The sequence below is a fragment of the Eublepharis macularius genome, chromosome 5 (assembly GCF_028583425.1).
Source record: "Eublepharis macularius isolate TG4126 chromosome 5, MPM_Emac_v1.0, whole genome shotgun sequence".
Classification (NCBI taxonomy): Eukaryota; Metazoa; Chordata; class Lepidosauria; order Squamata; family Eublepharidae; genus Eublepharis; species Eublepharis macularius.
Genome location: NC_072794.1, coordinates 60,274,440 through 60,418,618, shown reverse-complemented (window position 1 = coordinate 60,418,618; position 144,179 = coordinate 60,274,440). Strand labels below are relative to the sequence as shown.

General features: G+C 41.9%; 4 protein-coding genes across 5 annotated transcripts; 2 read left to right on the top strand and 2 right to left on the bottom strand.

Annotated features, from left to right (window-relative positions):
• Positions 1-41,773: 41,773 nt before the first annotated feature.
• Positions 41,774-48,774, top strand: RPF1 (ribosome production factor 1 homolog). Its single transcript, XM_054982038.1, has 9 exons — positions 41,774-42,005; positions 43,211-43,267; positions 44,399-44,479; positions 45,014-45,109; positions 45,624-45,777; positions 46,759-46,841; positions 46,930-47,111; positions 47,193-47,319; positions 48,279-48,774. Exons 1-9 carry the CDS (start codon positions 41,814-41,816, stop codon positions 48,318-48,320), a joined length of 1,014 nt encoding a protein of 337 aa, XP_054838013.1. The 5' UTR covers positions 41,774-41,813; the 3' UTR covers positions 48,321-48,774.
• Positions 48,775-49,339: 565 nt separating this feature from the next.
• GNG5 (G protein subunit gamma 5) lies at positions 49,340-52,334 on the bottom strand. Of its 2 annotated transcripts, XM_054980718.1 has the most exons (3): positions 51,939-52,154; positions 50,378-50,519; positions 49,340-49,572 (listed from the first exon to the last, which is right to left on the bottom strand). In XM_054980718.1, exons 1-2 carry the CDS (start codon positions 52,017-52,019, stop codon positions 50,394-50,396), a joined length of 207 nt encoding a protein of 68 aa, XP_054836693.1. In that variant the 5' UTR covers positions 52,020-52,154; the 3' UTR covers positions 49,340-49,572; positions 50,378-50,393. The 2 variants fall into 2 exon arrangements, with proteins under 2 accessions (XP_054836693.1, XP_054836692.1); XM_054980717.1 differs by lacking the exon at positions 49,340-49,572 and having other exon boundaries at positions 51,939-52,334.
• A 6,043-nt stretch (positions 52,335-58,377) lies between these two features.
• SPATA1 (spermatogenesis associated 1) lies at positions 58,378-109,818 on the top strand. The gene is made up of 13 exons (XM_054980083.1): positions 58,378-58,627; positions 65,631-65,737; positions 68,383-68,500; positions 86,146-86,199; positions 86,288-86,507; positions 89,865-90,116; positions 93,238-93,370; positions 93,695-93,755; positions 95,984-96,107; positions 98,376-98,501; positions 99,430-99,608; positions 108,632-108,730; positions 109,507-109,818. The coding sequence occupies exons 1-13, from the start codon at positions 58,538-58,540 to the stop codon at positions 109,609-109,611; spliced, it is 1,668 nt and encodes a 555-aa protein (XP_054836058.1). The 5' UTR covers positions 58,378-58,537; the 3' UTR covers positions 109,612-109,818.
• A 4,345-nt stretch (positions 109,819-114,163) lies between these two features.
• CTBS (chitobiase) lies at positions 114,164-128,345 on the bottom strand. The gene is made up of 7 exons (XM_054980084.1): positions 127,887-128,345; positions 125,138-125,276; positions 122,943-123,151; positions 121,590-121,761; positions 120,970-121,067; positions 116,965-117,126; positions 114,164-115,589 (listed from the first exon to the last, which is right to left on the bottom strand). Exons 1-7 carry the CDS (start codon positions 128,022-128,024, stop codon positions 115,401-115,403), a joined length of 1,107 nt encoding a protein of 368 aa, XP_054836059.1. The 5' UTR covers positions 128,025-128,345; the 3' UTR covers positions 114,164-115,400.
• Positions 128,346-144,179: the final 15,834 nt, after the last annotated feature.

Below are 144,179 nucleotides of genomic sequence, written 5' to 3'. Positions count from 1 at the left end.
ATAGGTAAATGGGAAAAATAAGGGAGAATCTTGACATTATTTGTTTGCTTCATTGTTATATTAATTATTTGCAATAAAAGCAGTAACAGAAAGTCCATGAGAAATGTTATAGCATTAACATGTGGTTTGTATCCTGTTTTTCCTACCATGAATCTTTGAGTAAATGATCTTTGCCATATTTTGACTGAAATTTGATAGAGCCAGCAGGACCAAATGCAATTTCTTCAGGAGCCAAATCCAGTCAATTTGCTTTTCCCTTCAAAAGAGATTGACATGCACAACAGATGGGAACACAAGGATAAGCTAATTCCATACAAATGTAGTAATCACAATAACCACAGCTACATTTAGCACTTCCCAGATTAACCCAATGTTAAATTTCCATTACCCAAATATTGAAAATTCTGTGTTTGTAGTTAATTTAACTTGGTTAAATTGTTGAATGATGTGTCTTTGTTTTGTTTTAACGGTTTTGAAGATGCGTTTTATTATGCGTGTTTTTAATTTGTTAGCTGTCTTGGTGGCCCTGATGAGGGCAGATAGGCAAGATATAAATTTAGTAAATAAATAATATGCAAATTTGCATGCATTTAATATTCAGTTTAGTTCACATAATAAATGATCATGCAGCGTTTTGTATTCAAAATTATTATTTTTTAAAAAATCAATTATTTAGGTAAAAGGAGCAAGAAGGGTTGATAGTAGTTAAGGAACACAGGGACTGAAGTATATATTAATACAAGGACTGTAAACCAAATGGAGAGGAAAGGGAGGTGTGCCAATATCTAATGACTGATTGGCAGTCCCAACAGGTTCCTTTTACAGACACAGCAAAATCCTTTTAGGTTTCTCAAGATCTTTTTATTACTTCCTATTAACCTGTTAAGATAAGATTCTCTGCTTCCTGGGGAAATGCCCAAGTGAGCTGAGGATTTGTGATTGTACAATCCTACTGCAACACAGTAAATGATAATTAGCAAACATATCTATTCAATTTTTTTAAAACTTTTGGTTTTTAAAGTTAGTCTGAATGTACACACTTCTATAATTCAAATATGTGCAAATTTTGTGAAATGAAGTGATGCATTACCAAGTACCAGTAAGTGCAGTCGTCGTCGTCATCATCATCATCATCATCATCATCATCATCATCATCATCATCATCATATGGGACTCATAAATTGGGACTTTGTAATGCACCACTTTTCATTTCACAAAATTTGCACATCTTTGAATTATAGGGGAAATGTGTACATTCAGGCTAACTTTAAAAACCAGAGTAACCTGTCCAAGCCTGGCAACCAGTGGGAGGATGGGAGTGGGGAAATGGGGGTGATGTTGGTGATATAACCAATGTCACTATGTCACTTTTAGGTACTATCCGGAAGTGCTGGTTTTACCATAGAGTTTCTAGTGATTCCTAGAGATACCCATTGTCACTTCCAGGTTGCACCCAGAAGTGACATACCAGCGCAGAGGCTAGTGACTTTTTTCTTAATTTTTTTTGCTCCATATCCTTTATTTAGTTAGGTTGACAGGGGCAAGAAGCAAGCCCATTTCAGTACTGATACCCTCAGTTCAGGTCTATGTTGATTTTAATAATAATAACAAGAAGAAGAAGCAAGAGTAAGAGCTGGGTAAGCAAGAGCCCAGTCCTATACACATGTACTTAGAAGTAACAGCATGATCCTAAGAAAACTTCCGTAGGAATAAACCTTAGTAGGATTGAATAGACCCTAGGAAGATTCTTCATAGTTCTGCTTGAGCATGCTCTGTACATTCTGCTGGGACTTATGTCCCAGCAAGTGTGTATATTGGGCAGCAGTCTTAGTGCATGCAAAAGATAATGATATTAACATTTCAGGTTTTGTAATGAGAGCATTTGTACAGGATCTGGGTTTGATTTGCAGAACTACCATCAATTTCCTCAAGCCACTGCAACCATCAACAGCTTTGTTTTGCTGATCTCTTGACATAAAATCAATAACATCATTTCTAAAAACTGAGTAATGGAATGACACAGCCTAGAGGCTGTTAGGTGGAGAAGTCTGCTGGACTGTTAAGGAATGTATGCCAACCCCATGTATGCAAATCCTACTCAACTGAAAGGAAATAATTCAGTTTATGTGATGGTACAATCCAACAGTGCAACTAGACTAATTTATTTTAAACTATCTAAGTTAACAAAATGTCCCTTCTACAGTGCAATCCTAAAAAACAATTACACTCTTCTAAGCCCATTGACTGTGGTGGATTTAGAAGGGTGTGACTCTGCTTAGGATGGCACTGATAATAAATTTGCTGTGCTACAGAATCAGCTGCCAAAGCAATACCAGTGGAATCCCTCCCTTTGCTGATTGCAACCTGGGAAGGAACCCTGCCAAGATCCTCATCCAGCTTTCAAATGGGTTCACATCCCAGAACAAATTTAAGCACACTTGAGCACATTCAAAACAATGGGTTTAAATGTGTTTGATATATGTGGCCTCTGTCCTTTCTAAGTGACGCTAAGAATGTCTTTAGCCACACTGTTAATTCTGATAAAAACACAGGAATTGGAAAGGATCTTTTTAAATATCAAATTTATGTTCCTATCAATGTCTTTTTTTTAAAAACACACACACAATTTAGGAAATTGGCGTGGGCATACTGGTACTTGTGAAAACAGACTGTCCCAGCAAACATCCAGATTTCCCATCCCTGACTAGGGAAAATTAAATCCATTTATTTTATAACTAGTTCTATTGGTGAGGCCAACTAAGGATGATTTGAGAACATTCTTCTCATCTGTTTTTCTGAGCATCAGTTCAAACTTTATAGCTCTAGGACACCAGTTGAATGCACACCTGCCTCTGCCATAGGGAATGCCACAATGTGTAAAGGACGTGACAACAGGCATCTGTGCAATGGAATGATACTCTCAATAATGTAATTACAATTTCAGTAATGCCTTTCCGAGCACAGGCTAGCAACTGCTTCAGCATTTAATCATCTTCTAGGGACTTGCTGTAGGGAAACAAGAAATGAGCAAGCATTCCTATTTTATTAATTATATCATTATATCTAATTCTGAATTGGGCTGTAATGCATGGATTTTAAAAAATCCACACAATAGGGCCAGGGAAAAATAAAGGGTATTTTTCTACAACCGAGGGTTTGCAAAAAAACATGAAATACATAAAATAAATAAATAATGTTGGAAGCTTGAAAAAAACTCAAAATCACAGAAGCATTGTTTGCCTCTTTAAGAAAACTGTGCCACTGAGATCTCATTAGACTATGTTGTCTGATCTTGGCTGCCATTGGAGGTGGCAACCCCCCATTACACAGTGGGGCATTGCTAGGCAATGCCCATCCAACATTGTTGAATATTTGAAGCCTTATTAATGTTAGCTTGGGGGAGGGGAAGACAGATAAATGGGGAAAGGTAAAAAATAAAAGGAAGGGAAGATAAAAAGGGAGAGCTGAAGGTGGAGGAGGGAAACAAAAAAAAAAAGGAGAAAGAGAGAACAGATGCTGCCAGGAGGAAAATGGGGCGGAAAGTACATAAGTAGGTAGGACAGAAGGAAAGGGGAGAGGCTGCAAGTACTGCCAGGCAGAGGCAAAGAGGAAAAGGACGTGGGAGAGAGTAAATGGGGAAATGAGATTCTCCTCACAAGTGTTCTTGGGTACTTCACTTGTTCATTCATATTTCTGTCATATTTTGCATTTACATCTTGGTTTTGTTGATGTGTTTATATAGTGTTATGACGGACCCCCCTCCCTTCACTCTCCCCACTGTGAGGCAGATTTTCCTGCCAAAATTCAGCTTCCCTGCTTTGACTGAGCAGCCCCAAGTAGTGTGTTAATATTTGTGGTTTTAAAAGCCTGTTTGTCCCATGCAGATATAATTTTGGCTTGGAACTTGATAGGAAGAAGCAGGAGTCCTCTTCCTTTTTGTTGGTGATGGCACAAGGGACTGTATAATGTTCAAAAATGAATAACAACTTTATTTAACAGGCAGAGATCGAGTAAGTGCAGTCAGGGGATGGAAATGCAGAGGTAAAATTATGTTGGTATTACAAAATACACTTTGTGTAACAGGCAAAATAGTATCCTTGAAGCTTATTTCCATATATTCTTGGTAAACAGTGAGAGAGGTTTTACTTAAAATTTAGGTACAGCAACACTGTTTCTTCAGGAAGTTTCCTATGACAGTTCAAGTTTTCTGGAGTTAGTCACTTTCTTTGTGCACCTAACTCACTCCTTCCTTGAAACTAGAGGGTATTTCTATCTCCTGACCCGTTTTCCGTTTACAACAAACCAGGGGTTTTCCTCAGAGCCAACCCCCCCCCCTTAGAAACTGGGCAGGAATTAATCTTCTTCTCCGCAGAAGATATTACCTGCCTTCCTTTGGTTTGAAACGGAGTCTCAGAGCGGGACCACAAGTGACGCCTGACACAGGTTGGACACTTGCCAGCTTCCCTCAAGTTTTGATGGGAAATGTAGGCAGCTTGGCGGAATGTTGGACAAGTGACAGTTGAAAAGTCCATTGGACAGCAGTCAGAGAGTCAAGCTGCAAGACCAGGATGCCTACATTTCCCATCAAAACTTGAGAGAAGCTGACTAGTGTCCAACCTGTGTCAGGCGTCACTTGTGGTCCCGCTCTCAGCCCACTACCCAATCACTCTTGCCAAAACACACTCCCAGTTCTCTTATGGCTGTGTAAAGCGTGTGTCATCTTATGCTGACATTTATACTTTGAATTCTCAGATAGAATTCTTCCTCAGGACAGTACAGTTAAGGCAAAGGTGTCTTCTCTCTCCACTCTAAAGGTGAACTTGTCTAACTTTTCTTGTCAGACTCTCTGACACCAAACCCTGTCAGAAACCAACTGATTGCCTTCTGACTGGTTCTAACTGATCAATCAGAAAAGAGAGAGCAGCCTGTCACTCAAGCTCTCTATTCTAGGGAATAGTTAACCCTTCCCCTGCCAGCTCTCTGATTTTGCTCCACTTCGGAAACCTGCTTTCTGACTGAGAGTCAAGCTACAAGTGACACCTTACACAGGTTGGACACGTGTCAGCTTCCCTCAAGTTTTGATGGGGTCTTGCATTACAGCTGCAAGACCAGGATGCCTACATTTCCCATGAAAACTTGACGGAAGCTGACAAGTGTCCAACCTGTGTAAGGCGTCACTTGTAGTTTGGCTCTGAGACTCTAGGCAGATTACACAGTGTGAGTCGGTACAGTCAATTCCAAAGACCTTTCCATAAACATATAATAGTGTTCCTTGGTGGTCACCCATCCAAGTATTGACCCTGCTTAGCTTTTGAGATCTGATGAGATTGGGCTATTCCATGCCACCTTCTCTCCCAATAATAAGATATATACATACAAATCTGCAAAGATTTAAAACAGCAGAAATCCAATACAGAGTTCAAGAAAAGCTGAAACAGAACATAAGGAATTCTACGACTGACATATTAAACAACATAGGAATTACCTTGTGGGATCATACTTACAGCAACAGTAATAAAGACTATAGTCTATCATACTTAAGTTACAGCAGGAGTAGTAAAATCTATAGTCACTACTTATCCCTTTAATGATGCAGTTCTTTAAAACTGCTTTTCTTACAGCCCTCCTGAGTAAAAAAAAAGCCCTCATGAATAATTCAGTTTTGCCTAGTTTGCATAGTTGTGTAGTTTTAATGTGCAGTTTATACATGCATTATTTATACATGTAATACGATGATCTATTGGCATGCAATGTTGAAAAATATATATGTTGTTTTACAGGAAAAATTAACTGCGAGTTCAGAAATGGAGTACAAATTTTTAAAACTTTGCTCAATTCACAAAGAAAAGAAATACTTGAAAAGGGGTCTTGGGGTAGGGTTGCCATCTTCATTAGGGGAATTCTTGGGCATATGGCAGTAGAACCCCTGGAGGTCAGGACTTGGAAACAGGAAGGACCTCATCCGAGTCTACTCTCTAAACAGCCATTTTCTCTAGGGGATCTCTGTCATCTGGAGATTAGTTGTAATTCTGGGAGATCTCCTGGCCCCATCTGGAGGTTGGAGTTTGGAGGCTAAATGATAGGTATGAGAATCACATATAGAGAAAATATAGCTTGATTAAATAGAGAACACAGATAACATTTGCAAATGACATCATGAATTTTTGCTAAAGATTTCAAGGGCAGTAAACCAATCACATTCCTGTTGCTAGTGGAGTACTGTTCCCTTTTAAATTCAACCTCCATAGAGTATCTGAAGGTATAAATAATAATCAACAGCATCTTCCCAGAATTTTGTACTTCTGATTTTCTGCACTCCATTCACACAGTGAATTATGTGTGACTTGCTTACTGAAGTGCTGAGAAATAGGCTGTTTCAAAGTATTCTAAAACAAAGACCATGATATTTTCAAAATGTCATATAACAGTTTAATCATAAAAACACCAAACATAAAATTTTTCAACATTAAACCCATCTGGAAAACAAGAAAAGAGCCCACTGCATCATAAATTAGCACAAAAACAATATTCAGCACGCAGCATAAATAGTATTTGTAAAACAGTCCTCAGGCTAAAAGAAGGGTATAATTAACTAACAATGATAAAACCCTCCAGTTTCCCTTCCCTTTTTTGATCTTTTCCATGAAGTCATATATTCAAATACTATATATTCTAAACTTTGGGAAACCAGGGAAGTTAGTTCCCCAAGTTCACTGCAGAATAATGAATGCACTAGATTTACTTCCAAGTACTCCCGCAGCACTTCCTAAGGTGGAGGCTAGTATGCTAGCTATTCTTTGTAAAGTAGCAAAACGAGTTGTAAATTATATCTTTATTTTTGCTTTAGGGGGTCAAAGACATCATCCTAACAGATGTCTCTTTGAGCAAATGGGTCAATAGTTCCCTATGAGTGGTGTGTTCAGGCCACAGTGATCTGATTACATACAGGTTAGATTACTTGAATGCACTTTATATGTGGCTGCCTTTGAAAACGATTTTGGAAACTTCAGCTCATCCAAAATGCAGTAGCCAGGCTATTTGTCAGGGGCAGGATACAGGGACTGCCCAGTTCTGAAAGATCTTCATGGGTTGCCTATTTGTTTCCAGGCACATTTCAAAGTGTTGGATCTTACTTTTAAAATCTGAAATGGCTTGAGGCTAGGATACTTGAAGGACTGCCTCCTCCTGTATTACCCAGCCCACTAGTTTATATCTGCCTCACAAGACCTGCTTTCTGTGCCCCCACCTTCAGAGGTGACCTGAGTGGTGTCCAGAGACAGGGCTTTTTCAGTAGTAGCACCTCTCCTATGGAATGCCCTTCCCCATGAAGCTCACTAGGCTCCTACATTGCTTTCTTCTAGGTGCCAGACCAAAATGTTTCTGTCCACCCAGGTTTTTAATTAAGGGGTTAGTTTTTTAAAAATACTATTTTAGTCTGGAAACTGTTACTGGTCTGTTTTTGTAGTCTATGTTTTTATCCTGAAGTGTGTTTTTTAATTTTAGATTTTAATTAATACCTTTTAATTTTTTTTCATAATTATAAACAAACAAACAAATAAAGGTTCTTGGTTTGCAGGAAGCACTAGGTTTCTACAGCAAGTCTTCACCCTAAACTGAAAGTGCAGTCCTAAGACAAATTATATCATTTTTAGTTCATTGGAGTTATGGGACCAATCTGTGTACACCCTCATGGTGGCCGAGCCCCCCTCCATGCACCCAATCAGCTCACTGGGCACCCTATATAACTTCTGGGCAGGGTGCCCATGAAAGTGAGGAGGCAACCGGAGACTCTGCCTAGCAGCCCCCTGCTGCAGGGACTTAGAGTACAAGGTGGGAGAGGGTGCTCACAGTGGTGGGGCATGAGTGCACTTGGGGGACTTTGAGGAATCAGGGAGTACTTTGCACTCACTCAAGCGAAGAAGAGCTAAGTCCAGAATGTCTGGCTAAGTTTCCTTGCAGGTTATCTGACACCTGAGTTCCCGGCTCCTGATAAGGCAAGGGAGCACTGACAGGTAAGAAGGAGCTGGGGCAGTGGTGCCCCAGCTTACTCATTTGCACCAGCTGCGCCCCTGCCCTTACCCACTCCCTCCCAAACACCAGCATCTGCAGGTAAGGCTCACCGGAGGGGGGGCAGCGGCAGCCCCTGCTGGTCATTAAGGCAGTTGCCCAGGAAACCACCCTTGACACAGCCATTCAGGGGGAGCTCCAACTTCCCATCCAGGGGCTCTGTTCAAACCCCCTCAGCCGGGCACCCCCACCAGCAGAGGAGAAAGTGTGGTCGCAGGTCAGGGTGACTGAACTTCAGTGACTCCCTGCTAGTGGTGGATATACAGCCCTTGATGGTCTCCCTCAAAGGCCAGACCATCCTGATTCAGATGAGGAGTGATTTCTAGCCAGAGGGGCATGCATCATCTCCCTGCGGATTGCACCAGTGACAATGAGCTGCTGCCACCACTCTCATCCAAGAATGTAGCAGACTGGGCTGGGGCTTACACAGCACTAGGTCCCTTGCCACATGTTTATGTTTCCCATTCAGGCAGGTCACAGCCCATCGGGGAGGCCAAGGAGCATGGCTGTTCCAGCTCCCCCCCTCCCCCGCCGATTCTCCTCAACTGCCATTCAAGTCCAGCCCAGGGAGTGATTCTCCAGGCAGCGTGCATCTGGGCAGCATGAGGAATGGATTCTGCAGCTCTGACAGTTGCGCAGGCTGGCTTTGTTCTTGTCCTGGCTGGTTGTCATTGGGACATTGGGAAGATGTGTGTCTAGACACCCTCTTCCCTTTTCGCAGTTCAATAAAATTTTGAGCACCAACCCCCTTCCAGTCTGTTTGCTTGCCTCTGGATATCAGTAGCCCCCCTCCACTTCCCCAAAGAGCTGCAATGAAACTCTAGGTGGCTCCGTGCCTTTGAATGGCTCAGCAGGCCAAAAGAGCAAGTGTTCAGTTGCACCCTGGAGACTCCAGCCCCAGCCAACTTCCCCTCCTTCACCGCTTAAGTTTCTGGCATGCAGCAGGGTGGGACTTGGAGTGTAGCCTGTGAGTGTCTGGGTGGTGGTGGTGATTGCGCCACGGAGGACTCCCATTCTGCAACAGTTCTTCTGGCATCTAATAAGCAAGGCAAAGGACCTCTGTATGTGGGGAGCGAGGTAGTTGCTGGGGGGCAGAGTGGAGCGACATCCTGGGACCTCAGGGGCTCTGCCCCTGTGAGGCCATATACCTCTCCTGTTTGCTCTTTGGGGAGCCAGGTATGGATTCTGAGGATCTTGTGCTGCAGAGTGGGATGGTGGCCCCTGGAGCAAGTTCTCTGGTCCCGCCAGCCATCATTCCATTCTGTGGTGGCATCATCTCAGGATTGGGGAATGGCTTGCAAGGTCCACCCCACAATCTCCTTACACTTTTTCAATGCGGTGATGTGTAATGGAACTGCTGCAAGTTAAGGGGCGTGAGTTGCTCCCATCACATCCAATGGTACTTCCAGCCTCCCTAACGGTCTTCAATGGGCAGCACTGTCAGTTGTTGCAGCACCCACCCCTGCTTACCTCCACATAACTGCCTCTCCTGGACCTTGGGGAGCTGATCCTGGGTGCTGGGTCCTTCTTCATTCTTTGCAGCCTTTCTGGTCCCACTTTTCAGGTAGGGGGAACCTGTTTCTCGTGACAGCGGGGAGGGTGGGAATTGCAAGCAAGCAGAGCTGCAGCCACCAGCCTGACCCTAATTGGAAATGGGGGTTGGACAGGTGAGATGGTGGGTGCCCTGTCTGCTCCTTCGGTGTTACCTCTGCCCCTCTCTCCAGCATGCCTGCCTGCTCCCTGAAGGTGTGTGTGTGGCAGCAGAGACCGCGGCCTCTGCATTGGCTGCACCACTGCTTGCCCCTCGCATGCTTGTCAGGGGAGCAGTGTGGCCATTGGTTGGTGTGGGTGAGGTTGCCAGGGGAATGGTGGGCGGGTGCTCTTGGCAGCAGCCTTGCCTTACCTTGCCAAGCTCAAGCACTTGCATGACTCTCCTGCAAAAGTCCATAGGGAGTGGTGGAGCAGCGCAGCTTTTATGCTGACATGGGGCCACGGGCACTGGGCCAACACTTAGGATTGGGCTGCCCATTATACAAGATTTTTAAAATGCATAAGCCGCCTTCCAATTTTTAAAAAATAGTAAAGCAGCCACGAAGAGTATGAATTTGATCAAAGCAGCAGTGTAGGAGAAAAAAAGTTCAGTTCCGCTCCCATGAGCTCTTATTCCAGTCAAAATCCCTCCTTCAGCAGTTTTCCCACTGGTAGAGAAAGGGTATGTACTCTCTTGTGGGGAGAAAAGCAGGTGTGTGTGGGGGGATAATTTTAACTGGAAAATAACTAAGTTCATAATAATAAAAACGGTCCTGAATTTGAAACTTGAAATGTAGCACTTCATAAACAGGAAGGCAAAGAACAGAATTTTCTGGGTGCTGCCTAAAGGTCAGTGAGTACACTCGGGGATAGTCCAAGTTCTTGTGGATCAGGTCTAGCCCCTTTGGAGAAGGAGAATTACATTGTACGGGTACTGCTGCAAAATAGAAACAAATCTAGGCAAAGAGCTAGGAGAGCAGCTCCTAAGGGAGTTTTCTGGGTTTCTCAGAGGGCAGGTGTGGTTTTATATGTAGGAGGAAAATGCCAACTCTTCAGCTAGGGGTAATTAGATACAGCTATATTGTAATTAATAAAAGATACATAAATATGGAAGAAAATTGCATATTATGCATTGACAGTAGCACGATTAGTTAGTTCCTTTCTCTACGCTATTCAGTAGACCCTTACTATTTGCAGGAGTTCCATTCATGGGACCACTTTGAATGGCAAATCCATGAAGATTGGAGACAGGCGGTCAGTTGCCTCCAAGGGCAGACTGGGAGCCCAAACAGCTCTGGAAAGGGCCACACAACCCCTCAGAGAAGGAGGGCTGGCCAAGGTGAGTGGTATATGGTATCCAGAATGGCTGCAGTATTACAGACTGAGTTATGTAGCAATGCCTGCCCAGCCTGGGCAAATCACTATGCTGCAAACAGGAACAACTAGGAAAGTTGCCTGGCTGGTGGCTGAGGTGAGCACTATTGGCAGTAGGATTGCTGTTCCCCTGGGGGGGGGGGGGAGACAGAGGATCCCCTGCTCCCAGGCTCTGTCCCCTGCCACCACTCACCAGGCCAGTGCAGGAGAAAAGCACAGGAACATGCCTCCAGGAGTGCTCCCATGCTTTGCGCTGGGCCGATTTGGGCCTCAAACAAAGCATGGGAGAACTCCCAGGGACTGTGCAATGATGTCACGCCCAAAAGTGATGTCACCAAGAAATGCCAAGAGCTTTCATACACTTTATGAGCATACGGGGACCTTCAAAAGGTGAGTGCCAGATTCCCGCCCCCCTTTTGCCAAGAGGGTAAGGGGACCTGGCAACCCTAACTGGCAAAACACCTATGCAGCAGTCAGGACACTGAACTTATTAAGAGTAACAAAACTTTATTAATAGAACCAACAAACTGGATAGGAAAGAGAAGGAAATAAACTTTGAGTTTTGGAGGTGGAGCCTAAGGAAGCTAGGAACCTCAGCAGGGTATAATGCCATAGAGTCCAGCTTCCAAGACAGCCATTTTCTCCAAGGGAACTGATCTCTGTAGTCCGAAGATCAATTGCAAGTCCAGGAGATCTCTAAATACTACCTGGAGGTTGGCAGCCCTAGTTGGCTGCCACTGACTCCTTTATCTGCTCCTCTGCCTTCAATCTTTCCAGGCTCAGTTAGGGTTGCTTGCTCCAGGCCTGTGGAAATTTCAGTGATTTGGGGGTGGAGCCTTGGAAGGGCAGGGTTTGGGGAGGGGAAGGACCTCAGTGAGATATAATGCCATAGAATCCACCCTCCAAAGCTTCCATTTTCTTCAGGGGAACTGATCTCTGTCACGTGGTGACCAGATGTAATTCTGGGAGGTCCCAAAGACCCATTTGGAGGTTGGCAACACTAAATTACACAGAGGCTGCTGGTGCTAAGATGGGATGGTGGCTGAAATGTTCCTTAAGAAGGATTATCAAAGTCACCATAGACAAGGCACTGAGCTTAGGGAACATTTCAGCCACCGTCCATGAATTTTTGTGGAACAAGAATCCCTGCATATCTACCTTTTACCTTCTCCCAAAATTCCATAAACTGGGCTTCCCTCCACAGGGGCACCTGATTGTTTCCGGCTCAAATTCTGTTCTGGAGTCACTGGCGCAGTACTTAGAATCATTCCTACAACCCTTAGCCAGAAAAACGCCAACTTACATATTAGACACTAGAGCATTTATTAAGGAAATAGAGGACTTCAGCATTCCAGAGAGGGCCATTATGGTCACCATGGATGTAACTGCACTCTATACCTCTATTCCCCATGAGGAGGCAAGATTTGCCGTTGAGGAAGCCCTGGCAGCAAGTAACTCTGCCTCTAGACACTTCCTTATGGAATTATTGGACATCGTGCTTGAACACAACTATTTCTGTACCAATTCTGATTTTTTTCTACAGATCAAGGGAGTCGCGATGGGATGTGCTGCTCCTCCCAGAATTGCAAACATTTATATGATTACCCAGGAGAGATCGTACATCCTAAATGAGGAAATTAATCCATTCTTTTCCAAAATTTTGTTCCTGAGGAGGTACATTGACATCCTGTACCTCATATATTCAGATGCCAATTCCATAGATGCCCTGGGGCAGTGGTTAAACTCCATGAAGTCCAACATACAGTATACATGGCTGTCCCATGAAGACAGCATTAATTTTTTGGATGTTATTACATACAGAAACATCAATAATTGTATACAAGTTCGACCATTTTGTAAGCCTACAGACAAGAATTCATATTTACATTATGACTCCTTCCATCCACTGCACCTTAAACGGAACCTTCCAGTAGGTCAGTTCCTATGCCTCACTAGGAACACTACCAACAGGAATGATTATATTGGAGCTAGGGACCGTTTAGGACAGGATCTTTTCAACAGAGGATATCCCAGAGAGGTAATTACATCTGCAGCGACTAGAGTTGCCCAGACCCCTTGAGATACCCTTTTCACTAAAAAGAACAGGAACGAACAACCTACATTACACTAGAGCATTTATTAAGGAAATAATATTGAGTATCCCCCCCCCCCTTGCTAGTGATATTGGGAAGATCATCAGATGCCGTTGGGAACTTATTGGCATTCCTGGCTGCAAAAGGGCACCCACTATAGGCTTTAGACACACCAGAAACCTTCAGGATTCCCTGGGTTGGTCCGATTTTCGTACCCGAACCAGGAGCAATCCGCAACCCATCGGGCACCATAGATGCAGGAGATGTAACATATGTGAATTAGCATGTGAAGGGAATTCTTTCACAATTAGTGCTAGCAGACAGATGATTGACTTGCGGGATTTTTCAATGTATAATACAGCGTATGTTATTTACATCATCAAATGTTCCTGCTCCTTAATATACGTTGGCAGTACCAGTCGCCCAGTGAAGATCCGGATACAGGAGCATATCTCCCACATTAGAAATAAGGTGCTTGAAGCCCCCCTAGTGCAGCACTTTATAGAGCAACATAGAAATGCCAGGGATTTTAGATTCTCTGTGCTAGAGGTAGTCAAACCAACATGTTTAGGGGAGCTGCAGAAAGAGCTATTAAAGAGGAAGTCCTACTGGATTTTTAAATTGGACTCGATGGTGCCTAAGGGCCTCAACCAGAGTCTCAACTGGTCTTGTTACCTGTAAAGGTCCATGACATTAAAACTGTGAGTTGTTGGTGTTGAGGCAATGGTAATAGACTGCATTGTGTTTTCGTTGCTGTTTTCCTTTAAATCGCACGATTGACTGTAGTAGTTAAGGTATTTATATGACGTATCCACTCTTGTTAACACCTAGTATCTGGCTTCCATTTGGAGATAGAGTGTAAAACTTCGGAACTGTAAGTTAATATTCTACACAAGTTTTATTACTTGGTAATTTTGTAATCATGGAATTACTTGTATTAGTGTACACTTGATTTATTGATAGGCACAACCACCAACTTCCTTCGCTCTTGAAAAAGAAACTCCGAAACAGTAGTTCAGCTAGCGCCCTGTTGAGCATTTGGTGGCTGCTTTTCTCCCTGCAAGCTCTGCGTCCCAACTGCGGATTCTCCCGGTCGGCAGTTGGTCACCAGAACGTTGTTCATCAGGGACCACTGCAGATAAGAGAAGAAAATTCAAGTCCTTCAATTAAGAGACTGTGTTGGGATTGCAAACTTTAGGGGAGGTTATGCAATTTGGTTTGTGCATTTTTGTTGCATGTGAACTGCAAAAAATATAAAAGCACTTGGCACTTTTATGCTACAAAAGCGATACTCTATAATTAATTAATTGTAAATTGTCGGTCCACAGAACCTTCTGTTGTGGGTTATTGTTCACATATTCTATTTACCACACAGTGTTGCCCTTTTTGCATTTAACTAGCAGGCACCTGGCAACTGCTGCCAGGCCGAGCCAAGTTGCATGGTGGCCACCACTGCTGGTCTGGTCTGAGTGTGGTTAGTGAGTCTCTGGGAGTCACCAGTGGGCCCCTCTCTGGCGAGTCTTCTTCTGTCATGGGTAGAGCTGCCAGTCCCCCTGTGGGGGCAGGGTATCCCCACTCCCAGCCTCTGCCTCCTGCTGCCAGTCACCTGAACGGTGGGAGGGAAGGACCCCAAGAGAAAGGGCCTGGGAGGCAAGAAACCTCCCAGGCCAGCGCACAGATGAGCTTCCCATGGGTACAATGACATTACTTTCGGAAGTGACATCACCATGTCCAGTGGCAGGCATGCTCCCGCCCTTCACAGGAGCCAAAATTAGCCCCCGTGAAGGGTGGGAGCATGCCCCACACCAGATAGTGACTTCATCTCCTTCTGCTGAGAGATCACCGGGGTAAGTGTCAGGTCCCCCCTCCTTTTGGGAGGTTAAGGGCACCCGGAACCCCTAGTCAGGGGACATGATGGGGAGGGGAATGGGAATGGGACTCTTATCTTGGCTGTTTGGCCCTTCAAGTCCACCCCTGCCCCCCATGGCTTTGCTTTACAGAAACCAAAGCTTGGAAGGCTTAGCAGTATTGCTGTGGCCACTGGGAGCATAGTAGTCAATCTTTTCTTAAAGCTACATGTGTGGTTTCTATTATTTTGGAGATATAATCCTCCTCTATTTTATATTTCAAATTTTTTTGCAAACTTGAGGCTTTCTTCAGATTTGGAAAGAAACCCCCCATTTCCCTTTAGCTCCATCTTGTGGATCTATTAATTCACCTATTAAAGTTGCCAGCTCCAGGTTGGGGAATTCCTGGAGGTTTGGGGGGGTGGAACCCAAAGATGGTGGGGTTTGGGGAGGGGTGACACCTCAGTGGGATATAATGCCATAGAGTCCACCCACCACAGCAGCAATTTTCTCTAGGGGAGCTAATCTCCGTGTCCTGGGGATCATTTATAATTCTGGGAGATCTCCAGCCATCAACTGGACTTTGGCAACCTTATACTCTATAGCCTTATCAGAATTAAGTAGTGGTTGGGGGGGGGGAATGCATAGTAGAGTGAAATCAAACATTTCTCCCCTGCCCTGCTATTAGGTGAACTTTAAAATCCCAGTCATTAGTACCTGATAGATTTCTATTTCTCAGTCCTGGAATGGATTCATAAAATGATATGATTCTCAGATTTAGAGCTGGTTTAAATACTTGCACTTACATTCATCTCATGGCAGCATCTCATTTTGTGTTGGTTTGAGACTTGCCTTGTGAATACTATACCCCCAATTCAAAACTAACCACAGTGCAATCCTATGAAAAGTTACACCAGTCTAAGTTAATTGATTTCAGTGGGCTTATACTGGAGTACCTCTGCATAGGATTGTACTAAGAACGTTGGAATGTTCAGACAGTGGATGTCAGAACAGCGCCTAACTGCATTTCTATATGCTGTACCCAATTTCATTGTCACAGCTTATCTACAGAGAATCCTGGGCATTGCAGTTTGGTAAAGATGCTGAGGATTAACTGAGAAATCCTTACACCAACCTTCACAGAACTGCAGTTCCCATGGATCTCTAGTTTTAGGTGGATAGCCATGTTGGTCTGTAGTAGAAGAGCAAGATTCAGGTCCAGTAAAGTCCAAGCTATGAGCTTTCAAGAGTCAGAACTCCCTTTGTCACACAGAGGGATTATTGAACCAGTATAAGTGTGAGGTAAAGATGTGTCCTAATCTTCCAAGACTAGGTTAGCCATCTAAACACATTTGAACCTTTAACTTTTTTGAGTACATAATTGTAACTAACCAGCTGCCCCCCCCCCAAATTAACATTTATTACTATGGACTGTTGAAGTTTGAATTACTCTAATCTTATATGTCATAGAGTTATCTGTTATTTGTTATTTGTTGCTATAATAAGCTATATTAACTATCATGACTATGTTCCTTTTGTAAAGAGCATATATGGACTTCATAGTTGTGAATTGAAAGCTTATTGTTACTGGTTATTTTTTATTGTAAAACTTTTAAAATCAATAAATGTTTTAAAACTAAAAAAAAAAAATTGAACCTTTAAAAGATAGGGAAGAGTATGGAACACTACCATAAAATTACTGAGGGGAAAGATATTTGCAATTTTTTAAGGTGAATTTGGAAAGTCAGCAACTCGAGGCTTAGAGGTGGTTGTGCTAATTAAGGGGAAGTCACTTCCCAGTTTTAGTGAGAAGTGATGCCGAGTTGCTGACACATACACAATGTATCCCACCATTCTCCCTCCCCACCACTCATTTGAGCAGTGGCAGGTGCTTGGAGGCAGCAGCAGCAGATCACCTGCAATAGTAGGTGAGTATCTGAGGTACTCTTACCTCTTACTCATTGTTTCCTCACATTTTTCTTATCTAGCATTAAAACTGCCTCTAGGGCAAGCCGTTGCTGAAATAGTTAACATGGTTCAAAAGTTCTCCACCTTGTGAAACAATGAAGTAGCAGAAGATGTTTTGCCTTTATTGTTTCTAATCTGATGTTACGCCATGGACACTCAAAAGATCTGAGAATAACCTATCTTCATGTCAATCTGCCCAAAGGATCAGCTATCTGAGTACGGTGCCAAGACTGAATGGATTTCCTGGTGTGCAGACAGGTTATTCTTCATGTCAAGAAAATATTTAGGAAGAGGAGGAGTGTAATGCTTCCTAGCTGTGAGAGCTCTGTCACATCCAAACATTTACAGCTTGAAAAATTCAGCTGTCTGGGGTTTTTTTAATGAAAAGCATGGTTTTCTCATTGCAGTAATTTCAAACCAAGGCCTTCTTGCAAACAAAATGAGGCACCATGGTCTCATTTGAGGTCTGTACCACGTAAGAGGCAACACCTGAATCAGCTCTTAATGCGAGAATGAGATCATCCTTCCATATGTAGAACCATTTTCACTTCTGCAACTTAAATGTGCAGTTAAAATTTAGCTAATTCCTTTAGATTCCAAGCTCCTCTTTGGGCTCATTTGCATGTTATGGCGCAGAGTCCAATAGCTCATGGTTTTGAAATGGCAAATTAAACATAAGGTACAGGATATAAGAAGAGCCCTGCTGGATTAGACCATGGGTAAGGAAGTAGTATAATACAAAAATACTGTACCAGTTTCCTGGAGTACAGGTGTGTCCTCTGTATGAGGTAAAAGCTATCATTTTTCTGCTAATTAGGGATTGCTGGAATTCTGTTAATAAACTATGCCAAGCATTCCTACAGTGTAGGTCAGCGGACACTCTTTTACACTGAAGTCTGGATTCAGGGACCAGATTAGCAAGAACTCATTGGATTTGCCTTGAGCTAGCCATGATTCCTCATCAGTTCTCTACAGCTAAATTTCTGATGTTATGATGTCCACAACTTCCAAATAAAAAGCTTGTTGTGATGCACTTTGCATATTTAAAAGTCATTATGGAAATGTTCATTATTAGTTAATATTTATATTGTGCCAGCAGTGTCAGGCACTGTAAAGAATAAGGTGGCGCAGTCCCTGCCTACAGGGTTAAAAGCTGCATTAATAAGAGACAAATTCTGCAATTATTTCCTACAGTTATTTAGCAAACAAACACTTTATGTACGTATGGGAGTGCCATCAAGTCACAACCGACTTATGGCAACTCCAGCAAGGGGCTTTCAAGGCAAGTGAGAAACCGTGGTTTGCCATTGCCTTCCTCTGCAGAGTCTTCCTTGGTGGTCTTCTGCTTAGCTTCCAAGATCAAGCTATTCCATGCTGCCTTCCTACCAATTATTTATCCAAAGCTTATCTGACAGCACTCTATTGAAAGTTTAAACATCTAATAATATCTCATTTGAAGCTGACTGCTTCTTCCTTTGAAAACAATTGTATTGTATTTTGGTGCTGTTTTATTGCATTATATTTATTTATTTGTTTGTTTGTTCATTTATTTATTTATTTAATTCAATTTATACCCCGCCCTTCCCGCAAGCGGGCTCAGGGCGGCTTCCAACAAATACACTGTTAAAATACAATAAAAACCTTAGTAACACTTTAAAATCCAGGTGCCATCAGACAGATTGGCTACTGTAAAATCATCATTAGCCCTGACACCACCATGATGTAACTCAAGGGCAGCTGCAAAAGGAGGGTGTGGAGGTCAGGAGGGGGACAAAAAAATTGGCCCCTAGTCAGCTTTGTTGTTCCAGTTCTTAGCTATGTAAGGCTACATTCGGTGCTATTTGTAGCAGAAAGGTAGAATGGAAATACTTGGATAAATGAAAGAGGTTGAGGAACTTCTGGAGGTACCATATAACAGAGCATCTTAAGGCCTAGATATATAATACAGTGTTCCCAGGTCCATCCCTTGGCCCACCTCCAGGAATTACCAAGTGAAACTTAGATTATTTAGGTGTGTGAGAAACCATTTTGGGTGACGGTTGTGACATGCAGGGAGAGGAGGGCTTAAGCCCATTTTCCCAACATGAAATGGCCCCAGTGAGTTGCTACTAGCTGCCTATTGAGGAACTTTATTTGTAGCCTACTGGTACACACGTAGGTCATCACTACATGTAAGTTTCCCTAACAGGGAAAGAGGAGATTCAGAATACAGACTCCTCTCATACAAAAATACCCGAGTCAAACTTCCCAGTAAACATGGAAAGACTAAGCCAATTACAAATCAAGATCATGGAATTTTGTCCATTGCTCTCTCCGGAACTCTGGACAGCAAGTTAGCGTTCCGTTCTCAAAGGAAAGCAATTCTGAGCATACTCGTACACATTTTGTCCATAGCTGCTTTCATCTTTGTTTTAAAAAATGATACAATTGCAGGGGCAGTCATCCCTAGGTGCCAGACAGTTTATAAATGAAAGGATGCACTCCTGCCTGTACAAAGGCACATAAACTAGAAGATGTATAATCATCTTGAAGAGGAAAATATTTCAAAGAGAACTGAGCATCTTATCTGATTTTATGTGCAGGTACAGCAATGGCTGCAGGGAATGAATGACAAAGCAGTGTCAAAAGCTGCCACTACTGCATTGCAGCCAAAACACCCAGTTCAACAATGTGGGTGTGGGCCTGTTTCTTGCATGCACACTTCTCAGGGCACCTGGATCTCAAGTTCTGTGTTCTAGCTTGGGAAATTCCTGGAGATTGGGGCGCCTGGGGAGGGCTGAATCTGGGCAGAGGAGACAGCTAAGCAGGGATGGGATGTGACTCTTTAGAATTACTGTTTCTCCTAGACTCTGTGGTATACCATAGCATCTGCTCCCTAAAATAGCAATTTCTTCCAGGGCAGTTGTTATTTATACAAAGTAGGGGAATGGTGAAAAGGGAGAATATACTTCCTCAAAGGCACTGATAAACAACAAGAAGAAAGGAAGTATGCCAAGGAGTGACTCAGTACAATTATATTATCTGTACCGCACTACAATTAAATCAATATATCTACATTGAGTTTTCAATTATCTACAGCAAATCAATACACATGCATGGAGAGAGAATTAAGTCCCAATATAGTAGAATTCTCTCAAACTTTGCTCATGACGCCTGAAGGTAAGCGGTGCCAAAAAGGTCCAGAATATAGCTGGTTGGTGACATCCAGAGTTGCAAAGTTGCAAAAACAGGTGGCAACGAGCTACACCGGTTTCATTCCTTTCGGCTCGTTTCAGAAAGGGTCCTTCGTCAGGCCACAAATATCTACTTCGTCAGGCGAATTCGTATAGAGAATCAATTATCAGTCAGTATCAAATGCTGAAATCAGCTACCATATGAGGTACTGAGTCACTCCTTGACATACTTCCTTTCTTCTTGTTGTTTATCAGTTGTTATTTATAGTCTGAAAATCAGCTGTGAATAGGGATGCCAACTCTGGGTTAGGAAATGTGTGGAGATTTGGGGTTTCAGGTAGGGTTGCCAGCCTCCAGGTGGTAGCTGGAGATCTCCTGGAATTACAACTGATCTCCAGGCCAAACAGATCAGTTCCCCTGAAGAAAATGGCTGCTTTGATGGGTGAACTCTATAGCATTATACCCCACTGAAGACCCTCCCCTCCCCAAACCCCACCCTCTCAAGGCTCCATCCACAAATCTCCAAAACATTCCTAACCCAGAATTGGCAACTCTAGCCCTTACTGTAAGAAATTGGTTTCACAAATGCTCTTGTATAGAATCTTCCTGCTAGGAGGCCGATACTAAATATGCCAGAGGCTTATTTTTGTGAATGTAGTCATTTTAGTTGTATTATTTTCCTCAGGAAATCATGCATGTGCTTTCAAATAGGCGTTTCTTTGAAACATCACTGCAAATGAGTCGAAGGTTATGTGCAACCTGTTCACAGGACAATTTAAGTTTGCTAAGTTACAGTTCTCCATTTTATCCTCACTAGTGCTTTTTTTCTGGGAGAAGAGGTGGTGGAACTCAGTGGTGGAACTCAGGACCACACAATGACGTCACTTTGGGTCAGTTGGAACAAGGGGAGAGTTTTTTAAAGTTTAAATTGCCCTCAGCGAAAATGGCCACATGGCTAGTAGCTCTGCCCCTGATCTCCGGACAGAGAGGAGTTTAGATTGCCCTCTGCGTCACAGTGATCTAAACTCCCCTCTGTCTGGAGATCAGGGGGCGAGGCCACTGGCCATGTGACCACTTTCAAGAGGTGAAAAAAAAGCCCTGATCCTCACAACAATCCAGTGAGATAGGTTAAGCTGAGAGTAAGTGACTGGTCCAAGGTTACCTAGCAAGTTTCCATGGCAGACTGGGGATTCGAGCTGATATCTTCCAAACCCTAGTCTGACACTCTAATAACTTTACTACTCTCTCTCTTTCTCTCATACCACTTACCCTGAAGGAGACAACATATCTCTATTAAGAAATACTCTATAACTTACTTCAAAGTAAACTTGCTTAGAACTGCTCCCTAAATTGCCCTTGGTTTATGTTAGAATTTCATGCATTATTTATTTATTTCATTTATATTCCACCTTCCTCTCCAGTGGGGACCCAAAGCAGCTTACATCATTTTCCTCTCCTCCATTTTATCCTCATGACAACCCTGTGAAATAGCTAAGATTGAGAGTGTGTGATTAGACCAAAGTTACGAGTAACTTTTCCATAGCAGAAGCGGGATTTGAACCTGGTCTCCCAGATCTTAGTTCAATCTAACCACTAGATCATACTGAACACATCAACTCTGAACACATTAAGCTGCCTTATACTGAATCAAAACTTTGTTCCATCAAGATCAATATTCAGACTAGCACCAGATGTCCAGAGGCTCAGGTAGAAGTTTTCCACATCTCCTTTTAACTGGAGATTGAACTTGGGACCTTCTGTATGCCGAACAGATGCTCTACCACTGAGCCGCAGCCCTTCCCCACTGCATAGGTTAGGTCTTTTTATTAAAGCATTATTTAAATCACACTCTTCTTAATGATGTTATCATATTCTTGTCAAGTAAATAAGCCTAATTTTCCAGTGTTTATGATGCTTTTCACTTGCCTCTCCTAGGCTCCAGGCAGTGTTGGTATTAATTTAGATTACCTTTTGTTGGGGTTTTTTGCCTACAGTTTCTTGGGACATTGCTAGCTATTCACATGTGGGTGGGTACACCATGGTCTTTTGCACGTAGGCGGTGATCTTTGCACTATCATCTAACAGCCACATTGCAATCTGAGTTCCAAGTGTAAAAGCATTAAGAACCTAGAAGGAAAAGCACATTCCACAGACAATTCCAACACTGTTGAAGACAATTCTGATAAAACAATCTTAAATGATATATTTTTTTAAAAAAAACTTTCCCAGCCACACTTTCTGTTGATAATAAATAAATGTAGCTGCCTTATACTAAATCAGACAGACCGTTTTCTGTCAAGGACAACGTTGTCTACTGGCAGAAGCCCACCAAGGTCTCTGGCACAGGTTGTTCACATTAATTTCTACCTGATCATTTTAACTGAAAATATCAGGGACTGAATCTGGGACCATCTACATACAAAGTAGATGCTGTAACACTGAGCTACAACTCCTCCCTTCGTAACATATTTTGTAAAATATTAGGTGATTAACATTGCTCTTCCAAGTAGTTACATCCTTCTGAGTCCATGGGTTTCAATGAATTCCAAAGGACGTAACTCTGCTTAGGGTGTTGTTAATACTTCAAAAAACACGATTTCCGGTTTGAGATTCATGGAGGTCTAACGCAGCTCAAAGAGCTGGGCTGTCCGTGCCGTTGTTTGAGGAGGCTGGAGGGGCACAAACTGCCCGCAGCCCCCTGTTCCCAGGCAGGGAACAGGCAAGTATGCTCGAGAACCTGAGGGCGCGTTGATCTCGGGTGTGAGGGGGGTTCTACACAACGAGCCCCCTTCCACCCTTGAGGTCCCACCCGAAGAAAGGTTTGCTAAAATCTCTGCAATGGCTCTGGAGTCAGTTTCTGGCATAAGACCTACATGCCCAAGCTTCAGTAAACCAGGAAGGGAATTGGAATTGATCGGATAATTGAAGCAGCAATTACAACCCAAGAGAAACGTCTAAGAAGGTAAAGATTGCTATCTCTCAGTACAGGACAGATTATAAAAAGGATTAAAGAGATAAAGACGACTTAAAAACTGCAAGGGACTTGTTATATATAGGAGAGAACTCTGGCAAGTTAAATTTTTTAAAAAGTGATATTATAAAGAGAAATAAACGCGGAAAACTGATTATTGTTTACATACCTGCGGCTAAGAGGAGATAACGAACTGTGAGAAAGTTTTAACATCGCGAGAACTGCTGTGAAGAAAGGAGGAACAGGAAATGCATCAAAATCATACAGAGACCGGTGAGAAGCGGTTTGCTAAAAGCGGAAGTAGAAAGCCGCCATTTTGAAGAAGGGCAAAGCTGTGGCTTCAAAGAAAGCGGAAGTAAGCCATCTTGGATGAGGGTAAGGGTGATTACTTCAATATAAAACCATAGAGAAAAGACGCCCGACATTTTGGACCGTGCAAGCATTAACTTTTTAAAAATAAGCCGAATTGGGACATTTAAAATTAACAGAAAGGAGTAAATTAGCGCCATGGAGTTGAGGAAAAGAGCGGACTCGTGGGAGCGAGGTAGATCTAGCCCCATGATGTCAAAGAAGGAGTGGCAAACTGCGCTGGAAAACTTGGACAAAAAAAGTTTCAGAAGGAAATAAAGAGCTTAAAGAAATGATGCAAGAGAACTTTAAAGATTTTAAAGAGGCACTCAAATCGGAGATGGCAGAACTCACAAAGAAAATTGATCAAGTACAGAACGAATTGCAAGCTACACAGCAGAGAGTAAATGTTGTAGAGAATACAGTTGACACTTTAGCAGACGTGCAGAGAACAGAGATGAGAGGAATGAAGGGAAGAATAGCCGTAGCTGAATGTAAACAAATGGAAAAACAACTTAGAATGCGTGGAATTCCAGAGATTACAGAAAAATCAGCTCAAGAACAAATTTCAGAAATTTTGGCAGGCTACCTGGGAAGAGAGGAAGAGGAGATTGCAGCTCTCCTGGACGTGGCATACAGAATTAATTCAAAATTTGCAGCACAGAGGAAGCTACCAAGAGATATGATTGTGCAATTTACGACCAGAAGTATAAGAGAGACAATTGTAAGCAAACAATTCCAAGAACCATTAGAAGTCGATGGGAAGGTGGTGAGAATCATGAAAGAATTGCCCAGATCGGTGTTGGTGGAGCGGAAAAAATACAGAGAGCTGGTCCAAATGTTAAAGGACTTGAAAATTAGATATAGATGGGAAATACCGGAAGGACTGGCATTTGAATTTGGTGGAACAAGGAAGAACATTAGATCTGGCCATGAGATGGAAGTTTTTATTAGGGACAATGAAAAGGACTTACTAAAAAGTACAAGAATGTAACCATGGAGTGTAAAATTATATCTTGGAATGTAAATGGACTAAATTCACCTTGTAAACGTAAGGCTATTTTCCATTGGCTTCTAAAACAAAAATGTAATATAGTATGCTTGCAAGAGACACATATTAGAAAACAGGACTTAAAGTATTTAAAACTGGCAAAACTGGGAAATGAATTTGCAGCTGCCTCCAAAAAGAAGAAGAGAGGAGTTGCACTGTATATAAAGGAGGAGCTGCAGCCAAAACTAGTTTTAAGCGATGTAGAAGCCAGATATCTAGCAGTGGAAATAATTTGGAACTCAAAAAAGATTTTGGTGATTGGAATTTATGCACCGAACGGCGCAAAAGAAAACTTTTTTAAGGACTTGCAAGGACAACTAGAAGAGTTGACTTATGATCAAATAATTATGGCGGGTGACTTTAACGGAGTTACAAGCTTGGAAGAAGATAAGAAATCTAAAATTGCACAGAAAAAAAGAGGACTTTTGCCAAAGTCATTTTTTGCGATCAAAGAGCAAGAAAGTCTGGAGGATGTATGGAGGAGACAAAATCCTAAAAATAGACAATATACTTTTTACTCTGCAAGACATTTTACACTATCAAGAATTGATATGATCTGGGCTTCCAAAGAATTGACGTTGTGGACTAGAGATGTGGAGATTATGTCTAAAGTAAGCTCAGATCATAATCCAATTATGTGGAGATTTGGAAAAAATATCAAAAAAAGAGGATGGAGGATAAATGAAGACTTGCTGCAGATAGAAGACAATATGGCATTGCTGCGAAAGGAGACCAAGTTCTTTATACAATGCAACATAAATAAGGATGTGTCAACTTACAAGGTATGGGACACCTACAAAGCGGTAATTAGAGGAATACTGATGGACTTAAACGGAAGAGATAGAAGGAGAAAAGAAGAAAAAAGAAAGGAAATAATGGAAAATATAAAGCCAAAGAAATGCAACTTAAGAAAAGACCAGGGAAGAAGCGAATATATCAGGATATAAAAATATTGCAGGAGCAATTGACGGCAATGAATAACAAAGAATTGGAGTGGAACTTGAAAAAAATGAACCAAAAAATATTTGAAGGTGCAAATAAACCTGGCAAATACCTAGCTTGGCAATTGAAAAAGAAAAAAGAGAAGAAAACTATAATTAAAATCCGAGAGGAAGATAGAATATTATCGGACCAAACAGCCATCAGTAAAGCCTTCTATAAATTTTATGCAAAACTGTACCAGAAAAAAGACGTGAATAGGGGTTCAATAGAGGAATACCTGGAGAAAATGAAACTACCAAAGATGTCGGAGGAATGGAAAGAAAAATTAAACAGAGAAGTGACAGAGGACGAAGGCCATCCAATCAACAGAGTGACAGAGTGACAGAGGCCATCCAATCAACGAAATTGGGGAAAGCACCGGGACCGGATGGACTAACAGCAAAGTTCTATAAAGTGATGGCTAACGAATTGGCACCTTTTCTGAGAGAGGTAATGAATGAAACTATGCAAGGCCAAAAAATTCCTGATTCGTGGAATGAAGCTAACATATCACTGATTCCGAAAGATGGACTGGACTTGACTAATGTTAAACATTATAGGCCAATTTCGTTATTGAACAATGACTATAAAATATTTGCAAAAGTTTTGGCAAAGAGAATAAAAGGATGGCTGGTGGAATTCATTGCAGAGGAACAGGCAGGATTTCTACCTAACAGACAAATCAAAGACAATTTAAGGACAGTAATAAACGCTATTGAATATTATGACAAGCATTGTGATAGGGAAGTTGGTTTCTTTTTCGTGGATGCAGAAAAAGCATTTGACAATCTGAACTGGGACTTTATGTTTGCCACTATGGAAAAGCTGCAAATGGGAGAAAGGTTCATACAAGCGGTCAGAGAAATTTACAGAGACCAAAGTGCAGCGATTGTAGTGAATGAGGACTTAACTAAAAAATTGAAAATAAGCAAAGGAACAAGACAGGGTTGCCCTCTGTCTCCATTGTTGTTTATTCTGGTTTTGGAAATATTGATGGTTCAAATACGAGAGGATGATACAATCCGAGGTATAAAAATAAAGGAATTTTCCTACAAGGTCAGAGCATTTGCGGATGACATAATGTTAATAGTAGAAGATCCAATTGAAAACATCCCAAAGGTAATAGAGAAAATAAAAGCAGTTTGGGGATCTAGCTGGATTTTATGTGAATAAAAAGAAGTCAAAAATACTATGCAAGAATATGACTAAACAGAAGCAACAAGAACTAACGGTGATAACGGACTGTGAGGTAACTAACAAAGTAAAATATCTGGGTATTGAACTGACTGTGAAAAATATAGATTTATTCAAAAACAACTATGATAAACTGTGGATACAAATAGAGAGAGACTTGATAAAATGGAATAAATTGAATTTATCATGGTTGGGAAGAATAGCAGCAGTAAAGATGAATGTTTTACCACGAGTGATGTTCTTGCTGCAAACAATTCCAATTATTCGAGACTCAAAACAGTTTGATAAATGGCAAAGGAAAATTTCAGACTTTGTGTGGGCAGGCAAGAAACCACGCGTGAAAATGAAAGTATTACAGGATGCGAAGGAAAGAGGTGGCTTGCAACTGCCCAATATAAAACTATATTATGAAGCAATATGCCTGGTATGGTTAAAACATTGGATAACATTAAAAAATCGTAAATTGCTGGCCTTGGAGGGACATAAAAAAATATTTGGATGGCATGCATACATGTGGTATGATAAAGTAAAAGCGGACTCGATGTTTTTGCACCATTATATTCGGAGAAGCCTCTTCACAGTCTGGAAAAAATATAAGGTTTACATGGAAGATGGAATTCCTTCATGGGTGGTTCCGTATGAAGTAATAGATCCGAGAACTGTCGACAATGAGCAGCAACGTCTAACCTACAAGGAGATAACACAAGTACAACATTCAATGCTAAGAATAAAAACAGAAGAAGAGTTGTCTCCTTGTTATGGATGGTTTCAATACAGACAGATCAGAGATCTTTATAACACGGACTGCTTAAAAGGAGGTATAAGAATGGAAAACTCTGAACTAGAAGAAGTGATGCTACAAGAAGGCAAGAAAGAAATATCTAAGATTTATAAACTACTTCTGAAATGGCATACGGAGGATGAAACAGTTAAAGTCCAGATGGTGAAGTGGGCAATAAACTTTCATAAAGAAATAACAATGGAGGCGTGGGAACACCTGTGGAAAAATACACTGAAGATTTCAACTTGTACGAATATTAAAGAGAATGTATACAAAATGATCTACAGATGGTACTTAACACCAAAGAAAATTGCGCTAGGGAATACGAATATGTCAGACAAATGCTGGAAATGCAAAAAGCATGAAGGATCATTGTACCATATGTGGTGGACTTGTGAAGTAGCTAAGCAATATTGGGGAGATATAACTGAAGTAATTAATGAGATTTTACAAATTCAAATAAATAAGAACCCAGAATTGTTGCTACTGAACTTGGGGATGGAAGTTGTTCCAATGCAGTACAGAACATCGCTATTTTACATGACTACAGCGGCAAGACTTTTGTACGCGCAGAAGTGGAAAGTACAAGAAATACCAACCATAGAAGACTGGATTTATAAATTGCTGTACATGGCAGAAATGGACAAAATGACAAGGAAGCTTAAAAATCTTGACCTAGGACAATATATTGCTGATTGGGGGAAATTGAAACAATATTTAGAGAAAAAATGGGATGTGAAAGGAGAACTGTGGCAGTTTGAGAATTTCTAAAGGACGGTGTTATAAATGGAGGAGAGAAGTGACTTTACCATTAAGGGGGAAATTTAATTATAACAATCTAAGCTAATTTTATGATTAAGAAAATTTGATTTAGATTATATAGTTTAACAAAGGAAAAGTAAAATTGATACATTAGAAAATTTATACTATATACTATATATAATATATTATGATGTATGGTGTTAGTATATCACATTGCATACTATATTGGGATGTTATGATATGTTATATTATAATGCATGCTATGTTATATTGTATGCTATGTTATATTGTATGGAATAGTATATAACAAATACTATATTGATAGTATATTTGATAGAGAATATGCATAAAAGAACTAGAACATGTTTAGAGTAAGAGATATTATGATCTATGTGTTGCAGATAAATATATATGTTATATTACAATGCATGCTATGCTATATTGGATGGTATAGTATATAACAAATACTATATTGATAGTATATTTGATAGAGTATATGCATAAAAGAATTAGAATATGCTTAGAGTAAGAGATATTATGATCTATGTGTTGCAGGAAAATATAAGTGAAATAGAATTAAGCAATAAAAGGGAGTAAGGGTTGGAAAGCTGTTGGAAGTCAATAGGGAGGGGGGAGGGAAAGGGTGGGGAACAGAACTAATTAGATATGAAGGGAACGTATGTATCAAATTTGAAAATTCAAACTCACCAATAAATATTTTTTTAAAAAAAATACTTCAAAAAACACAACTAACACAATATCAGGATGCTGGGCAGAGATGGAAAAGGAAGAAAGACCCCTCCTGTGTCCCACAGCCTGTCATCCAAGCTTCCACCACCACTAGCTGATGACAGAAGAGAAGGCAAGGGCATGGGAATGTCTGCATCAGTGGAGAGATGGCTTTCAAAAATGCTGCTTCAACAGTATTCTATACCTACAGGACTTTATGAGAGCTGTAAGTTCTTTAATATATTGTCGAAGGCTTTCACGGCTGGAGAACGATGGTTGTTGTGGATTTTCTGGGCTGTATAGCCGTGGTCTTGGCATTGTAGTTCCTGACATTTCGCCAGCAGCTGTGGCTGGCATCTTCAAAGGTGTAGCACCAAAGACAGAGATCTCTGTCTTTTGGTGCTACACCTCGGCTATACAGCCCGGAAAAGCCACAACAACCATTTAAGTTCTTTAATTCATGTGGGCAAGATCATTCAGATTTTTATATCCAAATACTTAACAAATATTTAACTATCTGCTGAGAGTAAATACATTTTATGGAATGCTATTCCTCTAATCCTCTGCCTGGTATCAAACATGCTAGCTTTTTGGTGACAGCCCAAAGCTTTTTGCCTTCACCCAGGCTTTTGTAAACAATTAACTTGGGTTGGCTCTCCTGTTGCCAAAGTATTCTTAGGTTCTTAGATCTTTTTGGAGGGGGCTGTTGCTGCTGGATTGATTTTTAAAGCTGTTATTTTATGATGACAGTATTGCTCTTTTATACTGATTATGCTTCTCCTCTAGGCAACCTCAGCCATGTGTGCTGAACAGTAGTATATAAGGTCAGATTTTCTGTCTAAGCAACCAAGGCAAAGGCTTTAGATGGTAGCGTTGCCATTGAGGCTGGAAGCATGGGAGAAGGTGACAGTATGACTTATACCTATCATTACTTTCTGGAGCAATACAGCCACAAGCTGGATCCAAGGCCAGGCCTTGATTCAATGGCAATGTTACAGGGCTCAGCATATTCCCACTGTGTCTAGCCAAATATGATAATCATATGCCCCCTTGTTTCCCAGCACACTGACATCTTCACAGGATACACATCTACCACCACCCTAGCACTCAGGCCAAACTACTAGAACTCGGAGATACACATTGAAATTGACGGGCAGCACATTCAGGACAGAGAAAAGGAAGCACTTCCTTACTCAATTAATGATTGAATTGTAGAATTCACAGTCAGACAATGCAGTGATGGCTTCAGCAGGGAATTAGACTTATTCATGGAGTCTATCAGTACTAGCCATGGGGACTAAAGGGAAATTCCACATTCAGCTTAAGGTTGCCAGCCATCAGTTGAGCGGACAACCAGTGGGAGAGGGAGAGAACAGGGATAGGGAAAATGATTTTGTACCAACAGAGTGCTATCACTTCCAGCAAATACCTAGAAGTGACATCACATTGCAGGTGTGACATCAAATGAACACTCTATGATTTGGACAAAACTCTATGGAAAAACCTGTTTCTTTGAATATTTTTTCCTCCCCCAGCCCTCAGCAGGCTGGTGGGCAACAGAGAGGGACGGCTTTCTAATTCAGAAGTGGTAAAAGCTCTGGATACCGGTGCTAGAAGGCAACATCAGGAGAAGGTCTTCAGTTACCCTGAAGGACCAACAAACCCTACCCTGTTTGTTGGCCCTTCAGGGTAACTGATTGTCCACTGTGTGAAATAAGTGGACAACTGGTCTGATCTAGCAGGGCTCATCTTACGCTCCAATGTTCTTAAAAGATTGCCAACTGCTTTGTGTATAGATTGTGCTACCTCTTTTAGTGTGTGCTACTGCTTTATTTTGCCATGCAATTCACATTATGATTATATGTATTGACTGTATTTTGTACAGTTACAAGGTTTTTTTTTAAAAAAACTGGCTTGAACAAATTTGAAGAGGGGGCATGTACATATTTCAAAGAAATAAAAAATATGCAAAGGAGTTGTTAAGTACAGTCTCCTCAGTCAGGGTCATGCCTGCTTTTCTTTTTTGTCTTTACAGCTTTTAACAAAATAAAAAATGCAGTGTTTTTTATGTGTATGTATCATCATGAATACATAGAAAAAGCTTTCTTTTATTTCTATAACACCAAATTATCTCTCAGATCCTCACTGTGGTAATTCTGAAGGTGACGATCATGTCATTTATTGTGATTCATTGGGCTAGGCCTTTATGCCCTACATATAAATAACCAACTCATGCCAGAATAATGACTTATGCATGGAATGGTGGGCTCCCCCCCCCATCACACTTCTTAAGCTCCTTAGAATGAAAGCTTATTAGACTTGAATCAGCCTCCCATTATTACAGATGTTTTAAAGCAGTTAGCTTTGACATACTTTTTATAAAAAGTTGAATGTTGAATGAACTCCATCAAGGGGCAGAATGAAGCAGATCCCTTGGACAGCAAATTTTGAGCAGAGAAGTCATTTATCTTTTTTTTTTTTAAGATGAAGCCTGTCTTGAATTAGGCATGCTGAAGAATCCCACTGATTAAGGCTGCCAACTCTGGGTTGGGAAAGTGGAGATTGGCAACCTACCACTGATGTCCATGGTTTTAGGCATTGCCAAAGCTGTAGAGGATTGGGCCTACTGTGTAATCAATGTTCTTGTGGCTGTGCCATTACATTCTTCTCAGGAGTACTGCTACCTCCATCTTGAGAAATTCCTAGAGATCTGGGGGCGGTGGCTGGGGAAGGCAATTTGGGGAAGGGAGGGAACACAGCAGGGATATAATTCCATAAAGTCCACCTTCTGAAGCTGCCGTTTCTTCCAGAGGAACTGATCTCTGTAATCTCGAGATCAGAGTAATTCTGGGAGAACTCCAGGCTTTACCTGGAGATTGGTTAGCCTAGTAAAATATATACATGTTGACTTGTAAAACTGCTTTGGGGAGTGTTTAGACAAAGAATTGCAACATAAACCAAAGGGATTATACTACTGTACCTTGGCCTAGTAATGTATGCATTTGTGGGGGTTACTAGGGTTGGAGAGGGTCAGCTACACACTTGCAGTGTGAGGGTACTGTTTGCATTTCCTGTATCAGTTGCTAAAATAATTTTTGAGCAACCCTGGCTTAGTGCAACTAAAGTGCAATTGGAGAACATGGAAGCAATGTCAGCCTTCTCTAGGAATTGTCAGAAACTCTATGGTAAAGCCTCGGAGTTTCAGCAATTCTTAGAGAGGGCTGATATCATTTCTGGTTTTTACCTGGAAGTTATGACACTCACTCAGTGATGGCAAATTTTTCTTTCTCCCACTAGCTGTTAGGGTGCTGGTAGGCATTGGCCACTGGGGGCAAGAGACTTCCTGCCATAAGCGGATATTTGGCAAACCTATGAGTAAAGGATGTTGCATTCTCCTTTTAATGAAGTCATACATGGGCTGCTTCCACACACGTTGGATAATCCACTTTCAATACGCTTTAGTGAACATTTATAACTGATTTTCCATGTGTGGAACAAAAAATCCACTTCTAAAGGATAACTAAAGTGCATTGAAAGTGCATTATTCAACGTGTGTGGAAACAGCCATGGACACTTACCAAGAACACAACTACCCTGCAATCCTAATAGTTAAAACAATATGAAAAAATTAATGAATGATGACTTCTATACACATTTTTTTGTTATCAGAATAGAATATTCTCTGTATAAGTAGGCTTAGGTATTGGCAGCTGGTAAACAAGCCCTATTACAATAATCCTTCCTTATAAGTAACACAGGTTGGATAGTGCTCTGAAGAGCTATATAACCACATGTGCACCAGTCCCATTTGTTTCAATGGGATTTTATATAATTGGGTATAAAATTGTAACAAAGAACATTATTGCTTACTTGTTTTCTTAAGATAAGAATATACTCTAAAATACTTGCTTCAACACCTTCATATATTTCATTGATTCTATCAGCAAGCTTCAAATATCATGTAGGCAAAGCATACTCACGTATATACTCACATATATGTGAGTATAGGGTAGGCAGGGCAGCATCAGTATTAATAACAATACTTTGCACTCATTAAATGTCTTTGATCTGATGATCTCACATTCTTTGTAAAGTGAGCAACTGTTAATAGCCTCATTTTAGAGAGAAGCATACTGAAGTAAATGGAAGTAAGCAAGTTGCTTGTGGACATACGCAGTTGGAACTAGTAACTTTAGTACTAACAACTTCAGCAGTCTTGATTCCAAGTCTCTAATTAGTCCCATTAGACAATACTAGTTTCCCTAATAAAGACATTCATTGCATGTCTATTACAGTACACTGAGGCACAGTTCTTGAGCATGTGGCTTATTCTAAACACAACTAGACACATGCATGCTGGCTATATTAGTTTCCATGAAACCACAGACATCAATTCACAAAAGGCAGCAGAGTTAAGACTAATTTTTTTTAAAAGAAAAGTAAATATCAGGCAAATAAAAAGTCAATATTTTGATTTCCAAAGAACCTGTTAAATTATAACTTAGTGCAGCAATTTCCAAATCATGAACTGTAAACCATTAGGGTCTTACAGAATGTTGTTGAGTAGGTTACTGGGTAAACAGCAATGGTTGTTGGAGACAGGCAACTGTAGCAAACCCAAAGGTGTTCTGCAAGATGCAACTGGTAAGAGATAGGCAACTGGCAGGAATCTGGGGTAAGAAACATGGGAGCACACCAGCAGCTTGTGTACCATGATGTTACCGCTAGGAAAAACTGGAAGTTATGTCACATCACTTTAGGAATCTTTGAAAATTTTGCGATAAAACCCTAGAGTTTTCGGCAGTTCCTAGTGATGTGACTTCTGGGTTTTCACCAGAAGTGATGGCCCACCACATGCAGTGCTAGTATTTTTAAAAAGTTTTCTTCTGCCACCACTAGGAGCAGCAGCATGCAACAAAGGGTGATGGCGGAAGATATTCCACCACAGTGGGAGTCTGGACCACCATAACTGGAGGTAATGAGAAGAAAGTCATTCGAAGGAGGGTTTACACCGATGCATCTCTTTAGTATACAGTTTTGAAACCATTTAGTTTAACCCTGTGCACGTTAATTCCCCCCCACACACACACACACAAAACTTGTAAGAGCTACTTTCCACAAAAGAGTGTGTTACCCAAAAAGCAGGTCTCCTTAATTGGTTGGGGAAATTAGCATTAAGGAGGCAAGTGAGATGGCATAACTATAATGTTTATGGGGATTGTTTCTTAGAGAACTCTCAAATAAGTCAGGCAGATGTTCAACCAAAAAGGTCTTTTTATTAAAGAGAAATAAAAGGCAAACGTACAGAAAATCACACACAGCACACATACAAGGTTAACTAGGAAAGTTAGGAAGAAAAGTGGGAGAAAGTATTTTCAGGGAAGGTGGTCATTACCAGTCTTGAGGACAGAAGGGGTCCACAGAGGCAGCAGTGAAAACAACCAGCGTTTCACAGTGAGAAGAAGGCTCAAGTGAACTTGAAGGTGGGTGTATGGATTCATAACACACACACAGAGCACATGGCTAGGAAGCCCAGTTATGGACAAAACTATCCCTGGGGCAAGCTTGATGTCTAGCTCCCCAAAACAATGGGATTAGACAAGGGTTTTCTTAGGAAATCTTATTATCTCTGCATCTCTCCAGGGCATGGAGGGACTGTCAGTCAATTACCTCTGACATGTTTTGGTACTTTTCCAGGCTCCTGCCCAGTTGGCATCCGCTTTGGGCCAGACAGTGCCTTGGACTTATGAGGGGCATTTCTGACATTCCATCCATAAACTGTCCTCTTAGCTTAAGGAAGGGATCTGACTGCTCACATAAGAAAGAGGCACACAGGACACTATGACATCATCCATCTATGTCTATGTCCTAGTGCAGGCCAAGTTTTTGAAAGTCTTGGGATAAATTCAGAGAGTTTTGAATGGAACAAAAATAAACAAGGAGCATCAGGTCACTCCCTACCAGGTAACTGGCCAACAAAGCACACAGGTTATGTGTAACCTTGGCTTGCCAACATGATCTGGAGGGCAATGAAGTTTCTTTGTAAAGTAAAATCAAACAGCATCTTTCCCTCAAACCAAAGAATTGATCCAGACTTTCTTTCACCTTCTTGATGTTTGAGAAAAGACCAGGAAGCACTGCCTTGGAGTTTGCAGGGAAAACTCAGCAGCAGCTCATCATCACTGTGTGCTTATATGCCACCCTTCTGGACAGATTAGTGCCACATTCAGAGCTGTGAACAAAGTCAGTGTTATTATTACCCTCACAATACAGCTGGGGAGCTGGGGCTGAGAGGAGTGGCTTACTGAAGGCCACCTGCTAAGCTCATGGCAGTAGCAGGAGTCAAAATAGCAGAGTGCTGATCTGCATTCCAGCCACTTAACCACTATGCTACAGCAGCTCTCAAGATGTTTGGCTTGGAACCTACCAACATTTCATGGAACCTCTAAACTTCTTTTTACGGTGCTGTCTTTGTGACAGCCATTCTGTGACTGGCCCTGCTTCTGTGGTAATCAGTTTTAGTGATGCCAAGTAATTGTGGTATGATCAAGAATGAGGGATTTACACCACTGGCCCAGGTCTCCAGCTGCCAGACTCTAAGGAGGAGTTCACTTCTCCATCTTTATCCTACTCATTCTCTTTCAGTCCAGGTGAGCCTGATCTTGTCAGATCTCAGAAACTAAGCAGGGTCAGCCTTGGTTTGTAATTGGATGGGGGACTGCCAACAAAGACCAGGGTTGCAGAGACAGGCAATGGGAAACCACCTCTGTTAGACTCTTACCATGAAAACTTCACCAAGGATTGCCATAAGTCAGCTATTACTTGAGAGCACTCTCCACCACCACCAATGGCCTTTGTAAATACCATATATTTCATTCATCCACTCATGGGTGCTAAAGGTAGCTAAAATAGAATTCATTTAAAAACAGAGACAATGAGATATTGTTTTATGGCAAATGAAGACCATGTCTTGTGTTCCCATTCTCCCCAATCCATGCTCTGGTTTTCCCATCTCATTAGTCCTTTCAATTCATCCAGAAGAACACAGCAAAAAATATCTTACATCTATATGAATATAAAAGTGAAATAGCTGAAAATGCTGGAACTATACACGTTTTCACTTTTATGGAGACCCAATAAAACAAGCAATAAATGCTAATGCAGAAGCTGATCATAGGAATAGACACTGTTCATTTGTTGTCTAAAATTACTAACTCTTTTATTTATCTTCTATAAGGAGACTTTTCCAGACAGCTCAGTAATTTAATTACAGGTAATGTAACCCTAGTCTCCTTTTAGTCTTTTGAGACCCTAGACAGACCAATTGCTCCCTTGGTTTTATGGATCTAGGCAGGAAGGATGCAACCAAGTATGTTCATAATTACTAGTAAATTCAACTGGAATTCAGCATACCTAGATGCTTGTTTTTGGCTGCAAGCCCCAAGACTAGTTTGTTCAAATGGGACTGAACTTTGTATTCCCACCCAGCTGTGACTTTGTGCTCTGGCTGCTGGCCTCTTGTTTTTTTATTTATCCGCCAACTTCCAAATTGCTTGTAAGATGCTGAAGGATTCCTTACGTGACTACCACAACTAATCCTCATTCCCTATCTAAAGCTGCTTAAGCCAGTCAGTTTTAAGTAGTTACCAGAGGGTCTCCAAAGAAGGGATTTGGGGGGAATCAAATGCCTTGAAATAAATTATTTGGCTGTTGAGAGTTACCTGCAGTAACATTTTATTAGGAGCTGTTATCAGATCCTTTGGAAGAAGCGGAATAGTCTGACTTAATAGGTTTGTTTTATCTGGTTTTATGAGGTTAGTGACATTACAAGTGTACACTTCCTAGGAGGGGTAGCTTGAGAAACTTGACGGGGTGTAGAGTTGGAGCTTAGGAGTCTGTGGTGACATGTCACTTTATCTCCAGGTGTCTCTGCAACAATTGCACTTGGGATGATAAATTATTAAATTGTACTCTGCTGATGCTCAGAGGCTAAATTAAAGTTACACATAATCAATGAAGTCTCAGGGAACCTCCCAGAAGTAGGAGGTAGGATGGGAGGGGTCTGATAGGGTTTAAAGGAAGAAAACTATCCTTAGGGAAGTTTATAGGTTTTCTGGGGTGAGGGGGGAGATATAAATTGATATGGGGAAAAAACCCACCAAACTGTAATTTAATATCCACCAAGTTTTAATTTCTAGCACTTGAGATTATGCATTTTAGTAAAAGACAAGAAACAAATGGTGAGCATCTGAGAGGTTTACAAGATGACAGACAGCTACAAAAGGGAGAATTGGGGGTCTTCTTTGACTCTCTTTGGGGCTTTCTACACAAAGATAGGCTTGTGTGGTTTCCCCATTGCTGGAGCAGTTGCTGAGATAGTGCAGCAGCACATGGCTTCTCTGCAGCTTCCCTGCCCCAGTCCACCAGCAGTGATCATTCCCCCTCCCCTGGGCCAGTGGGGCTTTCTCATTTAAAAAAAAAATCAGCAATTGAATGTGTGTGCATGTATGAACATTATAACAATTCATGTTACAGATTTTCTGAATTCCCAGATTTTTTTTAAAAAAAGAAAGTCTCTAGCCCCATTCTGTTGTTGAGATACACACTTCTCCTTGTATCTTCAATTGCCAGTTTTAAAGAAAAACAAAAAGGACCCTTGTGGTGAGGAGGCTGGTGGTGGTCTACCAAATTCAAATGATAAAGCTTCACTGCCTGCTCTTGTCTTGGCCAATAGTATTTCCAACTATTTTTAAGCCTCTCTTGTTAGAGTAATAGCAGCTACTCCTACTGCTAAGGTTGCCATTCCTGCAAGAGTGGTGGGCAAACTCCTGCTCTCGGCTCCAGGCCTTCCAGGGCTTGTTCATTCCACCAGGAGCAAGGTAGTGAGGTGGAGAGTGATACTGCAACCCTATATACAAACCAAAACTTTATCACTGCAGCACCTTATGCTTCCTGTAATATAGGTGAGCCAGAAGTAATGTTTAACACACTGTCCAGTCCATTTCAGAATCATTTTGACCCAGTCACAATGATGGACCAAATTTTAGCATCTGTGAAGGCCACTACCTGTTCTTTGGATCCTAGCCCATCCTGGCTACTAAAATCTTGGAAAGACCACATAAAGTAGATCTTGATGTCTATCATAAATCAATTGCTCACTCAAGGTACCTTCCCCAACCTCTCAAAGAGGCAGTCATCCACTTACTACTTAAAAAGGCATCCTTAGGCAAAAACGATGTAGCCAATTATCCCTGTGTCTCTAATCTGCCCTTTCTGAGCAAAGTGGTTGAGATAGCAGTAGCTGACCAACTCCAGCCCTTCTTGGGACAACTCTGTTGCTTTGGACCTTTTTGAGTCTGGTTTTTGGTCAGGCTACAGGCTAGAGATGGCTCTGGTGGCTGTAGTTGAGTTGACTTGGACACTCCACCTGGTGTAGAATGCTGAAGCTCATTTACTCTCAGGAGCTGAATGGAGCATGCATATCACTCTCACTCTGCAGGCACTTCATTGGCTTCCCATCAGTTACTGGCTCAATTTAAAGTCATGACTAGGGTTGGCAGATTGAAGAGAAAAAAAGACCTCAGAGTTCCTTGCATATGCGCTCCCAGGCTTCCAGGCCCAGCATTATGACATCACTTGTAGAACAATGTTGTTGCTGGTCCATTTCCCCAGTGCTCAGGAGGCCAGGTGGACAAGCTGGCCTGCTGCTTCCTGGGTGCAGTGGAGGAGGTGGGCTGGCTGGGTACTCTACCTGCACTCTGGTGAGCAAGCTGCCACTTCCCGGGCGTGAAGGAGGCTGGCGTGGCTGGGCCCAGCGCTCCTCTGGTGCTTGGGTGGGCAGGCAGGCCTGCTGCTTCCTCAGGCAAGCTGGAAGCAGGGGGAGGGAGGTGGTGGTCAGGAGTCCGGGCCTAGAGTTGCCAGGTCCCTCTACCCAGTGATTTACCTGGGATTTACCCGGTGGCGGGCAAATCCCTGGGAGTTTGCCCACCACCGGCAGGCACCTGGAAACCCTAGTCTGGGTGGGCTGGCCAGCCATTCCCCTGGGAATCAGAGGCTGGGCTACCTGGCAGCAAAGGGGAGGAGGAGGCAGAGCCAACACAACGCCTACTAGTCCTGCCGCCAGCCCATGGATTCCAGCAGCCAACCATTCTTCCTTCCCCATGTTCAAAAATACTGGACATTTATGTGTCTGGTATTTTAATTTTGTTTCCCCTGGACAGTCCCAGAAAAAATCAGACTATCCTAGGGAAAACCGGACACCTGGCAATCCTAGTCATGACTTCCATTCTGGACAGGGCAGTCTGCATATATCATCCTGTAATTGGGCAAAATCAACAGCTGTCTGCACACCTGGGTCAAATCCACATTCACCCATTACCCGCATGTTTATCGGATATCTTCCGTTTGCCTCCAATCCGCGATTTTTTCCTCTTCGTTCACATTCTTGCTTCCAATCCGTCTTTCTCGCGTATCCCTCCGGTCACACGGCCGCTCGAAAACCGCTTTTTTTGGGCGGGACCTTTTTTCCCCGCCCATTTTTTAAAATTTTTTTGAGCGCACTTTTCCGTTATTTCGATCTTGCCTTATAAAAAAACATCATTGAAGATAATGATGCCTCTCTTTCCCCCACTGACAGCACTGATGGCTCTCTCCCGTTTCTTTTTTGGAAATTTGGAAGCATGTGGGAAGCTTTCGTGGGCATTTCCTATGCAGGACAGTTCAGTGCCTGAATTTTAATGAAGTTTCACTTCCTTGGAGTGTCATTATTTCAATATTTCGTAATTTCGATATTACAATAATATAAAATAAAAAAAATAAAAAACAGTTAAAAAGGAACTTCCGCGAGTCCGTTCTGAGGATGGATTCACCCTAAAATGATTTTTCAAACTACCAGATTTGATTCAGAAACAGCATAATCAATAAATCCAATGCTATGAAGTCAAAAACAGTCTTTTGCAGACTACGGAGCACTTGCAAGTTGAATCAGCCAATAGGAACTCTCGGAACGGCCGGAGAGACAGGAAGGGGGGTGGTTTTTTAAAAAAACTGCATAAATTGCGCATTGGCCCGTTCACGGCCACCGTGAAACTCCCGTTGAAAACCTGTGATCACATATTCGAGAGAAATGCGAATGAAATGCGTCTGTTTAATGAGGTAATGGGACCGGCACTCGGGATTGCGTGGGGAATGCGGGGAACATGCGACTTAGAATGAGTAATGTGGATTTGCCCCTGGTTTCTCTGTGGAAGCCCCCATTTATGGAATGGCCTGCCTGAGGAGGTCAGAAATGCTCTGTCGCCTAGCTTTCAGCAAACTATGCAAAACTGAACTATTCAGGAGGGCTTTCTGTTCAGAATATGAAGCTGTGTCGTAAGAAGCAGCTCAGAGAGATACCATGGTAGGGATGGGTCCTATTAGGGTTGCCAGCTCCAAGTTGGGAAATTCCTGGCCATCTGGGGGGTGAAACCTGGAGAAACTTGGAGAAAGTGTGGTTTGGGGAGGGAAAGGACCTTGGCATGGCAAAATTCCATAGAGTCCACCCCCCAAAGTAGTCATTTTCTCAAGGTGAACTGATCTCTATGGCCTGGAAACAAGTTGTAATTCCGGGAGATGTCCAGCCACTACCTGGAGGCTGGCAACCCTAGGTCCTATAGAATTAGACTATTGGTAACTGTCTGCAGAGGTATACATGTACTTCCTAGGAAGTTTTCACATAGATAAACATGCCATGTAAATTAGTTACGCTTTGTTTCAGAAAAATTTCATCTCTGTGCTTGGCTTTGTTAGTTTCTTCAAATCTTGTTACCATACCTTATTGTATCTCTCACAAAATGTTGTTTATTATCAGGGCTTTTTTTCAGTGGAGGGCGGTATGGAGGGCAATCTAAACTCCCCTCTGACTGGAGATAAGGGGTCAGGGCCACCAGCCATGTGACCATTTTCTCCGAGGGCAACCCACTGAGTTGCACCACCTCTTTTCCCAGAAAAAAGCTGTTTATTATTGTACTTTGCTCAGTGAATGTCCAAGATGTGCGATTATATTTTCACTTTCACTGTGTAATCTGCCTTGGATTTCAGTGAGAAAAGCGGACTATTAATAACAGCAAAAGCAAAGACAAAAACATTCCTAATGTTTCAAACACAACATGTGTATGTTTGTGTTTTTCATAATAAAATGTTTTCTACGAATATTTTCTGAGCTAAGCGAGGAAAACTAAACTGTCCGATCTCCATGTGTGCGTGTGGGGGTGCAAGGCTGAGAGGCTTTAATGCCGTATTTCGGGGCTGTTGTTGAGTCATCAGAAAGGAACCCTGCGGCACCTCCAAGAACATATTTATCGCGGCATAAGCGTTTGTATACTGGAAGAACCCACTCCACCAGACGAAGGAAACATGTCTTCAGTTAGCAATTAAACGCCTAGAGCTGAGCAATGCTAACTTAAAATAAAATGTAGCCCAGTTAAATCTAGGTGAATCGGCTCCTCCCTGGATTGTCCTACACCAACCCTTACTTGCATGCAGATACACGCTCGTGCCACTCAAGTTCCATAGATAACCGGTAAGGTAGAGCGTGTGTGCGTGGGGCACTCTAGCCTTTTCCTATGAATCCCTCAGTATACTATTTGCGCGCGCGCAATCTATTTTTTTATACTCGACTACAACCAACCATACAGCCGTTTTTTTAAAAAAGGGCAGATTGACAGCAAGAAGGTGGTAGATATGAGCATGCGCAAAAAACGGTGTGTGTATGTGTTTTTAAAGCGCATTTCTCATTGTATGATGCACAGGCGCAATTGTTTGGCTTATTGCCATAAAGGTAGGCATTTCCCATCATTGACGTTCGACAGACATTCCTCTTTTGCGCGTGCGCCATCGTGTGACCAATCAGCGAATGACCCCGGAAGAGGATGAAGTGGTGAAAGATCAGGGTCTGAGAAGAAAGCATGGCGGACAACGTCGGGAAAGCGAGACGGAGCGAGGAAGGCCAGTGCGATGCAGAAAAGGGGGGCGCTGGTTCCGGTGCGTCCGTCGAACAGGGCCAGGTCCTGTTCCCGCCGTCCTTCAGCGTCTCTGAAATCAAGAACAAGCAGCGGCGCCATTTCATGTTCCTGCGCTGGAAGCAGCAACAGAGGAAGGTGGGAGGGGAGGAGGAGAGCGATCGCCTTGGCTTTATTATGATTGACGATTGGCGGGCTTTTTAGGATGCGCGTGTGTAATGAAAGAGATGGAATCAAAACAACGAATGCGCTTCAACTTTCCTATTTACCGGGGTGGCCCTTTCCCCTCCTCAAACATTCTCCCTTCAGGGATGCCTAGTGTTGCTGATCTCTTTAAAAACAACTTGGTTTCTCGTTTTTCAGAATTCAGCTCGTTGTTGCACTGAAGGCATGCCCTTTCAGTGAAATGTAGGAGGCTGTGAAAAATGTTGATACATTGCTGGTGGGGAGGGAGGTTAGGCAGCATATCATGTGTGCCGATTTACTGATCTTGAAAAGAGGTGATGAACTTGGCAGGGAAATGCATTGTGGCCTTCTGAAGTCTATGAGAAGGAAACAGTGTGTCATGTATTGGACTTGGACAGAGAACACATTGATTAAGATACCCACTTAGATGTAAAACTTAGTGCATCCCAGTTTCCTTGCTCTAATCTACTGGATAGCTGTGGGAAGAAAATGGGATAACCTTATGGATATTACTTTGAGTTCCTTGAAAAAAAAGTAGACCTTTGGTGCAGTTTATTCCTTTACATGTATACCATGGAAGGTAATAGCTGTTTGTTGCAACACATGATAGTGGAAAACTTAAGTCTAAAAGGTTAAATACTGTTAATTATATGTAAATATTGTTAATTATATGATGGTAATAAATTGTTATGCCTCTAATCTGACATCTGTTATGATTGGGGGGAAATTATATGTAATAAGTTAAATAGAAGTGCAGTGACACCTTAAAGACTAACAAAATTTATTCTAGTGTAAACTTGTCTGAGTCAGATGCAACATCAGATGGATGAAGTGTACGTCTGTAGGGGAATTACTTCAAAGTTACAGATAACAGAAAAGTGAGAATGAGGACATGCATGTGATGAAGTGAGCTCTGACTCACAAAAAACTATGCTGGAATAAATTTTGCTAAGTCATTTCAGTTGCCCCTGGATTTATGTTTAATTTTTTTGCTAACAACTACCTCAGAAATTATTATTCAGAGTTATGTGCAAATTGTTCCTGTTTCTGTTGACTATTTTTTCATTGCCAGTGTAGCCATTTATACACAAATATCTGACTTTTCCCTTTCTAACTTCTGCAGCTCATTATTATATTTTGTTTTTTTCCCTCTCCAGGAGAAATTAGCCATTAAGAAAAAGCGAAAAAAGGAGCGAGAAGCCCTTGGAGACCAGGTAGAAATGAAGGGTTAGCGGCTGAATTGATCAATCTGATATGTTCTTAACTAACATAATAGCAATAAACTGATTTGTACTTCTCTCAGTACAATTTACTGAAAAACATTCAAGATTACTGTTTGTTGCAGCACGATAGTGGGCAACTTCACACCACTAGGTACAATACCATTAACTGTGTGGTTGTGGGGACTCAGTAGCCAGTTGTGTTGCATATCAAATCATGTTCAACCTTTCCCCCTTACCTCTGTTATGCATTATATGGCTACAATGAATTTAATTCATGGTAGCAGTGGGAGCTGTCATAGCAAATTGGATATAATCTGGAATATCCTTTGTCAGATGTGCCTTTTATGATTAATACGTAGATGGCCTTTGCTAAGTCACTGGTGTCTTGGCTTTAATCATCTCATTTGTAATCCAGATATTCAAATATTAGCCTGCCGTACAGGGAGGCTGTAATTAATACTGAAGTGTCATATTCCATGGAACATGGAGTTTTGCTGTATCCCTTCTAACTCCTGGAAACATCATTCCTAGGACTACAGACCTGAATGGAAGAATAACTGGTGTGGGGGGCGGGGGTGGACTGGAGAGAGGAAGGACAAAGGGTTGGAAATGTTGATTCCCATGTGACTCCAAGAATGATCTTTCTGGGGCTTGGCAGGGGCTGCGGGAATGGAGAGGAGCATAGGAAAGCACATTGCACAGGTGGTTGGATACATGCCAATATATTTGAGAAGTTGAAATGTGGCAGTGGTATAGTATCAGTAGGTTTTTCATGTATTGCAGAAGTGCTCAAGATGTTATCACAAGAGTGATATAAAAAGATATAGGAGCATAACTGTTGTAGTTTACCAACGATTATATGAAACATTCCAGGGCTCTCATTTTTTAGAAACTATCAAAACCTGTAGTTAGAACTAAAATCTGAATTCAAAACTATACTTTTCTCACTTAAAATTATATTTTTCTCACTTGCAACTTTACTTTTATGAAGAGTTTGGCATAGTTAATATTAGAGTAGTATGTATTGATCTTAACTGCTAGTAGATGATAGAAATAGAACAGTAGTTGATATAAATAAAGTGTATATCCATTTCATGTGTTAATATTTTTTATTTCTTAAAGGCACCACCAAAGCCGGTACCAAAGACAATTGAAAACCAGCGTGTATATGATGAAACTGCAGTAGATCCCAATGATGAAGAGGTAGCTGTTTGAAAAACACTAGCACTCCTTAAAATGCACCTGGCGTGGATGAAATTTTTGCAGGGCTTTTGCTGTCATTTTGCACACATTTGACATTTGACAAAAAGGTCAGTCATCATTCTTGAAAAATTGAGCTACTTATTGTTCTCTTACACGCAACAAAGATGGAAATCATGGCGAGCTCTTACAGTAAGACATTCATTTCTGAGCAAGGCTCATTTCTTAATAAATAGCAACATTTCAGAGCTTTTGGTTTAGAAGATAAAGCAAATTGCTTTTGTTCTCAGTTCTTAAGTACTTGTCTGACTACTCAAACCAGAATACTCAAGTCATAAAGAAATTCCAAGTGACTGAGCTGGCTTCATGCTGCTTAATATCTGCTGTCCCAATTTTAGTAAGCAGTAAACATATATAACTAATATAGAGCCATTGGGCCTTAGTTCCACATGTGTACTTCTCAAATTGAAGGCTTTCTTTTTTTAAAGAAACACAAACACCATTTAATATGGCATCATATAATCATTATGTTTCTAGGTTGCTTTGGATGAAGCCACAGATGAATTTGCACCCTACTTCAACAGACAGACAGTTCCAAAGATTCTTATTACAACATCTGACAGGCCCCGAGGGGTAAAAACGCATTCTTTAAATTGGTGGTAAAAGCTTATTTTATTTTGCAGTTGGAATATTGTGGGGGTGAAGACTATTTTTGTGTAAATGGCTTTCATTTTTATATTAAGACAGGTTTCTCTATACCCCTTGCTTAGCACACGAAGTCCTCCTGCAAGTTGCAGAAAACACAGAACACAGGCATTTGTGAAGTCTGTATCTCTTCTGACAAGGGTTAATGTTCCTTGTGGGTTGTACAGATAGCTTAAAAGTATATACAACACAGAAATTTCCATAAGCTTGTATATGAATGTTCCATTCATAAGAGTTATATTGTACTATGTTCAAAGAACAGCAGAAACTTTAAAAATTTAATACAATAATCCTTTTAGCAGCTGTGATGGTTTTGTTGGAAGAACTTTGTTGCCAGCCGTTTGAAGTGAATAGTTAATTGACCCAGTATCGGAGTTGCCATGATGCTTTGTCCATTGTATCATCACCTCACTTCAATCTTCTGTATAAACACTTTTTGCAGAGAACTGTGAGATTCTGTGAACAGTTATCAAAGTGCATTCCAAATTCACATGTTTACTATCGAAGAGGACTGGCTCTTAAAAGAATTATTCCACAATGTATTTCAAGGGACTTCACAGACCTGATTGTTGTCAATGAAGATCGAAAAATACCAAGTATCCTTCCTCAGATATTTCTGCAATAATTTCTAAATCGGACATCTCTTGTAACTTAACTATTGCCGCACTGTTTATGCTGAACAGCATTTTAGTGGTTTGTAGATACATATTTTACTTCATATTTCAACCACTCCAGTTTCACATTATGTACAGAATAGCAAATATGAAAATGTAAGGACCTTTGTAATGGCTGCTCTGAAAATTCATTTTCCTTTGTTAGAGACAACGGGGGATCCACAAGATTCATGTGTAGTGGAAATTCCATTCTCTATTCCGTATTTTCACTGTCTGCCCTGCCCTGCCCTTCACTGCTTCTAACTCATCTTCCCCCAGGTTTCCTGCTACACCAGTCAGCTGGCAGGCAGGGCTGGAGCTGTGGGCTTGTTCCATTCACTTTGTGCACCAAGTGTTAGCATGCTGGTCTGTCTGCTGATGGGATGTGGAGGACATGGTTTTCCCTCCATCCGCCCCATCAACAGTAGCAAGAGACTTGGAGAAACTTAGGAGAGATCCTTCAGCTGCTGGTCTCCACTTCCTCCTGCCGATTCTACCTCTCTTCCCTCCTGCTTTCTTCTTGTTGCTGCCTCTGCTGAGGCTGTGCTACCTCCACCTTCCTATCTACCACCCTTGTCCTGCTTTCCTTACTCACCTGCACTGTTCCCTCCCTGCTCCTCCTGGAGGCCCAGCTTCTGCCTTCATTACCCATTTATGGTGTTGCTAAACAACCCTTAAAATAGATGCTGAGATACTACTCATAAGTTTGAATTGGAAGGTAGGTTCAAATTCCTTGTCTGTTCCTATTTTAATTTTCTGTAAGCCTCAAGTTTCCTCCCAATTTGTTTAAAAATTTCCCCGTTTGTATCTAGCCCCCTTGTGCAGACTTTTTGATCCACTCCCTGGTGCCATTGCTTATAATTAGATAGTTCAGAGTGCAACAGAAAGCATCAATCTGTGTTTGCCTTAACTCTCTTGGACTAGATGGGCTTGTGTTAAGTCATTTGCCTGATGGTCCAACTGCTCATTTTAGGATGAGTAGTGTTCGTCTGCGTAAAGAAATAAAGGTGAGTTTATTTCTACAGACACAGTCCTCCTGCTTCTACAACTGTTAAGTTTTAATATTTAAGGCAACACTTTTGTCTTCTATTCTAGCGAAAAGGTAAAACTCCCACAGAGCACCAGCCTGAAGTAATTCTGAACAACTTTACAACACGATTAGGACATTCGATTGGTCGTATGTTTGCTTCTCTCTTCCCTCATGATCCTCAGTTTGTTGGTAGACAGGTGGCAACATTTCACAATCAGAGGGACTATATCTTTTTTAGATTTCATAGGTGAGTATTTGAAATCTTACGTTAGCAGTAGCATTTTTAATAGCTAATGTCTTCACTAATTTTGCTAATCTTCTTTCAAAGATACATATTTAAAAATGAAAGGAAAGTGGCAATTCAAGAACTTGGCCCACGTTTTACCTTGAAATTGAGGTCTCTTCAAAAAGGAACATTTGATTCCAAGTTTGGAGAATATGAATGGATTCACAAGGTATTTCAACAATTTTTTTAGCAGAGAAAATTTCTGTAGATGTATGAAAAGTTGGATGTACTTAAGATGTACAATAGATACTGAACTCTACAGGACAGTGAAAGTCCTTGCACAGTAAGAACTAAATATTTAACCTCTGCATACTTTATCATGAAACTCCATTTTTAGCTTACATCTACTTGTATGACTTTATCATAGTTGTATTGCTTTTAGAGTATGGTGACTCTAATTTACAACCTATGCAGTGGGAAGTGGCTAGACTCCAAGGATTATGCATGCACACAGAAATATGCTTAAAGTGGTTTGTAATATCCTGGCCTGTGTTCTTCAAGCTCTTGTATAGCTGATTTGTATAATACAGTGAAGTGCTTTTGCTGTTACTGGCCAAACTGCCCCAGTAATCAAACCCAGGCTAACTTGAGTTTGCTACATAGTAGTTACTTGATCTAGAGCACTTTTATCTTGCCCATCCTCTGGTTCACCTTCTCTCTGTTGTTACAACCCTATGAGAAAGATCAAGTGAGCTGTGGCTCATGAAAGCTTATACCCTACCACAAATTTTGTTAGTCTTATAGCTGCTACTGGACTCGTGCTCTTTTCTACTATGAGAAAAGAGCGACTTGACTGAGTGTGACTGGCCCAACATCACCCAGTAAGCTTCATAGCAAAGTTAAGGATTTGAACCTGGATTTCCAGTTCACAGCTGTATAACATTGGCTCTCACTCACTGCACTGAGACACTAAGCACATGGTGAAAAAATTACTTCATAGCACAAGTCAGTATATACATGCGGACAAGCTTTTAAAAAGTATGAAATAGTCTTCAGTTACTAGCTGCATACTAACAGTTTCCCTTAATCAAATGTTCTAGATAATGAATCTGGTTATAAGAAATTCAGCATATTAGTTTTAAAGTGTTGCCCTGCTACAATATCATATTTGCTTCCTTTACTTTCCAGCGCCATGAAATGGACACAAGTCGAAGAAAATTCCACCTATAAAACTTTCTACAGCAGCAGATTAGAAACGTGGAGCGATTGTTCAATTTCTGCTGAATTGGCAAGAACATAAAAGTCTGAGATGGTGTTGACAGACTATTCTTACAAAGCAGGAAAACTTCAGCAGATGAGTTCTCTGTATGGATGAACAGTTAAACTTATCTGCAGATCTACATGTGCTATTTATTTACAGATCGCAGAAGGTCTTACTGTATGCTTCAGTGGTAACCAACTCCATTATTTGCTAGGAATATTTGCTGCACCTTTGGCTTATGCATTCTTTCCAGAGATGACGCCTATAATTTGTAATTATTTACCACAATTCTGTACTGTGAATTCTTTCCCACTTAAGTGGATTGTCCTCACAACTAGAATTGTGTTTCTGGTCCACATTTTAAATACCACATTGTAATTGAGTTGCATATCAATTTAAGAAATAAATGTTTTGCCTCTAGTACTTTCAGTTCTCTTGGATGTCAAGATAGTTATAGCTATTTCATATAAGCATTCAGTCACCAGGAATTCCAGTTACAAGTAACTTTTATGAAATCTAGGAAAGAATACAAATGTGGAAGATTTCAGTTTCTTCAAGGCCTGCCTGCCTTTGACATACTTGAATAAAAAACGAACTAGTTTCTTTTTTTTACAGCTTCCAACTTAAAGCAGCTGTGAATAAAGTAGAAATATAAACAAAAATCAGGAAATTGTTAAAAACAGATTGTTTGCATACTAGCTTTGTAAGTACAGGATAAGGCCGAGCTGCTTTGTTTGAAGGCAACTGGTAGCTATGATTAGATGACAAGAGCTGGATCCCGCTTTGCTCTTGTATAATAGTATTTATATCAGTGAAATGATTTATAGATACTGTTATGTTTGAAGGTGCCCTTCCACAAAATCAAATTATTTTGTAAGACTAGATATGTTGGACTTCTTGAAGTGATAAATACCTGGATCCTTACTGGAAAAGTACCTGAAGTGTGAATCAATATTCTTTAACCATATAACAAAGCTTTCTACTAAAATTCAAAATCAGTAACTCTTTATTGCTGAATATAAAACTGATTCCCTCATGATACAGAAGTTATTGCAACTAACATACAGTTTGTTTAGAGAGGTAGATTGTGGTAGGCATGACAAGAGTAACAGTATTTACTAGAACTAAGTTGGCACATTAAGGCAAAGTTCCTGTACAAATTCCAATCCACTGCTTTGTTTCCATGTTCATCATACACACAGATATGAAAAGTTGTTAGATCTGAAAAACAGACGAAAGTGAATTATGACTATATACTTAATTTTCTTGAAAAAATCTTAAGTATATGAGAATTTTTCCACAGATTATATACTACATTAATTTGCTTGGGATATTTATAGTGGCCACATCCCTAAAATACTAAAGATTCACAGCAATGCTGTCCCTTCAATGACTCAAAAGCCTTAGAGCTTTCCTGGATAAGGAGTTCTGCTGCAACAAACTTTAAAAGATCTAGCAGCCTTCTTCATACAACTATAGAATACTTAGAAGGATTTAATCCAATGATTTTAAGACATCTGAAAGGCTACAAGAGGCAGTGTTCCTTCAGATTTTAAAATTAACATCACTGCTGTAAACCTTTCCAGCATGATTCATCTTAACTTCTTGTGACTATGGAAATAGAAGTCAGCACTTGCAGAAAATTTTTGAAATCTGTTAAGTCATGGCAACCCTCTGTTCCAGGTAAGAGACAAGCAGGGGAGGTTTGTCATAGCCTTCCTCCACACCAACCCCAGTCTTAGTGATCTCCCATCTAACAAGCCAGGGCTGTTTGGGCTGCTGTTAAGCTGAAATTGTTTATTTAAGACAATGCCACCCAACTGAACACAGCAGGAAACCATGCATAGAGTATACAAGTTGTAGGCACTGCTCATTTCATAGAATAAGGGGATAATTTGAGAGAACCAAAGGTAGCGCTGACTCTCAAAAGCTCATATCCTGGAAATTTAGTTGGTCTTTCAGGTGCTACACGGCTACCCACCTGAAACCAAAACATACAGTTCACTTTAGAATAGAAAAAACTTACCCTGAAAGACACCAAGTTAGAGAAAAGAACAAACTTTTGGAGGCCTAAATGGATTTGTACTTGAAGAAACTCCTGTTAATAGGGGATCGTGATGTGCATTCTGCAGACAAAACTGCTTTAAGTCACTTGCAGCTTGTGAAACCTGTAATAAAAAATCCACATCCCTAGTAAACTAGTAATCATTTTAACTAGATAGTAAAATTGTTTAATCAGAAACTGGAACCCCCTTTCCCATCCTCTGAGAAACTACAGAAATTTTGTCTCCTGATTTCAGGAGAACTCCGTTCCTGTGAGAAAATTTTGAAGTGCAATTCTGCCATTTGCATTAGATGAAGCCAAGTCACATCAGTATACGTAGGCTGGCAGTCTTGAATGAGTCCTTGGACAACAGATTGTAACTTATTAAATAGCTATTCCCAAAACGTTCAACTATAACACATTTGGCACTTTTTGCCTTTGGCTACAACAGTAGTTTTACAGATACTCCACTGCTTCCGCTGAGGGAAGGATGCCTTACATTCTTATTTGTGGACATAAAGAAGTGGATTGGAGATTGGGCCAGTGCTGTACAAGTATGTGAAGTTTTAAAGGCTGCAGTAAATACATATATAGTTTTAAAAGGTCCCTGAAATTTCAGTCCTTATTGGGGAAAACCTACCTCCACGAGTTTACCAAAGGGGGAAAGGGAAATTACTTAACTTTTGCAAACTAAAAAAAAGTATGTGGAAACATCATACAGTTCCTGTAATTGACTTACAGAAAAATCCCCATTGATTAAAAATAACTTGCCTCAGATGATGTTTTTTGGGGGGCCAACAGGCCCTTTGAGCTCCCTAGCAACTCCCTGAAGCTTTAAAAAAATCGCACGGGGGTGATGATGGTTTTGTCTCCTATAAATGCTGTATGTTCCTCTTTCGAAGCTCAGACTTACCAAGTGGCTGTAGGGAGGTGGTTATATCGCTCCCTGCCTTCCATGTAGATTACTAAATACTATCTGACAGGCACTTTAAGAGCAAACACTGCATATGGCTGCATTTCTGCATCTACAGTTCTTCTATCTTAACGCAGAGCACAAAGGATGGCCCAGCTCATGTCAAGTCAGAGCTGCCTTTGTCAATCCTGCAGAGCGGTCTGTTTTCCTCTGGCCTGACACACTTCCCCATTTTGCGGCCAGGGCGGACTCCCAGTTGAGTTGCCAGAGATTTCTTATGTTAAGTATTCTATGCCCCCCTACGGTAGGCGAGGCACAGCCGGACATGTCTGCAACTGCAGACGAGACACAGACCCAACCCGCCTCCTCAAAACTCTTTTCAAAGAAGCAGAACAGGAAGAAGCGAATTTGGGAGCGGAGCCGTTCCTCCGGGCAGCGTATAACGGGCAGGGCGACTGAAAGATTGCTTGGGTGATTTGTAAGGACGCTCTGCACATGCTCGAAGTACTCCGCCCTTCTTCACTTGTCTGAAGCAGCTACGCCCCGATATCAGGCGGGAGAAGCCCACTTCAGCGCTCCCCGAGGCGCCGTAATGGCGGCCAGGGCCCAACCCCTTCTGCTCGCCCTCACCTTCACGCGGCTCACGCTGGCCTCCAGGCGCAGCTGCTGCACCACTTTTCTCATAGCCACGACGCTGGAAGAGCCGGACATGGTCTTTCAGCCGGGAAGGAGCCGCTGCCCGGAGCACTGCCGCGTCTGACGGCGAAGGGAGGTTGCCACTAAACTTTTCACCAAGTTTCCGGCGCTTTGCGAAGTCTCCCCCTCGGCGCCTGCGCAACGGGCTTTCCCGTGCTTGGGGGAAGGAAGGGCGCCAGGCAGACTGTGTGGCGGGTGGCGGCGGGTTTCGGGGCTTCGTTGTGCTGTGGGGAGATGCTTGGCTTTTAGGAAAAAGCATCGGGTGTGGGGGCTGGTTTCCTCCCAGAAGTCCCTTATAAAGTTTGGGGCACAGAAGGCGCCTAAATGCCATTTTTCTCCCTCTCCGTTTAGAGAGTGAGATAGCTTGATACTCAAATTGGTCCCATTTGATCATTCAGTTTCGATGATTCCCCTTACCCACCATTTTGGTCTACGAATAAATGGCCAGTTCTTGCCGTTGGGTTCTGATTTCTTTCTCTTAATATCCCCCGTCCCTGCCCCCGCTCAAAACCAGATACTGGCTTTTCGTTACCATTAATGGAATAATAATTGTTAACTAGGGAAGAAAAGTAAACGATGGATCTTAGTTTTTTATAAGCTGCTTATGGATCCTTTAGTTTTTTTAAATAGCCAGAAATCCAGCATCCGATCACATATCATAGGCAGGTCCATAGACTGAACCATTAAAAAATGGATCAAGAAATTTATGGCACTGCCACAGAGTAAAGACATGAATCCTAGGTGTGGGTCCTTATGAATTCATGTCCAGTAGCACCTAGATGGGGTCTGGAATAATACCAGACCCCTGGTGTGTGTGGGGGGCGGAGCACTTACAGTCTTTTAAATTTGCGTGCAGGCTCTCCCACCCCCAGCGTGATGATGTCACTACCATAGCCTGGCTGGCCACTGCTGCTGGTGCCTCTTGAGCGGCAGCCTCCCCGCCCCCAGGCTGGCTGGCCACTCCTGGGCAGCTCCATGCATCCACAGGAGGCCAGACATGTGGGCGGTCTGGCCAGGTGTCTGGTATTTGGAGAACATTCCCCCTGGACAGTCCTCAAAAATACTGGATTGTCCAGGTGAATACTGGAGACTTGGCAACTGTAGTAGCACCTTAAAGACCAAGTAGATTTCCAGGGTATCTGACAAAGGGAGTTCTGACTATAAAGAGCTCATACCCTGGAAATCTAATTGGTCTTTAAGGTGCTACTGGACACAAATCTTGCCCTTCTACTACAGATCAGCACAGCTACCCACCTGAAACATATTTTCATGAATTCATGATTTTTACATTGAAACAAAAACACTGTCATATTGTAGTTCATGTCATAGGCAGCACCAAAATAATCACACATCGCCTGTTCATAGATCCTCTGGATTTTTACATTAGGTCACCCAAAACTCACCAGTCACAAATCATGTCCACAGCCACAGACTGAACCACAAAAATCACACATCCACTGCTTTGTGGCACCACCACAAATTAACAAATTTCCTTTCACTTCACGTATTTATTTGTTATATTAACAACAACAACAATAGAAACCAAACAAAATAAGGCACAAGCAAACTGCAGAAACAGACAGGTGAGTCTGGAGTGACCCCTTGTAAAAATCCAGAGGATCCATCAGGATCCATGCCTTGGAACCATGTTTTCGCACCATGGCAGCCCCACAAAGCACAGGGATGTGTGATTTTGGCGCTCTCTATAGACTAAGACATGATCTACAATATGGCTGCGGTTTTATTTTGTTTCAAAGTAAAAATCATATGAATTCATGATGATTCGTTTAAAATCATCTGGCTCTTACTTTTACCCACTCCATTAGGAAAGAAGTAGTTTAAGGAAAAGGGATAGGATTATTAAAGAACAGGTTTTATTTAACTTGCTTACACAGTGCACACTGTAAAAAGGTATTTGTGGTGATGAGCTATTCTTTTGGGCCCAATTCTTTCTTACTTTTTTCAGTCTGTTTTGTAGGATCTCTCCTCTCTCAGGAAAAGAAAGGAGAAGATTATCACAGCTAACCAGTATATTGCTTTTTGCAAATGGCAACATGGAAACCCACAAGTGTGTTGCTTGGCAACCACTTTCTTCTTCCCTCCAAGTATCTCTTATCTAAAATGAAGAATGAGTCCTGGCTCCCCCCGCCCCTTTCCAGGAGCAGGTGGTTTAAAACAATCCAGGCGGTGTCTCCTTGGTGCCAGCAGGGGCACCCATGCTGATCGATGTTTACAATAGAAAAAAGTTACACTGTATACTCACAGGAAAAAAATGAGCAAGCAGAATTGGTAAGATTCTCCGACCAAGGGACCTAGCTAGGACACTGCTATGCACTATAAATGAAATGTATATGAGACTCAAGTTACCATATAGAATAAACCCCATTGAAGACAGAGAGACAAAGTGTAATGGACAAAAGAAAATAGGGGTCATGTAAAAAGTCCATCTTATCCTCCATGGGGAAGAGGCAGGTAATCTGAGTACCCGGATGGTGGTGCTTTAGAAAGCAACATTCACCAGCACCGAATGCTCCACCCACACCCCCTGCAATTATCCCAACCTAGATCTAGGAGTTGTCAACTTTTTATTTCTGATTCCTACTGTTTCTTTTACAGCAGCTTGAACTGCAGAAATGAGCCAGCAATAAACATTTCCTGTTTTGTCAAAATTCCACTTCCTGATTCCTGTAGATCAGGGTTCTATTAAAGGCAGAGGAGCAAACCAAGCCTCTTTCTTGGTCAGCTGGCAACTCTATCGGAACTCCACTGCTGCTGAGACACTGATCTATACTGCCTTGGTCCTGATAATCTTGCTCACAACTGCCTGGCAACAGTTTTGCCTCTCCAGCATCACAGTGTCGGGTTCGACAGCCCAGCCCCCTCCATCATATTCTTTTCAAAATGAGACAAATTGAGAACTCTTTGCACCTCCTTCAGTTAAGGGCTCATTTACAAGGTGACAATCTTGGTATTCGGGTAGAAAGCCTCTACATGCAGCTGAGGATATGGGGGGCGGGGGAGGATAGCAGTAGCAGTGGGCTTTTTGCAAGGCAGATGCGAGGAGGATGACAAGTGACTCGCTGTTGATCACAGTGTGAGGAAGAAGAAGCATGTGAGGCTGGCTATGCAGGCACAGGATGGGGGCAGGCAGGGGAAGCTATGCCAACCTCCCAGCATCCATCTCACTCTGTGTGTGTGTAAGCATGGCATTCAGGCAGGGCCGAATCGAGGGGGGCAGGGGGGTAGTCTGCCCCCAGTGCCGCCAGGGAGGGGGCGCCGGGAGCAGCTGCCAGCTGCCAGAGGGTGCAGGAAGCAGCGCAGGCAGCCTCGCAGCCCCCCGAGCTGCCTTTCGCCTGCCCCGCAGGACGGGGTGGCCGGCCGGCTTGCTGCACACCCCCTGCCCTGCAGGGCAGGCAAAAGGCAGCGCGAGGGGCTGTGGGGCTGCCTGCGCCATTCGCCTGCCCCGCAGGACTGGGGGTGGCTGGGTGGCCGGCTTGCCGTGCACCCCCTGCCCTGCAGGGTAGGCAAAAGCAGCGCGGGGGACTGCGAGGCCGCCCATGCCATTCGCCTGCCCCGCAGGACGGGGCGGGCGGCTGCCCCCTGTCCTGCGGGGCAGGCGAATGGCGTGGGTGGCCGTGCTGCCTTTTGCCTGCCCTGCAGGGCAGGGGGTGCACGGCAAGCCGGCCACCCCCGGCAGCCCCCTGTCCTGCGGGGCAGGCGAAAGCAGCGTGGGGGCTGCGAGGCCCCCGTGCTATTTGCCTGCGGGGAGGTGAATGGTGCAGGCAGCGTCCCAGCCCTGCACGCTGCCTCCGTTCCACCCTGCACGCTGCCTCCGTTCCACCGAAGTGACGTCATCATGCAGCACGAGGTGGCCGGCCGAGGGTTGCCCTGGGCGCGGGCAACCCTAGATCCGGTGCTGCAGCAGAGGCAATCCAGGGAAGCTAAATCGTACTGTATTGGCTGTCAGAGAGCCCCAGCACAAGACCACCTGCTAAGCTCATGGCAGTAATAGAATTTGAACCAGCAGAGTGCTGGCTTGCATCCCAACAACTTCACAACTGTGTTATTTCCCCCCCCCCCTCAGCAGCCCTTGTCCCAGGACTAGTGGGAGTTCAGTTCTGTCAGATAAGCCTCCAGCATATCTGCTATCGGTTAAATGTTCCAGCATATTCGTCATGTGTTACTAGTTTCCTACTAGAGTAATTAATATGCCTCTGAGAACATACAGAGTAAAACCTGTTTTGCTGAATGGTTGCTAGCTGCTTATCTTACAGGTGTTTTGGTTACGACTTCCTGGCAGGCCTGGGAACTCAGCCTTGAACTTGTAGCAGAGACTGCACCAAGTTCCTAAGAGACTGAGTAGAGCTCATCCCTTCCCTCCTCCCCTCTTCCCAGGCTCTGCACGCCAAAATCCTAACGGACTTTCTTTCCCACTGGGCGGGGGTGGGTGGTCTTTAACCTATAATTAACCATGCTTTGCTACCTTGGGCCATTCTAGCCAATACTCCTGTCCTAGCATCTTGATACTGGTATTTTTCTTTAATAAAAACAACTTTAACTCATACACCTCAGTGATGCAGTGAAGTGTTTTGGGAATATACCTGGCAAGACCTGACAACACTCATTTTTTGAGTTCATTGAAAGCTTAATCCATCTTAATCCTATGCACCTGGAAATAAGTTTAACATAGTTTAGTGAGACTTATTTTAAAGTAACCACTGCATATGGCATATGGCAATATTACCACTGTAATATTGCATTTTAAATACATAAATGTTTAGATGTCTTAAGTAACAGTCTGATACATAGAATGTGAGGGAAAGTATCCTCTCTTATTGTTCTGTGAGCTGGGCTACTGTTTAAGGCACAGTAACAGAAGAAGAAGAAGAAGTGGTTGAATTGCAACCAATTTACGGTGATTTCCTCAACAGAGGAATTCCAAGTATGAGATTAGCAGAGGTGGTTTGCCATAGTCTTCCTCCATGTAGCAACCCCTGTCTTCCTTGTACAGTTGCCAACGCTTTGAAAATCCTGGAGATTTGGGGGTGGAGCCTAGGGAGGATGGTATTTGAGGAGAGGAAGGACCTCCTGGGGTATAATACCATAGAGTCCACCCTCCAAAGCGGCTATTTTCTCCAGGGAAACTGATCTCTGGAGATCACTTGTAATTCTGGGAGATCTCCAGGCCCCATCTGGAGTTGGGCAGCCTTGATTCCTTGAAGGTCTCTTATGCAGTACTTACTTGGCCAATCCTGCTTAGCTCCCAAGTCTGACTCTGTCCTGACAAGCTCAGGCCAAACTGAGCTCATCGGGCTGCTACAGTAAGAGCCAGTACAAAATGTGACAATACATAAAGCTTTAATAAAGCTTCTAGGACAAAGCCCACCTTTGTCAGTCACCCTCAACAATGCTGTTTTTGTGGTGGGAACCTGTATTTAGCATGGGTAACATGAATGACATCTTGAGCTATGCCAGTGATTTATGTTTTGGGGACTCTAAACAGGATGGAAAGGCAGAATAAAAATGTTTTAAATAAATACAATAAAAACATCCAACACACATATTTTCCTTTCCCACAAGCTATGAAAGGATTGAACACATCAGAAACAAGGTGTGTTCACTTATACATGGAATCACCTGATTCACCATGTTTTATATATGAGGTATCATTGACATGTAATGCGTCATTTGTGTAGTATGAATTGTGCTGGGCGGGGGGGGGGGGGTGAGTTGAGCCCCAATTTCCATCGTGCAAAAGAAGGTTTCAGAGTGTTAAAACATATCAACAATGTGATCAACAAGTTAGTGCATGTGGAACTTAGGTTCACATAATGTGTTTGAAGACTTGGGCTGATTCCAGATGGCCCTCCCCATGCCGAAACGTTGCACGTTGTCACGCGGAAAACGCGACGTTTTGCGACGTTGCGCAAAACTCGTGCGAGAAAACGCGATATTTCGCGTTTTCCGCGCGATGACCCACGACGTTTCGGCATGGGGAGGGCCGTCTGGAATCGGCCTTGGTGTTTTTTACCTGTGTGGGATTTATACACTAGTCCTATATAAATTTCCTATAAAATTTTAAACCCACACCAATAAAGTATCTGAATGTGCAATCAGAGGGCATTCTTGCTGTATGTTGTGTCTTAGTGCCAATTGCACTTCTCAGGTTACATTCTTTTATCCTACATGAAGATTATTGCTCTGAAGAAGAAGTAGCATGCTTAAAGTCATTCTTTGATTACTAAAGCATTTCTCAATTACATTGCCTAGATTACGCAATTCACTCGGTTACTTAGGTGATATTTACTTGTATAGAGGGAGTGTTAACATCAAAGGGTGGATCAACCAACATTTGGAGTCTTTCAGGCTAGCTAGAAATGAAGACTTAGGTATATTGCTTTTTGTCCTAGACTGTCCTAAAATTGTCTTTAAAAAAGCATTTGAAGATCATGGAAGCATTATGAAATGAATAAAATACTGCTGCTTAAAAATAGGATTTATCCTTACATTAAAAATTCTTGGCTATAAAAAATATGGTTAAAAATCCATCTGGAGTCCATCGTGAATCAGAACGGACATCAAGGAATATGCCATCCAGTCAGCTCAGACCTCCCACATCAGAGGTGAGAAACAATGAACTGCAGAAAATGTATGTAGTTTAAAAATTGAATCTCCCCTATCTTGCAATATTTTCTGTTGTTGACTGATGGATAATAGTACTTTTATAAAAAGAAGCCTTAATTTTCTCCACATATATTTTATTATCTGCAGTACGAGATAAATTAGTTGCAAATTTCACTGTGTGTTGGAGAAAGACACAGAGAGTGTTGCCAACACTAGTCCTGCTCCACTAGGAACAGCAATAATAGAAGCTGAAGTATCATTAGTGTTCGTTGTCTATCACAACGTTAATCATAAGCACAAGATTACAGTTCCATATGTTTGCAACAGCTACTAGGTAGGCACAGGAGCGCTTCAAGTATTTTCATGGCTAGTGGAGTTACAATGCTGCTAGCAACAGAGGGTTTTTTTTAGTTTCATGAGCAAAAAAGGAATGTTTCAGGTTATATGTACAGACTATAATTACTGTTTGTGGGAGCAGTGGCAAACCTAGGAAAGTTTCTTTTTTCCTGCCATGACATTGATCCTGCATTGCAAGCTTAATTGTATAAATATGCTCATAGGGGACAAAGCTTATTTGCTCTATTCCTCATTACATGCATTTCCCTTGAAAGGAAAATGGATAAAGTCAGAAGCTACAGGCTATCTAGTTTAGAGAAAAATGAGTATAATTAGGAAACAGAACAAATAAACTATCCTCCATAACAACATTTCTCCTCCGACCATCAGATTTCAGGGAAGACAAAAGTGGACAATTTCACAACTTTCCTCAAGGCAGCCCCCGTCCACCCATGTGACTGTTAGTCTATGCATGTCCTACAACCCTAGGAATCAACTTACCCTAGGGTAAGAAAGGACTGCTGAGAGGAAGGAAGCAAAAAAGGATCAATATCTGTCAGTCACTGACAGATGACTGGACCCAACCAATTAAAAATGTGCCAGTAATCCAACAGATACAGCAGCAATAATAAAATAACCCATATGTGTGTGTGGTACCCTCAAGTCAGAGCTGACTTATGGCAACCCCTTGTTGGGTTTTCATGGCAAGAGACTATCAGAGGTGGTCTGCCATTGCCTAATAATCCATAATTTTTAAAAATAATTAAAGATCAAAGATCAAATTATGATGGACCCTCTTTCACCATCCCCACTGTGAGGCAGATTTTCCTGCCAAAATTCAGTTTCCCTGCTTTGAGTGAGCTGCCCCAAGTAGTATGTTAATATTTATGGTTTTGAAAGTCTGTTTGTCTCACCCTGACATGACGATAAAATTTTGGCTTTTTAGCCCAGCACTGGAACTTGATGGGGAAAAGCAGGAGCCTCTTCCTTTTTGTTGGAAATGGCACTAGAGACTGTATAACATTCAAAAAGAAGTAACAACTTTATTTAATAGGCAGAGATTGAGTGTAGTCAGGGGATGGAAATGCGGAGGTAACAGGCAAAACAGTATCCTTGAAGCATATTTTCATATATTCTTGATTCTTAAGAGTCAGTGGTTTTTTACTTAGTGATTTAGTTACAGCAACAGTGTTTCTTCAGAAAGTTCCCTATGACAGTTCAGGTTTCCTGGAGTTAGTTTAAAACAGTTTTCCCTTCACCACAGACAAGGGGTCCTACTCAGAGCCACCCCCCCCTTAGAAACGGCAAAAATTCCTCTTCTTTTGGCTTGAAACAGAGTTTCAACCCACCACCTAATCACTCTCATCAAAAAACACCCCCAGTTCTCTTTAATCTGTGTAAAGCATGCTTCAGCTTATGTGGATACTCATATTTTGAATTCTTAGATTGAATTCTTCCTCAGGACAGTAATATTACAGTTAAGACAAAAGAGTCCTCTCCCGTGACTCCTGTCTGGCCTTCCCTGTCAGATTCACTCACACTAAAATCCTGTCAGAAACTAATTAACGAATTCTAACTGACCAATCAGAGAAGAGGGAGAAGCCTGTCGCTCAAGTTCTCCATTCTAGGGAATAGCTAATTCTTCGTCTCCCAACTCTCTGATTTTGCTACACTTTGGAAACCTGCTGTTAAGTGCATTCTGTCACACTTGCCCAAAAAGAAAGGTATTATCTGCCTGCCTGAATGGACCAAGCCGCCAGAGCTGGCATATCTTTTTTATTATTATTTATTAATTTTTTTATTTTAATTACTAACATCAAAACTACAAAACTACAAACTACAAACAGAAAAAGGAAAAAAGAAACAAGGGGGGAGGGAAAAACAACATAAAAACACAGACTACAACTACTGAATTCCCTTCATAATACAATTATTTAAAGTTAAACTTTCTAATATGCTATTAGATTGGTAGATCTTATAAGATACGAACTACAGTCAGGATCAGGTCTTCTTCCCCCCCCTGCGTCTCGGTCTCAGTTCTCTTTGAACAGCTACGATAGCTGCGCTCACTCCCTCCTCCCCACTCCCCCCTTCAGATTCTGGATCTTCTTCTTGCTCGAACTCTTGATGATTAAGCACAAAATCCCTCAGCTGTACTTCCGATATTATCTTGTAGGCTTGGTCTTTATATCTAAACCAGATACCTTCCGGAAATAACCATTTGTATTTTATATCACGCTTTCTCAGAAGAGCTGCAAACCTTTTGTATTTGAATCTTCTTTTCCGAGCTAGAAATGGAACGTCCTTCAATATCTTAACCTTGTTGCCAAGAAAGTCCAAGTCCACATTAGTCGAATTATATAAAATGGTGTCCCGAGTCTTCTTAGATGAAAAATCAATAATAATCTCGCGAGGCAGCTGACGCTTCGTTACATATTGAAGATGTCCGACGGACTTCCAGAATATCGCTTTTAAACTCTTCTTTAGTTGCCTTTGCGAATGACGCCAAAAGTTCCGACACCAGATCCTTTAAATTTTCACTTTCCTCCTCCTTGACATTCTGTAAACGCAATACCGTCTGAGCACGATCCACTTGTAGTCCTATCAGTTGATTCTCCAAAAGCTTTACTTCTTTGTTTGTAGCTCTCATGAGTGTTGCATTTTCACGAGTAGATTTCTCTGCCTCGAGCGCTACATCTTTAGTGGTTTTCACTTCATTTTCAACTGAACCAACCCTTTGTCCGATCTCATTTAGCCTATCAACAAAGGGCTTCATAGCTTCAACGGCTGACCGTTTAACCACCTCTTCAAGAGTCTCTCCCTTCCCCTGCAACGCAGCCGAAACCGATTTGCCCACAGCAGGGCTCTGCTTTTTCGTCGCCATCTTAGGGGGGGGGAGTCCGCCAACTAAGTTCCAAAACTCAATGAAGGGGAAGATATTCGAACCTTCTTAAGCTTCAACTCCCACCAATCCTTCGCATACGCTTAAAGTAACAGAAGGGATCTGCTTACTTACAGGTTTTCACCTTAAACCTGCTTGTTGCCGTTCTTCATGGCCCGGCAGCACGCAATGTGCTGCGCAAGTCTGCCGGCCTCTATAGGAGCAGACGGGCTATTTACCCCCTGGATCGACTTCAGGGGGCTCTTCCCGCAGCACTCCGGACCCTGACCCCCTACCTGGGAGTCCTGGGGGTTAACCCTCGCAGGTCAACCACCCGGTCAGGCTGCTCGACCACTTCCTCCCGGACCGGCGGAGAGGAGCATCCGACATGGCCGGGAAAATGAAACCGAATCCCAGAGCTGGCATATCTGATGACAAGCAGTTCCAGAAGTGGAAGATACTATTGATAAAGATTTGTTCATAGTTGAAATAAATCTCATTTAGGAGATATGAGGAGGAATTCACAAGATTTTACCCCTGGACCTCAGTGAACATGAATTGGGGAAAGACTTTCTTCAGGCACTCTGTCCTCCTGACCAACACAGTCCAGGACTCTAAAGGAAAGTTCAAATCACTATGTGATTTGTTCAAGGTATTAGTTATTACATACAAAATTCTTCACGGTTTTGGTCCAGCATACATACTGGAGCACCTCCCTCCCTATGTTCTTCCACAGCAGCTTTGCTCATTTGAACAGGGTCTCCTGCAGGTGCCAGGCTGCACATGGGTGAAGTCAGCAGCAGCCCATACACAGGCTTTCTCTGTGGTGGCTCCTATCCTGTGGAATGACCTGCCTGAGGATGTTAGAAGAGCCCTCACTCTTTTACGCTTTTCGTAAACAATGCAAAACTGAACTACTCAAAAAGGCTTTTTACTCAAATGGGAGGGCTGTATTGTAGAGATGGGGTCTCAGATGCTTCGCTAATGAGTTAGAGACCATAGACTTCACTATATTGCCTTGCATATTATCTGCTATTTAAATATGGACTCCTATGTACCACCAGTGCTCCATGTTAGTCCTAGAATTATGTTCTGCTTCAGTATTTTTTTCAGTATTTTTTCTACTTTGTATTGGAGTCTTGCTAATACTATGTCTTTTAAACTTGTATCTATTTACCCTATGGCATTGTTTATAGAAATGTCCTTGATACTGTATTGAAATGTACTTGATACTGATTGTACTAATCTCATACTGTGTAATCCGCCTTGAGTCTCAGTGAGAAAGGCAGACTATAAATGACATAAATAAATAAAATAAAATAAAATAAAATAAAGAACCAAACGCTCAAATTTAGCCAGGAAATATACAGGCAACTAGTTAAGTTCTTTCAGAATTTGTATTACATGCTCCCAACAGTTATTACTAGCAATTAATCTTGTTGCCATGCTCCGTACCAACAAAAGCTTCTGAGCTATTTTAAGGGTAAATCCTATGTACAACACATTAGAGTAGCCCAAACAAGATTAATGCCTGCAGTATGGCAAAAATAACAGTAGTTTCTCCCAACACAGCTAGTGTCTCAGTCCAAACTGGTAAAACATGTTTCTGACAATAGTGTCCCCTTGAGAAGCATATGTAGAACCTGCTCATCCAAGTTCACCATTTTCCAAGTTCTGAGACCATTCTTCATGATCTATTTCATTATATCTAGATATATGGCTGGATCTATCTTTGCACATATTATTTTGCAGATGTGTGGTCTCAAAATACTTTTTAAAAGAAATTTGATGCTAAAAGAATCCTTTGGAAGAATAAATTAGAACGGTAGGAAAAGTACTTCCTCTTCCAATCCTGATTAATCACATAGCTCAAGAGTTTTTTACACTGTGAGGGGCATAGAACTCGTATGCAAGAATGGAGATTGAAATTAAGATCAGGGATGCAGACAGAGGAGGGAGAGATAAAGAGCATACTGCCTCCTGTGTTGTACTGCTCAAGTTCAGTGCTAGATGAGCAGCTTTCTTCTCACCTAGCCCCAGATCTCAGCAGTTAAGGCAAATTGCAAAATATAGCGTTAAGATTGCTGAGGTCCAGCACTAGGGTTCATAAATCTAATAATTTTGCCTGCAGAACTCAGTGTTGTTGCACAGTTATGCTATAGAGGAGGATGGGGTTGGGGAATATATGGGAATTTCCTAAATAAGCACAGATTTTTGGTATTCTGTTCAATTACATTTAAGAATGTGGATGAGATAAATGGTCCTGTGCACACCATATAATCCGACATGGCTAGCATTAAAAAATCTGGGAGAAGGTGATGACACTTTAGTTGAATACAATCCTTCATTGAGTAAGGACTGTATTCCATCTATCCTGAAAGAGGTTCTAGTCACCATTATTAAGGAAACCTTCCCTGCGCTCTTGGGAGTTATACTATCCAGTCTCCCTTTTCTGACCAATGCAGTTGAATTGACCATCCAGGAATTTCTGGATGATATGGATTTTCTAAGTCCATTTCAATCCAGTTTGAATTAAGATTCAGGCCTGGAGTACACAGGCTGGGTCTGTGTAACAGTCAGATGTGAGATATAAGTTCTCCTCAGTTTGCAACTTGAATCTTACCATGGCACACGAGTGAACTGCCTTTTTCCTGTGTCATCATCTTAACAGCCCTGGGGTGGAGGTGCTGTTTGGAGCGTTGGGGAAACCTTTGTATCTGTTACCATGTCAGAACTTCTGTCATAACACAGACTGTCACATTTTAAGGGAGAATTGTATATTTTAGATGGTAAATTACCCCAAGGGCCATTGTAAAAACTAATAAGGATTATAGTGGAAGGTGTTGGAAATGTCAGTGCAACATTCTGTCACATGTGGTGGACATGCAAGAAGGCAAGAAGATATCAGATAAAAATACATGAAAAGATGCAAAAGATACTAAAGTTTCGCTTTGTGTTGAACCCTAAAAATATGCTATTAAATATTTTACCAAGTAATATTATAAAAGTACACAGCAAACTTTTCAAATATATTGTGACAGTGGTCAGAGTAGTATATGCAACAAATGGAAGGCAGAATTCTGTCCAGATGTGACTGTATGGATGAATAAATTGTATGAATATACATCAATGGCTAAATTAACTTCTTATATGCATAATAGACAAATCCTAGAATTTCAGAAAAAATTGAAAGCTTTCTTTGTTTATGTAGCCAAAAATTAAGAATAATTAAGAATAATTATTACTAAAATGGACTAATGATCAAATTAGTAATTTAAAACGTTGAATCTAAAATGTTGAATATAATGTCTTTAAATATAAGTAGTATGGCAATGAAGGGGAGAAATGTCCTGTAGTTTATATATTCTGTTATATACTCATATATAATTATCTCTGATTTTAAACAATCATGTTAAACAATTTTTTGTTTTTTTATGTACTGTTTATTATAATTTTGTTGTTTAAATAAAATATATATAATTAAAAAAATAAATTCTGTCATAATAGAACAAAAACAGTGATTAAAAATACTTTATATTCTTGTCGCGAAAGGGAAGTTTTCTTTAGTTAATCTTTTTAAAACTTCTTGTAGACTATAACTTATCTTTTATACTGTAATGATATGATTTTTTAAAACATTAACTGAAAACTTTTAAACTTGTTTTATCAGATCCCCTGACAAATCTTTAAATGAAACACGTTGGGATCTATAATTGTCAATAAAACTATCCTCTGATATTATTTTCCCCTCCTCTTGTACCCTTCTTTTCTCTCTACACATTTAGCTTTTAGAACTTCATGTTTTTTATGTTCCGGAAGAAGTGTGGAACTTCAGGTTGAATACTGTCCCAGTGGATGTTACTAATAAATTCTTGTCGGCTGGATTCATAAGGTGAGTTGTATTGAGGAAATAAACAGCAGGCATTTAAATCTAGAATCCAGGTCCAAAATGAAAACAGAACAGTTTTATAAATTTATACTCTTTCCCTCACAATCATATTCAGATTATACTTCATTTTAGATATACACACTAGGACAGTTGTAGGTTAGTAGTTGTGATTGGTAGTGCCAAAACTCCTTCCAAAGTACTCCCATTCCTTACTTGTCCTGAAATGAGCAGTGGCAGAATATTGGGGGTGGGGGGGCAGGGAGAGACGGTCGCCACCAATTCCAGTTAAAACCATGAAGTGATGTCGCCGACATTCTGTGATTTTGCAGATTGCTATGGGTTTTGCCATAGAGATTGGCAAAATCCTAAAGTGTCAGTGATATCACTTCTGAGTTTTAGACAGAAGTAACAGTCATGCTGTCCTTTTCCCCATACCCTGCCCCCAAAGCCTCCCAGGAGTTCCAGCCATGTGCATGCAACCCTGTGTAAAAGGCAGAAGAAAGCAATGTGTTCCCTTTTCCCTCCCCACTGCAGTCTCCTGACCTAACATGACTACTCTATGCAGGTTCCACAACTAGAGATAGGCACAAACCAAAATATGAACCAAAACTAAGCACGAACCAGGCTGGTTTGTGGTTTGCGAACTGCGGTTCATCAGATCCCATTTCTGACGAAATGCTACGAACTTTAGGCTGGTTCATTTGGCTTGTTTTTTGGTTCGTGACTGCAGACAGCCTGGTACCAATCAATCAGTTTCCACGGACTTCCTGCAGACCTTCTGCTGACCCGGAAGTGATGGTTTTCTGACCCAGATGTGACATTTTCATGAACCAAATGAACCGGTTTGCGAACCAGGGGCAGATTTGTGAACGTTTGTGGTTCATGGTTTGTGAAATTTGACGAACCACAAATTGCATGGTTCGTTTTTTTTTCTGGTTTGTGCCCATCTCTAACCACAACCTTGGGAATAAACTTCCCCATGCTCTCCCCTGCTGCAGGGAAGGGAGATCTCAGAAGATCATGAGATCCAACCCATGATTTCCCCTAGATAATCTTGGGAGTTTACAGCCTGTGTGCAATGGTCTGAAACAGTCTAATAAGGTGATGAAATCCCTAGTTCCCCTCTCTCACAAAACTGCAACTCTTGAGGGCATGGAATTACTGTTAAACCAATTTGGGTCTACTGTTCAGTGTTCAGTATTCTTGGATATAGGATACATTCGTCTTATAGAATATACTGATGAAAACACCTTTCTTCTTGTATAGAAGATTTATCATCACTTTTTTCTGTTTTGAGTAACTGCATAGCATTCCTGCATAGAATCTATGTGGAGTGCATTATGTACTTAGCTCTACAGTTAGACAAGTTACTATGTGCAGAAACACTCATCTAGTTACTGCTTCAAAATAAAAGACAATTTTAGTAGTCGGTTATCTGTAGATCATAGAAACTATTGATGCCATATTAGTATAATTCATTGCTAGCATTATTAATTATGATCAAATTAAGAAAATTGCTGCCTTAATGACCTTAGGAACTGCTTAGATCATCAAAACTATTAGCATTGTTGTTTCTTAAATGTGAAATTACAATAATAATAATTTCAGTTGACATGTTAGTGCCTGAACAGGATAAGTTATATGAAGTAGCATTATACGTGTTTGGAGTTTCTATTTGTTACCATAAAATAAATGTGTATTTGTTTCTGCATTCGAAAATACACTATTATGCCAGTGGGTTCTAAACGTTAATATGCAGTGACTACACTTACTTGATTTTTCAGGGGGGAAAAATTAGATAATTGTTACATTCTGATTTGGAATCATTACAGCTAGTTTGTAAATATGGAAGGTGGAAATGAAAAGAGAATTAAGATTTGACCAGGGTCATAACAATTCATTGTGTGTGTAACACTCAGTTTATATTGTTAACTTTAAGAGTTTGTGCTGTAAAAATTCATCTGTAGAGTACAGGTGGCAGTTATTGGAAATGGATATTAACTGGAAATGTGCAACCAAAGGGGACCATTCTTTATAATACACACTTTTTTCTTCATTATGTCTTCTCACTGTATTTGTGAGAAGTAAATACGACTCGGTAGGTCCAGCAGTAACATACCAATGAGAAAAGCATTGTGATTTTGCATGCTTATCATGCTACAATTGAACATGGAATAATTCTGATTCTGTTCTAGTACCAGAAGCATGGCTGTATCCCATTCAACTAGCTCATATCAATATTTATTTATTTAAAATATTGTTAAACTGCCTCACAACCAAAGTTTCTGTGACAGGTCACAACAAAGATTACAAATATTAAAAGAAACCCTCAGCAGCAATTCAGAAGAAACCAACAGAAATGAAATGGAAGTAATAAATGAGTTAAAATATTTAAAATGCTGAAAGCAGCAACAAAACTTATTGCCCTCCAAAATGTCAATTAGCAGTAACTAAATGTAAAACTAATGATTGCCCAAGAGGGGGAAAATAGTTTTCACCTAATTCATAAAATTTAAGAGATTAAGCATCGTGAATTTCTGTAAGGAGGACGTTTCAAAGATGAGCTGCTACTACAGAAAAGACCGCCTCGTATCTTGAAAGCCTGATGTATTCACCATCAAATGCAGTTATCTAATGGGTTCTTCTAGGGTATCACCTCATATGACCCTGAGAACACTGCGAGAGCAGCTTCGAGAGCATCTAGGTGAAGATTCAGTTGTGAAAAACTATACTTTTCTTAAATGTATTGGGGGAAAACTTGCAATGGTAAGTTAATTTTGTGTTTTCTGCTGATTTTTATAAATGGGTTACACAAGTAATAGCTGTGTGTCTGTGTTCATATGCTTTCCAAGATGTGATTTTTTGGGGGGTAGGCTCTGTCACCTTTTCAAAATGGCTAGTTACATGACCAAGTATAATACATTGCATGGCTGTAATCCAGCAGACCTCTTTACACAGAAACAAGAGACTGTTTTTGTTTTATCCTCCCAAATTATAGCTCCCTCATACCCCATGCTCCATTACAAGTATTTTACTCCCAGTAGGTAGTTTTTAAAAACTATGCAGATATCTGCCTCATAATTATTTTGAATCATAATGTATCTATTGTATGATGTAAGTTTTCCTGAGCGAACGTAAGTTGCCCCAAATCACCAAGCAAGTTTCATAGCTGAGTGGGCAACTTGAACTAGCTCCCTGAACTCCTAGTCTGACATTTTAACCACTACACTATATTAGTTCCTCTTGAGAAAGTCTACAAGAAAAGTAGAACTGTGTAAGGTATCAAAACAATTTCTCATCACTTTAATCCCCTCCCCCAACAAAAAAAAATCTCCCTCCCCTGGTGGTTTCTTCTCCGAGGCTTGCAGGAAACCCGCGTTACATTTGCACCCGGCCATTATAAATATTGTTTCAGTCTTTCTTGTGGATTCTGAAGCAGCATTACACAATTGGTATACACACCCTGTATATCTTACTTTATAGAAAATGCTGAAGTTGATTCATAGGGTTTTAGAGGTCATAGCAAATCTGGATAATTATATCTTTGTGAGCAAACATTTGCTGAGTTTTCAAGTTCTCCTACTGCCCAGCAGAGCTTTATTCAAACTATATAAAAAGATGTTTCTTTTGTGCTGGGGAACTAGCAGCAATTTTTGTAGCTATTGAAATGTGATCCAAACTACAAATTATCCAGGAAATCTGTAATTCATAGTTTCATCCTAAACAAAGTTACAGTCTTCTAAGCTTATAGACTTTTATGGGGTGTAACTCTGCTTTGCACTGTGATGGCAGTGATGGCACTAGGAACCTGATGGTTTTCATTTTAAATTGAAATGCAGCTGCAGTAGATCATCAATTACTTCAGAGTAGCAGTGAAGCGGTAGCATTTAACTTTTTCATCTTGAACCATTTTCTTAGTCAAAATACACACACACAAGATTTTATGGATTAAATTCAGCAGACCTTGGCAGTACACTCCCAGACCATCACAATTCAAATTAAAGATTTACTTAAGAAATCTGAGGAACGGTACCCAAAAGAATATTAAATCAGAAGGTCAGAACACTTATGATAAGATAAAGAAGAGTATTTTAACCTTGCAGCAAGAATTCTCAGCAAGACTTGGTGAGGTCCAGATGATAGTATAGAAGAACGCTCAGGAAATAGAGACAGTTAAAAAACAATATAAGGATCTTGAACAGTGTCAAGAACTCTTAACTCAAAAACTGGATCTAGCAGACCAGAAAATTGAAACTTTAGAAGTACAAAGTAGGAATTCTAATTTAAGATTTTGGTTCATCTCAGAAGAATTTGGAAAGAAAGATCTGGAAGAAGAACTGAGAGTGTTACCATTTTCCTATAACCTTATTGGTATAACCTTATTTTAGATAATTTATATAGTGCCTTTCAACTAAAAGTCCCAAAGGCAGTTACTTTACTTTGGATGCCAGAGAATACACGAGATTGTATGGTCTCTGTGATATCTCTTTTTTTTTTTTGAAAATTTTTTATTGGGTTAGGATCAGTTATTTTCACATTACAATCAATTCTCCCATTTTCCAATTTCTAACCCCCTCCCTTTCCCTCCCCTTTTTGTTGACTTCCAACAGTTTTCCAACCCTTTGTCCCTTTTCCCTTACTCCTTTTGAATTCCTCTATCTAACAAATGTATATTCTCCCTTTATTCTAAGCAATACTTCTTTAACTATTTTTAATACTCTGTACCCTAACTATGAGTCCTTATGTCCATATTGGATAGACAATTTATCCCATTTTTCATAATTCCAATTTCAAATATTTCTATAGATCATAAACCATATAAATCATACATTCATATAAATCAAACAATTTGACTTATACTCTATATGTTACTCATTCTATCTTCTTCTTTCTATTTTAGTTATATTTAATTACATTAATATTTCTATTCCCCTTCAATAGTAAATCTATATAACTATCATCATATAATCAATCAATTTGACTCATATATATCTTCAAATAAACATATTCAGTTTGGTACATTATACAAATCTTACCAGAATGAAAATATTATTAGTTAATCAGTCCTTATAGTTAACCCTTATGGTTAGTTATTTTCTATCAATATTCTATTTGTTATTCTATATATATCAATCTATTAACCTAACTGCTTAGAGATTCACGTTTACCTCTTCTCCCCCCCGGTAAAGTCACCCCCCTCTACATTTTATTGTACTTCAATAGTTCTTAAACTGCCACAGTTCTCCTCCCACCTCCCATTTCTTCTCCAAATATTGTTTCAGCTTCTCCCAGTCTGTGTTAAACTGCCCTGAGTCCAGATTTCTCAGTTTTCTTGTCATCTTGTCCATTTCTGCCATATACAGCAATTTGTAGATCCAATCTTCAATAGTTGGCACGTCTTGTACTTTCCATTTTTGCGCATACAAAATTCTAGCTGCTGCCGTCATGTAAAATATCAACGTCCTATGATGGGCTGGAATTCCCTCCATTCCCAAGTTTAGTAGCAGGAGTTCTGGGTTCTTATTTACTTGAAATTGCAAAATTTCACTCATTTCTCTTATTATTTCCCCCCAGTACTGCCTAGCTACCTCACACGACCACCACATATGATAGAGGGAGCCCTCATGCTTCCTGCATTTCCAGCATTTATTAGAAGTGTTCAAATTCCCTAGCGCAATCTTCTTTGGTGTCATGTACCAACGATAGATCATTTTGTAGATGTTCTCTTTAATGCTAGTACATGTCGTTGTCTTCATTGTAGTCTTCCGCAAGTATTCCCATGCCTCCATTGTTATTTCTTTATTGAAATTTATAGCCCATTTCACCATTTGTGTTTCAACTATCTCATCCTCAGTATACCATTTCAACAGTACTTGGTATACCTTAGATATTCTTTTCTTGTCCTCTTTAAGAAGGGTCTGCTCTAGTTCCGAATTCTCTGTTCGTATACCTCCCTTTACAGAGTCCGAATTATATAAATCTCTAATCTGTCTGTACTGGAACCAGTCATAATAAGTTGATAGTTCCTCCTGCGTCTTTATTCTAAGTTTAGATGCTTCAGTTCTAGTTATTTCTTTGTAAGTTAAACATTGTTGCTCATTATCAACAGCTCTCGGATCTATCACCTCATATGGAACTACCCACAAAGGGGTTCCTTCTTGTAGATAAATTCTGTACTTCTTCCCGATTGTATATAAACTTCTCCGTATATAATGATGTAGGAACATCGAGTTCACCTTTACTTTGTCATGCCATAGGTATGCATGCCATCCGAATATTTTTTTGTATCCCTCTAGGGCTAGTAATTTCTTGTTCTTTAACGTCATCCACTCTTTCAACCACACTAGGCAGATTGCGTCATGGTAAAGTCTCAGATTGGGCAGTTGCATTCCGCCTCTTTCTTTTGCGTCTTGTAGAACTTTCATTTTCACTCGAGGCTTCTTGCCTGCCCATACAAAATCTGATATTTTCCTCTGCCATTTTTCGAATTGCTTAGAGTCTCTGATGATTGGTATTGTCTGTAGCAAAAACATTACTCTTGGTAACACATTCATCTTAACTGCTGCAATCCTACCCAACCATGACAGATTCAGCCTATTCCATTTAATCAAATCTCTCTCTGAGTCCATAGTTTTTCATAGTTGTTTTTAAATAAGTCTATATTCTTTGCAATCAGTTCAATTCCCAAATATTTCACCTTACTTGTTACTTCACAGTCCGTTATTTCCGTTAACAATTGTTGTTTCTGCTTAGTCATATTTTTGCATAATATCTTTGACTTCTTTTTATTAATATAAAAACCTGCCAAGTCTCCAAACTCCTTAATCTTATCTATCACTTTTGGCATGTTCTCCAATGGGTCCTCTACAATTAACATTATATCATCCGCAAATGCTCTGACCTTGTATGAATAGTCCTTTATTTTTATTCCTCGAATTTCTTCGTCTTGTCGTATTTGTATCATCAGGATCTCCAATACTAAAATGAACAACAGTGGAGACAGCGGGCAACCTTGTCTTGTTCCTTTACTTATAGTCAATTTCTTAGTCGCTTCATCGTTCACCACAATTGCTGCAGTCTGGTCTCTGTAAATTTCCTTAATTGCTCTGATGAATCTTTCTCCCAATTGTAGCTTTTCCATAGTGGCAAACATAAAGTCCCAGTTTAAATTGTCAAACGCCTTTTCAGCATCAACAAAGAAGAAACCAACCTCTTTGTCACAACGCTTGTCATAATATTCAATAGCATTAATCACTGTCCTTAAATTGTCTCTGATTTGTCTGTCTGGCAAAAAGCCTGCTTGTTCCTCCTCTATAACTTCCGAGAGCCACCCCTTCAGTCTCTCCGCCAGTATCTTCGCAAAGATTTTATAGTCGTTGTTAAGTAACGATATAGGTCTGTAGTTTTTCACATTAGTCAAGTCTTGGCCCTCTTTTGGGATCAATGATATATTCGCTTCATTCCAGGTATCTGGAATCCTTTGATCCCTTAGAACTCCATTAATCACCTCTTTTAGGAATGGTGCCAGTTCATTGGCCATTGTCTTATAAAATTTAGCCGTAAGTCCATCTGGCCCTGGCGCCTTTCCTAGATTTGCAGATTGTATTGCCTTACTTATTTCCTCCTCCGTTACTTCACTGTTCAATTTATTTCTCCAAACTTCCGAGATTACTGGAAGTTTCGTTTTCTCCAAATATGACGCTATTGATTCTTTATTTACCTCTTTCTTATTGTACAGCTTAGCGTAGAATTTATAAAAGGCTCTACTAATGGTAGTCTGTTCCAAATACGTTTTATTGTCTTCACAAATTTTATTTATTATTTTCTTTTCCCTTCTCTTCTTCAATTGCCATGCCAGGTACTTCCCAGGTTTATTTGGTCTCTGTGATATCTCTTTACTTACAATATACAAACAGAGCATAATGGAAGCAAATGAGATCCTACAGGAAGCTTGTAGGATAGCTCATCTGCATTTGATCCCCAAATCACCACCAAGGCTGCTACAGCTTTAACCAACTTCAAACTGTCTGTGTCTGTGTGTCCAAATCAAGATTGCTAAAACTTAGTCTATGCCCCTCCATTACCTGTGATGTTCTGAAGGCTAGAGCAGTTAAGTGATACAAAAGGCTAAGTCTCTGATCACTCTGCAAAATCATAATAAAAGGACGATTCACAATAACTAAGACAGCCAAAACAATAATTGGATTTTTTGGGGTTATTCTAGTGATGTCCCCTGGTGAAAGAAATGTCAGTAATTTAATTGTATGCATTTTAATAATAATTTACTAAATCTATATAAACTTGCATTATAGTTTATGGTTGCCAGCCCCCTGCTGGGGATGGGGATCCACAAGTATATGCAGAGTCTGCTTGATTTCCTGTGGCAAGCAAGGAATCTTCCTTAGACCGCTGATCCTTATTGGCCAGTATTGTTTATTCTCACTCACAGCACCTATACAGACAGAGTCTCAGGCCAACTAAATGGAGTGGGTGTCATCTTTTTTTGTCCACACTGGCATGAAATAAACAGTGTGTGATAGACAGGACTGGCTCCAGCTCTAGCTCTCCTGAGAGACAGCCAATGGAAGCCAGAGGAATGCTGGGCCTACCAGAGTTAGTCTGATTCCGCACACGTTGGATAATGCACTTTCAATGCACTTTATCAATCGTTTGAGGTGGATTTCTTGTTCCGCACACGAAAAAATCCGTTCCAAATGATCTATAAAGAGGATTAGAAGTGCATTATCCAATGTGTGCGGAATCAGCCTTAGAGTCCTTTGTAGGGAAAAGAAGGCTTGAGAGAGTCTGAGGAGGAGAAGGGTTTGAAGCACTGCTCAGAGAGGTAGCAGAAAGTTAGCTGGCTGTTAATCTACTCTTTTAATTTGAAACCTTTTCTGTTTAATCTCAATATGTTATTAAATTAAAATCCATTCACTCCTATGTTTCTTCTTATTAAAAAAGGGTCTTTTTTTGGTTCAGCCCTAGCTGGCTTAAAGGTGGTAACTGAGGGAAAATAACACACAAACTCTCTGTTCATGTGGAAAGGGCCTAGTGCATTAAATAGAAGCAGCATATATTGAGAGAAAGTAACCTCTGAGTTCCCTTTTCCACAGTAGCCCTGGGCTGTAGCTGGGTGAGAGATGGCAAATAGAGGGAACTGGCCGCCTGTTTGGTGGACCAGGGGACCCTGTGAGGATTTGGGTCAGGGCTCACTGCCTGCTATAGTGGAGGCTAGAGAGATGGTGTGCAATGGGGGACTCCTGGCCTTTACCTGCCTAGGTGGCAAGGGTTGTGAAAGGCTTATATGTGCCTGTGGGTGTGAGGTTGGGTCTACCTACCTACTGACTTATACCTGCCATAAGTTATATGATATTATGTTACAATGTCATTATGTTGGTTTTTGAAAAAATTCCCCATACAGGACAACCATACTCAGACTAGACATTTTTGTTTAGGATTTAGGACCCCGATTCCCAGTGTCCAAAGTGGAGAGCTCTGTGCAGGTTGACAGTTCTGCCAGAGGGCAGATTGTTTTTTTTTCAGAACTTGGATACAATGAACATACCAGCGTAGAAGGAAAAATAATTTATTCAATAACAAACATCAAGTGACATACAGGAAAGAAATAAGTACACAAAACCAACATACACAGCAACAAGCCACACATACAACACAAAGGAAGGATATCACCTAGTGCAACACTTCTTTAATACCCTTTCAGTTGCTGGGGGATCCCTTCTAACAGCAACAGGGAACTCCTTTGGCCTGGTTCTGCACGGCACTTGCTGCAGCTCAGTCTGTGGTGAGACCCCATTTGAGAGGGAATTCACCAAGACTTATATAGGTTAAACTTACATATGCCCCCCAGTACATTAATCCTCTTCAAAAGAGGGATGATTAAAGAGAAGTTGATGGTCACAAAGGGAAGGTTCAAGACCAAAACATGCTCTCAGTGTCCCAGGCTAGCACTGCAGATCAAGGAAGTGCTGGCGCTAGTTCAAGAAATTATTGCCTGTCTGTCAGGTGTATTAATTTAGTATCCTTGTGGCCAGTTTGCTTGACTTCTTTAGGAATCCTTGTACTCAAAACACCAACAAGGCCAGAACTCATGTCAGCAGAGAATAGTATAGCTTAGCAAGGCATATTCAAGCAAGAAATCCCATTCAGGCTCTGGCATGAATAGAGCAAGATGGCAGAAAACAGAGTTGCGCTTACCGTAACTACTGTTCATTGACATCTTCTGTGCAGACACACATGGGACTGCGCCTGCGCAGGCCTGCCGACCGGATTTTTTTTTACTAGTCAACGTCCACTAGGGGGCGCACGTCCGATCCAATGCGCCTGCGCGGCAGTTTCCCGCCCGAGCGACATTGGGCGACGTCGCCCCCTTTCCCCTCAGTTTCTCCTTTGCCGCCGAATGTCTTCACATTACCTGGAAGAACACAGCGGGGTAGGAGGGAGGGTTGTGTGTCTGCACAGAAGACGTCAATGAACAGTAGTTACGGTAAGCGCAACTCTGTTTTCACTGTCCGTCTTCTGTGCAGCCCCACATGGGAGACTCACAAGCCACTTACCCAGGAGGCGGGCATGTGTTCTCACCGAAAAAGAGACTGAAGCACTGCATTACCAACAGCAGCCTCTTTCCTTTCCCACACATCTAGTGCGTAATGTTTGGCAAACGTGTCAGAGGACGACCACGTTGCAGCCCTGCAGATATCATGCAAGGGCATGCCCCTGAGGAAAGCCGCAGATGCAGCTTGCGCCCTGGTGGAATGAGCTTTTACTTCCAAAGGGCAAGGTAACTGAGCCTGAGAGTAGCATGCCCTAATAGTTTGGGTAACCCAGCGAGAAATTGATTGAGCCGTAGCAGCTCTTCCCTTCCTGGGTCCATAGTAGCACACAAACAGTTGTTTGGTACATCTAAACTGTGACGTACGATGTAAGTAAAACAAAACAGCCCTCCTGACATCTAAGGAATGTAGGGTCTTTTCCGGAGCACCAGAAGGGCTAGGAAAGAAGACAGGCAATACTATGTCCTGTGAAGTATGGAACTGAGTGGAAACTTTAGGCCTAAAACGAAGGTCAGGTCTCAAGACCGCTTTATTTTGATGGACCTTCAAGAAGGGCGGGTCACATCTCAGGGCCGCCAGTTCGCTCACTCTACGAGCAGAAGTAATGGCAACTAAAAAGGCCACCTTCCAACATAACCATTTCAAGTCACAAGTAGCGAGTGGCTCGAAGGGCGATTTCATAAGTCCAGTCAGCACCACCTGCAGTGACCACTGGGGAACAATATCTGTCACCTGTGGATACATGTTATATAACCCCTTCAAAAAAGACTTTGACAAACTATGGGAGAACACCGTCTTTCCATCTATCTTAGGGTGGAATGCTGAAATTGCAGCCAAATACACTTTAATAGAGGAATTAGAAAGTCCCCCGTCTTTTAGAGACAGGAGGAACTCAAAAACAGAAAACAACTGGCAATCCCAAGCATTCAGGCCAACATCAGTAGCCCAGGTCTCAAAACGTTTCCATTTAGCTGAATACGATCTTCAAGTGGTGTCTCTACGGGCATTGAGCAAGATTTCAGCTACCCTGTCAGACATCCCCCCTGCCCCTGAATGCGCCAAGCAGTGAGGCTGAGTTTGGGTAGGTCGTGATACCACACTCCTTTGTCGGACAGAAGGTCCGGATTCAGGGGGAACCGACGGTATGACCCGTGGGACAGCTGCATGACATGCTGGAACCAAGCCTGTCTGGGCCAAAAAGGTGCTACCAAAATCATGCGAGGCCCATCCCTGTGAACCTTGCTGACCACTCGAGCTAACAGGGGGAAGGGGGGGAAGGCATAAAACCGGTGCCCTGTCCAGCGTATCTGGAATGCGTCCCCTATGGAGTGACGACCGAGCCCCCCTCTGGAACAAAACTGTAGAGCCTTCTTGTTGGCCTCTGAGGCAAAAAGGTCTACATCCGGAAACCCCCAGTCCAAAAAGATGGTATTCAGGTAGGAGTCTGCTATAGTCCACTCATAATTTTCGGATCGCATTCAACTCAGTTTGTCTGCTATCACGTTCGTGGTGCCCGGAATATGGACTGCATGCAGGAATATGTCCCTCTCCACGGCCCAGGTCCAAATTCGACTGGCCTCGTCGCAGAGTACCCTGGAAGTAGTGCCCCCTTGCTTGTTCAGGTAGAACATAGTGGTGCAACTGTCCGTGAGTACCTGAACCGACCTCTGGTGCAGCGTGTCTGCGAAAGCAATAAGGGCATAACGTACCGCTTTCAGTTCTAGCAGGTTAATATGATCACTCTTATTCTGCTCTGACCAAATTCCATGTGCCCTAAGGGACCCACACTGGGCCCCCCAACCTATTGTGGAGGCGTCGGTTGAAATAGTAATATCAGTTTGAACCGAACCAAAACCTACCCCACGTAAAAGATTAGGTTCATTCAGCCACCACTGCAAGGAGCGAAGGACCCCCCTGGGTATCGAGTACCGTTTGTTCTGGGACCCATGTTCAAAATCATGAACAGAAAGGAACCACAACTGAAGGGGTCGCATGTGCAACCGGGCCATAGGGGTAACTGCCGTGGAAGAAGCCATAAGGCCGAGCAGTTTCTGTATAGTTGTGACTGACTGAAACCTACATCTCAAGAAGAGGGTCACCAGTTTCCCAATTTTTAATGCACGGTCCCTGGGCAGAAAACCCCTATTTACCACACCATCCAGTTCCATACCAATAAGCAGAATCCTCCTGGATGGGGTAAGGTTAGACTTTTTTAGGTTGACCAGCAGCCCCAACCGGCAACAAGTACTGAGGGCAATTTCAAGTTGAGCCCGTAGTTCATCGGCAGAGGGAGCCGCTAACAACCAATCATCAAGGTAGGGATAGATGGTACACCCTTGCTCCCTCAAATACGCCACCACCACGGCCATACATTTCGTAAAGACCCGGGGGGCCGACGAGAGGCCGAACGGGAGCACCTGGTAGTGGTAGATCTTATCATTACACAGGAACCTACGGAATTTTCTATGGTCAGGATGGATGGCGATGTGAAAGTACGCGTCCCTGAGGTCCAGAACAGCAAACCACATGGCCTCCGGCATTAATTGGTGGACTGTATTTAAAGTAAGCATCCTGAACCGCTTAACGAGAACGAATTTATTCAATTCTCTTAAATCCAAAATGGTCCGGACACCACCATCCTTCTTGTCTACCAGGAACATCTTAGAACAGAATCCCCAGGAGGAGTCCTGTGAAAGCACCTCCTGCACCGCTCCCTTATGCAGAAGCTCTATAACCTCTGTCTGTAACTTATCAGAATAGGAGTGCACTGCATAATCAGGAAGAGACAACACGGGGTAAACATCAAATTGAATTTTATATCCAACAGATATAATATTGAGAACCCAACTATCCCGGGTAATTTCCGCCCAAGCAGAGGCAAAACGAGCCAATCTGCTACCAAAAACAACGGACTGTTCCAATCCTAGTCAGAACTGCTTGGGTTGAGTTGCTGACTCCTTGGCATCAGGGCCCTGATGCGTGCGCCGTGGGCAGTAAGCCAGCCTTCTGCGCTGATAGGCATTCGCAGGTGGTTGGGGAGGCCTGTAGGACCCATAACGCGGATATGGTTGGTATCTGTTGTGCCGACCACGGTAGCCTTGGAACGAGCGGTACTGGGAACGGTTATCGGTGAACTGCCTGGGGAGGAGGATCCCGTAGGAACAGGCCGTCAGTCGATCTTTACGCTTCTGCGAAAGGTACTCATCCGTTCTGGCGGAAAAAAGGGATTGGCCCTCAAAAGGCAGGTTCTCCACTTTGTTACGCGTCTCCACCGGGAGTGCTGTGGTGCGGAGCCAGGAGTGCCTTCTTAGCACAACGGAGGATGCCAACGCTCTTGCGGAAGTGTCCACCATGTCATGTCCTGCATTGATTTGTTGCCAGGACAGTCGAAGTGCTTCATCAAGCACAACCTTGGCCAATACCTTCCGATCAGCAGGAAGTTTTTCCATGAAGACTGCCATACGGTTCCACAAGAAGATTTGATAAGCCCCCATAATAGCCGAATAATTGGAAATTTTCAGTGTGAGGGCCGCAGAGGAGTACAACTTCTTGCCCAGCGAGTCTAGCTTCCTACTTTCTTTGTCAGTGGGCACAACGTGGGAACCCTGGCGAGGACGGAGCTGCATTTCTTCCGTAACAAGGGAAGAGGGAGGTGGATGAGCAAACAGGTATGTACAGACGTCATCTCTGGTTTTATATAATGCTTCTAGCTTCCGAGACGTCGGGTAAACTGTCGCTGGCTTCTCACAGATGGTGTTAATTATGTCCACCAAACCCTCCGTAAATGGGAACGAGATGGTCTGCGGATTCCCAGACTGAACATATTGAAGGATCTTATCCTTCGGCTTCGGGTCTACTGCCGAAATATCGATGTCCAAGGAGCGGGCCATACGGATCATTTGTTTCGTATAGAGCCTATAATCATCTGTTGGTGAAATACGACCAGTCCCGATAACGATGTCCTCTGGCAATGGGTCAGACGGAGGACTAGGACTCGGGTCTTGATAAGGATCGCCCTGCTGATAATGGGACCCCCGTCCGGGGGACCCATAACGGGAGAATTCACTCCGTACGTCACCCCAATATTCTCTGCCAAGGGATGGGGAATACGACCGGTGCGACCTCGCATAGAGGGAACCTTCCCCTTCAAAGCCTCTCCAAGGAGAACGATAAGGTGGATCCTCTCCACCGATGGGCCCACCGTGCACCCAGGCACGTGAAGAAAGAGGAGGAGCGTCAGGCAGGTCACCATCATCATCTGCAGAACGGGGAGATAGAGGAGACAGGTGTGGAGATGGAGTCGCAGGCCTCTCCCATAACACCTCGTCAGTTTGGGCAGAAGTCGATTGTATGTGCTTCGACTTCTTCTTGGTCTTTTTGGCAGTCGAAGCCGGTAAGCCACGTTCGCAGTCACGACTCCGAGGTATCGGATCTGAAGATGTTAACGGATCGGAAGCATTTGGATCCGCCGAGCAGGAAGATTTGAAGTGAGGCTGGGGTGAGTCGGGTCGGCTTTCTTCGGAACCGACGACGACGACTGCGGTGCCGGATCCGATGGCTCAGGAACCGACCCAGCAGGGATGTTCGGAACCGACGATGTCCTCTTCTGCACCTTCGGAACCGACGTTGGAGGTGGTTCCGACCTCAAGGGGGACCTGGACCGATGACGGCGCTTCCGAGTCGGATCCGGCTTCAACAGCCTCCCACGATCAGAGGCGGATCCGACGGTGGTGTTCGGGTCCGAGGTCGGAGCCGGTGGTTGACGGGGCCGGTCAGGAGAACGGGATCGGGGGGTGGAGATGGAGCTACGGGCAGGTTGTACGGGCACAGATGTCTCGACCGTCCCGCTAACTGGCGATGGCCCTTTCTGAGGGGTACTCGGGGCCCCGGATGCGTTCATAGCCCTTTTCCAAAGCAGGGCGTTCAACCTATTAGCCCTCTCAGCCCTGGCCTTAGGCGTAAAGCGCCGGCAATGCTCACACTTCTCCACGATATGACCTTCTCCCAGACACTCCAGGCAAACGGAGTGGCCATCTGTCCTCGTCATCTTCGTAGAGCAAGTCGAGCAACGTTTGAACAAGGCCTTGTCAGCCATCTCTTTCAAACAGTCGATTTCTCCTCACAGAAAAGTAACTTCTTCACAGCGGACAGCTAGCAGCTAACCGGTCGGCGGCAAAGAAGAAACTGAGGGGAAAGGGGGCGACGTCGCCCAATGTCGCTCGGGCGGGAAACTGCCGCGCAGGCGCATTGGATCGGACGTGCGCCCCCTAGTGGACGTTGACTAGTAAAAAAAAATCCGGTCGGCAGGCCTGCGCAGGTGCAGTCCCATGTGGGGCTGCACAGAAGACGGACAGTGAACTTGTGATTACAGATGGGCACGAATCGCATTACAAACTTCAAAAACCCACGAAAATGGCAATCGCGCGATCGCGATCCAGCGGTTTGTGATTGTCCACGGCGAACGAACCAGCGTTTGGGAGAGGCCTGGTTCGGTGCGTTCGGCTGCGGTTCTGGAAGCCAGACAGTCAGGCACCAGCAATCAATTCCCCTGGCAACGGAGCCGGGGGAATGCCTGAACTCTGTCTGCGCTCCTTCTGTTGCCCTGGAAAGCCGAATGGAAGCCCAGCTTACCTTGATCGGCAGGTCTTCCTTTCAACCACGGAGCTGCAAAGTGGTTACAAGTTGGGAGAAGACACCCAGGGGAGCGAGGGGGAAGGGGTGTTCTGTAGCCATGGGCACTCCAATCTCATCCCTGCAAACCCTGATAGGCAGCTCTGACGGCCAAACACAGGCCTCCTGCATTGCTCAATGGGACCTGTGCTTATAAATAGCCATGGGCTCCCAGGCTGGGATTCACTTTCAGCTAGCAGTGGAGTGGGACAGAGCTCTTGCTTGCCACTTGCTAGCCTTTGAGGAGAGAGACTGAGAGTATAATTCAGCTTGGATTTTTGTGGGAGTTTCCTGGGGGCCTTGGATTGGAGAGGGTGTAACTCCAAGATCTCTTTTGCAATCTTGTCCAAACTTGGGTGATGGCTGTAGGAGAGCTTGCAAAACACTCCCCGGGAATATGGGCTCTCTAAGTGCCACGGGGGCTGTTTGGAGCCCCACGAACCACAAACTGGTTCGGTAACAGAAAATGTTCATTGCAGTTCGCAATCTCAGGATCGTTGGCGGCACTGAACCACAAACCGCCAGTTCACTAAATTTTTTTGGTTCGTGCCCATGTCTACTTGTGATACACCAACTAAAATTCCTTGATATACAATATTCTTGCATAATTCCCACTACATTGACCCAGAGCTGGGAGGCAGAGGTTGGCATGGGTTGGGGGGTGGGGGAGGACCAACACAATGAGATAATGAGGTGACAATGTTATAATGTCATAAAGTTTTCTTCACAAAAAAGAAGTATCTTGGGAAAGGAGGGGGATGAGAGAGAGGAGGGGGAAAGGGAGAAGGAAGAGCTGAGAGGAGGATGTAGAGACCAATCAGCCAGAAGTGGCCTGCAGGGGGGAGGATGGTAGAACAGAGGAAGGGGGAGGGAAGGTCCTGGAACAAATTATCAAACAATCAGTCCTTGAGCATTTAGAAAAGACAGCTGTGATTACTAAGAGCCAGCATGTGTTCCTCAGAAACAAGTTATGTCAGATTAATCGTATCTTCTTTTTTGAGAGAGTTACTACTTTGGTGGATCAGGAGAATGCTGTGGACATAGTTTATCTTGATTTCAGTAAGGCTTTCGATACGGTTCCACATGATATTCTGGTTGGCAAGTTGGTAATATGTGGTTTAGATCCTATTACTGTTAGATGGATTTGTAACTGGTTGATAGATCGTACCCAAAGAGGGCTTTTAAATGGTTCCTCATCTTCTTTGAGTGGAGTGACAAGTGGAGTGCCTCAGGGATCTGTCCAGGGCCCTGTGTTGTTCAACTATATATGACTTGGATGAAGGCATAGAGAATGCTCATTAAATTTGCAGATGATACTAAATTGGGAGGGGTTGTAAACACAAGATTCAAAGTGATCTTGACAGGCTGGAAAATTGGGCTAAAATTAACAAAATGAATTCCAACAGAGATAAATGTAAAGTTCTGCATTTAGGCAGGAAAAATCAAAAGCTATGGTCAATAGTATCAATACTATCACTTCTGTATATAAATGTTTCTTAGCTAGTGTGGTATTTTTCTTTAATCTGGGCCGGTGTTTTAGAGTGCTGTAGTCCACTCCAGCATTTAGTGTGGGCAAGAACAAATAAAAGGGAAATTGCTGTTAGTGCAACTCCAGATAGGGAAAGAACTTGACTTATTAAACTGTGCTCCTATTTAACTAAGCTGCCTCCTTATTCTGCTGCCTATTATTAAGGATGTGATAGCTGGATAGGGATGGTTGAGGTTAATTTAGGATTCTTGTCATGAATCAGAAGTGTCACTTCAGTTTTGTTTTGTACTTCCTGAACTGATCACATTAAACACTCTTACTCACTAGATTATATCACTGTCAAGGCTTTCTTTGAATTTCGTTTCATTGGACTTTAATCATGGTTCCCCTCACAGTATTGAATGTGATAATATAAATAAATGTTCCTTACTTTTATAAAAAGTTCCCTCTTCTCTGTTCTTTACCACATTAGGTAGGTAAAGGTAGTCCCCTATGCAAGCACTGAGTCATTACTGACCCATGGGGGGACGTCGCATCACATTTTCTTGGCAAACTTTTTATGGGGTGGTTTGCCATTGCCTTCCTCAGTCATCTACATTTTACCCCCAGAAACCTGGGTACTAATTTTACCCACCTTGGAAGGGTGGAAGGCTGAGTCAACCTTGAGCTGGCTACCTGAACCCAGCTTCTGCCAGGATTGAATTCAGGTTGTGTGAGCAGAGCTTGGGCTGCAGTACTCCTGCTTACCACTCTGTGCCACAGGACTCAGAGTGGACTATGGCAGCGTAAAACACTGATCCACGTAAAAGAAACTGAGGCAACTGAGAGGTGAAATGATAGTCCCCTTCAAGTATTTGAAAGGCTGTTGTATAAAGGATGGAGTAGAGTTGTTTTCTGTTGCCCCAGTGGGTTGGGCCAGAAACAATGGGTTAAAATGATAGCAAAAGCATTTTCAGCTAAACATTAGGAAGAGGTTCCTCACTGGACAGAGTGGTTCCTCTCTGTAACAAGTTTCCCAGGAAGTGGAAGATTTTCCTTCCTTGGAGGTATTTAAGAAGTGGCTATATTGGCCACCTGACAGCATTGATGATTCTATAACTCAATATGAATGTACGCAAATCAGGAGAGGGAACACATGAAGGGATAAGTCAGTGCTAGGCTCTTCTGGCCCTTTCTAAATGCTCAGGGTAATGCTGATGCCACTTTGGGGTCAGGAAGGAATTTTCCTCCAGGCCAGATTGCCTGGGGATTCTGGAGGTTTTTTGCCTTCTCCATATAGCGTAGGGGATTCACTGAGGGGGAGAGATAGGTGTGAATGTCCTGCATTGGACAGGGAGTTAAACTAGAGGGCCCTTGGGGATTCCTTCTAGCCCTATGTTTCTGTGTTTACTATAAAACATTTCTTCATCATTCTTTAAGGATAATAAATGTTTCTTCATCTTTATATTGTCGAAGGCTTTCACGGCCGGAGAACGATGGTTGTTGTGGATTTTCCAGGCTGTACAGCTGACCATAGCTATACAGCCCGGAAAATCCACAACAACCATCATTTTTTCATCTTTCCTTAAGGATAATTTTATCTTTTGGTTTAAACGCTATGAATATAAGGATTAACCAACATAATAAACTGAAACAGCATAATTAATATGATAAATAGCCCCTTAGAAAAAAGAAATTGTGTTCATTTCTTGATAAGATATATTAAACACTTTTTTGAAAAAAGGTCAAGGGATATACAACAGTTCGGTAAAGCAATCCTATTAAAACGTGTCAGATCCTGCAAACCATGCATTAGGAACTTACAGGGTTGAATTTTCTCATTATCATATCTCCTCATCAATCCACTGTGATCCCTGGAAAACACATGCTGATAGTCAGGAGATGCTTGTGGACAAAATACCGTGGAGTAGTGGTTGCAGTAAGGAGGGAAAATTGGATTGTCACATATCCTTTTGTTCACAAGCATCCCTTGACCCTCAGTACCAGCTTTTCAGGGGTCATAATAGACTTTTGGGGGAAACACAATGTGAAAAATATTAACAATAAAAATGTGTCAGCACTCTGAGGATTTCTGTGGACAGAAATGGAGATGATTTTTAACAATTTTCTCCTCCCACAGCAGGCATCCATCTCCTCCCACCCCCACTTCTGCCAGAAGTTGCACTTCATAGGACATTTTGTGCTGCAGCAAGAGGGGGTGACTAGGATGTTGAGATGTGTGGACATAAATCCCTTCCATCTGTGGAAATTACTAGTAAATTCAAGACTATAAAAGCAGCAAGTCTTTATAAAGAAAAATATCTTAACCATTCAGTAGAAATATTCCACAGCTGTATTCTGTACTTTTTTCCAGTTCCCAAAAATTTGAATCATAGCAATTCTTTTTTTAAAAAAGACAAAAAATGAAGTGCTTTTTATATACTGTACAGTAAGAAAGTAGAATGGTGGAAGAATATTGACAGGCTGGAGCTAAGCTTTATGTATCTTTAGAATTGACATGATTATGAATTGCAAGTTATTTTCCCCCTCCTTTTTGTATTGTTAAATTTCAATTTAGATTAAAATTTATTATTTTAAAAAGTTGAATGAGATAGAAATTGAACAACATGGTGCAATTTCATCACAGTTTCTTTTTCTTTATTTCTTTTTTTGAATAATGTTGCTCATGTTTTTATCATTAGGTAAAAGCAAAGCAAGAGATGGAACTGAAACTGAGATCATTTGCTCCTCCCTATGTATGTATATTGCTGCATCATTTTTAGGAGTAAATTTAAAATTACTAACTTCTTAATCTTTTACAATTAACATGTTGTATGTTTTCAGGCATTTCATCCAGAGCTTTATTTGTTACCTGGAGTAGAAAATATCTATTCATCTTCATCATCAACTCCAGAGAGACCTCTTAATAATATGGAATGTGTGTTGGCATATACATCTCTTCATAAATCACATCGTTCAGCTGCTCCAGATCATGAAGGGGATCAAAATGCAGCAGTTTTGGAGAGCGCCCAGAAAAATCATTTCAGTTGGATGCAGGAAAATGGTAATTACTTAGGAGAGGATGGAACTGAAAAGGCAAGCGCTCTGGTTCTGCTTATAAAAGAGTCCTCGATGAGAAGATAATGAAATAATTTAAGTATAATTTACAAAAAAGTAAAAGTGAGATATCTAACTTGTTTTAAGAAGGAAGACTATTAATACAAAGAATGCCAGTCTCCTCTGGTAAGAACTTCACAGCTACCACGTCTTCAAATAGTTGGCAAATGACTGGGGCAGCGGCCCATGCTACTGAAGGAAGCCATGGCTTTCCATTTGTGAGACCTGAGCAAGGCTATCAATAATCGGACATTTTGGAGGGCATTCATTCATAGGGTTGCCATATAAGTCAGAAGCCATTTGATGGCACTTAACAAACAGTTGTGAATAGGCTATGAATAACAGCCTCTTTTCAGGAAACGATGTTGCTGAAGAAAGGAATTGGCTTGAAATGTTAAACAGTGTTAGACAAGTATTATAGAGCAAAGAACTGCCTTGCCTAACAACTTTTAAAAAGGATTTTCAAACATGAATTTCAGCAACATGAGTTATTACTATAATAAATATGATAACTGACAGGGTGGTTTTAAAGTTACACAAAACACACAAGAGATGCTTAATAGCAGAACTATATAGTTTTTACAAGATCTGAATGGACTGGGATCACGGCATGCATGGAGACTTCCAGCGTCACCTGCAGAATTTATAGCAGGGGCTCTTGCGCTGATGGGCCAATGCCTCTTTGGTCTTGCAAGTGTGTATTTTATGTAAGTGCCTAAAAACTATTAATTATTGTTCTTTCAGTTTTGCTTTAGTGGCTTGGATTCATCTATTACTTCTCTGAACTCTTGTTTTTGCTTAGAATGTGGCAATAGAAGGTTGGCCTTGTATTTAAAAGAGGCTCTAAGAATTTCATCTGTCACTTTAAAATGTACATTATATAATGATTAGAGATGGGCACGGTCCGCATAATGGACCTAATTTCGTCACGAACTTACCCAGTTCGTCCTTCACGAACACGCGGGCCGTGGGCGCGTGTTTTTCTCACGAAAGCGCCGAACATTGGGGCTTTCTGTCCGTGTGTCCGTTGGCCCGTCATGCCAGGATTCCCACTCAAACAATTTCCTCGGCAGCGGTGTGGAGCCACCTTCCCCGTTTGGAACACACCAATCTTAGCCCAGGAAACCTTGATTGGCAGCTCTGTCAGCCAATCAAGAGATTGTCAGAGATCACAGCCTTTCTGCATAAAAGACAAAAAGCGCGAAGACCCGCTCCATTTTGCTGGCGCGGAGACGCGAGTTAGCTTAGCAACTGCTTGCTGTGGGGAAGGGGTTTTTTTTTGTGAGAGTGCGGCTTGTGCCTTGGGGCTTTGGGGTTTCAGTTGCAAGAGAGCTTACTCTTTTCTCCATTCCTGTTTAATTTTTTTCTCCTCCTTTCTATTCTAGTTTTCTTGAGAGCACTTTTAAAAAAATCCTTTTACCGCACTGTCGGGTTACTCTGTTTTCTTTCTGCGTTTTTCGAGTCCTTGGGTTCTTCTCGGGCTTAATCCCCCCCCCCAATCTCTTCCTTTTTTCTGGGTTGCCAGTGGGTTCTATTGTGCTCTGATGCCACCCACTCACAGACCCACAGTGGGTGCAAGGCAGCTTTGGGCGTTGTCTGCCTGGGTTCTTGTCTTCTTTCCCCCACGTTCTTTCTTGGCTGCTGATGAGATGCAAGCGGAGGGAGAGTGCTATTAGGCTTTGTGAAACACCCACTCTCTGATGACCAGCAGCAGGTTTTGGGGGGCTCTGTCTGCTTCATTTCTTTCTAAGCCTTTTTCACTCCCTAAATAGTGGGTGACTTGGGGGGATATTTCCAGCCTGGCTTTTGAGGTGCAGGGGGAAGACTGCTACTGGCCTCTGTGAAACACCCACCCTAGAACCACTGGCAGCAGGTTTTGGGGGCTCTGTCTGCTTCACTTCTTTCTAAGCCTTTTTCACTCCCTAAATAGTGGGTGACTTGGGGGAATATTTCCAGCCTGGCTTTTGAGGTGCAGGGGGAAGACTGCTACTGGCCTCTGAGAAACACCCACCCTAGAACCACTGGCAGCAGGTTTTGGGGGGCTCTGTCTGCTTCACTTCTTTCAAAGCCTTTTTCACTCCCTAAATAGTGGGTGACTTGGGGGGATATTTCCAGCCTGGCTTTTGAGGTGCAGGGGGAAGACTGCTACTGGCCTCTGTGAAACACCCACCCTAGGACCACTGGCAGCAGGTTTTGGGGGGCTCTGTCTGCTTCACTTCTTTCTAAGCCTTTTTCACTCCCTAAATAGTGGATTAGTATTTGTATATTGACGAAACAGTGTAAGGCACATGATGACTGAGCTTTACAACCATATATTATCCTCCTCCCGATGACAAGCCCTGTCACTGGCACCTTCTAAGTACCTCCTCTTTCTCTTGATATGATTTGTATGCTGACAAAACAGTCTAAGGCACATGATGAGCTTCCTTGATGGACTGTATCACGTTCGGTGAAGTGGGTTTCATCGGCAACTGTCCTGCTCTTGCGAGCGCAAGGGCCTCTCTGAGGGTCAATCCCCAAAGTCCAGTGAGAAGTAGGACAGTGGCCCAGGTCAGCTTGCTTGATAGCAAGCAAGCTGACACACCACGTCACTAAGGTGGGACTCATTGTCCACTGCCCAAAGAGGCTTCCTCTGAACAGGGTAGCATAAGTTTCCTTCCCTCAAGGTGTGGAAGACATCCTTTCCATCCCTCCCGTGCCTTCCATTCCAGCAAGGGGCCTTTGAATTGCTACATGATCCTGTTGTGGAGTTGGCTTTCACTCAAGTACATCCATTCATTTCCCATCATGGAGAGTTGGTCTCCCTGCCCCCCGGGGAGGGCATCTCTTGTTGATGCAGCCCCATGTAGGTGGGTTTTGTGGGCAGCCACCTCTCCTGGACAGGAGCACAAGTCTCTCTCCTTCCCACAAGGGTGGGTAAGGGTCAGTCAGAATAGGGGAGGGGAAGTTGTTGTTTGTCTCTTTGGAAAGTGATAATCGAGGAGCGTTACATGAGAACCTTTGGTGGGGAAAGTCGACTGAAGTGAAAATCTGTGGGAAAACCAAGGCCTTTTCTGACTCGAACCAGTTCTCGAACCGGTTCTCGAACCGGGCCCGGTCCGTTAAAAGTTCATGGACCATGGTCCGTGGAAGCCCACGAACCCCGAACCGGCGGTTCGTAGGCAAATGCCGGTCTGTGCCCATCTCTAATAATGATCATAATTTTTAGCGTTCCAATGAATACATGACTTATTTCCGTCTATCTCAATATTTACCTTTGTCCTCTCTCTCTCTCTCTCTCTCTCTCTCTCTCTCTCTTTTGCAGAAGAAACCCATTCTAACACGAATCAACAGGAAGAATCCATTACACCATCCTACATATTGCATGATTTAAATTCTGCAGAACAGAATTCTGTAAAAACTTCATTGGTGAAAACTCCTAAAAGAAAACCTCTAAATCAAGCTCCCCCCAAAAGTAACCATCTCAGAAAAGGTGAGAAATACAAAGGATCTATGGTAAATCAGAACAGTGATCAAGAGAAGACTGAAGCAAATCTCATCCAGCATAAGACCAAAGGTACACTTTATTTTCCTAATGAGTATTAAATTCTGCCCTTTGCATTTGATTTGAAGTTAGCAGTGAACATTATATACAGCTACAATCTATATCTGTTCTAAAAAACTGGCATACCTATGAGTAATTATAAAAACTTGTGCTTATTTTTCAAATGCAGGGAAACATCATCAAAATACTTGCACGCAAAGACTTATATTAACTGATATTAAATCCTTTGCACAAAACTCTTTGTGTCTCTGAAACTGGTCCAGAAGCTCTAAGAGGGCAGCTTTATTAGAAGATTTTCCACCATCATAGATTACCTTAAGGACAGATAACCAGTATGTTTGCATTAGAACTAAGCAGAATAACTAGTGAAAAGTACAAAAGATGGAAAGTACTAGTGAAGGTGAAAAGTACAATAGATGGAAAAGGACCACAGCATTTTTAAAAGAGGCAATGATTGGGTCCTTATGTCCTGCTTGCTCCCTATTTCATGCTGTTTACAATAATTTGTGTTGCAGGGTTGAATAACTGGAATTGAACTACACTGGAACTTTTTTCAGTTCTTCTCTTCTAAGTCTACCCTTGTGCCTTTCTTGTTGCTTGGATTTTAACTAGACATGGGCACGAACAGAAAAAAAACCCCAAACACCCTGTTCGTTGTTTGGTGCCATCCACAAACAATGAACATAGACGAACATGAACTGTTCCCCTACATGTTCATTGTTCGTGGGGGCCAGAACCACCCCTACCCCCCAAACCCCTCCACTTAGCCCCCTTCCCCTCAAACCTACTTACCTGGCCTTTTAAAGGTCCCTTTAAACTATCAGCTGGCAGGCGGTGGGGGGGGTTCTAAACTAAGCTGATAGTTTAAAGGGCCCTGCCCTGGCAAAAACAGCAGTGTCTGCTGGCAGCTAGTTTGAGGGGTTACAAAAGTGACCTTCCCAATGTCCAATGCTCACCAAATTTGCGGGGGACATAGTCCTCACTGTCCTCTGAAGACCCCCCCCCCAAGTTTCAGAGAGATTGGACCCTGGAAAAGGCATGATCCATGGGTCCTTCCCTTTCCTGTCATTTTCTCTTCGCAAAAACGGGACTCTGCTGGAAGTACTTTGAAGGGTTAAAGCCAGAAGGCAAGCCAGAAGGAGTTCAGACAGAGTTCAGTCCCTCCCTGCCTCCGGTTGCCAAGGGGATTGATTGCAGGTGCCAGACTATCTGGTTTGATGAACGGCTGCCGAAGGCAACAAACGAGGCTTGCAACAACCACCTGTTCATTTAGGATGGGGCATCACAAACAGCTTGTTCGAGAACAGCAGATTAGGCTGTTTGTGGGTTTTTTCTGTTCGTAATGCTGTTCGTGCCCATGTCTAATCTTAACTGTGAGACAACTGACACTTAACTGTCAGTATTCTTGCTCTCTTAACTACCATGGGAACTGACAGATTTATTTCAAATGGACACATTCAGCATTTGTACATAGGTATTGCAGTACATTCAGGCCAGCGGTATGGCAGAGGTTTTACCTTGAGAAAACCTTTGATCTTTTGAAGACTGTGGGAGCAAGTTTTACTCCATGCTTATTTTTCTGCATATCTGTTAGGGTTCCCAACACAGCATAAGAAATGGTGGGAGCTCCTGGAGTGGTGCCTGGGAAAGGCAGTGTTTCAAGATGGTGTGATGTCACTTCCAGGAGATGCTCTTAGCTGCTTTCCCCGTCTCAGTACCCTTTGCCATAGAAACTAGGGAAAGCCATTTTTGCTCCCACTTTTCAGTTCCCAGGGGAATTGGATTGGGGGTGGCGCAATGGAAATTCCCTGCCACAAGCAGGTAAATACAAGGCCAAATATCTATAGAGTGTGACATTTCATTTAAGCCCCAAGGCTCAGTTTGCACAGTACTCTGAATCATGGTTATCCAGCAGTTCCTTTCTCCATTTCTGGATTGCTCTGACTATATTTTTCATGGCAACGAGATCAGGCTAGAGCGATCACTGTTGAATGCACCTTTCTAGTTAGAAGCTACAGAAATATCCAAATCAGGCTAATCATACTGACCACAAATCCCTAAATCATTATCTGAATCCTTAGCTTGAAATGAGTTTGCAAACACGGTAGGAGACTAGCTACCTATAATTGTTTGATTTGGACTTCATAGCAAATTGAGATTTGCAGTAACCGCCACATCATTATTTGAAATGATGATTTGAACTAGATTTACAAATTATAGTTTGTGCTAACTAGAAGTGGGCACAGACTGGGGAAAAACCACAGGCCATCGGGCCGTGGGCCATCGCGTTTCATGGACCATGGACCACGAACTTTTCATGGACCTGCCCTGGTTCATGGACTGGTTCATTGGTCCGTGGTCCGTCACATTTAAAAGTTAAAGCTCCCCTTTCCCCGTGGCTCACGTTGCAACCCCCCTCAGCTTGCTCCATCTGACCCGCGAGGAAGTTCCCACCAGTCAGCTGGAGCAAACCGAGGGGGTTTAAATGTTAAAGCGCCCCTATCTGCATGGCTTGCAAGCCGCACGGAATGGAGTGCTTTGCAACCTGGCATGACTTGCTTCAGTTGGCCAGCCAGGGAGGAAGCTCCCTCACCTGTCAGCTGAAGCCAGCCCTGCAGGGAGAGCCTGGTTCCATGCTGCTTGCAAGTGTGGGGCACGGAAATGGGCACTTTAATGGCATGGAAGGTTGGACCAGCCCAAAAGTCATCGGGTCCATGGAAAACATACGTCCTACAACCCCCCATTTTGTGAATGCCGAACCGGGCCAGTCCATGTGAAATTTTGGTCCGTTTTCCGGTCCATACCCACCTCTAGTGTTATAATTGTATAAACCTATATTGCCCAGTTTAGAATCATAGCATCCTAAGGCTACAGCTACCTGAAAATGAAGGATGGAACTGAAACAAAGAAGAGAACAGTGTGCCTGCAGCACATTTCCAGTTGTCCTAATCATACTTTGGAGGATCCTTTTGAGCCAGATTGTGTGACCCTAATAAAATGCTTTATTTTTGTTTCCGCAGAAGCTGACAAGTTGAGGAAGCATTTATATATTTTATTTATTTTTAGCTCCTACCTCTCCTGATTTTTTTAATTCTGCCTTAATTTGTTATACATTGACTTTTATTTGACACAGAAGACATCTCTATAATATTAGACGCAAATATGGAAAATGGAGAAAATGCAAAAGGAAGACGTACCACGGGGGATTCTGGGATCCCAGAATCCTTGGAAGACAAAGATCTGGAATGTTTATACAGTAAGAAAAGGTAATGAATTATACTTTCCTAACAGTATTAGTTGTTCTTTAAAATCATGCTGAGGACTCTTAAAATGGTAAAAGTATACACTTAAATTAGTTTTCAGGCAAATATAATTATATGTGTAAATTTGTTCTCTTAACCTCACTTCCTGTACTTCCTCAGATTACTGTGCCTTGCCCAATTGGTCATCAGCTAGCTACCCCACCCTGAAACAAAGAAACCTGCCTTCCCAGTGTATTGTTTGTTAGACCCACTAGCCTTTTCAACAAATTTAATTAAGATTGTTAATTTTGATGTAGTTGTTACACTATACTTTGATTTCATCTTTAGCCAACAGCATCCTGATATTACAAAGTCTCTTGCTGACACTGGTGGCACGCAGGATAACCAGGTATGTTTTCAAGAATCCAGTGAAAAACATGAGGTAGCTAAAACCAATTATTATCATAATTACAGTAAATTTAACTTTGTTCTTTCTGATTAAAAACACGTGGAACTACAGCTTTATTTCTTTATTAGATTAATATCCCACCTTTCAGCACAATCAGGGCCACCAAGCCATCCAACAACTAAAACCGGGTAGTTTAAAAACACATTGTAATACAAATTAAAAACCTGAACTAAAATACATATATTTATATACAGAAATACTTGGTTGGTTGGTTGGTTGTTTGGTTGTTTGGTTGGTTAAAGCATTTATGCCCTGCCTTTCCACATAGTTCAGTGTAGCTTACAAAATAATTTTAAAAATTCCAAATGAAAGCCAAGATAAAATCTTTCCCTCCACTCTTTAAAAGATATCGGCCCATCACATCCCCTCAAAAGCCCTGGCAAATAAGCAAGCCTTCTAGCACCTCTTTCTTATCTCCAAGGAGGCGACTCCTTTCACTTCTTCAGGGAGCCCATTCCACAGAGGGGGAGTACGATGGAAAAGGCTTGGGCTTTGGTCAATGCCAGACAGGCCACCTGAAGTGATGGGGAAACCAACAAATGGCTGTCTGAGGAGCATAGTTGGTGCACCTGGACATATGGAAGGAGATGGTCCTTTCATTATGTGGGTCCCATGAAGAGCTTTAAAGGTCATGGCCAGCACCTTGAATTGAATAAACTGGCAGCCAGTATAGCTGTTTCAAAGTGGTTAACATGAGTTCCTGGCAGCTAGCCCCTGACTATAGTTGGGCTGCCATACTCTGGACCACTTGAAGTTTCCAGGTTGTCTTCAGGAGCAGCCCAATGTCAAGTGTGTTGCAATAATCCAGCTGTGAGGTTACAGAAGCATGGATTGGTGTGGCCAGAGAGGTAGCAAGAGAGTTGGTGCACCAGATGCAGCTAATAAAATGTGCTCCGGGCCACCATTAAAATTAAACACATAGATGTCAATTTAAAACATAGAGCAGGGAGGAGGAATTATTGAGGGGACACCAGATAAAACAAAGAAGTCTTCACTCAGAGGTAGAAGTCAGTGATAGAAGGGCACAGATGAATATCCCTGGGGAGTTAGTTCCATAGTCTTGGTGCCATGATGAAAAAGCCCCTTTTTCGGTTTGCCACACACCTAGCCTGAGAAGGCAGAGGTGCTTGAGGCAGGACCTCAGAAAATGACTGTAGTGGTCAGGCAGTTAATTCAAACGACAATCATTCTTCCAATCACTAATTCATGGAATCAATGTCTCTGCCATGGAATATAAGTAGTACATAAATCACACCCACACACACCCACACACACACAAAGCAAAATACATTTTTGAAACAGTGGAGGAAACAGTGGTGAGAATGTGCTTTGCAAAGCATTTTTATTCCTTTGTAATAACACTGACTTCAGTGGCTGAACTGAAAGAAAATTATTTGATGATGACAACTGCCAGGAGTTCTAAATGTCAGGTTGAGTAGCAACAGGAGGACTTACTGTTGGTCAAAAGAATTTTGCAGAATTTTATGGTGCTCATTAGCAAATAAACTATCTGCTACTTCTACTTCAGTTCTACTGTACATGGTAAGAGATTTTTAAAGGTGAATTTGTCTCCTTTCCCACTCTACAATAAAGCCTCCCAACTTGTGCAGTTATTAGACCATGTGCACCCCCATCACCTTGAGAATAAACTTTGCTGTGTGTGGAAAGGACCTGGGGGGAATGAAATATGGAAAAGATCTGTTGGCATATGCTTCTGACAGATCATTGGCTCCAACACGTTATTTCATACGGATATGAATTTTTTTCCATATATGCACAATGGGGAAGGGTTTATAAGACTGAAAAGTCTCTACATTAATCCTAGATTGCTAAGTGTTGACACAGTAAAAATTAAATCAGATAATTAATGCACGTAACAATAATTTTCAAACTGAGTTGTGGGGGGCGTGTTCCTTGGAATCTTATTGAGAGTTCTAGGATGACAGGATCAATAATAGAAAGAAATCTGCCTTTCCTTCCTACAAATATTTCCGGGAAATGACATCATTGCACAAGGCACGAGCTTCACAGCAGGCCAATTTGGGTCTCAAATGGGTCCCCATATTCGTTGAAAAGTGGGCCTGAGTTACCCTTTCATTTAGATTATAGTGTCTCCTATTTCATGCATTATAGGAATAACATCATATAACTTTTTTATTTGGTCCTAGACTGATGAGAATAACAAAAATAACTTCACACATCCAAACCAGTATCTTTCCCCTCCTACTCCACCTCTGTTGGCTCTGAGTATAAATAGAACTCAAGCTCCCAACAGGGTATTTTCAACTGATGGTAAGTAAATCCTTCTAAGAGATCACATGGGATTGAATTTTTATTCTTAGTTAAAATAGGTGAACTTTGTGTTAACAACATGGCTTATTTTGTCATTAAAAATGACATGGGCCTACAAGTAGTGGGGGTATATAGGTCTTTTGCTGCTTCACCTATCAGGTAAATTTGCTTAAAGCCAATGACCCAATCTATATGTTGCTTCACCATGCCTTCTGAGCAATCTTCTTGGTCAGGGATCCTTTTAGTTGCCATTTATAACTGATTGTCGTTCCAAAGACATTAATTCCAGTAACAGTAATGCCTGCATTTTCTTTGGCTAATGGAGTTAATTCCATCATGTTTGCAACGGTGAAGTTAATCTATTAAGCTACATCCCTGTCTAAGCATTGTGTTAACAGACTTTAGACTATCCAGAAATTTCTCTTGCCCAGATACCAATTAGGTTTGGTCAGGGCTGTTAGCAGTGGATTCTATCTGAAATTTTATGCACTTGTGATTGATTTTCACACCCATTTAAATTTGATCATGGTTTTTTAAAATATTTTAGTAGTCTTCTTAAAACTAATACGAAGCAGTACGAGGTAGAGAGAGAGAGTGGATTCTATCTGATGACTTTAGCCATCTTTTGAAAGCACTTTTAAACTACCCATCATAAATATTATTCTGAACTAAGCCATAGAGTGTGGCTCAAGAGCTGCAAAATGGCGCAAGGGACAGGTGTGATTTCTCTACAAATCTGAAGGAACTCCAAAGTTTGCAGAAAAATCTAAAACAAATACAAATGGGAGATTAAAGCTCCCCAAATTAATGGAAACAATGACTGTAGTTTAAGAAAAGATTGCCCACTGAGCTCTTAGCCACCCTTTGGAGGTTTGCTAGGCAACTATAACAATATTTTGGAGCCTTCCAAGTAGGGTTGCCAGGTCCCCCAGAGCTCAAACTGGTGGAAGGGGAGGTTGTGGGATGGGCGCGATGGGAGTACTTACCCCTCATGTGAGTGCTGTGCAAGTGCTCCAGAGCACTTCCAGATGGTGCCATGAATGACACCATTCCCAGCACAATACGGAAGTGTGGTGTCGGGCCAGGGGCCAATTTGGTAAAAATTGAATCAGTTTCCAATCTAGTGTTGGCAGCCAATTTTTACCAAACTGTCCTCTGGTGTGACCCTGCACTTTTGCATGACGCTGGGAATGATGTCATTCTCAGCACAAGGTGGAAGCATGTGGGAGTGCACTCCAGGGAGTTCTTGCCTTGCTCCCATGCCATTTTACTCCCCCTACTGGCCAGGTGAGAGGTGATGGGGACAGAGGCTGGGAGTGGGGAATCCCCCATCCCCACAAGGGAGTGGTATCCCTACTTCCCAGCCTTGGTTTCTGTAAAGAAAAGCCACAGGAGGGGAGCTGGAGGAGACTTGGAGGCCAGAACCTGATGGAGGACTCACTGGGGACAGCCATAGTCACTAGAGACTCACTACCCATGCCATTTTACCTGGCCTGACTGGCAGTAGTCACTGTGCAACTGGACCCAGCTCAGCACCAGCAGCCACTGCTCAACTTAGACTTCCCAGAGCGAGTCTGGCTGGGGGAGGCAGATAAAGGAAGGTTGGCTGGTAAGTGGGAAGAAGAGAGGAAGCAGGAAAAGGGGAAAGCCAATGAGGCGGCTTGGGAATGGAAAGAGGTGATAGTGGGGGAGGAGATACAAGAGCAAATGAAATGTGTGCAGGTCCCTTTATTGTTCCTTTTCCAACACAGTCTTAAGATGGTATGTCTGCATGGCAGCATCTCATACTCCCAGAACAGGGACTTTTATTCAGATTGAAATTATGGATGAAATACCAGAAAAAACAAGATATGCTATGATGTGTGGTTTTGTGTGTCAACACTATTTCTTCCCTATATTTCCCAGCATCTGCTGTGTGTATGTGTGATCTGTGCATGGATGCTCGACAGTGTACAGGAATCAGATATTTTAAACTAAAACACTCTATAATACCCCCTGCCCTTCTTTAAGCATGCAGATGTTCCTTAATGTATATGTATGTAATTTAATATATTAAATATTCATATGTAATGTAATATATTAAATTTATTTGGGTAGGTGGGCAAATTTCTTTGTGCTAAAATACCCATGGACAGGTTAATAGAATCACAGATCCCACCCCCCTCGCCTTTCTTCTGATAAGCACTGCAATCTCAGAATTGCTTATGGTAAGCTGTTCCTATCTTTAATCTTCACAAGTGTGCAGCACGTTCTATTTCTTTTCACCAGGAAACCAGTTAAATAGACAGTTGCAACATATCAAGGCTGAAAGAAAACATCTGGAGAAGACTAGAGAGGAGCTGATTAAAAAAGTGAAAGGCTTGCTTGAACAGAACAAACTAAGAAGATATCATGGTATGTTTGTATCAAGAAATGGATACTTTTTAATTGTTATTTATAAATAAATTACAAAATGAATTTAGAAAAAGCTAGAAATAGAGGGGGAAAAGACTTAATTACAGTATAATAGCAAAAAAACCCTGATAAACCCAGATAAATATAAAGGCTTGGATCCTAAAAACCATAATAGAGGTCTCGGTGTGTGTTCAGAGAAGAGAAAAAAAAGAGAGGGATTCTCCTCCTTTCCCCTCTCTACTACAGCTGACTAATGAGGTTATTAGTACACAAGTCTCTCAGCCCAGGAAATAAAATGTCCGAGGACTGGAAACAGCTCCAGCGGGGAAGAGAAGATCCTGCAGTTCTTGCACCTACAGTTCACCCTGCTCTGAGCTCTGCTTCCTGTCGCTTCCTGGACTCTCCTATATTTGTTATCAAGCAGTTACGCTTTGTCAAAGTATCCCTCCTAATTGCTGGGAGGGAAGATCAGAAGAGGAGAAGCAGGGGGTGGTTTTGTTTATGCTGGGAAGAGCAAGCCATAGGATTGGGAAGATGGAGGCTAATCTGTTGTTAACGTTGGGGGTGGGTTGGGTTAGGTATCCCTTTAGCGTGGCTGCTTCAAAGTTCACCTGAGGTTTTCATCAGAGTTGGCCTACTTCACAAGTCTGCCTTGTGTACTTCTCAGGTTTCTCACTCCTTGCCTTGCTCTGGCTTGCATTTGAACTTTGGGGAGTTGGTGGGGGGAGCCTTACACCTGCTGGAAACCATCCCTGTGGACCTTGCATATGCTAGAGTTCAGCTACTATATATTATTGTGAAAGTCATGCAGTTCGGTTCTGGATAATGACTGATATTTATACATGGCATTTAACAGTATAGATTTGTAAAGTATAGGGAAATTACTATTACTCCTATTATTAGTAATATTAACTTAGTTATTTCACAGCCCGTGACATATGGAAGAAGAAATATTTTGAAACTAAGAAAATCACAGCTTCTTTGGAGGAGGTTTTAAACAAACTGCAGGAAAATTTGGACCTTCACTACCAGAAACTATTGATGCAGCTGCAAGCAAGGGAAGTCAGGAAAAGAGGGAATCGTTTAACACCTATTGTCATTTCAAAGGTAATGTTGCTTGCCCAATTGTAGTTTCTCTGTCCATGAAATTTTCATATGGTGTAACCAGATAAGTATGTTTTACGTTTTAAGATACAAGCATAAAAGACTCTCGGTATATATTCAAAATTTTTGTCAATTATTGTTTCTTTTTAACCTCATATTTTTAAAGGAGTTGTTATATCTAAAAGGTTCAGGCCCCTAAATGAGGATATTTATCTGGAAAACTCACAATAGTTGGTTGTTGTTCTGCTTTCTCTTTATGAAAGTCAGGATTCTCATGCATATAATTTTAAGTTTGGAATTTTAAATGTACACTTGGTGGAAGTAGGTTCCTTTATTGGTAAAATGTTTAGCAGAAAGTCTGAATGGAAAGAGAATGACAATTAGCTGAGAGACAAATGGCAATAAATTTAACAGGGATAATGGAAGCAATAAAAAGTAGAAGAAATATAAATGAAGATCAATTGCGATAAAATGTACTACACTTGTTGGTCTGACCTTAAAGTACAGGTTTGCTTATTATTACTAGACAATTAACCCTGAATGACCTTACTAGGTCTCAGCATATTGTCTCTGCTACCTTTCAGGAGTTGTGCACAAATATAGCTGATGGAAGATTATGTTTTACTACAATAGGGTGTACTATATAATAAGCCACACAAATAGACTACAATAGAATAAAGTTCCTACAATGTCAATGAAATATAATTTGTAAAAATATTTTGTGTGCGCGTGCATGTGTAAAATAGATTTTTAAAATGTTCTGTTAGTGATGATTTCTATCATTTTTGACTAATGCTTTGTTAGTCCTTACTCTGGAGTAGTTTTACTAAAGCAATGGGAATATTCTAAAATTAGTGGTTTCTGGATTGCATCCATAAACGTCTCTTAATTATCATATGGAAAGGACATTAAAAATAATGAAGGAAATAATCAAACAAAGCCTAAGGTCTCAGTCCTATGAACCTTTATATCTAAAAACTGGAGCGGGGGGAGTGATCCTAATCAGGTCTAAGAAGTAAGTCCCATTTTATTAAATGGGACTCACTCCCGGGAAATTGTTTTTGCGTTTGCCACATGAGAAGATGTTTACATCTTTGTTCCTCTAGTGCCATCAGTCACCAATGATACCAGGAAGAACTGAGAGCTGCATACTGTCCAGCCATATGGATAAGAAGCCTTTCCCTAAGAAAAACGTTACGTGGTTTTGCTTGCTGGGGAAGGGACTATTTCCTGGGTAAACTCATCATGGAAACTTTAAAGGACAGCAGTTGGAGCACCAGCAGTGGTGACATCTAAGGGCCAAAGTACACGTGCCAGTGTTGTCGGCACTGCCATGAGATTTAAAAGTGGTGCTTTTGTTCCCCTTCCCTTTCAAGTGCTGAAATATGGATAGTGATGATGCGGCTGTTTTGGCACTTGATGAGGCACATGGGGGGGCTGGGGGACAAGAACGCCTCAGCTGGCCATGCGGCGGCCCGTTAAGATCAGGTCTTCATGGCTTTTAAAATCACTTCTAAATGGCAGCAGGATCTTCATGGCTGCCATGAGGATGCCATCACATCTAGTTTGGCCATAAGGGATCTCTAGCAGGTGGCTCACAAGCTACAAGTAGCTCACCAACTGCCGAAGAGTAGCTTGTACAGCTTCTAGAAGGCCCAGGAGAAGATCACTAATTTCATTTATTAACAAGTATATATGCATTTTAGTATCTTGGGATATTTTAATTACTCAGTAGTAGTTGTCATTAAAGTTTAGCAACACCTGATAAAGGTTTTGGGAAAGTTTTATGTTTTCGTGCTCCAAGCCTTCATGTATCACCATCATGATTTGCTTTTTTAAAAATCTTATTTTGATTGAGACTTAGTTTTTTCTTATTGCTAGCCTCCTTGGAGGCCTGTTGTCATAGAGGCATATCAGTAAGATAAATATATAAATAAATATCTATAAATAACCTGTACTCAAAATCAAGGAAGCCATCTAAACTAAACATGCATAGCATTAGGTGACTGAAAAATATTTTAGATATGTATAATACCATCACAATATTTTTGCCCTAATTGTGGTTTGGTTTCACATAAGTAGATTGAAGGAGCATCTTCGTGTGTATATGAAAGAGAAACGTTGCCAAAACAAAGCAGCTTTGCAAACAAAAATGATGGAAACTCTCTGCAGGCCCTTTTCCCTCGTTTTGAACTGGCTGGTTGCTGTAGCCTGATCCAATGCTGATTCACATTCATATTACTTTAACTACCTGAGATCCCTTCCTCTTGGCTCAACAATTAGACTCATGAGAAATAAAGTTTTAAATTAATTAAAGCTTTCCCATGTGAATCATGCCCTCTATATATTGAGGTAGTATTGCCAAATTAGTCTGAGAAGCAAAAGAAGTCTGTTTTGTATCTCACCCTTTTCTCATCTAGCCAACTTTCTTCTGTTCACATTTTCCAAATTATTGTGTTGTTAAACCACATTTTCATATAATTCTGCCTTTAATGGCCACGTTTGGTGACAGTGCCCTCCTCACACAGTTTCATCTGTTGTCCCAACCCTATGACAAAAAACACAACCGCACGAGTTGCATGTTCTCCTCAGTTCCTGTGTTTGCGGTTTGTCCAGTTAAGAGTAGGACTGTTGTACATATGAACAAGGCTTCTGCCTTTCTCCTTGTGCCATTTTGCCAGCCTGAAAATGTCACAGGGGGCATTATTGAGTCTTTTGGGGAACACATGGATTTCCCCAAATAGCACAACCAGAAACTGTTTCTAGTTGGGAAAATGACACAAAGGGGAATGCCAAAGCTCCATGTGTAACATGCTCCTAACCCCAATGGCCTACATGGGGGCACCCATAATTCACGTCTGGCACAGGGTGGGGACCCCAAACCTTCATAGTGTGTGAAGAGGATAGACATAACAAACCTCTGGGTTGAATCCAGACTAAATTGGCAATTTCTGTTGATTCTCCCTTCCTACTGTAGACCCCTCTCATGACATTCCTCAGGATCCCCTATCTCCCAGAAGCAGCAGTTTTTGAAGATTGGTGGGCTGCAGTGGGAGGGAGAGGCTGCAATGGGAGGGGGAGACAGAAAAGTTCCGTTCTGCCTGTGGAAAACTTAGTCCTGATCCAACCCTGTTTGTCCATGATGGGCAAAACTAGGGTTGCCATTCCCCAGATGGGGGTGGGACATCTTACACTCCCAGCCTTCTTCCCCCACCACCATTCACCTGGCTGGCAGGGGGGAAGGCTTGGGAATGGGTCTCCTAGGGTGTGCTCCTGGCAGGCGTGATGTCACTCCCAGGAGTGATGTCATCGTGCAGGCCCCAGGAATGCTCTCCCACTTCGCACCAGGCTAATTTGGCCCATTTGGGGGCTCAAATCAGCCTGGCGTGAAGCCTGGGAGTATTTCTGGGGCTTGCATGATGACATCACTCCCAGAAGTGATGTCATTGAGCCGGTTCAGGACTCGGAGCCTGCTTGTGTGCAAAAGAAGATAGAAGTAAGTGCTGGGTCCCCACCGCCACAACTAGGAGACCTGGCATCTGTAGCTCAAACACAGCTTGTCTTCATGCTTCTGCAATTATTCCTTCATGAGCAAAATGTAACTGGAAGCTTTCAATCAAACAACAATCAGGTGTGACGTTGGAATGCAGCCAGCTGGGCAAAAATTGGACTTTGTTTCTTCTTCTCAGACAAGGATTATAAAGTGGGCTTAACGCAGGGATGAAACAAATTCGTTAACCCAGGTCTCTGCATTCAGATCTTGAGGCAAATTTGAGTCTGATTGAACGCTTCCCATGCCTAGAAGCTATGAAGTCATGCTTTGTGCATGAGAGAATGGAATGGAGAACGTTAAGTACAACAAGCTGTATCCACATCTAGCAAGCACAAACAGGTTTCTTGTAATATCTGGATGCAGCCAGTGATCTTTCTTCTGATTGCTACATAACTTCTATAAAATGAGTTATTGCACCTTTCCTTTTTCAGTATGCACTGGGAAATAGAATTTGGTTTACGTTTGGTCTTGTGCCTGTATTGGTAATTCTGGAACCATGCTAAGTATCAGCAGAACTCAAAATATGTATAAGTATATTGTTTATTGATTTAGAAAATTATATGCTGCCCCTGGACAGATCTGCTTGTGGTCGTTCTTGAATTACAAACAAAACAATAAACTCATAAAACAACAACAACATTCGATTTATATACCACCCTTCAGGACAACTTAATGCCCACTCAGAGCGGTTTACGAAGTATGCCATTATTGGTTGTTGTGGGTTTTCCGGGCTGTATTGCCGTGGTCTTGGCATTGTAGTTCCTGACGTTTTGCCAGCAGCAGACACTGAGAGATCTCTGTCTTTTGGTGCTACACCTCTGAAGATGCCAGCCACAGCTGCTGGCGAAACGTCAGGAACTACAATGCCAAGACCACGGCAATACAGCCCGGAAAACCCACAACAACCATCGTTCTCCGGCCGTGAAAGCCTTCGACAATATGCCATTATTATCCCCGCAACAAAACACTCTGTGAGGTGGATGTGGCTGAGAGAGCTCCAGAAAGCCGTGACTAGCCCAAGGTCACCCATCTGGCTTAATCGTGTTATAAAAATAACAGTCCTAAAATAATCAGTGTTAAAACAAGCCATAAAAATAATCCAGATGTCCCCAGGGACATAAAATGTATATTTAAAATATATATACCACATTCTTTGTCTTGAACATGACACCTTGAAGCACTATAGAGCACACGCACGGTAACTCATGGGATCAGGCAACAGACCAACAGCAAAGAGACATCATGACTGGTATTCTTGTACTGATGCTACAATCTGAATCTACGCCCAACATGTTGTAGGTAGAAGTGCTGCTGTAACAATAATCCCTTAGCATTCCCTGTTCCGGAATTAGGGTTGCCCTCTATGGGTTGGGAAATTCCTGGAGATTTTGAAAGTGGAGCCCAGGGAGGTAACTCAGCTGTGTATAATGCCATAGAGTCCTCCCCTCAAAGCAGCTGTTTTCTCCAGGAAAACTGATCTCTGTTGTCTGGAGACCAGTTGTAATTCCGGGAGATCTCCAGGCTCCACCTGGGGCCTGGCAACCCTGTCTGGAATAGTTGTGCTGTGTTATGCCATTCTAGCCCCCAAAAAGCTGTGACGCCAGCCCCTTATGCAGGCCCATAGCTACAGAGATGCGCAGTAGGAACAAGTTGGGGTAGTAAAATCATATTGGAGAAAAACAGAGTGATAAAGAGAGTCAAAGGAAGAGAGAAGCTAATTAAGGAATGAAGGGGTAAAAATTGTGTTGTAGCTGACTCACAACAAAGCAAAGAAAAAGAGAGGGGAAAGGACCGGATTTTCAGGATTGGGGCCAAATAATAAGGGGCCAAGGCCCAAAGTTAAATGAACACAAGACTTCTTTTCCTAATATATGGTTTCTCTGAAAATGTAAAGGTGTTGGAAAGGGATCCCTCACCTGTGGGCAGTTCTAGGATTATGCCACTGTTGCCTGACCCTGTGTATGTTCACTTGGAAAACAATCCTACTCACAACCTGTTCCTATGCATATTATTTATCTACTTCTTTTGCAGTCCTCCTTTCTCACTGAAACTCAAGGCACAAGATGAGACATCTAATAAGCAATACAATGGGACTAAGTTTACAGAGATTTGAAACAGAGCAAAAAAAGCATATGTCATGTCAAACAGTGCAGAAAACTATTACATAAGTAGAAAGCAATGCAGCAATAGCAGGTAAGACATACAGCAACTAAAGAATATATAGCATACATATAACACTATACCAGTTTAGTTAAATAGTGGTTGAGAGCAGCAGGACTCTAATCTGGAGAACCGAGTTTGATTCCCCACTCCTCTGCTTGTAGCCAGTCACAGCTCTCTCTTAGCTCTCTCAGCCCCACCCTCCTCACAGGGTGATTGTTGTGAGGATAGTAATAACACACCTTGTAAACTGCTCTGAGTGGGTATTGTCTTGAAGGGCTGGATATAAACTGAATGCTGTTGTTGTTGTTATATGTTATCATAAAAGCACCTTTTTGAACCATTCAGTTACAGAACGACACAACTACTTTTATAGAAATGCTTTCTTGAACAATTCTGCTTTAAAATAGTTTGCAGAATGACAGAATAGGGTTGCCATCCCCCCACCCGGGGCAGGAGATCCCCCAATCCCCCCTCCCCCCCACACCCACTTGCCTGGCCAGCAGGGGGCGTGCTTCCTGGGGTGCCCCCTCTCTGGGTGGCGCAGTGCACCCCTGGGTGCGGGGTGCACTCCCGCACCACAAGAGCAGACAGCAGTGGCAGCAGAGAGAGAGCAGACGGTGGTGGCAAGAGCAGGCCGCTCTCGCTACGGCCACGGCTGCCCATCCCTGCCAACATTGGCTGCACAGGGGCGGTGGCGGCCGCAGCAAGACAGGCTGTGGCCACCGCATCTCTATCTCTCACCACCGCTGCTGCTGCCCATGTGCAGCCGGGGTGCAGTGGTGGTGACGCGAGAGAGCTGCCCGCTTTCTCTGCCCCTCCCTGGCGCGTGTGACATCGTCACGTGGGGCGCCCTTTGACCCTGCGTGATGCCGTCACTCCCGGAAGTGACGTCATCATGCACGCTGAGAGTGTGCGCGCGCTTCGTGCACGTGCGGTCACAACAGGAGGAGCAGTGACAGGGTAGGAGCCAGCATCCCAGTCTCCCTCTGGGACACTCGAGGGACCTGGCAACCCTATGACAGAAGCATGGGAGTCTTCCTGACCTCTTCAGGCAGGCCATTCCACAAGGTGGTCGCCTCAACAGAAAACAGGCAGTTGTTGATCTTATCCATTTGTATGGTGTACCTTTAAAAAGCTTGAGTTAGTGGTTTAATGTTGCCAGCCTCCAGGTGGTGACTAGAGATGTCCTGGAATTACAACTGATCTCCAGGCAACAGAGATCAGTTACCCTGGAGAAAATGGCTAGTTTGAATGTAGACTCTATGGCATTGTATGTACCCTGCCAAGGTCCCTTCCCAACCCCTGCCCTCCCCAGGTTTCACCTCCAAAATCTCCAGGAATTTCCAAAACCAGAGCTGGCAACCCCAAGTGATTTAGTTCTGTGTGCAATTTATGAATCATTTAAACAGTTTTATAATTCTGACTTGCATATTCGGTGTCTCACTTGCCATCAATTTAATAACTTCTGTATGATGTTCTCCAAAAATGGACAAGTTAACTAGAACTGGACACCACAAATTACTTGAATTCAAGTGTAGAACTGCAGTAGAGTTTGCGGAGAAGTGAAGCAATTACCCCAGAACAAAATTTGATTGCACCAAGTAGAACTATAGCTATAGCTGGTATGATGGGCATTCTTGACTGGAATACTGTTTCAAGTGAGAGAGGTTTCTGTTTCCCTTGCAGAAAATTTACAAAGGACAGAGAAAAAGAGGATGCAATTTTGTTTCCGGTTTCAGTAACTGGAAGAAATTACACTTCTGTAATTCTGCAAACTGTGTAAAACAGAAGGGAGCTCTGACTCTCAAAATCTTACACTACGTAAAACAGAGTTGTTTGGGGGGCATTTTTATAAAGTAATGGGGCAACTGACTTTATGTCACTATGTATGCTATGTATTATCTATCTATTGTATGTACTACCATTGTTTTCTACTTCTGTCATTCCATTTTCTGCATAGGTTGACATTTTAAAAATATATTTATGTTATTTATAGTCCGTCTTTCTCACTGAGACTCAAGGCGGATTACACAGTGATCAATGGCTGGGACATTCAATAAAAATGCAATAGGTTAATGACTGCAGGAAATGAAAAACAAGTAGAAATCCAATACAGAGCTGAAACAATGCTGAATAAAGCACAAATTGTCATGGCATATAAAATGACATAGAAACTATCCAGTAGGTGCATACTTACAGCCAGGGCTTTTTTTCTGGGAAAAGAGGTGGTGGAACTCAGTGGGTTGCCCTTGGAGAAAATGGTCACATGGCTGGTGGCCCCGCCCCCTGATCTCCAGACAGAGGGGAGTTTAGATTGCCCTCCGCGCCGCTGAGTGGAGCAGAGGGCAATCTAAACTCCCCTCTGTCTGGAGATCAGGGGGCAGGGCCACCAGCCATGTGACCATTTTCAAGAGGTTCCGGAACTCCGTTCCCCTGCATTCCACCTGAAAAAAGCCCTGCTTACAGCAACATACAGTACACAGTAGTATAGTCTACAGTCCCTATCTGTTTACCAACAAATCTTTTTGAACTATTTCTTTACAACTCAGTCCTAGTTTGTGGAAAGTCAGGACAGTGGGAGCTTTCCTGACCTTTTTAGGCAGACCATTGCGTAAGATGGAATCTGAACTCTTCAGGCAGGCCATTGCATATGTGGAATTTGATTTTTTTTTTACTTTTCTAATTTTTGTAATCTTAGTCCTATTGCATTGTTGTATGCAAGTTAACAGACCAATGCAATTTATCTCTCATGCTATTTGAGTGCAGCATTTTACACTATACTCTGCCTTGAGACTCAGTGAGAAAGGAAGTCTATAAAATAAATGATGGGCTGCCCACCACTGTACTCCCCCCACCAATAAAACCTTCTAGCTGAGTGATACACCACTTGACTTATTTATTTAGAAAAATAAGCCTGGCAGTTCTCTACAGACACATGACTACCCTCCCACTGTGCTCATTTGCCCCTCCAACAAAAGTCTTCCGGCTACAGGCCTGCCCTTATTAGCATCCAAGAAAGTGTTTAGATATACTCAAGCCAGTAGCCAATAATTTTGTCAGTAGGAGATGTCCATCTGAGATAGCAAAAACATCAAGGCAACTAACTATGGTTTACTAATTTATTAAATTACACTGACCAAACTATTCTTGGCTTCTAAAGGAAGATGGCATGATGGTTTTCCAGGAAGGTTTCCAGGTTTTTCCAGGAAGGTAAAGACAATAATCCTGATCTAAATAAAGGATTCTACTTGTACAGGCACTGACGATAGTATTCATAGTAATTCTGATCTGAATGAAACTTATTTCCTAGAATAATACTATTATCCAGATTACAACTCTGCAGCATGACATTGAGCAGCTAAGAAGAAAGCTAGACAATGCAAAAATGAAGCTTGTCATTGAAATTAAGGTATGAATCTAACTTCTTATATATATATTCTATCCAGAGGGAAAGCCTGTGAAAATGCATGTATAGATTTATTTGCAAACAACTATTTAAAAGGACCCGTTTTGGAGATCTGGACGCTAGGGGGCAGATGTGCTCTGTGGTCTCTTGCTTTCTACTTGCTTTGGCTCTCTAGGTCAAACTCAAGTGTTCCAAGACCATTTGGGCTCTCCTTTATTTCTTAAAAGCTCTTCCTTGTAGCTGCTGTGTGGATGCAGGGAACCCAAGACCCAACTCATTAAAAATGAAAGTGTAGTTTGGCCCTAAAGACACCTTTGTGGGAGTAAGTCCCATTGAGTAACACAGGACTTACTTCTAAATGGACCTGCTTAGGATTGCTCCCTGAAGAAAGTATGCTCCTGTTCAATAAACATCTCTCCAGTGTATTGGGCTTCTTAAGCACATACTTTCATTTGGCAAAATCACAGGAGCAGGACATCGAGTTCCAGAAACACTTTCAAATATGCATTACTGTTCATCATGTTTCTCCAACCAGTCTGTTAGTGGACCCTTTCTCCCCACCAAATGTATGTTGGGGTTTTCAATTAATAGTAAATCTGACATTTATTTATAGTCTGCCTTTCTCACTCAATGCACGTTACCACCACCCCCAACAACCCCCTTTTGCTACAATTGCCTGGGTGTGAAAGATGCAGAGATTGGAGCATAAAAGTTACATCTTATGTATACAGTAGAGTTTTATTTCCTTTTTCTTCATACAATCTCTGGTTCTTTTATAGATGAGAAAGCAGGCCACATCTGATTTACAAGCCCTGAAAGCAGAATTGGCACACAAGAAGGTCCAGTCTTCATTCAAACTCCAGTCTGATAAACAAGTGCCTTAGCTGGCTCCAATTTATGACATTTTTCACTATGTATTTATACCGGTGTTCACAGACACTATTTCTTTCAGATGTATATTTTTAAATATAGTAGAGATTTTGTATGTGTTGAACCATGAAACATATTTATAATTAAACCCATCTTTAAAAATTCTTTTGCAGATGTAACATGGCAATATCATCCCTCTTCAGTAACACCAATTTATTTGTAGGAACAAAATTCAATTGTGAGGGAGTAACCTGTATCAAGCATGCATATGTCTTCCCTGAACTGGTAAAGATGGGAAGAATTGTACACACGACCTTCGAAAATGCTATAAAGAATGTCTGTAGAAAAGTCTATCCATTGTGGTCTTGGAAAGCCCCAATTGACCCCTCTCAATTCTGATTTAAGGACCTGCTTCTAACAGTACAATCCTAAGCAGAGTTGCTCCAGTCTAAGCCCATAGAAATGAATGGGCTTAGACTGGAGTGCCTTTGCTTAGGATTGTGCTATAAGTCAGAAGGTATGAAGATTCTCCTGTCTTTCTCATTCCTCAGGCTTGTGTAGTATGGAAAACATGTTCATTGGATAACTTCTGCTTAGGGATAGTAGAATCTCTGTTTTTCTGCTGAGGGTGAATGAAGAACGGGTCTAAGCAACTGATCACTAAACCCATCTAGAACAATTATTCCGTGAAGGTAACATTGTGGCTGAGGATGTGTAAAGAACATAAAAGTCAAATTATGAGGATGTGATGTCCTAGTTTTTTCTCTCTCTAGCGCTGTCAGAAAATAGTATGCCCCTTGCAAGTCATAGGGTGATTGCTGATGAATTTAATAAGTGCAAATTCAGTTCTTGGAATATGCTTGTCTATAAAGAACAAATATCTAGAAGGTTAGTAATATATCCTCTTTGGTAAATCTGCAAGCTTTTCCTGCAATCTCTTCCAACATGAAAGCCAAGCAGTAAATCTAACCATACACCAAGATGCGAGACAGTAAATATGCTGCAGCTGGAAAGCTGACAAGGTAGTATTAATTACCACATGCAATAGAAGATGTGGAATATGAAAGAGGATATTAAAATTCTGTGGTAGTCTCAAGTGGAAGATCTCTGCTTTCCATATGCCAAACAATCCTTATTCTTAGTAAGGTAAACAGCCTCAAGTTCTTTCAGCAAGGAACAACAGAGGCCCATTCCTACTCAGCATCATAATTTTATTCATCTATAAGCTTAAGGTTATGGCTTACTGCATGTTCACTACTGTTAGTAGCGTTTTTTAAATTTTAAAACAAATGTTGGCTGTCCGGTAAGGGAAAAGCTTAAACTGATAACTGGATCAGACAGGTGAATAGACCCCGCGAAGATTATAGTCTTGAATTATTTGCATAAGACCATAAAGAGTCCTACTGGGTCAGACCATTGAAGTCCAGCATCCTGTTTTGCACAGTGGCCATTGGCCCAGCAGTTATCCTAGAGGCCTAATGAACAGGGCATAGAGACCAAGGCCTTCCATTGACATCATCTCTAAGAACTGGAGGTTTGCTGTCTCTGTATATGGAGGTTTCCTTTAGTTAGAGAGCCAGTTTGGTGTAGTGGTTAAGAGCAGCGGGACTCTAATCTGGAGAACTGGGTTTGATTCCTCACTCCTCCACTTGAAGCCAGCTGGGTGACCTTGGGTCAGTCACAGCTTCTAGCTCTCTCGGCCCCACCCGCCTCACAGGGTGTTTTGTTGTGGGGATAATAATGACATACTTTGTAAACCACTCTGAGTGGGTGTTAAGTCATCCTGAAGGGTGGTATATAAATCAAATATTATTATTATTATTACTGTGATTTACAGCCATTGATGGATCTATCCTCCATGAATCTATCTAATTCCCTTTTAAAACCATCCATTCTTGTGGCTATCACTACATATTCTAGCAGTAAATCCCACAATTTAATTATTCAAGAAGTATTTTGTTTTGTCTGTTCTGAATCCATTTCCCATCCATTCCATTGGATGTCTCCAAGCTCTAGTATTATGGAGGGGGGGAAATCCCTTTCATCCACTTTCTCCCTGCCTCTATTATGTACCTCCTCCTGAGTCATCTTTATTCTAAACTTAAGATTCTCAAACTCTGCAGTCTTTCTTCATAGGAAAGGTACTCCAGCCCCTTAACCATCTTAGTTGCACTCTCTGTCAATTTTTCCATCTCTACGATACTCTCTACGTTACCAGCAGCAGCAGCAGCAGCATACATAAACATCATGAATCCAAAACCTAAAAAGTTAGTCAAAGGCAAGCTGTAAAAAAAAAGCCCCTGCTTCGTGCCTGCAAGCCAACAATACAGACACCAGGCAAAGCTCTCCAGGGGGACAATTCCACAGGTGTGATGACACTACCAAGCATGCCTAGCCCTGGTCACTACCCACCTCTTACACAGAGCAGGGTTCTCTGAGGAAGATCCAAGTGAACAGTTAGATTTGTATAAGATCAGGCAGGCCTTCCCTGCAGTACCCTGGGGTTTAAGTTATAAGCAGCAATTTGAATTACATTGATGAAGCTACCATCAGTCTAATGATGCAAGGGTAACAACAAGTTTGTCCGGGGTCTGAGCCCCAGCCCCCAGACTTGACAAGAGGGAACAGCAGGGGACAAAAGGGTGGCAGCAACTCCACCCCCCAAGCCGGCAACCAGGGCCAGAACCTACCTACTCCAGGGGGAAGGGGCAAAAGGCCAGGACCTCAGAGGGGTGGAGGGGGCAAGGAGAGACCAGCCAGCCCCACCTTCCAGGGGGAAGAGAGGGGGCTAAGCAGGCTGGAGGGAAAGGGCCATAGCAGAGGGAAGGTGGGTCCAGCAGCAGCAGCAGCCCAAGCAGAGCCCTTACCTGGCAGGGAGAGGACGCTGCAGCCCAGAGCCACACCACGGCTAGAAGACAGCAGCCTGGCTCAGGAGTTGCTAGAAGCCAAGCCTCTCCAGGGGGGGCTGCCACAGGCATTCTGGGGGAGGGGATGGGTAGCCCCGCCCAGCATTGCTGAGCAGGCAGCGCAGAAGCTGGCTAAGGCAGCTCCTCATGAGCAAGGCCAGGCAAGCTCAGTAGCTCAGAGGCTGGCTAAGGCAGCTCCTCGTGAGCAGGGCCAGGCAAGCTCAGTAGCTCAGAGGCTGGCTGGGGCAGCTCCTCGTGAGCAAGGCCAGGCAAGCCCAATAGCACAGAGACTGGCTGGGGCAGCTCCTCGTGAGCAAGGCCAAGGAGCCCTCAGCTGGGGATGGCTCGCACTCAACCCCACCCTGCCAGCAAGGCAAAAGAGCCCAGGAGGGATTAGTGGTTGGAGGAAAACACCTGGAAGAATTCACAGCTGGGCCCAGTCAGGAGAGGGAACAAGCCTGGAGGGAGGGCAGGGTGGAGAAAGGAAACCCTATAAAGGGTGGCTGGGAAGAGCTCTGGGGTGGTGGGTTTGAGTAGGAGCGATGGAGCAGAGTTGGAGTGGAGAGAAGCCAAGGAAAAGGCAAGAAGGAGAGTGGAGGCTTGAAGGAGAGTCTTGGGAGGAAGAGATGGTGGAAGATGCAGGGGGTAAGCAGGCCAGGTTGAGCAGGCCAGCGAGTGGATTGAGAGGGAGTCAGGGTGAGGTATACTGCCCCTCCTTCCACAGAGCAGGGTCCTGCAGAATCCCTGGCCCCCCCTGTGACATCAGGGGCAGACTGCCCAGTGCCACGCCCAGTGGCAGCTGCGGCAAGCCCTGACAAAGTTGACTGTGGCTCCATCTGATAGTGGTGGAGAGTGCTGTCCCTGCTAACCTATAGCGACCTCTAGTGGAGTTTTCAAGGCAAGAGACTAACAGAAGTGCTTTGCCATTGCTTGCCTCTGCAATCCTGGTCTTCACTGGCAATCTCCCATCCAATCACTAACCAAGGTCAACCCTGCTTAGCTTCTGAGATCTGACAAAATCAGGCTTGCCAAGGCTTTCCAGGTGAGGGCATGGCTCCATTTACACATTACAAAATTCATGTTTGTTGGGAAACAACAAAAGGACTTTTTAGCACATGTGCAATTGGAGTTTTGTGCCTCCCAGAGGCACACTAGATCTCTTCAGTTTGCAACCACAGAATGCATGGAGAAATTATTTTAGCTCCCCCCCCCCATATTTTCATGCCTGCAAACTGCCCTGTAGAGCCACTACTGGCTTATGTGTGTAGCTATGTAAGTAACATGATGTTTACAAGGGAGCCAACAGCAATGAGATCCCTCCCCAAATCCTTCCCTCCCCAGGTTCCACCCCAAATCTCCAGGAATTTCCCAACCTAGAGCTGGCCACCCTACACAGGGAGTGCCTTGAATTTAAAGAAGTCTTTTGGAATTGAAAGGCGCCTTTCCCTGTGTGCTGCGGTCACAATCAAAAGAGAGCCAGTGTGCATCTGGGAGGCACAAAACTCCCATTGCATGTGTGATACAAAGTCCTCATGTTGTTCCCTAACAAACACAAGGACTCTGTAATGTGTGGATGGAGCCTGTGATGTTAACACTTTTGCTGTGGTGTTTTGGATCAGCTGAACTATAGAAAAATAACAATTAGAATTTTTAATAAGAATTAAGAACCGTAAGAATACATTTAATAATTGGAACAATACATTTTCTTGTCTAAAAATAATGCAGTGACATAAAGGCAAGATAGAATTTAAATTAAATTTCAAGATTTTGGTTGTAAAGAAATTAGATACATTTCTTATTTGGATCTTGTTGCTTTTTTATTTTGTTGTATACAAGGATGTACGATTGGTGACCGGATGTGCAAAAAATTCATTTATAAACTGGGTTTTTATTATTGGAAGGAGATATATAACACAGAATCAGAATATTTTGTGTTGTAATCAGGGTTTTTTTCTGGGAAAAGAGGTGGCAGAACTCAGTGGGTTGTCCTCAGAGAAAATGGTCACATGGCTGGTGGCTCCACCCCCTGATCTCCAGACAGAGGGGAGTTTAGATTGCCCTCCCTGGAGGGCAATCTAAACTCCCCTCTGTCTGGAGATCAAGGGGTGGGGCCACCAGCCATGTGACCATTTTTAAGAGGTTCTTGAACTCTGTTCCACCGTGTTCCAGCTGAAAAAAAGGCCTGGTTGTAATACTTAAGAAATAAAATCTGTTCTTTATAAATCTGCTTGGCTGAGATTAACTCATTGCTCTTCATATTATGTCAGTTTAGTTAAAAGTGCCACAGTTGATATCTTTGTTTGCCATTTCATTACTGAAGGATTTCCATATCATCACAATACATATAATTGCAGTGGTTAGCAAAGCTGTAACTGAATCTGTATCATCACAATCCTTAAATAATGCCAAGAGAAGATCTTGGGGCTCATTGGCAAATCATGCCCTGTGATTTCTTTAAGCATGATCCCTGTTTGCTTCCAGAAGGGTTATGGTTAATGGGCATCTCCAGAATTTATGCATTATATTTACATTTGTAGCTAGACATTGCCAACAATCTGCATTTTCCTAATTATAAATATGTTTTAATCTCACAGGTGTTGTTTTCCATATGCACTATGTTTTAAATTTTTCTTTTATACATGCATTAATTGCTTTTTGCCTGTGAGAAATTTTTACGTAGGATTTGATATTGCAATAATTATGTTGAAGAAAGGAGAAGGGAACATGGAAAATTAAATGGAAATATTAAATTTTATATATGATGTGGCTTGAAACTAATTTTGTCAGCACATATGTACCAAAATTAATAAACTTAAATTTAAAAAGAAATTATATAACATATGTGTGTATATTAAAAGAATTTAACCTTAGGTGACTCTGTTCATACTCTTATGAAATCATTTTGGTTTCAAGGCTTCCCACATTGCTTTTGTCTGCTGTCGTGCCACAGAGCCTCCAGAGTAATTAAGACAATCCCCGTTCCACATACCAATACCCCTTAAACCATGCTCCTTCACATAAGCTGCCTTCAAAGAAATGCTCCTGGGATTATCATACCATACTTGATGTATAGTGCCATGAGGGTCCTACAAAATAATGAAACAAAGAATATGTTTAAAAAATATTCTTTTTAAAAACCCTGTCACCACTGGAGATTTTCATGTTCATAAGTAAAATCCACTAGGGCTAGGGATGTACTGCATACTGGCAAATAAACCTACCCATACAAGTAGCATTGTCTTTTCTGAAATAGGAAATAAAGTCAAATGCTCAAGAGTGCTATGAATTAATCTGTCTTCTTTAAAGAGTCTATTGGACTGTTTATATCTGTGCTGGAAGCCTTCCTCTAGCACAACAGAAGAAGCGAGAGGGGCAATTTAGCCTGCTCCCTTCTCATTGCAGCCATTCTTCTGCATGAGTTTTTATCTGCATCGGTCCCCCAACCCTGGCAATGCCTTTCTAACACCCAGAGGCAGAAGCTGAACAAAGGGAAAGATAAGGAGAGAGCTGCCTCTTCCAGGGTCTTCCGCTGACACAGTATAAAGTCCAATCCAGTGTGTGGTTCAATACACACACTTTTGCAATTTGCATTAAAAGAACTGAATTCAAGGTCCAATTCTGCCACGGGCTTCCTGGGCACCCTTAAGTCACCCTATTCAGCCTCTTTTATCCTGTACAATGTGAACAAAGGCGATTCCTTGAAGCATTATTTTGAAAATAATAACAACAAAAGCAGTAAAGAGCCCTTTGTAAAGTTAAAATACTATATAAATGACGAATAGTGGGGCTACAACGGTGACAAAAATGATTAAACATGAGATTGCATTTTGACTGATATAACTCTCCTTTTATACTCTAACATTTATGTCAATTAAATACACAGAAAAACAACTGAAATTGTATGTGGGTTTTTTTGTGAATATGATTTTGGACCCTTTGCTGGCTCTGTAGCACTTCCTGTTGCTCAAATGTTCTGAGTTGGCTGGGTTTTCATGATACCCAGAAAGGTAGTATTGGAAAGCTGTCACTCTCTCTTTAATAGACACTTGATTAGAGTAGCTGATGCAACTGGCTACAAGGGAGCTAATTCTTTAAATACAAGATAAGCAAGATACAGCAAGTATTTATAATGAGCCTCCCTCAAGTGTTTTGGAGAAAAATTATCCCTTTTTAGTGATTTGCTCTTAATCTTTTTTCAATTCCCCTATTTCTTAAAGTTATTATTAGTTTGTTGATTTATTCTTTCTTTATTGTTTCTCTAAATACACACATGAAAGACCATGATGAAGACACCTAAGTTTTGTGTTGTGTAGCCGTGCATGTATGCTGGTGGGTTTTGGAAGCAAGGAAGAAATGAACATTTTGGATTATAGTAATGCACCAGTGTAACTATTTTCACACAGAATAATAAGAGTTTAAAGTTTTAAAAAGTACACCAAAGTAATCTATATAACGTCTTACCCGGTATTCAAAATATGGAGCTTTCTGTTCTTCATTCCATAAAATACCAGTTATAGAACTGTTGGCCAGATTCATTATTATTCTATAGGGGACCTGACGTCCTGCTGCATCACTGCATGGGGCTCCTCGGAAAGAAACTTCTTCAATGGAACATACATGAGCCTGAAGAAATGAAGGAAGCACGTTACATATCTTTTAATTCCTCAAGAGGAAATATATTTAGAAAGATAAACGAAGACCGTAAATGGGAGGCAAGTAATATTTTTGTCTCTCCAATTCTATCCAACTTTAAATGAAGGAGGTTTCACTGATTTCAAATGGTTTTCTAGGAATTGCTATAATCTGTTCATACAGTTATTGTGGAGAATCCAGATGTCACTGCTCCCAAATGTAAGGCAGAGTTTTATGCGTGCTGGAATTGGAGTACCCACCAACATGTGTGGACTAGCAAAGCACAATTGATTCACCTGGCTGGGGGAGCAGATAGTAGATCCTCCTCACATTTCCTGGTTGTAATGACATTTTAAAATGTCTTGCAGTGTGGTTCCTTCTTTGATTATTTCCAAATAATCCAGGACTGTAATAAAGGGCTAATTACAGTTTGGGGGGGGGGGGGTAGAGCGAAGGCATGTGTGTGTGTGATGTGCTCTCAAGTTGCTCTTGACTTATCTGTGAGTCACTTTCCTGCTTTATTTTGTAATCCTAGTTCACATTTTCTACCATTCTTTGATTCTGCTTTGACTTCTGCTTTTGCATTCCAATCACCTATGATGATCAGATCCTCTTGTTTAGGTGTATGATCAGTTTCTTCTTGGACACTTGCATAAAAGCTTTCAATTTCTTCCTCATTAGCATCTGTAGTTGGGGCATAAACTTGAATGATGGTTATGTTTGACAGGCATTCTATGTGGATGACACGTGTTCTATGTAGGGTACTGCCACCATTTGCAGTTTTCTTTCTTTCTTTTATCCCAACGATACCCTTAAGTATACTCTAGAAGCTATTACTATAACATGGTAAAAATATAATTGAGTGTAGACACAGAGATTAATATTTTAAAAAATTAAAAATTGTTAACTGTGTTAAACCGAACTCCAGTGGCAAGGTAGAGAGACCATTTAAGAAATCAAGATTTAAATAACTAATAATTAAGATTTAAATAATTAAGATTTAAATAACAGAACAAATTTCAACTTTACGTATACTAAGCAAAAAAAAAAAGGAAGAACAGAACACTAGCTCTCATTACTGTTCCTATACATACCCTGCGTAGGTACAGTAATGTGTGTGTGTGTTAAATTTGTATCACCTAATCTACTTACCTTTACTTCTCTGTTAGCCAACTCTCCAGGACCTATTTTCTTAGCAGCATTTTCTTCATTGTCAACTCACTGTCAACTTTGCCTAACTGACTTTCCCCAGCCTTTCAGTTTTTTAACTTCCACCAATCTGGCATACAGTTTACAAATGTGACAAAACACAGACAAGCCAAGTAGTGATCAATCATCTTTCAGTTCCTCCTCCTCCTAAACTTTCTCCTTCACTCTCTGATTCCCCCCCCCCCGATTCCTTTTTAACTTTCCCCCCCACTGTTAACCTAAAGCCCTCATTTTGTCATAGGAGTAGGCCTGGAGTTCTCCCCAAGTTACAACGGATCTCCAGAAGGATCAGTTTCCCTGGAGAAAATGGCTGCTTTGGAGAGTGGACCATATGACATTATACCCTGCGAATGCCAAAGAGTCCACTCCCCAAAGCAGCACGGAGGTGCCTTGCTTTAAAAAAAAAAAAACCTTTTCAATTACATTAGAGCACAACAGAGAAAAAGCAGGACTAGCTAATTTTTAAAAAGAGAGATTACAAAGAAGAAACAAGGTCAGAAAATGATGAATCAACAAACCTACTGTGCTAACAATGGCAGTGAGGGGGAAACATGAGTCCTCAAACATTTTTGTTCCGTGCTGGGAAGTTTCAGTAATGCTGATAAGCAACAGTGCAATTGTACAACTGACAGATAAGAAAGAGCTCCTTGAAGTTGTCTAAAATGGAGTTGTTTGCCTTTTCATATTTGAAAAGGAAGGGGAAGACAGCAATGGATTTTTGGCTGCTTTCCCCAAGGCTTTGCCTATTTGTACAATATGGGGAAAGCCTCTTGTATTAGTCTGCCGCTGAGAGCAGGAAGCATAGCAGGGAAAGTAGGCAAACAGTTAAGAAGATGGTCTTCCTCGTTTGGCTTTCTAATGATAAATTTGAGAAGGGTTGGTAACTGCAGTGCTTACATTAGCTGTAAAGTACTGTAATGGGAATATGGTGGTATATTAAGTGCCAGACAGAAGCACACTCATGATCCCTCTTCCACCTGATATCAGGAAAGAAATGCAACAGCACTGCTAAAAGACCTAATGTGGAAAGGATCAGTATGTGCTTAAGACTGATGTTGGAGATCTATCATCATCAGTATTATTTAAAGTTCAAAGCATGGTATGGTGCCTGTATTTTTCACTAACAGAGCAAATACAAGCTTTGAGCAGGTGATAAGATGATTTAGATTGAACAAACAGTGCGGTGCGAAAGGGTTAACCAGCCACTGCCAACACTGCTTCTCTAACCAGTTTGTCACCCCCCATTGTGACCCTATAGTCTCCTGTGTAACATGTATTACTGAAGTAAATGCCACCATTCAATTTAGCAGCACTTGCACCATTTTCAGGTTAACTCTTGCAGACAGTTTGTGAACGTTAGAGATGCAGATGCAGCTTTCTCGACTTTTCTTTCAAGTGTGACCACTTGGCGCAATGCAAAAGAGAGGCTCACAGACTTACTGTGGGCTGCACTGCTGCTGGGAGGTGAGTGTCATGAAGCAGCCACACCCTGGAGACAGCTCTGACTCCTCTGATGAAGAACAGCTGGATTCCCTGCGTCTCAGCCCCCAGCCAATTGCAGCTGAGCAATCAGACGAGGAATCACATTTAGAAGGCTATGAGGTGTGTGTTCTATCCCCCTGCCCGGAGCTGACATTTCAGGGGCAGCCAGCTGCCCCATCTCCTCAAGGATCCTAAGGTCCACAAGAGCAACATCGGTGCAGGTGTAGAGGGGTATTACAGTCCCAGCACAGGTCAGCAGGCCTTAGAGACCACTGGATCATGCCAGGACTCATGCTACACCTCATGCCGTCCTGTGGTGCCCAGCAGGTGGGCTGGAGAAGGAATGCCATCGAACAACAGGTGGGTTATTCAATGCTGTGGATCCATTGCCCTATGCCGTGCCAATACTTCCATTTATTTATTTATATCTTATTTCATTCAGCTTATACCTCACCCTTTCCGCAAGCAGGCTCAACAAGAATATACAACTAAATCATAACAGCATAAAACCAGTTTAACAGCTAAAATCCAGGTGCTTCTAAACAGTACCAGGCTACTGCAAAATATAAAACCAGGGGCATCGCCATGATCTAGGCCCAGGGTGGTTGCTGGGGGGGGGGGGGGGCATGGCAGTCAGAAAAGAAGACCAAATGCTGGCTCTTAGCCAAAGGCCCAGTGGAGCATCTCTGTCTTGCAGGCCCTGAGGAATTGTAAAAGGTCACGCAGGGCCTGGATATACAATGAGAGAGCATTCCACCAGGCCAGGGCCAGGTAAAATACGTAATTTGTGAACTGCTTTTGAACTGCTGAAAGAAACATGACTACTCAGCAAGCCCACAGATATTAAAAAGAAACAAGGTTCAGGCAGATGGCTTTGCTCTAACAGTCTTTCGGCCAATTTGAAAAAAGCCTGTGCAACTCTCCATACCATTTCAGCTGGTAATATGCATTTTCTGGCAGGAGCAATAGCTTGGCAGTTCTATCCCATTTGCTAAAGTCAGGGTCATTAACTATCGCAGCCTTTTTGGGGGCAGATTTATAGAAATAGGGGAAAAGCAAGCCAGATGTTCATAGCAAAGTACTACATGTACAGACTATTCAGAATCAGTGCATAACAAACATACATTTAGAACACAGGTCTACCTTAGATAAGGATAGACAGGAATAATCATATCCGTACCACGGAACGCCCATCACAAGCTTCTTTGGATTAATGCCCATGTGAATGTAGTCATCATATCCTAATTTAATATAAAATGAAAAGTTACCTGCATTTTTTATTCCATGCCTCCAGCTACATTTGTAATGTCAGCAAATCAAAGACCAGTCAGGATATAACTAGATCTACAAATCTTTTCCCAAAGCAAGGACACCTTTGCAGAAGAGCTTTTTGGTCTTTAGTTTCCCATGTTACTTATCCAGTTATTTACCCATGAAAGCAACACCCAATGCGAGAATAGATGTTAACACTTGCAAAAGCAAATACATTGCCTTTGAGCCAAAACAGGAAACACAATTGAGATGTCTACTTTTGCAAAATCAAAATGCAGACTGCAGCTCTGCCAAACATGGCTTTTAATGCATGACATTTCTACAGAAACAAAATCAAAGGAAGCAAATATATACAAAAAATCCTTACCTCAATTAGGGATTTTGGGATTGTTGACTGCAGAACAGGATAATTTCAAACACAGAATGACAAGCCTAGTAATAATGCCATGTTAAATGGTTCTCCCTAGTACATAGCAGGGACTAGTTCTTACCAGTTAAGGTCTGGTTGTATGGAGCATTGGCTCTTGCAATGCAGTCTGTCCACACTTGACTCTGCTCATCATAAGACATGACAAACACAAAATCACAGGAATCGGCAATCCCAGTATAGTTATAACATCTTCTGTCTATGCATTTTGGAGACCAAGCTACATCAAAGGTCACCTGCAGGAGTGGGGGGAAATCACCCAAATTCAGAATAAGCAACAGGCATCCACAGAAGGCAAGACATTTACTTTTAAAAAAAGAAACAACTTGGACAACCTGATACACAGATTGTTATAACATTTTAGTAAGATAAGGGAAAAGTTGGAGAAATGCTGTAGGCAAGCACAAGGGAAAACAACTGCTTCTCGACAGCACTGAGGTGGGGGCAAATAATCTGTATGGAAAAGGTAATTATTACATCTCGCTTTGTACTTCTTACATTTTACGAGCCTCTGAACCTGCTATTTGCAACTTTCCCCTACTTCATAATCTCATTTATGTTTGTCTGCCTAATGAGGCCAACCACATATTTTAGATGATGCGGGCTCTAGACCACAAAGTTTGTGGAATAAAAAATGTTAATATTTGAAGAGCCAGAAGACTCTTGTTTATTCTGTAAATCATTCACTGTGAAATACAGATGTCTCATGTACTTAATGAATGTGGCCAACAGCAGATGGGACTGGGGAATGGTGAAGAATGGAAGATAGGAAGTCATAGAAAAGGGATGTTTGCACAATCAGCACTTTTGCACAAATGAAAACATATGCAAACTGTTCAAATGCAAATGGTTTGTTGTTTGTGGTGACTGCAACTTCCAAATAGCTTGTGAACCAAAACATCCAGGTGAGCGAACACATCTGCTACCAACTTCTCTCCCCGTAGTTACACAAGGAGAAAACCCTCACCTCTCTTTAGAGACTAAAACAAAATAGAGGGTTCGCGCCAACTCGTTTTTCTACTAGTGACAAGAGGAGGAGGGGAGCACTTTGACCACTCAAAACGGCTATGCTGGGGATCATGGATCCTGCACTGACAAAAGTCATATAAGACAAAGGAGGCAGTAAGGAAAATTTGGAAATACTGAGTGAAAAAACTAGCTGGATCCAACCAATGTCTCTTTCACAAACAAGAAGGAGATCGTGGTAGTCATTTTTATTGTTGTTTCCCCTCCCTAAAAGACATTTTAATCATTGGCCTCACCGCCTGAAGCAGCCATTTTGTGACAGCATGCACTACCCTTTCTCAAAAAGTATCCACACGTGCAAAAATGTTGGGGATCTCTGCATTAACGTGTCACATTTCATAGTGTGGATTTAAATCCCTTTTTATAGAACAGTAATATGTTCTGTTTGCACCTGAGATCCTGGAATTGCTTTGTGAAAAGCTTCTGTTGTTTCTTGAACCAAAGCAGTTAATGCATAGTATTCAGCTGAAGACTTAGCCACAACTTGTTCAATATCTATGTTGATTCCATCCATATACTGCTTTTTGGCAAGGTCCACTTTCTGGTTTATCCATGCTGTTCTGAAGGCAGGATCAACAATTTCCTTTACAGATACATCTCCTAAAGAACAAATGGTTATCAGATGACAGGGTTTTATTGCATTTGCTCTAAGGGAGAAAACATATGGATATTCCCCCTCCACACCATTCCTAAACCTCTTTACTCAGCGGTAACTTCCACCAAGATCAAGAAGTCTTTCTTCCTGGTAAGTATGCTTAGAATTGCAGTCCTACCCACTCATTTAATTATAATAATCAGAAATAAAATAAACACTGTAGCATCAATACAACCCATCCAGCCAGTTCAATAAGGCCTAGATGAGCATCACAGTGTGGGTGAATGTATATCTAGCTACAGTAACCTCAACCGCACATGTAGAAGGCTGCTTCTAAGCAAATACCTCTTTTACTAGACTGGGACATGTATATTTTTCTAGATCTCTGAGCTCACAGGTCCTTCCCAGCTTTCCATCAGCCAGCAAGAAAGGGAGGGTAGTCAAAAACTTAGGTAATTATCCACACCTACACATATGCTTTCTGTGATAGTATGTCATCTCACCATGAGGGAAACAGCTTCTGTGACTTAAGTGGTATCTAACTTGCAATTGGCTCCAACTGTATTCTAGCTGTATAGATGATGTTTTTCAGCCTGTATTCATCTTACACCAACAACATCCAGCATAGATCCTTCTTTGGTTCCTGGCTTAACCACATATCAGAAGATGATAAATAAGGCAGCAGGGCATTATTAAGGGAATTTATATTCTGCTTTTCTATCATAAAGGTTTTCAGATCTGTTCATTGTATTGCCTTTTTGTTATTGTTTTTTTATTGTTACATTGGATTTTATTAGTGATTTTATATTATCATGGGCGGTTATAGAGCAAGGGTAGATAACTCTCAGCATGTGTGTTGGGCAGCAGCCTGCAATACCATTTTGCTTGTCACACAAATTCTGTTCTTTACCCAAGCAACCAAGGGATATAGATGATTCCATCGACACTGACCTGGGCAATGGAATTTGGCAAGCTCCTGAGGCATTAGCATTGACACTCCCTGTGCCTGGCCATGTATAACCCAGTATCTATTTATAAACAAACTATAAAATATTTAAAAAATTGAAAACCAGAAGCCATATCATGCCTTTTATTAAGACCAACCAAAATAACACAACACAAAAGCTGTGCAAGCTTTTCAGTACTCCAGAATTCTTCATCAGTGAGAGCCAGTGTGATTAAAGGGTCTGGCCGGGATCAGTGAGACCAAGCTTCAAATCCCTGCTCTGACATGGAAACATGCTGAGTGACCTTTCGCAAGTCACGTAGCCTAACCTACCTCACATGGTCGTTGTGAAGATAAAATGGAGGGCAGAAGAATGATGTAAGTCAGTTTGGTTCTCCAGTGGGGAGAAAGGCAGGGTATAAATGACGTAAATAAATGAATACATAAAATCAGGCTATTTTATTAATATCTAGACCAATGAATGGAGCTAGATAACTTGAAATTATTCACATGTAAATAATTCTGTTATTTACTCATGATTCAAAATATTGGTTAAAAGGATGGATTTCACCTAGCATGTATAAGACAGCATAGGCATCAGGAGAATTTGTATAGGGAGGGGTTTGGCAAAGAGGGTGCCACCTTTCTCCAGTACAGCCTACCGAAATTATGGTGACAGGGACACTTGGAGAACAGTTTGTATTATAAATTTTCACTGACAGACAGGTTCATATGTAAGCAGGTGATTAAGTTAGCCTGGTGCCATATTGCTTACGCATTAGAAGTCACCTTCAACTCTGTAATGTCCAAAACCAAAGTGGAAGCCACTACAATTATTTTAAGAGAGGGAAACTATAGTCTCATATAAAAATCTAGTCTGTGTATTCTACACTTACTGCAGTTCTGAACAAAGGTAGACCCACATACAGTGCAATATAACAAGAGGCTGGGTATAGTTCTATGAACAAATAATACTTCCAAGTAAACATATATAGAATTAGGCTGTGTTCAAAGATCCATGTGACCGTGCCTGATTAGAACATACCTTTTAAAACAACTCTGGCTCCTCTTGAATGAGCATAACACATGAGCTCAGGGTCATATTTTCCAAAAATTGCCACAGTTGTAATTTGTGACCAGTCATAGAACTTCCAAGACTTCCCACTAACCTGAAACACAAAAACCTGCAAAGGCAAAGCAAGAATAATGTCTTTATTGACAGCCTGAATTTCTAGTTCTCTTTCCCTCACTTCACATAAATGACAGGAAAGCCCTGACAGTTGCCCAATGTGAATCCTGCTACACAGTCATGGCAGAATACAAAGCCAAAAGAGTATTCTAAATCATAAATAGTACATTGCTCATCATAAAGTGGATAAAGAGTTTCAACTTCAGATATTTATTCAGTCCATTAGATTATGGGAATTCACATTTTAAAAAAATTCTGACTGCACCTATCAGTTCAAATTCACCAATACTATCTCAAAGAGATTAACTCAAACTCAGCGGTAATTTACAGCAAAAGGATGGGCATTATTAATGTAAACCTTTTCTTCAGTAGCATCTTTGAGACGTACTGAGATGTTAGTTCAGCCTTTTATTCTCAGGAAACAGATGGCAACCGTTAGGGAGTGAATTTTTGGTAGAAAGGTGGCATACAAATGATTTAAATAAATATCTCCCCTTCTCCATTCAAAATTGCTCAACTCTCCTCATTGGACTTCTGTTAGGAGGATTTGCAATTTACATATAGATTACCCCCCAGAAAACATATCTGGAAAGGTAGGAAATGTATGTGTGTTTGAGCGCCCCTCAAATCCAATACAAAACAGACAGGACAATATTTTTATTATATAGATGCTCGTTAAGCAAAGCTGTACCAAGTACTAGTCAGCCTTTCAAACCTTTGCATCTGCTGTGCAACCGTCCTTCATAATACACAATACTTTACATAATCCCTTTAGTCTGAAGTTTTTAAAAACAATCTAAAATGCAGGTTATGTGTGTATTCTAGATCTACAAACAGTTCTGAGTACTGAGATAGCACTGGCTCAGGAGTACACTTGAACAGATAATCCCTTGCCAGAATTAATTATTAACAATGACATATCTGGAATTACACAACGTTTGAAGGCACTACCAAAGGGCTCTTTAACTCCTTCCTTCCTAGCATTAATAACAACAAAAGCTCCACCTCCATATGCACTTCAAACCTTGCTTCCTTTCTCTTTCTCTTTGCAAATCAGAGTTTAGATGCATAATAATTAATAGGCTCTTTCTAAGCTTTTACTTATATGATTGTTGCTGTTTTTAAATTAAAATTTTATTTAAAAAATAAAATAAATAAACTTCTTAGGCTGTTGTGGGGGAGAGAAAGGACAGATGAAACACCGTTAAATACATAAATGCATCTCCATTGCTCTAGATACTGGAGAAGACGATTATTTTCACATTAATGAACTTTGTTTTTGCTAGCACACAGGGCAATTTAAAAAAAAATAACCTCTTCCGTGCCTCAGTTTGCACGATAGTTTTTTTTAAAAGAAAGCTGAGGAACAGAATGACTCACTCAGCCTTGTCATTGAGAGCCTCGCTTGCTGTCTTTACGAGCAAGCAGAAATTTAACAGGTGGGGGGAGCTTTCTCATGTTATGGGTATGGAAAAACTGTTGTCTACCTATTACATCACAGATCCAGAGGAGTTAGCCGTGTTAGTCTGTAGTAGCAAAATCAAAAAGAGTCCAGTAGCACCTTTAAGACTAACCAATTTTATTATAGCATAAGCTTTCGAGAATCACAGCTCTCTTCGTCAGATGCATGGAGGGCAAGAAGAAACTGGTCAGATATAGAGGAGGAGAGGGGAGGGAGGAGTAGATGCAAACAGCTCCTTAGAAATTCTTTCAATTTTTAATGAGATTAATTAATTTGGCATGGGGGGTGAGGAATGCTTAATATAAATCTATAATGTTCCTGATGAAGGACTTGTTGGTTTTGCCTGTTTTGGTAAAGAGATTAGTTTAAATTAGGTTAAATGTTGAGCGTGGGCTGCATGTGCCTCCAATGGCCAGCAGGAGAGAGAAAAAAATTTTTTTTCAGGACTGATGCCGGTCCTCTTTAGGAATCACCAAAAACTCTACCATAAAACAACAGAATTTCTGGTGATTCCTAGAGAGGCATGACATCACTTCTGGTTTTTCCAGGAACTGATGTCACGCTGTTGCCAATTTAAATTTTTTCTCTCTCCTGCTGGCCATTGGAGGCACATGCAGCCCTAATATTGACAGATTTACACTCAATATTTAACCTAATTTAAACTAATCTCTTTACCAAAACAGGCAAAACCAACAAGTCCTTCATCAGGAACATTATAGATTTATATTAAGCATTCCTCACCCCCCATGCCAAATTAATTAATCTCATTAAAAATTGAAAGAATTTCTAAGGAGCTGTTTGCATCTACTCCTCCCTCCCCTCTCCTCCTCTATATCTGACCAGTTTCTTCTTGCCCTCCATGCATCTGACGAAGAGAGCTGTGATTCTCGAAAGCTTATGCTATAATAAAATTGGTTAGTCTTAAAGGTGCTACTGGACTCTTTTTGATTTTATTACATCACAGAAGCTCTAACGGAATTGCAGCCTAAAAGTGCAATGCAAGACTGAGGGCAAAACTACGGACGAGAAACGAAAAGGCTTAATGTCCCATCACACCGGTAGATCCCACACCCCCACTGAAGCCCGGCTAACGACCTCTCTCCTCCACGCCCGCAAAACCCCGAACCCGCTGCCTGGGCGCACCTCGAAGTCCCGGGTGCCTGCGATGGGGTTGCACAGCGAGGGGTCTTCGCAGGGGCACGCGCCGGAAATCAACCCGAGACGCAGGAGGAGGGCCGCCAAGAGGAGCGCGCCGCCCCGGCTGCTTAGCAACAGCTCCATGCCGAGGCCTTTCTTTCCAGGCAGCTGCTTCAGCTGAGGTGCGCTGCGGGTCAGTGTGCAGGCCTCTGCTTTCCGCTGACGGCAAAGGCGATGGAGCGAACAGCTCTGCCTCCGGCGCCGAGAGCTCGCCTTCTCTTATCACTTTTCTACCGTGGAAGGAGGCGACGGGGCCGCACCTCGAGCAGGAGGGTGCGCTCTGGGGAAACTGGGCTTTGACGCTGTCGCTCGTGGGACTGTGGCGTCTCCCTTAGAGTGTCCCATCAGGGACATCCGTACTTGCTTGCAAATTAATTTGGACTGCACCGCAGGGAAGTGAGAATTCTTATTTCAAAAGGTTTCCTTTGAAAAGTGGAATTCTTGCGCAAATGAGCTAAAAGGAGGACAAACTGGCAGAACGCATGTGATGCTATTACAATAGAAGCACAAAGGGAACTGGGAGCGCTTTGCTCAAGACATGGAGACAGATGGACTTCTTTAAGTATGTCAGAAAGTGGCTAGCCAGCAAGTTTGTGTGTTGTTGTTACACCATAAAGGACAGAAAGTCTTGCTCAAGTAGCTCAGAAGGAGGTTGCAGAGAAGTTGTCTGAATTCTTTGCATCAGTCTGTTACAGAAGTCTGTACCACAACAACCGTTTTGAGGGAGAATATCTGAAGAACCAAGTCAAATACTTTTATTGTTTTAATGAATGGTGTAAACAGTACAAAAAATATTCTATTGAAAAATGCAGTACAGTAATTTTTAGAAGTTTAAAATTATTCTTTAGGAATAATTGACAAATTTGAAAGTAACAAGGCACCAGGAACTCATGATCTTATAAAATGTATGTATGTATTACAATGCAAATTTAAAGCACCAATAAAAATGTAAATATGAAATTTGTCACTAAAATTGGCCTCCTTACCTGATAAACTATTTCTTGAAATATTTATGCTCTACCTTTCTAATGAAGCAGCCCATGGGCCATCTAATCTATAGTAAATAATTCCAACAGTCTAAAATAGAAAACCAAAACATCAACTGAAAACAGCTGAAATAATCAAACTCAGCAGCAGCAAATCCATCAATAACAAACAAATCAGATCTCAAAAGCACTCAAAATGCTCAGTTTTGACCTGGTGCTGGAATGTCTTTAAAGAAGACTAACAAAATTTGTGGTAGGGTATGAGTTTTCGTGAGTCACAGCTCCTGTCTTCAGATGTGCTGTGACTCACATACCCTACCACAAATTTTGTTAGTCTTGGGTACTACTGGACTCTTGCTCTTTTCTACTGCTATAGACAGACTAACACTGGTACCCATCTTGATTAAAGAAGGGGTAAGACTATTCTCCTGGAGGGATTTACACAATCTTGGCACTACCAGTGAGCAGCTCCTATTATAGCCATCCACTGAACAAAAAATAGAGAACAGTCTCAAGGATGATATCATGTGCATAGGGTCATGCTTGAGTAAGTTGTGTCTTAAAAATCCAGCACCCAGGCCATTGAGGGGTCTAAAGATTAAAGCCAGCAATTTGAATTGGATCTGGAAACCAGTTGACAAAGAATTGACAAAATATGATCCATGTGTAGGTTTGCCAAATTCCAGGTGAGGGCAGGAGATCTTGAAATTATAGCTGGTCCAGAAGACAGAGAACAGTTCCCCTGGAGAAAATTGCTGCTTTGGAGGATGGACTCTATGGCATTATATCCTGCTGAGGTCCCTGATCTTCTCAAACCCTGCCCTTCCCAGGTTCCACCCCCAAATCTCCAGGAATTTTCCAACCTAGAAATGGTAATCTTATTGGTTAGCTCAACATGGTTGTTGTATTCCAAATCAAATGTAGTTTCTAGACACATTTCAAAGGCTAGCCCCATAGCCTGAATTACCTTGAATAAGTCATTCTTTAGTAAAGAGCATGCTGGTAAATCCGTCTAAGCTGGTAAAATGCAGTCATGGTCACTGATGCTTCCTACACATTGAAAAGCATGCCCATGTTGCAAGCCCCTTTAATGCAGATTAACTACCCCAAAATCTGATATGTTCCCATTCAACCATACTTGTGTCATGCCTGGTTTAAACTTCCATCCAGTCCGTCACTCATCCCAGATACAGATTCTGGAATTTGGACAAGATAAAACTGGGTCATCAGAACCCCATATCCTAACAGATGCATGTAGAAGTCAAGCTGCATAGGAGACATTGCAGCATTCCTGTAACTGAAGTTCTCCAGTATCACCTGGACCCAAACATCAGAAAGTACCAGAATAACTGTAATAGAATCCCCCTCCCCTGAATCCCATCTTAACAGAACAATCAGAAAAATACTAGGGGCAAAAATCCTTCTGTCTATAAGAAATACGCTGGTGGATCCAAGCAAATGACTGGCCTAAAGTTATTAGCAGTGCTATCCTAAATAGTCCACTGACTTCAATGGATGAAGGAGAGTGTAACTCTACTTAAAAGGTATTATAGATCACCAGTTGAGCTTCACAGGTGAATAGGATTTGACCTCAAGTGTCCCTGGTCAATATCTAATGTTCTGTTCCACATACTACATACATAGCACATTATATAGTATTTCTTTATACACAGTGTAGCTGTATTGTAATCAACGTATTTTTGAAGCATGTTTTATTAAATGAATACATAAAGATTTTGAATATTATTCATATTATTATAGTGGAGGTTTATTATATTTAGAAGGAGGAACTGATACTTTTTTGCTATTTAAAAGTTTTTATCATTTTGCTTGTGATTAACAACAACAACAGTGTGGTTATATACCACTCTTCTAGACAGATTAGTGCCCACTCAGAGCAGTGACCAGTGTTATTACCATCACAATACAGCTGAGGAGCTGGAGGTAAGCAGAGCAGCTTACCCAAGGCCACCTGCTGAGCTCAAGGCAATCAAACCAGGTGTGTCCTGACTCACAGCTCAACCACTTAACCACTATGCTACAGCAGGAATATGTTTGCCTCAGAACAGAGGCTGTTGAAGGCTCTCTTTTTCTAGCAGCATGACATCAAGCTGATCACAGGTGTGTGCAGTGTGAGCTTGATATATTTCTTCCAATTGCCATGTTTCTGGTCCAGGCTGATCTGTGCTTCATATGAAAAAAACAGACACTAGAATACAAGGAGGTGAAAATAGTGTGACAATTGTGGTGGTTGTGGGTTTTCCGGGCTGTATTGCTGTGGTCTTGGCATTGTAGTTCCTGACGTTTCGCCAGCAGCTGTGGCTGGCATCTTCAGAGGTGTAGCACCAAAAGACAGAGATCTCTCAGTGTCACAGGCACTCAGTGTGACAATTACTTCTATGTTTTCTGGAACCCAACTTGTTAGTTCATTTCTTGATCTTACAGTTTTAAAAGCATATTGAACAAAACATTGGTGAAGGATTACTTCTAAAACTCTGATTGGGAAATTTCATTAGGATCAATGGAGCAATGAATGGTAGAAGACACAGCTGTATTTCACAGGTTACATTCAACTTATCAACCAGTTCTTTGGCTGCTGGTTTTCTTTAAGATAATTTTTAATATGATTTGTGTTGCTCATTATAATGCTTAGCCAATAGGTGCCTGTGAAAACTCACAATAATTTTCTCTTAGTAATCACACTTGAATTATTGAGGAGGGGGAAAGGAATCATGGGATATATTTGAATAAGGATGGGGGAAATGAAATATCTTTGCCATTAAATGCCATTTGCCATTCTTCTTGTCTGGAGGAGAGAACCCTGGATCCTCCCTAGCATAGAAGAGTAACATCTGTGCATTCATTGTACGAGAAACAATTGCAATGAAAGGTCCAGAGAAGGAGGCCTTGATGTGTGAAATGTATTTTTAGTGCCAAGGAAGTAGTAATGATTGCATGGAATTACCAAATGGCACACAGTGCAAGCCAATGGAGACAGGTCTGGTCCTAGCTGCTGAACAGCATTTCATACAGTGAAGAACTGGCTCAATTGAAAGGAATTTTGAGACCTTTCAAAATCTGTCCTCTTCTCCATATTGACAGCTGTGCGCTGTCGTTTACTAGCTACAAAGGTAGATTGTTTTAAAATGACAGCTGTAGAAAATTATTTTTCTCCTCATATTTACAGAAACCAGAGCATTAAAACAAAATACACCAAAAATAGTGTATTCGCCATATGGTGAATTTGGAATTTTGAGAAACTCAATTTTCATTTTTTTAAATGCCCAAGTTTCTAGTGCTTTTTTCACAGATCTGGGGGGAAAAAAACCCCTACTATCAAGTAATATCTTTTTTAAAAAGCTAAGCACAGCTATCAAAGATTATGTCAACAAACTGCACAACTCGTGATGAATGTTCCTTGTCCTACAGACCCAGAGCAACTTGGCAAACATTGTTTGCAAGGTGACTTTGCTAGGTATGCCATTTGAAAGAAAACTTACGTGTGAGTGAAGACCACACCTTGCTAACTGCAGTCTTTTTCTAGTTCCAACCAGTCACCTCATTTCCAGGGGTCTTGACAGTTCCTCTGTTACAAATGAAGTGAGAGAGAGCTCATAATTTCCTCCCTGATGGATCAGATCTTCCAGACTGAATCCTATATTCAACCACAGCTGCAAACTTCTATCCACTTCCTTCAAATCACTGTAAGGGGAATAGCAAGATATCTCAAGCATACATTTGATCCTCTTACAGGTTTATCAAATGCACTGCAGTGCATATACTACAATACATAAGCTGAGACCCAGGTGAACGTCTAAAGGCAGCGCATCCAGGTAGCCATGAAAGATGTTGACTTTCTCCAAGGAATAAAGATGCAAATATTGCTTTGTACATGTGGCAAAATGTTATCTTCAGTAGTGAATGTTTGCATATGGACCTATGTGCTGATCACATCATGGAAATACCTGCGCTTAAATATATTCTAAATTGTATCACAGAGTATTATCAGGAGCCTCAAATATTAGCTGCTAAAGCTGCTAAAGCTACACTGCAAAATCCAAACAAGTTATGGAGATGTAGAAGATATGCATAGCTACCTTGTTATGACTTTTTGTTTGTTTGTTTCTGCAATATACCTCATGTTTGGACGGAAGAATATGTGTGGGTGAAATAAACAGATGAAAAGTCTCCCTTGATGTTTGGGTTCTGTGGAGTGACATCAAATTGCCTGATTACTGTGGATCCCACAGAGCTCCCTCTGTTGGCCACTTTCAATTTTACTTGCTAGCTTTGTTTCCCATTTTAAAGGCTGAGAAAATACAGCAAAAATTTAAAAATGCTTCATGTTATGTTTTCATAACATGTATTATGTGTGCTGAAACCGGACAGAATGGAGGCAAATAGGCATTTTGGAAGACATGTGCATTGATGCAAAATATGTGTATACGTCCTTAGAACTTAGCGACTGGGCAGGGTTTTCTGGTACAGGTATATGTCTTTAATAAAAATCATGTAAACTCTTGTAATGTGTAAAGAGCTCCTGAGTTCTTAAAAATATTGGCAGTAAACAGGTCCTTCTCTAAGCACTGGTGTCCATGATTTGAAGCTAGGTCGCACCAACGGAAGTTTCTGAGCCCCCTTTTTCATGTAGCTTTTCTTCAGAGCAGATTGGTTAAACAGGCCATATAGAAAAATGTTTGCATCTATGGGTATAAAAATATTTTGAATATTTTACTAACCTCTAGCACAACACTCTTCTGGAAAAATCCAAGACTGAGCAAAAGTCACAGTGTCTTCACCTAAATATCCACTAGGCATCATATTCCATCGTATTCCACTTGAAGCCAGCTGGGTGATCTTGGGTCAGTCACAGCTTCTAGGAGCTCTCTCAGCCCCACCCACCTCACAGGGTGTTTGTTGTTGTGGGGATAATAATAACATACTTTGTAAACCGTTCTGAGTGTGTGTTAAGTCATCCTGAAGGGCGGTATATACATCAAATGTTGTTGTTGTTGTTGTTGTTGTTATTATATCACCTACCAGAAATTAAAACATAAGGGAGATTTTCTGCTGGAGTTTTAATACCATTAATCCTCAATTTTACAAGTTCACTGGACGGATACATATCAAGCTTGCTTCAAACGAAGAATTATGTCCTGCTTTATAGCAAAGAAATTACAGACGCCCAAAAATCAGACCTTGTTTTATAACTTGCCCATGTTGGAATCATGAATATGCTACCCCAATATCAACAACAACAGGTTACAGTGAAAGATTTCGCTGTCTGTATATGAAATCTTTGGAGTGTGAGTAACCAATATGACTAACATTGCTACTGATCACATTACCATCTCCCATCCGACTCCTCAGATTTTGAAAAGGTTACCTTATGATATATTACTTACTGACTGGCAAATCTGATATAGATGGCTTTCGTATTATCGGACTCTTCTGTTTTCTTTGCCATCACTAAGAACTGCAGTTCTGAGCTACAGTCCTGGGCAAAGACATACTAGCAGCTTGCAGCCATTGTATAGTTAAAACAAACCTTGTTTAAAATTGTGAAAAAATCTTAGGATAATGAACAATGAGCTGAAAGTGAGAAATATTATCAGTGAGCATTTTCAAATTTTAGGGATAACAATTTTGATCATAGAAATTCTTCCAATGTGATTCGGTTTCATTTTCTCAGCCATGTCGGACGCTCCTCTTCGCGGGCTCGAGAGGAAGCGCCCGAGCACCCTGTCCGGGCGGCTGATCTGCGAAGATTAGCCCCCAAAACTCCCAGTGAGGGAGGCTGGGTCCGGGACGCTGCGGGAAGAGCCCCCCGGAATCAATGCGGGGGGTTAATTGCCCGTTTGTCCCTACGGAGGCCGGCGGACGTGCGCGGCGCCTCGAGTGCTGCAGGGCCATGGAAAACGGCAAAGAGCAGAATTAGGCGAGAGCCTGCAAGTAAGCGAATCCCTTCTGATACTACAAGTGTACGTGAAGGAGTGGTGGGATCTGAAGCTAAGAAGGCTTGTTCTTCCCCTTTGCTGAGTCTCAGAATCCGGCTGGCGGTTCCCCCCCCCCTAAAATGGCAACAAAAAAACAAAGTCCTGCCCTGGGCAAGTCAGTTTCGGCTGCCCTAAAGGGAGAGTCATTGGAGGAGGTAGTGCGGAGGGCGGTTGGTGAAGCTATAAAACCCTTTGTTGACAAGCTGAATGAAACAGATCAAAGGGTGGGCTTAATTGAGAGTGAAGTGAAAACCATTAAGGAAGCAGCGGGGGGGCAGAGAAGTCTGCTCGGGAAAGTGCGTCACTCGTGAAGGCTACGAATAAAGAGCTCAAACAGGTGGAGAATCAGCTGATCGGGCTACAAGTGGAACGAACACAGACAATTTTGCGTCTCCAGAATGTGAAAGAGGAGGAAAATGAGGATTTACGGGGTCTTGTCTCGGAGCTATTGGCGACACCCGCGAGGGCAACTAAAGAAGAAGTAAAAAGCACCATTTTGGAAGTCCGTCGGGCTACTTCAAAATATGCAATGAAGCGTCAGTTGCCTCGCGAGATCATCATTGATTTTTCATCTAAGAGGATCCGGGACACTATCCTATATAATTCATACAATGCGGATTTGGACTTTTGGGGTAATAAAGTTAAGATATTGAAAGACGTCCCATTTCTAGTTCGGAAAAGACGTTTTAAGTATAAAAAGTTCGCAGCTCTTCTGAGAGAATGTGGAATAAAGTACAAATGGTTATTTCCGGAAGGAATCTGGTTCAGTCACAAAGATCAAGCTTTCAAGTTATTATCAGAAGATCAACTAAGGGATTTTGAGGATAAAAATCCGGAATTTCAGTGCACCAAGCAAGACGAAAAGGAGAAGTCTGAGGGGGAGGGGGAGGAAATGAGCACTGCGGCTGCAGCTGCTCAGAGAGAATTGCATGCGGGACCCAGGAGGGGAAGAAAAATTTAATTTGAATTTAAATTGTAATTTGCATTTAGTAAGGTCAACCACTCCATCAATATAATATAAAGCTTTAACTTTTGAATAATGGCAGTATGAAGGGAAAACATGAAACGTAGTGTTTAGTGTTTGTAGATTACCTTTCCCCCCCCCTTCCCTTTCTTTTTTTTTTTCTCCTTTCCTTCCCATCCCTTGTGCTATTGTAGTCTTTTGTAGTTACTGTTTTGTAGGGTATGTATGTATGTAGTAGTTTTGTATGTTAGATATTGAAAAATAAAAAATATTATAAAAAAAAAAGAAATTCTTCCAATGTATTTTCATAACTAGTTTTCAGAATTTATTTTCAGAATATTTTTATAATCTTCTTTGAGTCTCTGTGAGAAAGGTCATCTACAAATGAAGTAAGTAAACAAATGGATAACTCTTAGGAAGACTAAAGTCAAGAGCTTTACAAGCCATTAAGCAGAACTCAATAGAGATGCAACTGGAGATTGATTACAAACTTGCTGATCAATTCATGTGCCCAGCTCACCATGTGGACTGGGCAATTTTCCACACACCAGCCCAGCTGGGACAGAAGTTATCAGGCATGGAGAAAAATTGTGTATGAATGAATGATTATAACATGATGACAACCTCTATTAGGGTTTGCCAACTCTCAGTTGGGAAATGGCTGGAGTCTACTCTCCAAACCAGCCATTTTCTCCAAAGGAACTGATCTCTGTAGTCTGGGAAGCAGTTGTAATACTGGGAGAGCTCCAGGCCCCACCTGGGGGTTCTTAGCCTCTACTCAGATTCCATGTAATGTATGTAATGTGGAAACCAGGAGTGAAAAAGTAAAGTGGGTTACAGTTCAAACCTAAGGGCTCTTTCCTGGGAATAAGTCCTATTGACTAGGCTTGAGAAAAATTTGAGTAAACCTGCTTAGGACTGAACTGTTAGGGAGCAAAATTCCCCCTCCAGCGTGTGTGTATGCATGCATGTACGCATAATAACATACTTTGTAAATTGCTCTGAGTGGGTGGTAACTTGTCCTGAAGGGTGGTATATAAATCAAATGTTCTTCTTGTTGTTGTTATATACATAAATACAAGGAGATAAGGGGAGTTAGCTAATGGAGTGGCATGAAGTAGTAACCTTCTTTTGTTGTACTAGGGGCATCTAGTCCTTAGCCTTGCACGTCATTGCTAACTTTCTATGGAGTGTGTAACTTTCCGTAGAGTGTGTCACTTTCCATGGAGTGTGCAGAACATGTTGGTGACCTCTAAACAGTCGGATAATGGTCACTGTTATGACCCTTACTTTCTCTAGATTTTGCCTTTAATCTTTACCTTACACCCTCTGGGTAGATTGCTGCCACCAGGAATATTATATTCCAAGACATTTAGTAACATGCCTAAGCGTCAGGCTCCTTCATGGTTCTATGTGGCCCTGAGGATAAGAATGGGATATAGCAATGACAGCTACTCAGGAATATAACAAAAACAAAATAAAATATTTTTTTTTCAAGAAGCGTATCAGTTTCATAAAAGTAGTTCTCGGTTCTTAAAAGTTACTTCATTTAAACTCATTCACACAGATGTCTTCTAAAGCTTCACACAGCTTCTTTTTCTGACTCAATATTTCTCACAGACGTGCTTAAAGTTACTCAGGCAGCATACAGCTAGCCTCTCTTCTCCTCACTAAATATTTTTCACAGAAATGCTTAAACTGCTCAGGCAGCACACAGCTTGCCTGCTTTCCTTCCAACTCAAACGTTCTCTCAGAACTGCTTAAATTTACTCAGGCTGCACACAGCTTGCCTGCTTTCTTCTGACTGAATGTTTTTTCACAAACATGCTCAGATCAGGTTTCCACATAGGTTATATTTCTCTCAGTAATACTTAAATATGCTATGGCAGCACACAGCTAGCCTCTCTTTCCCTGACAGAATGTTCTTTCCCACATACTCAGTTCTCAAACTGCATTCACTCCGCCCACACTCTCAGTCATCAACCAATCATATCACTCACTCATCCCTCTCTTTCACCCCCACTCTTCACCTATATCACACCAAGCATTTAAAGACACATACACACATTTACTTAAAATCATTACAGTCACCTAGGCCTTATGTTTTACCAACCTGCTATAATGCTAGATGTAGGAAAATAGCAACCTTGGTTGCATGTTTAACCTTTCAGGATTTGGATAATGGGATCAGTGCATCAGAAAAGAAACTCAATTTTTTTGAAACTGCTGAATTACCTACAGAGGGAGCTTCAAGTCTGTGTTACAAATTGTGAATAGTTAGAAAGAAGTGGCTGAATTTTAACCATGTAATCATATCTAGATACACTGGTGGGAAACATTTCCCCCTGTTAAATTTGTGCCTGTTATGAAATTCTTAGAGACACCAGAGCCCTGTTAAAAGAAATAGGTTAGAAGAAATGGGAACAGATGCCTTAACATCTGTTCCCATTCTTTTCTTCATTGCCTCAGACCTTGACTAAAAAGTGTTCTGTGTTTTATGGATGCCAAATGTAGGAAAGAGAATAAATTATGCAAAATGAGCACATTTGTTTAATTTGTATGAGTGATTCCCACACTAGTTGTTGCATTCTTGTGGCAGAAAATGGAATGGTGGCAGGAGAGGGAATTACGGGAAGATGCCAGTTTGTGACATCCAGGCTGAATACCTTATCTCTCTTCTGTGCAGGTACACAAACCTTGAATATGGCTAGGGGATGTGAGCCAGCTCTTCAGAGCCTGAGGATCATAGCCTCATCTATTACGAAAATTGTTTCATCAGCAAAGTAATATAAGGCAGTAATGCAGAAAACCTGGAATAAAGATAACAGGGTTTTAACACATCCTGGATGGAATTGTTTCTGTTCTGTCCACTTCAGATTACAAGTGATCAGATAAGTTTTAGTTAGTTTGATCCAGTTGACTTTATCTGGCAAAGAAACATACAAGTATGTATTGTCTTTCTGTTGGCAGACATAGCAATTTCCACAATTTATATGAAGAATTTTAACATATATTTAAAGTGGTTTAGTTAGTACCTTCTTACAGCTGCTCTTAGACTTGTAAGAATTTTTGTACCATCCAAGTTTGACTTGTACACCTGGATAACCAACATATCTGATAACCACCATACTGTTTAGATGCTACATTTATTGCAAACCAGGTAGTTCCAACAATCTTGATCCCATTTTAAATAACCCTAAGAAAAAGAAGTGTGTGATGGGAGAATAGGAATTCTTGAGGGTTAGCTACTGGGCAGCAGCAATACTGGAAGGTGACACTGGCAGAGGATCTTTCACAGACAGTGGCAGCGTCACTTCAGCTAACCCTCGTTAGTACTGCGCAGAAGAAGGCAATAGTAAACCACTTCTGCTCATTTCTTACCTTGAAAACTATGATGAGACAATCCAAAATGAAAAAAGATATAGTGCTGGAAGACAGGACCCTCAGGTTGGATGGCACTCAATTGGCTACTGGGGAAGAGTTGAGGACAAGTACAAATAGCGCTATTCTTAATGATGGGACTGGATTAAAGCTGAAAGGATGTCCAGTTGCAGAAGTGAATAGATGCAAAAGGAACGTCCAAAGCTGTGTGACACACATAATAGGAACATGGGATGTGAGAGGTATGAAGCCAGGTAAGGTAGAAATCATAAAACAAGAAATGGAACATTTAAACATTACAGTCCTGGGTGTGAGTGAACTAACATGGACCAACATCGGACATTTTCAGTCAGAAAACCACACAGTGTTTTACTGCGGAAATGAACTCAAAAGAAATGATGTTGCTCTAATAGTGAGGTGAGACATAGCACAAGCAGTCAAGAGCTACAACACAAGGTCTGACCACATAATATCAATCAGACTTCAAGGAAGGCCTGTTAACATAACCGTCATTCAAGTTTATGCTCCAGTTACAGATACTGAGGCGGAAGAAATTGAAAACTTTTGCGCAAGTGTCGAAGAAAAAATTGACCATACACCTAAACAAGATATGCTGATAATCATAGATGACTGGAACTCAAAAGTAGGAGACAAGCCAGAATCAACTGTTGTTGGAAAATTTGGTCTAGGATCATGAAATGAAGCAGAAGAGCAACTCATAAAATTTCATGAAGCCAACAACCTGTCCATTGCTAACACACACTTCAGGTAACCAAAAAGACAATTGTGTAGATGGAAATCACTGGGTGACCAATACAGGAATCAAATAGATTACATCATTGGAAACAGAAGATGGAGAAGCTCTATTCTCTCTGCTAAAACAAGACCAGGAGCTGATTGTAATACAGATCATGAGATCTAATATCAAAAATTGGAATAAAACTGTAGAGAAACACTAAAAATGGTACTCATCACTTTGTTTATCTATCTTTCGTACAGACACAATGATAGTTTAAGTAATATGGTCACTCCCAAACCTTATTTTGAGTTATGTACCTTATTCCCTCCTAGTTTTACCACTCATTGAATAGTGAAGCAATCCAGTATTTATACCAATAGACATTCATACCTTGGATTCACATCACTTGATATTGACAGAGGTGCACATGGCACAGCAGAATATGCATTGTAACTTATTCAGCTTTTCTTTTGATATTGCCTTGTAATATTTTTCCTTATATTTTATCCACCTGGTAATGGTTTGCTTATTTTGAAAACCTTTTTACACCATCAGTCTTTTTGTTAAACCTTGTACCTTTGGCTGTGGATCTTAAATTTAGCACCTCCTTACTTTACCTTAAACTTGTATCTCAGGAGTGATCTGGTCTTAATAAACACTCCTTATATTTCTACTCACACAGAGCTTCAGGTGTTCTCTACTTTACCCCAAGCTGTTACCTCAAGAACACTTTCCCTTTTGTGTTTGTATAATCTTTATATTGCTGCCTCCCAAACAGCTGGGAAACCCTTATTTTTTTAAAAAATCATTAGATGTTTATACCTCCTATATCTTGAACAAGGCCCAAAGCGGTTTACAGCATTAAAAACAACAATAAATATTATATATTAAAACTAAAAAATATATCACTACAATTGAGGAGTCCCAAAATACAACCAATAGTAAAAAAAATACACACAACCAGGTGGCAAAGATTCCATGATACATCATGGCTTGTTAAAGGCCTACTGAAACAGTTCTACTTTTCATGCCCTGTGGAACCTAAACGAGTCCTGTAGTGTACATGTATTGTCAGACAGAGCATTCCACCAGCATGGGCCTACCACAGAGAAATCTCTCAACCTGGTATTTGAGGGACTTGGGGGGCAGGCACCACCAGTACGCTGTGAGATGAAGAACTCTGACTTCATAAGGGATCATGTTAGGAGAGCCAGTCCTTCAGGTATGATGGTCACATACCATGTAATGCTTTAAAGGTTAAAACCAGCATCTTGAATTTGATCCAGAAACCAACTGGAAGCCTGTGCAATTGCTGGAAAATAGTCTATGTACAGGCAGACCATGATAAATCAGTGAGGACAGGAGCCTAGCAACTGCATTCTGAATGACCTGCAGTTTCCGGAGCATTGTCAAGGGCAGCCCTGTTTAGAGCGAATTGCAGTAGTCTAACATAGAGGTGACCATGGCATGAATCACTATGGTCAGATCTGACCAAGACAGGTAGGGGGTCAGCTGGTGAGCCCAGTGAAGATGGTAGAATGCTGACTTTGCCACTGTGGCAACCTGCTTATCCAGGTGAGCAGACTATAAATCCAATTAAATAAATAAATGAAACCCCAAGCTCTTCACATAATCCACCAAAGATAACTGGACCCATCAAGAGCCAATAGCTGTACCCCCTCCAGAGGTCCTCCCCAACCACATAACTTCCATCTTAAATGGGTTTAATTTCAGCCAGCTCTTGTCTTAACCATCCGCCTACATCATACAGGCACTGGGCCAGGCCTGAGAAAACCACCTCAGGCTTCTTATTCAGTGGTACAAAGAGCTAGGTGTTGTCAGTGTATTAGGGGCATCTAACATTGTACTTCCTGATAAGTTCTTCCACAGGGTGCATATAAATATTAAACAACATTGGAGACAAGATTGCACCCTGTAGAACACTACACACCAGTGGAGGACCTTTTGTCTTCAGTGGCACACAGTTGGAGAACCGTTTGTCTTTAGTGGTAACCTTCTGAGAGCATCTCTGGAGGAATGAAGAAAACCACAATAAAGCGGTACCTTGAATCCCCACCAAGGCTAGGCAGATAGGTTAAGACTGTCTGGGAAAGTCCTAATGTCACCATCACTGACAAAGCCCCTGGGAGCCCTAGCTAAGGCAGTGCCCCCCACATTGAAGTCCTCCAAGACCACTAGCCATGGGAAGCACAACACCCACTCAGAGATTGCCTCAGCAAACTTCATTGGAGTATCTACTGGGCTGCTAGGCAGATGATACGTCAGAAAGATAGCCAACCTCTCCCCAGCCCCCTAGACTAGGCCAATACACTCAATGTCAGAGATTGCTGGTGCAGGGAACCCTTGGAAGGAAAAACCATTTCAAATAATAACCACAACCCCACCCCATCCTTCAATTTGAGATTGATAGAGGACCAAGTAACCTGAAGGAGTCAACTGAGTATGAGAGACTATTCTGTTGAGAGGCCTGGCTAGGAATGAGGGGGGTCAGTTTGTATGGCAAAATACAGCTGTGCCCCTCCACAGACCACTGCCTGGAGAATAACCACTTAGAAGGGCACGAACAGGGGGAAAAATGAACATGATGTTCGTTGTTCGTTGCCATCCACGAACAGGGATTCATGAACAACGATGGACATGACATGGTCACGAACATGTTCATAGTTGGAGGTTCATGGGAGCCAGAACAGCCCCCTTGGGACTTAGCTGAACTTGTGCCGGGGAAAGGAGAGTCCATGAGTCTCCCCCTTTCATGTCATTTTCTCTTCACAGTGGCAAAAACTGGACTGTCTGCTGGAAGCTAATTTGAGGGGTTCCAAACTGACCTTCCCAATGTCCAATACCCACCAAATTTGCAGGTGACATAGTCTTCGCTGTCCTCTGAAGACCCCCAAGTTTCAGAGAGATTGCACCCCAGGAAAGGCATGATCCATGGGTCTCCCCCTCTCCTGTCATTTTCTGTTTACAGTGGCAAAAACCGGACTGTCTGCTGGAAGCTATTTTGAGGGGTTCCAAAGTGACCTTCCCAATGTCCAATACCCACCAAATTTGCAGGGGACATAGTACTCACTATCCTCTGAAGACCCCCCAAATTTCAGAGAGATTGCACCCTGCAAAAGGCATAATTCATGGGTCCCTCCCTTTCCTGTCATTTTTTCACAGTGGAAAAAACTGGACTATCTGCTGGAAGCTACTTTGAGGGGTTACAAGCCAGAAGGAAAGCCAGGAGTTCAGACAAGAGTTCAGACAGTCCATGCCTATGTTGCCAGGGGAATTGATTAAAAGGCGCCAGACTGGCTTTACAAATGGCTGACGAACGCCACGAAGAGGGCTTGGAACGAACACATTTGCCTGGAACACATTTGCCTCACAAACAGCTTGCTCGCGAACAGCAGATTGGTTTGTTCATGGCTTTTTTTTGTTCGTATTGCTGTTCGTGCCCATCTCTACTTAGAATAGAGAAAATGGCCACCCCTGGATTAGAGCCGTACTCTCAGTGGCTCTAGAACCACATGCTAGTATTTAGACAACAGATCTCACAATGACTTTCAGCATGGCTCTCAATATATCTGCTGCTTTCTGGACTAATTTTAATCCATTGTGTGTTTTAAGTATCCAGACATACTTTGAAGCATTCGCAGTTCATTTTTGTACTTCTCAAATGGATAGTGCTGGTGATCAAATATTGCTTTCTCATTAAAACTGGTAGTAACATCTGTTTCACATGATCCCCTGCATAGCTTTTGGGAGGTGGGTCAAAAGGGATCTGCTCTTTCCATTAGATCCAATCCATATTTTATTGTTTGTTTTGACATCTTCAAGCAAATCAAGAACAGGTCTGAGGACAGGTGTGAGGAGGGGAGGGGGAGCTGGCATCAATATTGATTTTCTTAGATACTGTAGAGACATGGGACAACTGGCACTGCCAAACCATTTTACAGGAGAATTTATCTGTTTACAAATTGCCTCGTGCAGTAGCAACATGCGATCTTATCCCTCCTTTCCTTGCATACCTTTTCAAGCGCCAAAATAGTTGTGGTGTGGCTATTTCAGTATGTGAACAGGCATGGGGGCGGAGAACACGTTTGCATGATGCCATTTTTAATGGCAGTTTTTAAAGGCGAAATTCTCTTTTAAAATGATGTTGGGTTG

Excerpts from the sequence above, each read along its gene's own strand:
- RPF1 (XM_054982038.1), top strand. The coding sequence starts at position 41,814 with ATGGCGGACAACGTCGGGAAAGCGAGACGGAGCGAGGAAGGCCAGTGC. Across the intron at positions 47,112-47,192 it reads ATCTTTTTTAGATTTCATAG|ATACATATTTAAAAATGAAA; the intron begins GTGAGTATTTGA and ends CTTCTTTCAAAG. Across the intron at positions 47,320-48,278 it reads AATATGAATGGATTCACAAG|CGCCATGAAATGGACACAAG; the intron begins GTATTTCAACAA and ends TTTACTTTCCAG.
- GNG5 (XM_054980717.1), bottom strand. The coding sequence starts at position 52,263 with ATGCTTTTTCCTAAAAGCCAAGCATCTCCCCACAGCACAACGAAGCCC. Across the intron at positions 50,520-51,938 it reads CCAGCGTGAGCCGCGTGAAG|GTTTCACAAGCTGCAAGTGA; the intron begins GTGAGGGCGAGC and ends TTTTTATTACAG.
- SPATA1 (XM_054980083.1), top strand. The coding sequence starts at position 58,538 with ATGGTTAAAAATCCATCTGGAGTCCATCGTGAATCAGAACGGACATCA. Across the intron at positions 58,628-65,630 it reads TCAGACCTCCCACATCAGAG|CTTTTAGAACTTCATGTTTT; the intron begins GTGAGAAACAAT and ends CTACACATTTAG. Across the intron at positions 96,108-98,375 it reads CAGGGTATTTTCAACTGATG|GAAACCAGTTAAATAGACAG; the intron begins GTAAGTAAATCC and ends TCTTTTCACCAG.
- CTBS (XM_054980084.1), bottom strand. The coding sequence starts at position 128,024 with ATGGAGCTGTTGCTAAGCAGCCGGGGCGGCGCGCTCCTCTTGGCGGCC. Across the intron at positions 125,277-127,886 it reads CAGGCACCCGGGACTTCGAG|GTTTTTGTGTTTCAGGTTAG; the intron begins GTGCGCCCAGGC and ends TTGCCTTTGCAG. Across the intron at positions 117,127-120,969 it reads CCTGTCTATCCTTATCTAAG|GCTCATGTATGTTCCATTGA; the intron begins GTAGACCTGTGT and ends TCATTTCTTCAG.